Here is a 144179-nt window from a genome sequence, read left to right as displayed (position 1 = left end):
GCAGTAGTCAGAAAAAGTTCCATTGCTGATTCCGGTGGGCCTGGAACCTGTAGGAGGAGCAGCCTTAAAGAGGTCATTTGATAAAGGGCCTCAAATTCACGAAATTTGAGTTTGAAGTAGATAGGAGATTTTGCTTGTTAGCACCTGTGACCAGGACTTCTCAAAAATGTATTTATAGCATCAATTGGAGAAATCCTGGCTGGTTGCTGAATATGTTCTGGTCATTGATCTTAGGGAAGTCCATAAAGATGAGCAATATGATCTGGATGTATGTCTTCCAAAGTGTCTTGAGGACTGCCTAGAGAAATAGAGCTCTTTCATGCCTGAAACGGCGCAAATGAGGATGTGAACGTGATCTGTAAGGTGAATGTGAACATGTTTTTGGTGTTTTGGATCTCCTTGGCATAGCGTCAAGCATGACCTTAAAAGTGGAGACAATAAACGAATTCCAGCAGGAGGCATGCGAGACCAAATAGCTGAAGGTGGAGGTCTAAGAGGAGAGGACTCCAGGGTTGCAATAGGCTGAGGTGGAGGACAAAGGAAGTGCTAGAGGTGAAGAATCCAGTACTTTTAACAACTGAGTCTGGTTGAAGAGTAAGCACCTGAGTACTCTGAATCGGAGGTTGAGGGCAGCCTCCGCAACTTGAGCTTTTGTATCCATTTTGAAGATCTTTGAAGAGAGGCGTAGGTATCCTTGAACTTTGTTGACCAGGTTGTGCCTCTTTGAAAGTGACCGGATCTCGAATGGCGAACAAGTTGCGACAGCATCCTTCGTTGTCATGAACCACAACCTCGACCGGGAATAGCTCAGGTATATATATATATATATAAAATTGACATTTTCTGCACTAAATAAATTTAAAAGAAAAAGAAACTTTATTGGTCCGTGTCCGAGTGGTCCTTACCTTGGCTGGTTGCTACTCCAGAGCTAGGCGAGACGGCGGTGTGCACGATATATATATATATATATATATATATATTTCAAACAAAAACAGGAACCCCTTCGAATTGAAGCCACCCAGGAGATTATTTTGCTCACCAATCTTTATTCAGCACCCTGCCAGCAGGTACTTTCTCAAGGACAAAGGGCTTTCATAAGTTCGTTTCGCCATCGCCAGACGCGTTTCAGGATTAGAGATCCTTTCTTCAGTGGCGCAGGTAAGAGACTTGTAAAAGCGCTGTTCGTTGCACACTTATCAATTTCAAACACCTGCCCCAGTGGGCGCGGCCAACAGGTGGCCTTCTGGGAGTTGAAGTGCGCTCGCAGTATTTCCCTCGTGGGTGCGCTTAAGAAGTATCGCAATAAAGTTCAATAACAGATGCCAAGTCTTGATGGGGACTTGCCCCGCTTTGTGGGTGCAAAATAGGAGCAATATCATCTGGCACCACCCTGCTGTGGCGCCCGATTACCTCCGGTCCAGTTGCTGCAGCACCACCATGGTGCCGTCGCGGACCCGCCAGGATGGGGTGAGCTTCATTTTCACGACCGGGTTAAGGCCGTCTTAAATTTCAAACAAAAACAGGAACCCCTTCGAATTGAAGCCACCCAGGAGATTATTTTGCTCACCAATCTTTATTCAGCACCCTGCCAGCAGGTACTTTCTCAAGGACAAAGGGCTTTCATAAGTTTGTTTCGCCATCGCCAGACGCGTTTCAGGATTAGAGATCCTTTCTTCAGTGGCGCAGGTAAGAGACTTGTAAAAGCGCTGTTCGTTGCACACTTATCGACCACCTCGACCTCGTTGAGTACGGTCGCTCCCTCCTGCCCTCGCTGACTCCTGCCCTGAGCTGCCTGGTATCGTACACATCGCGCTGCTGAGCTTCCTAGACGCTGCTGTTAACTTTCTCTGTTACCTGCATAGCGCTGCTGCCCTCGTTTAGCGCTAGAACGTGCCTGCCTGCTTGTGATAAACTGTGCCTGCATTTACTGATTATTTTGAACTACCTTTGCTGAAACCTGCATTTGCTAACCATTTATCAGCGTTTTTAGCTCATACCTCTGCTCCTTCCTCAAACCGGGTCAAAAATCGCGTTATAGTCGCCATTTGCTTCTGTTGTTGTTGTTCTGCCCTGAGACCGCCCCCTCCACCACGCAACCGCCTCCCATCCGATCCTCCCTCGCCCCTCCCCCCTCCACAACCTCTTATGACAGTTGCTCCCGCGCGCAGCGTTCACGCGCAGCGATCGCGCCCCAGTTGCGCCGAAGGTGCGCCAAAGGTAAGCCCGTCTACGCCCGTCCGCGCCTGGACCGCGCCCAGCGCCAGAGCCCCTGGTCCTCGTAATGTCCACCCCTCCCGCATTACTTACGATGCCACCACCCTCCTAGCCCTTAACCCCAGCCGCACCCCCAATTGCGTCCAAGCCGCTCCTGGACACACCCATGGACCCTTCTCCTGCTACTCCTGCAAGTTCGACAGCACCAAGAACAACTCCTCAGCTACGAACACACAACAGACACCTGACCCCAACCACCTTAATTGCATCCTGCTCAACACCCGCTCGGTCCACAAGCACGCCATTGACCTCTGGAATCTACTAGACACCATCTCTCCGGACGTCGCCTTCCTAACAGAAACATGGATGAACGCCTCCTCAGCCCCAGACATCACCATTGCCATCCCGGAAGGCTACAAGATCATCCGCAAGGACCGCACCGATCACACAGGAGGAGGCATCGCTATCGCCCATAAGAAATCCATCCGCATCTCAACCAGTTCAGACACCAATCTCGCCAACACTGAACACCTTCACTTCCAGATCCACATCGACCCCAAGTCCACACTCAGAGGCACCCTCCTTTACAGGCCACCAGGACCCCATGCACAATTTAGTGAAGACATCACGGACTTCATCACCCCACACGCGCTCCCCTCCGAGGAATACATCCTTCTGGGAGACCTCAACTTTCACCTTGAAAAGAACAACGACCGCAACACCACCACCATCTTGGACAACCTCGCCAACCTCGGACTCAAACAACTTGTCACCACTCCCACCCACATCGCTGGTCACACACTCGACCCTATCTTCACCTTCAGCAATCATGTCTCCTTCAGCCACTCCACAGCTCTCCTCTGGACTGACCACAGCTGCGTTCACTTTACCTACAACAAGCCCACATCCAACAACCACCCCCAACCCACTCTGCAAAGAAACTGGAACAAAATCACCTTCGACCAGATCTCCTCATCGCTTCTTCTAAACCCCCCAGCCCACTCTTCAAACCCCGACCAAGCAGCCACCAACCTCACCCAATGGTTATCCAACAGCGCCGACATCCTAGCACCACTGAAAAAACGACAAATCAAACTAGGCAGCAAGAAGGCCTCCTGGTTCAACGATGATCTTAAGAAATCCAAGAAACTCTGTCGCTCCCTTGAGAAGGCCTGGAAAAAAGACCCAACCACCAACACCAAGGACGCCTTCAAAAACGCCACCCGCATACACCACCGACTGATCCGGAATGCCAAGAAAGCCGCCTTCAAGGACCGACTAGATAACAACGCCCACAACAGCAAGGAATTATTCAACATCGTCAAGGAATTCACCAACCCCTCAGCCAACTCCAACGACATCACCCCCTCTCAATCCCTCTGCGATTCCCTAGCCTCATTCTTCCACAACAAAATTGCTGACATCCACAACAGCTTCGACAACCGACCCAAAGACCAACCCACCCATCCCCCTGCAGAACCCCCTCCCCCCCTGAACATCCTCAATAACTGGAAGCCAATCTCCACTGAGGACACCATCCGTCTGATGAACTCCATCCACTCAGGATCCCCCACAGACCCATGCCCTCACCACATCTTTAACAAAGCAGACTCCATTATAGCACCGCACCTCCGAGATGTCATCAACTGCTCCCTCAACTCTGCAACCTTCCCGGAAAGCTGGAAACATGCCGAACTCAGCGCCCTCCTGAAGAAACCCACAGCTGACCCCACCAAACTCAAAAACTACCACCCTATCTCACTCCTTCCATTCCCGGCCAAAGTCATCGAGAAAGCGGTCAACAACCAGCTCGCTGCATTCCTCGAAACCAACAAATCCCTCGACCCCTCACAGTCCGGCTTCCGAGCCAAGCACAGCACTGAAACCGCCCTCATCGCAGCAACAGACGACATTCGAACTCTACTGGACAATGGAGACACAGTCGCCCTCATCCTCCTCGACCTCTCCGCAGCCTTCGACACGGTCTGCCATAGCACCCTTTTACAACGCCTCAGAAATATCGGAATCCAAGGAAAAGCACTGGAATGGATCACCTCGTTCCTCACCGGAAGAACCCAGAGAGTGCGCCTCCCACCATTCAAGTCAGAGGCCACTGAAGTCATCTGCGGTGTACCAAAAGGATCTTCACTCAGCCCCACCCTCTTCAACGTATACATGAGCCCCCTCGCGGCCATCGCACGCCAACATAACCTCAACATCATCTCCTACGCTGATGACACTCAACTAATCCTCTCACTCACCAAAGACCCTAACACCGCCAAAACCAACCTACATGAAGGAATGAAAGAAGTAGCCGAATGGATGAAGCATAGCCGTCTGAAACTGAACTCAGACAAAACAGAAGTCCTCATCCTAGGCACCTCCCCTTCCGCCTGGGATGACTCTTGGTGGCCAGAGGCCCTTGGAAAAGCACCCATCCCGACGGACCACGCACGGAACCTGGGCGTCATCCTGGATTCCTCACTCTCGATGAACAGACAAGTCAACGCCGTCTCTTCATCTTGCTTCAACATTCTTCGCATGCTCAAAAAAACATTTCGTTGGATCCCCACTGAAACGAGAAAAACAGTCACCCACGCTCTGGTCACGAGCCGTCTGGACTACGGAAACACCCTCTACGCCGGTACCACCGCAAAACTCCAGAAAAAACTCCAACGCATCCAGAATGCTTCAGCCAGGCTTATACTAGACATCCCGCGTAAAGATCACATCTCTGGACACCTGAAAAACCTCCACTGGCTCCCCGTCAATAAAAGGATTACTTTCCGGCTCCTAACCCACGCACACAAAGCGCTCTACGAAATCCGACCCGAATGCCTCAACACAAGACTGTCCTTCTACACCCCCTCCCGCCAGCTACGATCCGCCAACCAAGCCCTTGCCACTGTACCTCGCATCAACAAAACCACCATGGGAGGTAGATCCTTCTCCTATCTGGCAGCTAAGACCTGGAACTCACTTCCCACTCACCTTCGCCTTACTCAGAACCACCTAGCATTCAGAAAGCAACTTAAAACGTGGATATTTGACAAGTAACTCCCCACCCTTCTCCAAGCGCCTTGAGACCCTTTGGGTATGTAGCGCGCTATATAAATTTATTGACTTGACTTGACTTGACTTGACTTATCAATTTCAAACACCTGCCCCAGTGGGCGCGGCCAACAGGTGGCCTTCTGGGAGTTGAAGTGCGCTCGCAGTATTTCCCTCGTGGGTGCGCTTAAGAAGTCTCGCAATAAAGTTCAATAACAGATGCCTAGTCTTGATGGGGACCTGCCCCGCTTTGTGGGTGCAAAATAGGAGCAATATCATCTGGCACCACCCTGCTGTGGCGCCCGATTACCTCCGGTCCAGTTGCTGCAGCACCACCATGGTGCCGTCGCGGACCCGCCAGGATGCGGTGAGCTTCATTTTCACGACCGGGTTAAGGCCGTCTTAAATTTCAAACAAAAACAGGAACCCCTTCGAATTGAAGCCACCCAGGAGATTATTTTGCTCACCAATCTTTATTCAGCACCCTGCCAGCAGGTACTTTCTCAAGGACAAAGGGCTTTCATAAGTTCGTTTCGCCATCGCCAGACGCGTTTCAGGATTAGAGATCCTTTCTTCAGTGGCGCAGGTAAGAGACTTGTAAAAGCGCTGTTCGTTGCACACTTATCAATTTCAAACACCTGCCCCAGTGGGCGCGGCCAACAGGTGGCCTTCTGGGAGTTGAAGTGCGCGCAGTATTTCCCTCGTGGGTGCGCTTAAGAAGTCTCGCAATAACGTTCAATAACAGATGCCAAGTCTTGATGGGGACCTGCCCCGCTTTGTGGGTGCAAAATAGGAGCAATATCATCTGGCACCACCCTGCTGTGGCGCCCGATTACCTCCGGTCCAGTTGCTGCAGCAGGTGTTTGAAATTGATAAGTGTGCAACGAACAGCGCTTTTACAAGTCTCTTACCTGCGCCACTGAAGAAAGGATCTCTAATCCTGAAACGCGTCTGGCGATGGCGAAACGAACTTATGAAAGCCCTTTGTCCTTGAGAAAGTACCTGCTGGCAGGGTGCTGAATAAAGATTGGTGAGCAAAATAATCTCCTGGGTGGCTTCAATTCGAAGGGGTTCCTGTTTTTGTTTGAAATTTAAGACGGCCTTAACCCGGTCGTGAAAATGAAGCTCACCGCATCCTGGCGGGTCCGCGACGGCACCATGGTGGTGCTGCAGCAACTGGACCGGAGGTAATCGGGCGCCACAGCAGGGTGGTGCCAGATGATATTGCTCCTATTTTGCACCCACAAAGTGGGGCAGGTCCCCATCAAGACTTGGCATCTGTTATTGAACTTTATTGCGAGACTTCTTAAGCGCACCCACGAGGGAAATACTGCGAGCGCACTTCAACTCCCAGAAGGCCACCTGTTGGCCGCGCCCACTGGGGCAGGTGTTTGAAATTGATAAGTGTGCAACGAACAGCGCTTTTACAAGTCTCTTACCTGCGCCACTGAAGAAAGGATCTCTAATCCTGAAACGCGTCTGGCGATGGCGAAACGAACTTATGAAAGCCCTTTGTCCTTGAGAAAGTACCTGAGTACCTGAATAAAGATTGGTGAGCAAAATAATCTCCTGGGTGGCTTCAATTCGATGGGGTTCCTGTTTTTGTTTGAAATATATATATATATATATATATATATATATATATATATATATATATATCCAGAGGATCTGATTTTGTTTTTTTATCTTTCCAATAGGGCTTTTCCACAAAAAGAGATGGCAATTTTGAGAAGAAATGAAAATATGTTCTGCCTGAAAAAAACTAAATCCCAAGGGACGCAAAATAAAGGAGTTTTAAAGAAGATTTAGAAGATCAACAGGAAAAAAACCAAAGGCAATCTCTGTGCTTCAGGATCTTGTCAGAAAGTGCTGGGGGGAAAAACCCTGGAGCAACTTACACTGAGAGAGCATGCTAGGATAGCGAAGGACTGGGAGGCCTTGAAGCTGCAGTGTCAGTTTTTCAGCCTTACATAGCTACAGTCTATGTGGCAATAGTCCTATTTTTTCCTTTCATGGCCTTCAAAATGGATTGTGAAAGAAGTTTTTTCTTGTTACCTACTTCCTCTGGTGTTGGTTTATGTTATGTTAATGCTTTATAAAGCATCTGGTTACTCCAGACTGAGTGTCCCCGCGCTACATTCATCTTAGATTTAACCGCACACTGGCCATTAACATTCTCTGGTTGTAGATTGCTTGAAAAACCTTGTTTTTCAATCTTTATGAAACCGCATTTCAGATGGCTGCATCCTTAAGTCTAAGGGGAGAAGTTTCCACATTTTTGCTACCAGCATACAAAAAGATATGCCACCTAAGCGAGCCCTATAGACTTTAAAAACAATCACTTCAGCTGTGTCTGATGATTTAAGATTCCTTTTTTTTGGCTGGTGAGGTTTGATCATAGGGAATAGGAAGTGCAGGCCTTTGCCGTTAAGAATTATATGGCAGAAACATAATGCTTTAAAAGCCACTCTATCCTGCATGAGAAGCCAGCGTAGCTTGGCCAGGGCAGCGTTCAACGACGATCGCCTCAGAATGTTTTGTAGCACACGGGTAGTAGTATTCCGCACCCTCTGCAGCATGTTTAATCTGCCCTTGGAAACTCCAAGTTACAGCACATTGCAGTAATCCATGCGCTATACTATCAACGCCTGGAGAACTTTTTTCTCAGCAACCTCTGGCAGTAACTCTAGGATTTTCCGAAGCACCATCAAAATGCCAAAGCAGGTGGGGTACTTTGGGAAACCCAATTTTTAAGACTGAATGGCTCCAGTAGTGTTGGCATTTTAAAACTTAACAGGTTTACCGGAAAGAAGGTATATTTCGGGAGACTTAACTTTAAATTTCTGCTCGTTCCAGGAAAGGAGGCATAGATTGCATCAATCTTTCTGGAAAAATATTGGGCCACTAAATTACATTGGTCTGTAGAGGATGGTATGGAGAGAGAGTGAGTGAGTGAGTGAGTGAGTGAGTGAGTGAGTGAGTGAGTGTGTGTGTGTGTGTGTGTGTGTGTGTGTGTGTGTGTGTGTGTGTGTGTGTGTGTGTGTGTGTGTGTGTGTGTGTGTGTATGTGTGTCTCTGTGTGTGTGTCTCTGTGTGTGTGTCTCTGTGTGTGTCTCTGTGTGTGTCTCTGTGTGTGTCTCTGTGTGTGTCTCTGTGTGTGTCTCTGTGTGTGTCTCTGTGTGTGTCTCTGTGTGTGTCTCTGTGTGTGTCTCTGTGTGTGTCTCTGTGTGTGTCTCTGTGTGGCCTTTGAGGAAACAGTTAACCAGGGACTTAAAAAGAGAAGGCTGATCAGGAAGCCTTAGAAAGGCGAAGATGGAAGAAAGATAACCTTTAATAGTGCCCAGAGCAGAGCCCTGCCGGGCCAAAGACAGAAGAACATCAGAAAGAGGGGCAGAAAGGGGATACACAGTCTTTGCTGTACACCATGCCACAAATTTGTTCCATCGGCAGGCGTATACCGTTTTAGTGGAGGGACGCCTGGCTGCCAGAATGACAATACAGACTACGAGAGGAAGATCGAAAGCCGTCAACTGTCACCGCTCAATCTCCACGCATAGAGTTGGAGGACAGTCCCCTGCTGCTGCGACAGAAGATCCTCCTGAAGAGGCATACGGATCGGGGGAATCTATGCTCATACTGAGTACTCGGGAGCCCAGTCCGGGGTGGGTGATGACTGCCTGGGGCGAGCCCGCCTTCAGCAACCAGTCGTCGAGGTAGGGGAAGACTGACACCCCTAACCTGCGCAGGTGAGCTGCGACCACCGCCATCACTTTCGTGAACACCCGAGGGGCACTGGTAAGGCCGAAGGGGAGCAAGCTGAACTGAAAACGCTCCTGGCCTACCGTGAACCGCAGGTACACCGGTGGGCCGGCAGGACAGGGATGTGAAAATATGCGTCCTGCAAGTCCAACGCTACCATCCAGTCTCCAGGGTCGAGGGCAGCCAGGACCTGAGCCAGAGACAGCATTTTGAATTTCTCCTTCCAGAGGAAGCGATCGACGTTCCGGAGGTCCAAGATGGGGCGCAGGCCCCCCCTTGTTCTTGGGGACCAGAAAGTAGTGGGAATAATAACCACTCCCTACTTCCCACCCAGGAACGTACTCGATGGCCCCCTTGGCCAAGAGGGCCGTGACTTCCTGTTGGAGAAGTACCAAATGATCCCACGACATGCAGTGGCACCGAGGTGGCATTGCCTGGGGGGGGGGGGGGGGGGAGGACTGAAAGGGGAGGGAGTAGCCCCTGCGGATGATCTGCAGCACCCACTTGTCCGACATAATGTCGAGCGAGTGGGTGAGGTGGTGGCAGATCCTGCCACCCACCGGCGTGGGGTGCTCTGCAAAGCTCAGATTAGGAATGTTTGGAGGTAGAAGCAGCAGGGGTGGTGGTGGACTGACCCACACTCTGTTTCCTAGACCCGCTCCTGTGGAAGCCGCAACCACAGCCGCACTGAGGCTGGTTCTGCATAGGCTTGCTGAAGGAACGTACCTGAGGGCCTCTCCCCTGGCCATGAAACGAAAGAAAGCCAGGAGTGGCTGGGTTCTTTACAGAAAGACCCAAGGACTTGGCCGTGGCCCGCGAGTCCTTAAAGCTCTCCAGTGCACGGTCGGCCTTATCGCCAAACAGGCGGTTGCCATCAAAGAGCATGTCCATGAGCGAGCTCTGGACATCGGGCGAGAACCCAGTTGAACGCAACCAGGCGTGGCGTCGCAACGCCACAGTTGAAGAAATCACCCTGCCCAACGAGTCGGTGTTGTCTAATCCACACCTAATGATGAACTTAGCCGCATCCTTACCCTCAGTAATCGCCTGAGAAAGGACAGCCTGGACCTCCTCAGGACACTGAGGCAACACCCGAGCAACAGTATCCCATACTGAATGGGCGTAGCGGCCCAATAAGCAGGCGTTGTTCACCGACCACAGCTCCAAGCTGGCCGAAGAGAACCACTTACCAAACTGTTCAAGTTTCTTAGAGTCCTTATCCGGGGGGGCCGTGGGAAAGGCACTCTGCGACGTCGAAGTCTGGATGACCAAGCTCTCAGGCGTTGGATGAGTAGTCAGAAAAGCGGGGTCATCAGGCACCGGGCGGTGGCATCTGGCAACATTCTTATCCACAGGGGCTCCAGTGGTATGCTGCGACCAAGTGCCCAAAAGGACTTCAGTAAGGGTGTCATTGAAGGGAAGCAACGGCTCCAACGAAGTAGACGCCATCTGGAGCACCTCGGTGAGGAGGTTAGTTTTGAGGGTCACTGTGGGGAGGTTGGGGTTAAGGGCCTCTGCAGCCCAACGGAGCACCATCGTGTAGGAAGCCCTTCCTCCATCGTAGGCGGGGGTGGCAAATCCCGAGTCAGAAGAGACATCGAAGTCACTTGCATCCTCCAGGTCGTCCACCCAGTCCTGCTCGGAGTCACACTGCTGGGCAAGAGGGACCTCTCCCAGTCCTCCTCTGCCTCCGGTGCAGGAGGGGGCGGTTGCGGTGGCAGAACCGGAGCCGGAGAAGGGATAAACGGCATCGGAAACGGCGCAGAGAATGGCGCTGCAGCAGCGCCGCCTCCCAATTAGGAACAAAATGGTCCTGAAACTGGGGCAAGGGCGGAATAAACGGCACCCACTGGGGCGCCGAGGGTGGCGCTGGGGCCGGAGCCGGCAGCGCTGAACCTCGTGGCGCCGGGGCCAGAGCCAGCGGTGTAGGATCCTGTGGCGCCAAAGCTGGATCTGCCGGTGGCGCCGACGGGCCAACAGGATCTGGAAACGGGACCGCGGGGCCCAAAGGCGCGCCGGCGGGAGCCCGAGGCCTAAAAAGGTGGTCCAAGGCAGCAAGAAACTCTTGCACCTGTTTGGAAGTCGTAGACGGACCCGGGTAAGGCGGGTAGGCCGCAGGACTCCCCGGCTCAAGAGGAGCCGCGGGGGCAGAACCCCTGTCCCCCACGTCCGCATCCGAGGAGCGGCGGGGGGACGTCGGACAGCGAACACGTTTCTTCAACTTCTTTTTATGGCGTCGCTAACCGGAAACCGCGGGAGAAGACAGAAGAGCAACGACTTCGGTCCCGCGAGCGGTCCTGGGAACAGCCCGAGACCCGGGCGGCGGTGTGAAGTATGCTGGAGCTCCAGCAACTTCTGGCGCCGCTCCTTCAAGGCCTTCGGGGCCATGGCTTGACAGTCCTGGCAGGCCCGGTAGTCATGATCAGTCTCCAGGCAGTAGAGGCAAACATCGTGGGTGTCCGCCACCGACATATTACGGCGGCAGGCCCCGCAGGACTTAAATACAGGCATCCCTACCTGCCCCAGGAGAAACAAGGGGTGAGACAAAAGTCTCAAAAAAGCAGTCAAAAGTGACTGAGATACGTGCTCTATCCGTATCTCCGCTTGCTGGCGCGGAAAAAGAAAGAACTGACTACAGCACGCATGGGTGGCGCCTAAGTAGACTCCGTGACGTCATCTTGGCGCTTGCGATGGACGCGGAGCCACAGGACGCCACCGACTGATGCACAGGGGTACTGCTAAGCAAAACATTCCGGATCCAGCATGACGCCTGGGGATATTCCAAGGTAAGGAATCTATCACTAAAGTGTCTCTTTCAGATGCCTATTTTAATGAATTACTAATCCAAAAGCTTTCTGGGCCAAAAGCTATCTTCTTAGAAGGCTTAGGAGATATTCTAGAACCATGTATGAGGTATTCTAATTTTACTATTTTGACTGATTTTAACTTTGATTTAGAAAAAGATTCAGAGCAACTCATGGATATTTATAAGTGGTTTACGTCTCTCTCAGTGGGTGAATTTCACTACCCATGTAATAGGTCATACCCTGGCCGGCATCTTTTCTAACAACTCAGACCTAAAGGTATATGATATTCTACGTATCACATGGTCAGATCATCAAGCCATCAACTTTAGCCTATAATCTGTCCCACCCACCAAGGTTACTAAAAACTGTATGCAAAGTAAGAACGTTCAAGCCTGGAGTAAAATTTATAAAACAGACCTGACAGACGTTTTAGACAGACCTCACCCCTTATGTATGAAAGGCTCTAAACTGAACAGTAGAGACATATTCTGAGTGGCTAAGTCGCTGTTACCAAGTTCACCCATGTTCAAATTATTAAAAACCACAGAAGACTACCTTCTGCTCCCTGGTTCTCACCTCAGCTCAAAGAACTAAAACAAAAACGTAGAAGACAAGAGAAAGTGTGGGGTAAAAACTATCTTACTGAAGAAAAAAGGTCAGATACAATGAATATATTAAAGACTACAAAAATCTGATTGCGAAAACTAAATATTTCTCAGACAAAATTCATTTAGTAAAGACCAAAAAGAATACTTTTTTAAACCGTTTCGATCCTTTCCAGTTTATCATCGAATTGTGTTCCCTGTCAACTTTGGTGATCAACTAATGGAATGCTTTAAAAATAATGTGGAAGAAATCTGTGGTAAATTAAAACACTTATGGTAGGCCCTCAGCTTGGACTTCGGGTTTAATCACTACAGCTCTTGTTAAAAATACCTTCAGTAAGTTTCCCCCTCTTACGGAGGAAAGAGTAGCTGAACTCAAGGTCAAACAAAATCAGGGACTGGATCTGACCCATGCTCCCCAAATAATGTCCACAAGGTAGCAGGGGCAGTTACCCCTCCCTTTACTATGCTACTGTGAGAAAGTACCTTTTCTGACATGGTTAGCACCCGCTTTTTTCCTGGAAATATATGTGATTTCAATTGTAGTGCACAGGGTCCCTGGCTACCAGGTCCCCTGTGCCAAAGCTTCTTCGCTTAAACTATTCCTTAATTAGCCCTTCATGCCCCAGCAAGTACCTAGTAAATTGTACCTAGGGCAGTGGGACCGAAAAGGGTCCCCTAGGCCATATAGACTGCCACTGCAGAATGCATGGCCTAGTGCAGGCAACATGACGAAGTCAACATGGCATACTGTCTGTGTCCCATGCCAACTAGAACTGACTGGGTATAAATAAATCACTCCTCTAGCATGCCTCACAGCCCTAAGACAGTGTGGGCTATACTCCAGGTGTGGGCATAGTAAGAACAGATATGCCCCAACAATATTTAGGTCCATTCTTAGATATTTTAAGTGCAAGGGAAGCCATAGAGAGTACATGGGCTGGAAACTAGACAACTCTAGTTCCTCAGCACAATGGTGGCTTCTCTGAAAACAGGAGTGCTTGGTACCAACCTACTCTTTACAAACCCACACTGATTCCAGTGTAGGATTTATTGAACCATGTACCCAGAGGGTATCTCAGAGGTAGCCTTTGAAAACCTACCAACACTGGAGTAGTCACTGACTGGCAGTAGGCAGCCTGCCACCAACAGACATGTTTCTGGAACATTGGGCTCTCTGGGACCAGAAACCATGCATATCCTGGAAGGATGGGTCACACCGCCTCCCCCAGGAGGGGCACAGTGCTCATGAGGTAAGCTTTAAAGGCCTGCCGCCTTTGTAATGCGACCCCCAGCCTCTGCTGCTAGCAGCAGATGGCAGCGCCTGGTTTACACCCCCACTGTGGGCGGGAAAACATAGAAGAATAGGAGGTATGCCCACCTCTGCCAACTCCACCCCGAAGGTGTGGGAGGCGAGGAGAGGCTAAGCACATTCTTCAGTACCCACCATCTTGAAGATGGATAGACCCCCTCCAATCAGGGCTAAGGTCTATTCCCCCTCACACAGGAGGGTGGCATAATTGAGGGAGCAGTCAACCCAGGTAAGATGCCCATTGGTCCTACCTGCTACTCCAGATACACCCATAAATTTAGTATTTAGGTGGCCTCCCCCAGACCTGAAAACTAGTTCCTGCCGACCTAAGAAGTACGAAGAAGACGGCATGCAGCAAAGTCTGAAGAAGACTACTGATTCGGCCCCAGCCCTACGGGCCTGTCTCCAGCTTTAAAGAACATATGGAAAAGAAGACGCCTGGACTGCAGCCAGCGACTTCCAGAACCTGTGGCAGACTGCCTTCACTTTGACAAAGACCGGAACTCCTGTGGACAGTGGACCGGTCCTCAAGAAATCTCTACTCTGGTGCCCTCTGGAACCGCGAGTCCTCACCACTCTGCACTCAACACCTACGTGACAGGTTTCCTGGCGATCCTGACCTGCAGTCCAGCATTGGCTGACCTTTCTTGACCCTATGACGACGCCTGCAGCGTGACTCCAGAGGCTCCCCCCTATCACAACTGCCCCCAGTAAGGAAATCCCGACTTCTAAAGACACCCCTGCACCCAATGCTCCAAGGCCTTGGGAAGCTGAACCGACTGCCCATACGACCTCCTACATCCCACCTTACCTATGCTGTGGCTGGTTTCCTCCGAAGAGCCTCCGGTACGACGCCTGCAGTCCGTTTGTTGAAAGCAAAGTCTCCATTGAAAAGCGCTGGGTGCCTGACGCTGAAATTGCACCCTGCTGCCCCTGTGGCACTGGTCGTGTATGTTTGGTGTTGCTTTGTGCCTCCCCCATGCTTGCTCTAACCCCCAATGCTGGGCCTCTTCAGCCGATCTACTTACTAGCAAGCAGTGTGGTTTCAAGCACCCCCCGCCCCGTCTCCTTTGAAAGGCATTGAGCCGAACGCCGAATTTGACCTCTGCACCAGACCGCACCCATACCGCTGGTGGAGTATTTTGGTACTCACCTGACGCTTCCCCCTTGCTGATCTTTGATCCCGAAGGCTGGAACTGTAAGTCATGTACTTACCTATATAACCATATTATTGTTTTCCTCCATAGGATAACGTTGAACTCTTTCAAAATTGGACTGTGTCGACTTTTGAAAGTCTTCATTATTTTACTGCAAAACGTACTTCCCTTATTACAAAGATATTGGTTTTAAAAAAACGTGAAACTTTTTTTTAAATAAAATTGGTGTGGATCCTTTTTGAGTCGTGTGTCCCTTATTGGTCAATGTTGTGCAATAAATGTCTTACTTTCCTCAGTGTTAGGCCAAAGGCGGTTCGCCCACACTACCACTAATAGAGCACTTTGGGCTTACATTGAGCCCTGTACACTTCTAGGGGAATATTTGGACTCTGTGCAAGGTATAACCACTTAGTGGTATACCATATACAGAGCCAGATTCCTACAGCTACTGAACACCATCATTGACTTGAGACGTTTTTCTATGGAGTCGAAAAAGGGCTCCATTCTCCCCCTCTTGAAGAAACCTTCATTAGATCCAGAAGAGGGGAAGAACCATCGTCCCATATCTCAGCTAACTTTCTCAGCAAACATTCTTGAAAAACACATGAATATTGCCCTAACATTTTTTAGAGGAGAATGAAATCTTGGATTCAGCGCAATCTGGGTTCAGGCCAAATCACAGCACAGTCTGCTCTATTTGTAGGTACAGAGGAGCTGCGAAGTATCCCAGAGAACAGTGGGTAGGCGGCGATGATCCTGTTGGATCCATCAGCAGCCTTCAACACCGTTAACAATGCGGTCAAGCAGGAATGCTTAGTAGAATTTGGAATTGGAGTTTCAACTCTTGAGCTCTTTTCTCTCTGAGAGAGAACAGTCCGTTACCCTGGGGCACTTTGTAGCGAAGTCCTTTATACTGCCCTGTGCGGTCCCTCAGGGCTCATCGCGGAGTCCTACACTTTTTAATATTTGTGCAGCGCCCTTGACAAGATTGATCTGTTCATTTTGGTTTCACCCCAGTGGCGTAAGCAAATGACACTCAAACTTGTTGTGTCCATCTCGAATAATATTAATGAGCCTGCACACCGTTTTAATAGCTGCATGGAAGCCAAGAAGAATGGATGAGCAACAATAGTCTTATGCTGAACTCGGTCAAAACCATGGTCCACCTCTTGGGCAAGGACTCTGTTTTCTGGGATCAATCCTGGTTGCCTCAGATGCTTGGCTTGCTTCCCACTCCGGTACCTTCTGTTAAGAATCTGGGCATAATCTTTGACCACAGCTTGTCCTTCAACACACGGATTAACAAACTCACCCCCTGCTCCTTTTTCCTGCTGTGTATGATAAGGAAGATTCTCCCTTTCATTCCATACAAACTTCAAATATCAGTGGTTATTGCCTTAGTGCAGTCAAGGCTGGACTATTGCAATGCCTTATATCTAGGCATTCACAAGCACTCTGAAAAAACTCCAATGCCTCCAGAATGCAGCAGCTCAACCTCTAAAGAACATTTCCAAGTTCAAGCCAGTGTCTGAGGCATAAGGAGAGCTCCATTGGCTTTCTGCTAAGAAAAGAGTCAGGTTCAAGGCCTTATGTCTGGCACGGCACATAAGTCTCTGTAGGGGGATGGCCCAGTATAATTGAAAACAAATCTTGCTTGGTATAGCCAAGAAGAACTCTGTGCTCCACCAATTCCAGGACAGTTAATGTCTGGAAAATCAGCAGAAAGAAATGGGTAGGTAGGAGCTTTATCTACACCACAGTACAACTTTAACCTTAACATCTTAGAGGCCACGCTAACCTTTTCAGTTTCAGGAAACATCTTAAAACCTGGTTATTCTCCTACCCAATGTGAACAGATGTAAGCACTTTAATAAATAGACCTCCCACTCGTTGCGACTGGTTATAAGGTCTTCTTGGTAGTAATCCTTAGCTCCCGCTGCTCTCTATCTCAGTGTAGCAGATACCAGCGCCAAGATGTCCTCAGCATCAGCACGCTATACTAACACTTCCATATCAATGTAAAAAGATATGTGTTTTCTAATGGAAAGAGAAATATGTTGTCTTTGGAAAAGTGGTCCAGGATCCCACGTGTGGGCAAGGCTATTCAGTGCTTATAATTGTTAATGGAGAACCAGTGAAGAAGCTCGGTATTTTCTTGACTAGTCATTGGTAGATAACCTGATTCCACAACAAGTGCAAATCTTTATACCTAAACGTGTACAGTATGACAGTACAAAGTATTTTACCTTCTTTCAGAATGTTGATTCAATCTGGTTGCGTATTCAGATGTCTATATTGTAAGAATTCAGGAGCACACACAACATTGTAGGTTTGTTGCCATGGACGTTTTGACACCTGGACAAGTTGTTCTTTAATACAATCCTTCTTTTACAAACATCTCCGGACATCTGAGAGACCTTCACTGGCTCCCCGTCAACAAAAGAATCACCTTCCGCCTCCTCACCCACGCACACAAAGCCCTACACGACCAAGGCCCGAGCTACCTCAACAGCCGAGTCAACTTCTACGCTCCCAAACGCCACCTCCGATCAGCCAACCACGCCCTCGCCGCCGTCCCCCGCATCCGAAGAGCGACTACGGGAGGAAGGTCCTTCTCCTACCTGGCCGCCAAGACCTGGAACTCCCTCCCTCCCGACCTGCGCCTGACCCAAGACCACCTCTCCTTCAGGAAGAAGCTGAAGACCTGGCTGTTCGAGCAGTAGCGGCACCCCCCCCCCCCCACCCCCACCCCAAGCGCCTTGAGACCCTACGGGTATGTAGCGCGCTTTATAAGTGTCACTGATTGATTGATTGATTGATTGTTTGATACTTTCACCTAAACCAGTCAGTACTTTAACTTTTTGCAAATGTTCTACAGCTACAACAGAGGGAAGTCTCTAAAGATTTACATTTCCAAGAAGTAAATATTAGAGGTATAGAACCAACGGTTTCATGGGTTTTGGCTGAAGGGTCAAGAGAAGTCACTAAAAAGGTAAATTCCAGTTGGACTGCTCATTGAACCACTAGGACGTCGAGAGAAGGAACTTACGCTTAGCATCCTCAAACCTCACTCTACACATTACACTAGTAGAAATACGTTCACTATCAAAAAGGCCTCTCTTCACTGCTCACCAAATTATTAATAAGGACTGGGAAAACAAGACTGGTTCTGCCAAACTAGACCTGTAGAAATGCATATCCATTTCCAACTTTTTCTGAACTACATCAAGCTTTCTTAACTTATGATACTGCACAGACTGAAGTGCAGTAGCTCTGCCTAGGGACGACAAAGAGTTACAGTTACATTGTGAAGCCTTGCAAATCTATGAAGGAACAGGCAGTCCAATGTATGAAAGTGTCCCAAATGCTCATTGCAAGAACAGAAGGTCTCCTTTTCATTGTCATCTGACCAACTTGAAATTGGAATAAATGGTTTGGTAGCCTCAAAGTTAGTGGCTAATCCAGGGTCTATTAATTACTGTTAAAGATTTGTTGGTTATTGGGTTAGTCTTGTGCTCTCTTATGGAAACTAAAGAGTTTTGCCCTTTTTCAAGTGGTCATGTATAAAGTTAATAAAGACTTGGGTGTATTTATTAGAGTGAGTTAATGCAAGGGGAAAATAAGGGGTGAGGTAACAGTTGAGGAGGTTCGATATTCTGAGATAACCGAGAACAGAATGAGAAACTGATTAATGAGTGGGATGACTAGATAGGTTGGAAAGGTTTATGTATTGCAAATATGGATCCTCAGAAGCAGAGTTTATTATCTCCAAAGAAAGGTATGATTAGTTTACTGAGGTGTGGTTGACAGCTAGGTGGTAGGCATGTGCGAGGGTAGTATAAACGGAGAGGCACTTAGGCATGCAGAGTAAGTAGTATAAGCATTGTACCATTCAAAATGGAAGGCAGTAGAGAGAATAAACCCTAGCTATAAAGCAGGGTAGTTTCATGCAATTTTGTGGGAAGGTTGCGGTAGGATGTAATCTGAAATAGTATAAAGAATAGGGGAAAAAAGCTGTAAGTTGATTACGATATTTAGGTGATTTAATGTTTTGTCTCAGATTGTTCTACTAGCTATTAATGGTGTTGATACAGTCTGTTCTAGTAAAGGAGCCTGGAGAAGAGTCTTGTATGAAAAAAATTACTACCAGTGTCTTCAGCTTAGTATATTGTGAACAGCAAAAATTCATCACTACAGGTACCCAATGGTAAGTCTAGCCTCACCAGATCAGACGAAGTAAGGTCCGCTTTAAAATTCAGAATGCATTACCTCAACATTATACACAGTGTCACAAACCATAAGGAGTAAAGTAAATAATCATAAATAAATATTTGAGACATTTTATTTTCAAGTCTATGAATAGAATACATGTTGATTTAATAACTCGGGGATTCTTGTACACAAATGCATATACGGACAAGCCTGCATTGAAAGAATACAATTTCTTTGTATCCAGCAATGAAAGCACTTCTGAATTTCCGAGCCATTCGGTTAAAAACAAGCATTTCATAGCAGTCCAAATCCCAACACAAAAAACAAACATCTGCATAAGGCACCTAAAGGATTTGGTGCCATGCAGGTGAAATGAATTCTCACAACTAGCTTCATCTTGCTTGGATTTAAAAAGATTTATTTTTCTTGCCCAACATAGGTAACCAACATCTTCCACGTGCAACGGCTACCACAAACTTAGTAAAAGTGAAAAGTAATACTCGGAAATGCAGACGGAAAATGTACTGTCGTAAAAGCTCAAATAAAACATTTTGCATTTACCTGGCGCACCTTTTCAGGACTGAAGCGAGCTGGATAAAATATTTTCTGCATGTTTGTATACATGATCTTGTTACAAAAATCTACCCGCCGAAGCATGCTCAGTTTTTATACAACTAAGACAGGAGAAAAACGGAACTGATCTGTAAACGCTCCTAATAAAAGGCCATACCCCAAGGGCCAATACAGTGCTCACGAAATTTAGACCCAAAATGTGAGTCACCCAAAAGCAACAATGCAATAGACATTTCACTGCAATAATTAACACTAGATTTACAAATGTTCCCCACCGTAAGCACAATGACCTAATTCTTGTCTGATAATGAAGTACAGAGACTCATTTGTGCAAAGTCTCTTTTTAGGCTCAAATAGGAGTACTCGAGTCAGCAGCTACATAAGATTGTGTCAGCGAGAACTTTACTTTTTTGCAAGAGCATTCCTCGAGAGAGACCAGAGTTTATGGACTGTGTTTGCAGAGGCATCTTAAGCAGGAGGATGTTTAAATTATAAAACCCACTTTTCAATTATACAGCTCCCGAAATACCTTTTCGGGGAGCGATCCATTCATCTGTACAATTACCCATACATACATTACATAAATCTCAACTCACAAAGACTGCATACCCGCTCAGAACACACACCTACTTTTTCACTTTCACATCCTATCCTGAACCACACATGAAAACCCGAAGCAACCAATGCCGGGCACCAAAAGACTAGGACCGGTGATGTAAAATTTAAATGAACAATTCATGACATTAGTTTGGTTGTTCGCAAGTTTAGGTAGAGAGCTTCTTTTTCTCGTACTTTATGCGGCACTCTAAGCCCGAATATATATATATATATATATATATATATATATATATATATATATATATATATGAAACCTTTATATGAAAAAATTCAATTTTTCATGTTCCCTTTCACGGCATACAAAATTTCAGAATATCACGTGCAAGACAGGGCCTTTTTACCTTTCAAGATATAGTTTGCTTTACAAAGGGCACATCAGGAAAAGCGTTTCTCAAAGTAAAACAATTAAATAATGTCACTTACCTATAATTTTGGGTTTATGAGTTATGCTGCTTAGAAAGATCATCATAATCTGAAACTGTTAGAAGGGGGGCTGGGGGTGTCAAAATAATCCCAGAACGGAGTTGTACTATTACTTTATCCCCAATCCCATAGTTCCTAGAGGCCCATCTCTTGCCAAGTGATTAATACATTAGATCCGTGAAAGCGCGCCAGGCGATGAAGGATGAAGAAGTGAGTGTCGCTCTACCACGGAAGTGCTACTTACACAGAATTATTCTGTTATTGATTGTGCACAAGTGGAACTTCTGATGAAAGCAACAGACGCTGCTGTAAACCAAACTGAATGATCCTTTAAACGGCATAGCCAATTCCTTTCATGGAAAGATGCTTACTTAGGAAATTAACATTTGAAATTGCAGTCTGAATCAAATTCATGGTAAAAAGTCACAAAGTTGCTGTCACCTTCGTATGGAGTGAATCTTCCACAGGATGCAAACTATTACGAACATAAAATATACGCAGCATCAGCCTATAAATGAGGCCTTTGGAAAAATCCGAAGTCACAAATTGCCGGAAGTAGAAGTACGAGAAGCCTTTAGGCAAGAAATCAAGATAAATCCTATTCATTATTCCATAGACAGCAATCCGCGGAGAAAGCCTTGATGTCACATGCACTTCCTAACTCAAATAATTACAATGTGGTGTTAATATGGAAGAGCAGGCAGGACAAGAGACAGACTGGATACATCACGTATTATTTATCAGTTATTAAACTACATTTTTCATGTTAAAATTTCAGGTCAAATTCTTGATCCCCCAACGCTCCTTGCATCGGATACTGGAGACTGCAGAATGACGGGCAGTGAGCGTTCTCGTGAGTGGCAAACAGGTGCACCTGAGGAGTTCCCCATGTCCGAAAGACATGACAAACTACCTCTGGATGAAGCCTCCACTCGTGATCGGCTGAGAACTGCCGACTGAGACTGTCTGCACGAACGTTCAGTACTCCGGCCAGATGATTTGCCACTAGACAAATCCGATGTTCCTGAACCCAGGACTAGAGACGCAGAGCCTCTCTGCAGAGACACTATGACCCCACTCCTCCCTGTTTGTTGATATACCACATCGGGGTGGTGTTGTCCGTCAGGACTTGAACCGACCGACCGCGAAGGGAAGGGAGAAAGGCCTTGAGTGTCAGACGTATTGCCCGCAATTCCAAAAGGTTGATGTGAAGAAACCTTTCTTCTGGAGACCAAAGACCCTTGACCTCCAGACCCCCCAGATGAGCACCCCACCCTAGAGTGGATGCATCCATTATCACTGTTGCCACCGACGGAGGAGTTTGAAAAGGCTTTCCTTGAGAAAGATTGCCTTCCACTCCCCACCAAGACAGATCCGCCACAGCTTCTCTGGAGATCCTCACTGACTCCCCGAGATCCCCTTGGTGTTGATACCACTGCCTGCGGAGGCAACACTGGAGTGCCCTCATGTGCCAGCGTGCATGGTTGACCAACAGAATGCCAGAAGCCATCAGACCGAGCAGACTAAGGACCTTCAGGACTGGAACAACCGCTCCATTGTAAAATAAAGGAATCATTTCCTGTATGTCGTGAATCCTTTGAGGTGGAGGGAATGCACGACACACAGTTGTGTCCAGTACCGCACCTATGAACAGGTTGCGCTGGGAGGGCACCAGGTGAGATTTGGGTACCTTTATTGAAAAACCCAACCTGTGCAACAACTGAGTTGTCTCTTGCAGATGATGGAGCACTATATCTGGAGATTCTGCTTTGATCAGCCAATCGTCCAGATAAGGGAATACTGGAATCCCTGACCTTCCGAGATGTGCAGCCACCACCTTGGTGAAGACTCGAGGCGCAGTAGTAAGACCAAACGGGAGAACCGTAAACTGGTAGAGTTGCGATCCCACCTTGAAGCAGAGATACTTTCTGTGCAACTTCAGAATGGGTATATGGAAATAAGCATCCTGCAAGTCGATTGACACCATCCAGTCTTCTTCCATCAGCGCCTGAAGAACTTGCGCAAGCGTGAGCATCTTGAACTTCTCCTGCTTTAGGTAAAAGTTCAAGATCCTGAGATCCAGGATTGGACGAAGTCTGCCATCCTTCTTGGGAATCAGGAAATACCGGGAGTAGCATCCCTGACCCCTTTCCTGCTTCGGAACCACCTCTATCTCACCCTTTTTTAACAATGCTTGTACTTCTTCCTGTAGGAGCAACAGGTGGTCCTCCGAGCAAAAACCTTGGCAAGGAGGGTAATTTGGGGGAAATTCCCGAAAGGAAAGAGCATACCCATTCTCTACAAGATTGAGACCCCAAAGATCTGATGTAATCGATTCCCAATCCTGTAGAAAATAAGTAAGCCGACCCCCCCTACAGGACCCGCATGATCCGGAATGGTGGATCCAGCGCTGCTTTGCTGTTGTAGGCGGGGGGTGGGTAGAAGAGCAGGAAGTGGAGGAGGAGGAGGCTTGACGTCCACGAGAACGACCCCTTTGTCTGCCTCTGTAGGACCAGTACAAAGGATTTTGCTGCTGCTGCTGTTGCTGCTGGGTCTGCTTATAGTTTCGAAAAGTAGACCTTCCTTGTATCTTTTGGCAACAGAGCCTCTAGCTTGCAAACCCAAAGATCTTGCCGTAGCTCTGCTATCCTTAAACCTTTCCAAAGCAGCATCAGCTTTCTTTCTGAAAAAGGCCGGTGCCATCAAAAGGCAAATCCATCAGAGCAGCCTGAACATCTGCAGAAAACTCAGAAGTCTTTAGCCAAGCAGCTCTTCTGGTGGCGATCGAAGACCCCATGATCCTAGCCACTGAATCTGCTGTGTCCATACCACTTTGTATGACCTGCCGAGCTGCAGCCTGCGTGTCAGATATCACTTCATTAAAGTTCTTTCTATCCTCCTCAGGAAGCTTAGGAGATAGCTGTGTCACTGAATTAATCAAAGCATGGATATATCTGCCTAGCAAACAAGTAGCATTTGTTGATTTTAGGGCCATACTGCCTGACGAAAACACTTTTTTTGCTTCTTTATCTCCAGGAACCTGGGGAAAAGCACCTGCAGATCTTCGAGCAAGCAGCCTGAACCACCAAACTCTCTGGCAAAGGATGTGTGGCTAAGAATTCAGGATCTTAGGCGCCACTCTGTAGCGCCTTGCCACTGTCTTTAAAACTGCAGGAGCAGTAAGAGGTTTACTCCATACCTCCCATATGGGACGAGTAAGAGCCTCAGTAAATGGAAGAATTGGCTCAACCACAGAGGATTGAGAATGGAGCACTTCAGTAAGAATGTTCAACTTGTACTCCACAGATGGCAAAGTCAAATTTAAGAGTTATGCAGCCTTCTTAATTACCACATGGTAAGGCGCCACATCTTTAGAAGGAGCATCAGATACCGTGGGCATCCCAATTGTGGTAAAAATTCCAGACCACTTGCATCATGCAACTCTTCAAAATAATCCTCCTGATCCTGAAGCTCGCCTTCTTCAATCTCAGCTTCTCCATAATTTCTTTCCTCCAAAAGGCGCTGCGCTCTACGCCTCGACCACTCCATTCAAACCGACATCGTCGGATCCGGTAACGACTCCGAAGGAGTCGGAGCTGGCGTCGAATGAGGAGCTGGAGCCGGAGCCGCCTTCGAATGTGAAGCTGGTACCGGCGTCGAACTTCGAATTGGATCTCGAGGTCGCTCCGGAGCCGGTGAAGCCGTGCACGGAGTCGATGACCTCGGAGGCGCCGAGAGAAGCCATGGTGGAGTCGGCGTCGGCTTTAAACGGCAGGAAAGGAGCCGGAGCATAAGCCTGCAGCACACCCAGATTATGAGCCAATGGACCCACGGGACCAGCCAGCGCACCAGAGGGGCACATTGCTCTTGCATATACGCCATACATGGCGTTTAGAAAATGCGAAGGGTCCTGACCAGGACCAGGGAATTGAGGGTACGGACCCACCGGCTGCTCCTGAGGAGGCTGCACCGGATTAGACTCCTCCTGTACCTCTTGTTCCTCGGAATGATGTACCGGAGTCGTCGAGACTTGAGGAACTTCTCCTCCTTCATGCACCGAAGACTGATACGGATCCGGATTAGATTCCCGAGCCAGTGTAGGCTCCCGAGATTGTAAAGGCGTGGCCTCACCTTCAGGATTACGAGCTGGAGAGGGAGATTTCATGCCCTTACGATGTTTTCATGAAGATGACTTCTTTTTCGAGTCCGACTCCCTGCTGGAATGATGTCTCGAACTGTGCTTCTTTCTCCTATGCTTCTTTTTTGATGAACCAGAAGCATGACCCAAAGCCGACTTCGAAGCCGACCTCGACTTTGACCGTCTCGATCTTGACCTCGAAGCTCTCTCAGTATCCTTACCCTTCAATTTGGCAACAAGAAGTTTTGCCTCTCGTTCCCGAAGAGCCTTTGGGTTCATTGTAAAACAGGATCGACAACCCTTGACGTCGTGATCCAAACCCAGACACCATAGACAATCACCATGAGGATCGGTAATGGACACCATCCTCCCACATGAATCGCATGGTTTAAATCCGGTCTTCCTCGATGACATCTCGACAGAAGACAGCAACACCAAACAGATACAGAAACCAGAAATCCACAAAAGTAACAAAGTTACTATCCGTACAACAGAAGATCCCAAGAAACCGTTAGCGTCAACGACGCGGAAAAAAGGGAACTGATGTCATCACGCCGACAAAGGCCTAATAAGGAGTCAGTGACATGAGTCGCGCGCGATGCTGTGCTCCTGTGACGTCGTCCACGCCGGTGTGCTACAAAAGAATTTTCCAAACGTTGCTGACGCAGGGGGATATTCACAAGGTGAGGAATCCACTGGCAGATGTATCCATCAGAAACTACAGTTACAAGTAGTTTTTCTTTTCCAGCATGTTGGAACAAAATGTAAATCAGGGAATACCTCACGTGAAAATGGAATTGTGCATTCACCTGATCTGGTTTTTCTGGATACACTGACCACTCAAAGCATCAAATCTATGAACAGTTTCTAAACAGAGCCTGCATACAGTATGAAAAGGACATTTTAATAAGAGGGAGATAATCTCAAGAACCAACCTGTTCACAACTCCTTTTTAGGTTTCACCTGCACAGCGCTAGTAAAATCTCTTGTAATTGAAGAAAAAAGATCTCAAAAGGAGCTTACAGCCCACCCATTACTTACCATTCGTAGGCTTCTCAGTCACTCACATTTTCTGGGTTCTTATTGGTCAGCAGCATCAGTCAAGGTTAACTTCCTCTTTCTTTGGCTGTTCCTTGGAGCCTGGACAAAGTACAGTTCCTGGCTCGTGGCCAATGCCCTTCCACTGGCCGCATGCTTCAAAGGGTACTTTTTTAAAAAATTACTTTCTAACACTCCATAAGAGTGCCCGTGTTTTCGGATGGTCTCCCTTGCTCCTTCACATTCCTTCTACATAGTTACTTGTTTGAACTTGTGACCTGCATGTTACTATTGATGTCTGTACCATACGTTTAACTCATGGATCCGGCTTCTTTGTACTGGATAATTTAACTGAGAGGCAAACACACACATTTCACTCATAAATCTGTCGGTGTCCTTCGGGCTGCTGCAATGTGACACCTCTCACTTGTGTGCATACTTGCGAAGAAAGCGCTCACCACGCTTGCTACATACAGTGAAGTAAAGAGATTAATCTGACGATAAGAGGTAAACTGGGGCTTCTATCAGCCAGTGTTTTGGGAATGCTTTAAAAAAAAAAAAAAAAAAGTTTTCACCCCTCGCTAATGCACACAGGCCGACATATATTTGTATTAGTGTTTCTTATATTAGTTAAGTCAGCAAAGCAAATGGATGCCCTCTTGGTAACTGTAGGAGAGTAGGGTCTGCTTCCCATGGTCACCCCCAGTTTTTGCTGTGATTCTCTGGGTTTTCGACTTTAGTGTGGCTGTGGGCCTGCTAATCAGACCCACAGCCCAGCTGTTCTCTCTCTAAATTGATACCATGTACTTTAGGTACATACCAGATTGGGTATAGGGTCACCTTTGTGAGCCCCTGTATAGTGTACCATAGGTACCCAGGGCATAGGTGTATCCAATGCCTACCAGGGGCTGCAGCATGTATTATGCCACCCCTGGCTGGCCATCTAAACTGACATCACAGGCTGATCACTCAGCTTGGGTAAGGAGGTGTAATCACCCCTTACTTAGATAGAGTATATCTACCTTATCTAACCTATAAGTCACTCCTATGGCAGGCCTTAACACGCCTGGAGGAAGAGTGCTTGGTTTTATGTGAGAGGGTGCCCTAGCATGTGCGGAACCATCTCCTTATAGCTGTTCTATGTGGTGTAACCACCCCCTTCCCAGGTCCACCCATAGGAGGGACCTAGCAGGTAATCCAGCCCCTAAAATCAGTATAAAGATAGGAGCTGTGTCCCCAGGACTTTAGATTATCCTGGAATGAAACTGATACGAAACTCTTGGACCTTCGACGTTCTATTTCGGCTAGAAGACTGAAGACATCTCCCTTGTGTTCAAGGAGTGACCACCCTGTGCAAACAGGCACCACCAGTAACTTGCCGGTTTGCTTTGTCGACGCTCCTGCCGGATCCCGAAGACTCAGCGACACAGGAAGTAGACTTCCAGACTTCTCTGACTCCGAGCCAACTCCACAGCAAAGCTGAGACCCGTGGCAGACATGAGAGACGTGGGACCGGACTCCCTGGACTTCCTGCATTGTGCTAACTGCATCGACTCCTGAGGTAACTCGCAGTTGTGCTTTGGGTTACGAGAAGCCCCAGACCCTAGTGCCATTTGCACCAAAGCTCAGCCCTCCACGAGTGCCGCGTGGGGCCTGCTCCTGCATTTCAGCTCGACGCGTCTTCCCGGTTGCTAGCCCGCTGGCTAGTTAGCCCTCTGAAGACTTCTTTTTATATTTACACCGCTGGCCTGGTTGCTCCAGGCTTGCTCCAGCTTCCCTCCAAAGGAGAAGCTCCCCAGACCTTGCTGTTCTGACTCGAAGCCAATCTTCACTTCCTGCGTGGGTTGCGTTTGCCAAGGCTTGTTGGGTCCAATCCGGATACCGACGCCGCAGTCAACTAGATCCTTCGTGGGACAGCTCAAATCCAGCTCCTGGTCGTCGTCGACACCTCCTGGTCCTCGTGGCTGCAGAGACAAGCTTCACCTCTTCACCTAAGAATCAACTCGACATCGCCTGGTTCCTTCCTGGTCACTGGCTAGTGACGCAGACTCTGTCCCCTCTGCTTTCAGGTTCTTCAGTGCCTCGATCCACCCGGACACTTCATCTGGTCGCCTGCAGCACTTCTTTGCAGATCTCCATTGAAACGATCGACGAAACCCAACATCAAAAGGCACCTATGCACCCAGCTTCCCTGGGTGAGGTAACACGAGTACTACGGTGCTCCCGTGGGTCTTGACTCTCGAAGTGTCCTACTTTAAAGTGGTTTTGTTGTAGTCCATCCGGAAGTGCCCTAAATCTTTAACTTTGTAACTTTTACGTTCCCATTAAAAGTCAATGGTAACTCGGGACTGTGTTTAGATACTGCACGGGTTTCCCATGGGTCTCCTACTTCCTAACCTTTGGTCGCCAGCGATTATCTAGGCCCTTGGCCTATTCCTTATTTCTGAAGTGGTCCTTATACCACTTACTTAGTATATGGTTTGTGAGGCCCCTTGGGCATAACTGTATTTGTGCAACTTATAGTATGCTAACTGAGTAACTTGTGATGTACATCGATCTCTGACCTCATAAAGAGTGCAGAGGGGGTGTGTTAGAAATAAATACATATATATTTGATATATACCTTGTGTAGTGTCCTTTCATTTGGTATTCAAGGGATTATAATTGGTAAAACAAACAGCTTCACATGCTCTTTGGAGTTTAGCCTAAGACTGCTGGCCCATGCTACCACTAGGATAGCTTGTCTATAAGGTTGACTTTACAACCACCATCAATAAGGGTCGTTTAGACTGGTGCAAGGTGCCCACTAGAATAGTGGACATTATACGCCAAGCTAACTTCTCACATTGGTGTGCAGCGGATGGGATAAGAGCTTGTATTTGTTTTACCATATAATCTTGTAATATCATTTGAAAGATCACATTAAGGTACTAAGAGGTACATATAAATCAAGTCTTCTAATACTTTAAGTTTTACTGAACTTAGTTGTTGTAGAGCAAAGGGCTTAGCACACCCGGACTACAACTCTAGAGAGGTTCTAGTAGATACCATTTAGAGTAGGTAGGTAGGTGCACACACCTTACTAGAAAATGTCCTTGGATGTAGGGCCTAGTGGGCCTCTACCAGAAGTTGGCCGAGGGCACCTTCTAAATATGACACATTCAATTTTCATGAGTTGAGAAGTTTATGTTCAGCCAGAAGGCTGAGACAAGGACAAAGTCCCACTATTAAGCACCTGATAGATATACTAGTGGAATATGATGTAGATAAAGCATCCAACCCAGGTCCATCAGGTAGTGTAGAATAGGACCATCCCTAAACAGAGGATCCCACAGGTGAAAACCAAGGGGATGCTGATGCGGAAGTGGATGCTAGCCAGGTGGAAGTCAGAGAACTGAACCAGGTTAACCTAGGACTGCTTGGGACTGAGAATGGAAGAATCCAAGCCAGACCCAAAGGTAGGCCTAACAATGGGCACAGAAGATCACTTTCCAGTGATTCCAACCATTCTGCTGACTCAATAGGGTCCCATGCCTCAGCTCTAGGGAGAATGACTTCTCCTGAGAGAAGAGAGCATAAGGCTAGGATGAGGGAATCCAAGCTTAGAATCAAGAGGCAAGAAATTGCCCTTGCAAAAGAGGCCATGGCTTATTAAAAAGAGAGAAAATTGTGTGGACTAGAGTCCACTGGTGGCAGCATGATTCCTAAAGATAAGGAAGGTCTCATGACCATAGAAACCGGAGTAAAATTGTGCCCCCCCCCCCCTATCTGGTAGGGGATGACATCCACAAGTGGATTACTGCTTTGGAGAGTGCCTGCAAAGTACAGCAGGTACCCCAGAGTCAGTGGGCAGCAATTTTATGGCTCTCCTTTGCAGGCAAAGAGATAAGCTCCTAACAGTTAATGAAAAGGATGCTGACAACTACACTGTCCTGAAGAGTGCTCCGATAGATGGGTTTGGCTTAACCACTGAGCAGTACAGGTTGCTGTTCAGAGATACCCAGAAGACACAGATTCAGGACTGGACTGACTTTGTAGATTGTGCCACTAAGGCTCTGGAAGGCTGGTTACTGGGCAGTAAGGTCAAAGATTACACAGGATTCTATAATTTGATTATGAGAGAACAGATTCTTAATAATTGTCAGAACCAGTTATTGCATCAACACCTGATTGACTCTGATCCGACCTCCCCCTAAGAATTGGATAAGAAGGCAGACAAATGAGCCAGAACCAGGGTGAAGCATAAGGTACAGAACCAAGGTGGTGATCAGAAGAAGCAAGACCAAAAGGGTGGGGAGAAAGCAAAAGACCAGAAGTCTTCTTAAGGTCTCCAAAAAGCTTCTACTGGTGGGAGTCCCCAACAACCTAAAAAGAAAGAAGGTCCAAAGAAACCATGGTTCAACTTTTGTAAGAGTAACACTCATTGGACCAGTGAATGCACCAAAAAGGAGGCAGCTCCAACCACCATTGCCCCTAAGGCAACTGTTCCCCCTAGTCCAGCTAATAGTGGTGGTTCTCAACAGAAGGGTGTAGTAGGGTTAATCCTGGGAACTGAGGTGGATTCTGGCATAGTCAGAATACCAACTCAAGCTGTTCTTGTCTGTAATGTGGACATGGCTATGTCCTCTACTGTGAGCCCTAGTAACCTGGGCAAGTACAGACAGACTCCTTTAATGTATAACAAAGTGGCTCAGGCCTACAGGGACACATGTGCTAGTGTCACAATGGTGACACCCAGCTTTGTGAACCCTGGACAGATCATACTAGGTGCGAATTACCTAGTGACCAATGCAAGCAATGTCACTACCACCCATAGTATGGCAATGGTGAATTTCTCCTGGGGAGGGGTAACTGGTCTCAAAAGGGTTGTTAGTTCAGACCTCCCTGTAGAATGTTTGCTTGGCAATGACCTAGAAACTTCAGTCTGGTCTGAAGTGGAGTACAGGACTCATGCAGAGATGTTAGGTATATCAGCACATGTCCCTGCTGTGACCAGGTCACAGGTCAAAAATTGCAACACTGAACAGGCCCTGGATCCTGAAATTATGGACCAGTTGCCTACCAGGAGAAGCAGTAGGGTCAAGGCAGTGCCTCCCCCCCGCCTCAGAATGAGGATCAGCCTTCTGAGGAAGCTGGTTGTGAGACCCAAGAAGGAACTGTCCTAGAAGAGCTTGAGCCTGACCAGGTTGAGTTTCTTGGGACAGAGGGACCTTCAAGGGCAGACCTGAGGCAGGCGCAGTTGGTCTGCCCTTCTCTTGAACCCCTCAGACAGCAAGCTGCTGCTGAGGCTGCTGGGAATGCTACAGGTACCCATTTAGAGTGTATTGGGATGAAGGGCTCCTGTATTCAGAGGCTAGAGACCCAAAGCCTTGTGCTTCCAGGAGGTTGGTCATACCTTTGGCATTCAGGGGCTTCCTTCTCACCTTAGCCCATGATATTCCCTTAGCAGGACATCTTGGCCAGAACAAGACTTGGGACAGGCTTGTCCCTCACTTTCACTGGCCTCACATGTCAGAGGATACCAAGGAGTTTTGTCACTCCTGTGTCACCTGCCAAGCCAGTGGCAAATCAGGTGGCACCACAAAGGCCCCCTAATACCACTACCTGTGGTGGTGGTTCCCTTTGAAAGAGTTGGGATTGACATTGTTGGGCCAATGGATCCCCAAACAGCACCTGGGCACAGGTTTATTCTGATGGTAGTGGATCATGCCACCAGAGACCTAGAAGCCATTCCCCTAAGCACCACAACAGCCCCTGTTGTAGCAAGAGCCCTCATGGGAGTTCTCAAGAATAGGTTTTCCAAAGGAGGATGTGTCAGACAGACAGAGGTGCAAACTTTATGTCTGGATATTTGACTGCTATGTGAAAAGAGTGTGGAGTGAACTACAAGTTCACCACACCCTACCATCCACAGTGCAATGGTCTGGTTGAAAGATTTAACAAGACCTTAAAGGACATGATTAAGGGTTTACCTGAAAAGCTTAGGCGAAGATGGGACATCCTTCTGCCCTGCCTTTTGTTTGCTTACAGAGAGGTCCCACAGAAGTGGGTTGGCTACAGCCCTTTTGAACTTCTGTTTGGGCACCCTGTAATGGGACCCCTTTGTCTGGTGAAGGAGGGATGGGAGTTACCTCTCAAAGCTCCAAAACAAGCCATTGTGGATTAAGTACTTGGTCTCCGCTCCAGGATGGCTGAGTATATGAAAATGGCATCCAAAAACCTTGATGCCAGTCAGGAACTTCAAAAAGCCTGGCATGAACAAAAGGCTGTGCTGACTGTTTACCAGCCAGGGCAGAAAGTGTGAGTGTTGGAGCCAGTGGCCCCAGCAGCTCTCCAAGACAAATGATCTGGACCCCACACTATTGTTGAACAAAAGGGAGAGGTAACCTATTTGGTTGATCTTGGAACTCCTAGGAGCCCCCACAGGGTGCTTCATGTCAACAGATTGAAACCATTTGTTGACAGGGCAAACATGGGCATGCTCATGGCTACAGATGAGGGACAGGAGGAGAGTGACCTTCTCCCAGACCTGCTTTCTCAGAACCCCGATGATGGATCAGTTGATGGTGTAGCCTTGGCAGGCAGTCTCACTGATCAGCAACAGAGTGACTGCAGACAAGTTCTCCAGTCCTACAGACATGTTTTCACTGACTCCAAGTCAGACTAGCTGGTGCACCCATGAGGTGGACACTGACAGTCTGCCTGTGAAGAGTAAAATCTACAGGCAACCTGATCATGTCAGGGGCAGTATCAGGACAGAGGTCCAAAAGATGTTGGAGTTGGGAGTCATTGAGCCCTCAGAGATCCCTTGGGCCAGTCCTGTAGTCCTTGTGCCTAAACCTCACACCCAAGATGGTAAGAGAGAGATGAGGTTTTGTGTGGATTACAGGGGCCTCAATGCTGTCACTAGGACAGATGCCCACCCAATACCAAGAGCAGATGAGCTCATTGACAGATTGGCTTCTGCCAAGTTTTTGAGTACATTTGACTTGACAGCTGGCTACTGGCAGATAAGACTAGCTGATGATGCAAAAGCCAAAACAGCATTTTCAACCCCAGGAGGTCATTATCAATTTGTGGTAATGCCCTTTGGTCTGAAGAATGCACCTGCCACATTCCAAAGCCTGGTGAACCAAGTCCTCTCAGGTCTGGATGACTACTGTGCAGCTTATCTTGATGATATTGCTGTCTTTAGCTCCACTTGGAAGATCACCTGATCCACCTGAAGAATGTTTTGGAGGCCCTGCAAAAGGCAGGCATAACTATCAAGGCTACTAAGTGCCAGATAGGGCAGAGCAAGGTTGTATACCTGGGCCACCTGGTAGGTGGAGGTCAGGTTCAACCACATTGGAGAGCAAGATCCAGGCCATAAAGGACTGGACTCCTTCCACCACCCAGACACAGGTCAGAGCTTTCTTGGGCCTGTCTGGGTACTACAGGAAGTTTGTTAAGAACTATGGATCCATTGTGACTCCTCTTAATGACTTAACTTCCCAGAAAATCCCACAGAAAGTTCAGTGGACAGTAAGCTGTCAAAAGGCATTTGATGACCTGAAGGCCATGTGCACTGCACCTATTCTGCAAAGTCCAGACTACTCCAAGGAATTCATTGTTCAAACAGATGCTTCTGAGTTGGGTGTAGGAGCTGTTCTTTCACAACTGAATAAAGATGGTCAAGACCAGCCAATAGCGTTTATTAGCAGAAGGCTGACCCCTCGAGAGAAACGTTGGTCAGCTATTGAGAGGGAGGCCTTTGCTGTGGTTTGGGCCCTGAAGAAGCTGAGGGCATACTTGTTTGGCACTCCCTTCATGATTCAGACAGACCATAAGCCCCTCTTGCGGCTAAATCAGATGAAGGGTGAAAATCCCAAACTGCTTAGGTGGTCCATTTCCCTACCGGGTATGGACTTTACAGTGGAACATAGACCTAATGCCCATGCCAATGCACATGGACTCTCCAGATATTTCCACTTAGAACATGAAGACTACTGGCCAAGGTTAGTTTAATGTCCCTACGTTGGGGGGGGGGGGGGGGGTAGGGTCTGCATCCTATGGTCACCCCCACTTTTTGCTGTGATTCTCTGGTTGTTCGACTTTAGTGTGGCTGTGGGCCTGCTAATCAGACCCACAGCCCAGCTGTTCTCTCTCTAAATTGATACCATGTACTTTAGGTACATACCAGATTACGTATTGGGTCACCTTTGTGAGCCCCTGTATAGTGTACCATAGGTACCCAGGGCATAGGTGTATCCAAGGCCTACCAGGGGCTGCAGCATGTATTATGCCACCCCTGGCCATCTAAACTGACAACAGGCTGATCACTCAGCTTGGGTAAGGTGGTGTAATCACCCCTTACTTAGATATAGTATATCTATATCTACCTTATATATAGACACATAGTAACCTATAAGTCACTCCTAAGGCAAAATTCTCCCTTTTAACTTGAAAGCATACATTGCTTGCTTATTAGTTTCTGTGCATTGGTCTAGATTTTTCTATTCCTTTTTTGAGTTTTGATATGTAGCACCAGTTTGACCCAAAGTATTGGAGAGCTTGGAGTTTTTATTATATTTTTGTTTTAGGCAAGGGGGAAGATTAAGTGATTTGCCCAGAATCAAATGATGGTGAGCTGGTGCCAAGACTCCAACCTGGTTGCCCAGATCCAGAGTCGCCAGTGTTTGCCTTAAAGTCACATCCTCTCCCATTCGCTTGCAGTGTGCCTGGATAGCCGGCGGTGCAGCTCTGCTCTTAGTGTTTCCAGGTGGTTGGGTTGCAGTCCTTAGTTTGGCCATAGTTTTATCCACTGACTTCATCTGTGTCAGTTCAAGTGGACAATGCTTTTTACTATGTATATTCTGCTTGGCACAGAATGCATTTGTCTGTATATCATTCGTCACTCACATTTAAACATCCTGTAGCGATCATGAACAATGCACACTGAAGCTGCAATTCAGCGGCATTTAGGCGCTGTTGAAATACCCAAGCGGGTTTTGGTGTTATGACGGGAATTAGCATGTGTACTTCTAAACAGACAGGACTGGATGAATCTTGCCTAAATTACACAAACACTTGCTTGCCTCGCAATTGAGGAATGATTTACTAGCATACGCAGATTTCCTCACTACTTTCCGCAAGATGGTTTGCTCAGAACTTTATGAAGCCTGAGACAATTTCTAAGTGAAGTTATTTTAAGGATCGCCACTGAGTGGTATCAGCCTTTATTTATTTATTTACTATGGCAGGACCCAACCCAGACACAGTAACTCCAAAGGTGCAGCATTGATTTTGCATAGGCCTTGCTCCAACTCAGGAGCACATCCCATTTAAGCAAGGAATAAGACAACTGGTCACAGAAAAGCTTTGAGAAACAGCCCTGCAAAAGTGCAGTTAGCGCTTTTACTCATGTAGCAGAGGCAATCGGTGTACTAGAGAAAATAGTTGCTGGTCTCACAAGGATGTGGAGATACTGGTCTCAATATGACATCAGACCGGTCTACAATATCAGACCGGTCTACAACAGGTATCTGGTTTCTCTTACGTTGAGCTAAAATAGCCATGTTAACATGGATGGTATGCAAAATAACAAGGAGTATGATTACCCTGAATTGGATAATTTATAGTAAAATAACTTCCACTACAGTACACAGCATTTAGACGTTAAGAAATGCATTGTATGTAGAACAATTTCCCAATCAAGAGATAAATGTCCTGGTAGGGGAACCATAGCTTCCTCTATGAATTTATTTTGGTGGAAGATTAGGATTTGGACTCAAAGTCATTGAAAGCCAACCTGCTATACCTAGCCTACTTTATTTCGGTGGAAGATTATGATGTGTAGTCAAAGTCATCAAAAGCCTACCTGCCATTTTCAGTAGCACTGGTCTGTTAAGGATGAGCTTATCTAGAATAGCAAATTGGGTCCCTCTGTCAAATGGTGAAGGCAATAGGAGAGGGGTGAATCAGTTCTAAGTACCAAACCTGCGTTATCTAAAAGGATAGACAATCCTGTGGAGAGTCTGAACTTGTTGATCACCCCAAGTATTGCTCGGAAGAAGTAAAAGCAAAGGATTGATCTGCATCAGGTTATCAAATCTGCACTTCCAAAATATGATTCCTCCAGTGAAGTTCTGACGTGTGTTTTACCCATGTGAAAGTCAGTGCGAGGTATCTAGCAGAGCTATACACTTCTGCTTCCCGAACATGTCCAGTCTTTAATTAAGCTATTTGGATGCAGAGAAGAGAGTGACATGGTGGTGACAAAGGTTTCAAAGAAGAGGTCAGCTTTTAAAATCCTTTCAGGGTGACCCCGGTCAAAGATCTCACAGCTGAGATTGGACCAGGCTTAACTGACCTAATGAATAAACATTTACACCCGATGGTATCAAGCCCTCGGGCTGTGGGAGCAGGAGGACTAGGAGTTGTCCGGCAGGAAGGTTTTTCCATGAAAGACAGTTCAGTCGAAGGAAGAAATTGTGTTACCTACTTGGAAGCTTCTGTCCACCTCAATGCCCTCTCCAATCCCGCAGAAATTTGCCCTCCCTTCATTTTGGGATCATTTTAAAGAGGGCAAACTTGATATCAGGGGATAACAAAAGTGGAAAGAAGACAGATACAAATCTTATAAGGAACCATAAATACTCCAGTAGTTCAGGTGTATGAAACCTTAACAGTAAGACATTTTCTTCTCCGCATTTTTAAGTTTCACAACTTTAAGAATGGACTTTTGTACTTTAAATAGCATGTCATATCAAACGCCACTTCTGAAGTAAATGACAGATGCAATGATTTGTAAAGTGTGTATTCATCTTGTTCACCAGTAACCACCCTTTTCCAGGAAGAACCGTGGAAAAATAAATCTTAGAAGACGACAAAACAAGTGATTGACAATAAACAATTTAAAATGGGAAATTTAAAAAAAATTGCAGCACGTAAATAAAGCTCAACAACTTGCTCTGACATAAAATAATGACTGCCAATAAAACTAGATACATCAAAAACTCAAAGAAAATCGTTTTAAACCTCACAGTAAGTTAGCTGATATTATATGGTGCCAAAAAAACAAAACATGAAAAACCTTTCGATTGCAGGCACCTAAACAAAATGTTTAAAGCAAAGTAATGTGCTCTGCAATTGGCCTCCTATTTGCCCATGTATTTCACCTGGAAGTCAGGATCTCCACACCAAGGTTTTTTTTTTAGCAAGGCAGAAGCAAACGAAATAAGTATCAGTTTTTTTAATTTAAAGTGGAATGCTTTTCACGTCCACTTCATGAGCTAGTTAAGCTAGCTTGTTTAAGTTATACCAATAAGCGTGCACTTTAGAAGAACATAATGGCTTCACTTGGCTCTATTTTTTATTTATTAGTTGATGAAATCTTTGGTGTGAATTATCGAATGCGGACTAGTAGTACAACGAGCTAAGCTAAAAGTAAAGAAGGGCAGTAGAAAGGCTGGCAGGATACCACAAGGTTGAATTTCGATTTCAATGAAAAGAAATTATGTTTCGGTTTACTTTACTCATTCTAAACGATCTGATCAGTATATGAAAAACTGCGTTCTAAAATTAGATGCTACTGTGTGGGAGTAGTTACTTTTTGAATAGATTTATAAAAAGCTTCACTATATCAAAGGTGCTGTGGTGTCTACTTCACCAAAGACATTTTTATGTTTCGTTACAAGGTTGTAGCTATTTAATGCTTCCACCCACCTAGGGAAAAGAACACATTATACATTCGATGGAATGTTGGAGGTCTTAAAAAGATGAAATAAAGGGTAATAGTATTTAGTATTTAACAGACCTGCCTTCCTTTGGAGCTACACCTTCAGGACATAGCTATGTGCATAAATCAGACATAAAAATATAGATTAAAGGAATCTATGACACCATAGTCTCAATCTGCTCCCATTACTGAGTTGGGCAATGTTTCAGAATAATTTTTAAGATATGCAGTAAAATATTTTTTAATTCTAATTTTTATGTTTGTCTATAACTCTAGCTTTAAGGTTCATGCATATAGTCTTGGGAAGGGTGACCTTTGAAATCAACAAGCAGACCCAGCAGCACAGAAAAGAGCTTAAGGTGGGATGTGTCGTGAGTGAAGGGATACATTTTTCAATAACACACACTACTTATTTGCTGCAGAGATGCTGTTATGCTTCCAAGACTGTCTTGGATTACTGTATTTACGCTTCGTCCAACAGTTAAGAAAGTGGCTCAAATAAAATTTATTAAAAACAAGGACACTACAATTGACATTTTATCTCCGTATTTTTCTTCTCTCAATGTAGCCACATGCGAGTGCTTGGCAGTATTCATATCCTAGCAGTCTTCCATTATTACCACGCACACAGGTACTTGGTACACCAAAATAGTATGTGGTGCCATCTCCATGTTGGTCAACATTGGTGCCCGGGTGCAAATGATCAGCAAAGCAAATGTTTAACTCATGCTCACACGTTTTCCATTAAATACTGTATAACTCATTTTGCTTAAATTCAATGGCAGTTTGAATACTACACATCACAACACAAGACATTCCTCTGCCAATACCATATTATCTTCACCAATACTAAAAAGCAGTTGAGAAATGCACTGAAGATAACAATATGCAATAGTACTCTGTTCTTTTGGAACTTGGGGAGGCAGTGTTTGTAGTTGTTGGTGCTATTTTCTTTGCAACTTCCAGGTAAAATATACTTCCACAAATTATGGAAGGAAACTGGTGTGATTTCTTTAATGTAATTAACGAAGTGCAGTCTCTCTCGCTCTAATATACGATGGAATGCTACCAGTAGAGGTCCATTGAAACTTCAGAGGTTTGTAGTGAAATTCAAGTCACTTCATAGCAAAGCTCATCAAGAAGATAATATGTACTTTTTAATAATATTTGCTGATCCTCTGGTGTTTACTGCTGGCTGACCCCCATTCGTTGGTGGTCTGCTTCTGGTTCATCTTCTTCAACATCAGCATTATAGTCTTCGAGTGCATCATCGTCTACATCTGGAAGACCAAGTAACTGAAGGGGAGGGGGGAGAAAAAAATAAATTAGCAACAACTTAGAATTTCTTTCAATTATTTGACAAGTTAACCCCTTCAGCGCGGCGCGAATTTTCGCGCTGTGCTGAAGGTTCTATTGGGCCAACGGACTCATGACGGAACGGTTTCGTCATGAGCACAGGCCAACCGACGCTCATGACGGAACCGTTCAGTCATGAGCATCAAAGAGGTTAATTAGCTTTTTTGACTGCAGCCAAAATAACTTAGTTTAGTTTTGATTTATGCAGATTCATTTAGTTTAAGTACATATTGCATGCAACTTTGATTCTTTAATGTTTAATTTTTAAAGGAGACACTCAGAGTATACAAAGTTTCAGCCCAGTCATAATACGAAACAGGGGATTCAGATTTTATTATACTTTCTTATAATACATTCTGCTACAATTCAGTGTCTTGGCTTCATTATATTCAACTCTCCTGCTTGTTTGAGCTGATCTATAAGAACATAAAAATATCCCAACGCTTTCTTGATGACAAATGCAGGCATATATTCTCTGTTAAGCCTAAACAAAATACTAACAACTTATGTGTCATGGTATCCGCCCTGTAACAGTTATTTGTAAACGTGGTTCCAAAGATTGTCAAAGAAAGGTATTATTGTCCTTGAAAGAGGCATGTAGTTGGGTAGTTACATGTTTAACTCAAATTTTCCTGCTATTGCAGTAACAAACAAGTTACTTACCTTCGGTAATGCTTTTTCTGGTAGATACAGTATCTGCCTGTGGATTCCTCACCTTGTGAATATCCCCCTTGCGTCAGCAACGTTCGGAACATTCTTTGTAGCACGCCGGCGTGGACGACGTCATAGGAGCACGGCATCGCGCGCGACTCCGTCTGACGTCACCGACTCCATATTAGGCCTACGTCGGCGTGATGATGTCAGTTCCGCCCTTTTTTGCGTGCCTTCGAGGCACCCGGACGGACCAATGACAGTAGATATATACGAATACATTGTACACAGTACATACATTTCAAAATTACACACCCATAGTGTGCAGCCAAGGTAAGAAAACCTATTTTAAACATATACATAAATATACAAAAATGTATATAAACAGGTAAAGCAGAGTGGACAACGGTGAGGCGGGTGGGTCAGTGAGGAATCCACAGGCAGATACTGTATCTACCAGAAAAAGCGTTACCGAAGGTAAGTAACTTGTTCTTCTGATAGATACATCTGCCAGTGGATTCCTCACCTTGTGAATAGAGTCCCACAGCGTTCCCCACTCCAGGGTGTCCACTCTGCTATACCAGGAAATCTTGGAGGACAGAGCGCGCAAAGTGGCCGTCCCTCCTCACCTCGGTATCCAAGCAGTAATGCTTCGCGAAAGTGTGGAGGGAGGCCCAAGTCGCGGCTCTGCAAATGTCCTCAACAGGTACACCTCTAGACAATGCAGAAGTAGCAGACTTTGCCCTGGTAGAGTGAGCTCTTATACCCTCAGGAGGGTCCTTACCCGCCAGAGAGTAGCAGATCTTGATGCACAGAATTATCCACCTGGAAAGAGTGCGCTTGTGCACCGCTCTACCCTTCCGGCAGCCAGCAAAACCAACAAACAGTTGGTCATCCATTCGAAAGTCTCTTGTTCTATCAAGATAAAAGGACACCGCCCTCTGATGGGTCCAGACGGTGCAGTCTCTCCTCCTCCTTGGAAGGGTGAGGGGGGAGGATAAAAGGAAGGAAGGGTAATAGATTGACCTCGATGGAAGGGAGATACCACCTTAGGCAGAAAAGCAGCCCTGGTCCTAAGAACCATTCGATCAGCATGAATGGTCAGGAATGGGGGCTTGGAACTAAGAGCTTCAAGCTCACTTACCCTCCTTGCCGAGGTGATCGCAACTAGGAAGACCGTCTTAAAAGACAAAAGCCTCATGGGACACTTGTGTAAGGGTTCGAAGGGAGAACCCATCAAGAATGTTAAGACAATATTTAAGTCCCATTGAGGCACGATAAATGGAGAAGAAGGGAACTTATTAGTGAGGCCCCTCAGAAACCTCAAAACCAGTGGAGATTTAAAAAGAGACGGATGATCCGGCAAACAGAGAAATGCCGACAACGCCGAAAGGTAACCTTTGACTGTGGCAACAGCAAATCCTTGCTGCGCCAAAGAAAGAGCAAACTGTAAAATATCGGACAAGCGAGCCCTCAAAGGGTCAATAGATTTCTCCCCACACCAAACAAATTTAGACCTCCTATACGAATAGATGGACTTGGTGGAGTCACGCCTGGCCGAAAGAATGACATCCACCACATCGTGTGGGAGAGAAAAGGAATTCAGGTTGCCCCGTTCAATCTCAAGGCATGAAGGTGTAATGTCTGGAGGTGGGGGTGTAGAACCTGCCCCTCCATATGAGAGAGGAGATCTGCCCTGAAAGGGAGACGGAGCGGCGGGTGAGAGGAGAGGTGTACCACACCCTTCTTGGCCAATCCGGGGCGACCAATATGACTTGGGCCCGGTCCTGGCGAATCTCCCTCAGAACCCGAGGAATCAAGGGTATGGGAGGAAACGCGTAAAGGAGTTGACTTCCCCAACTCAACTGAAACGCGTCCCCCAAAGCTCCTTGCATCGGATACTGGAGGCTGCAGAATGATAGGCAGTGAGCATTCTCGCGAGTGGTGAACAGGTCCACCCGAGGAGTCCCCCACATCTGAAAGATGTCGTGAACAACCTCTGGATGGAGCCTCCACTCGTGGTCGGCTGAGAACTGCCGACTGAGGATGTCTGCACGTACGTTCAGAACTCCGCCAGATGATTTGCCATCAGACAAATGTGGTGGTCCTGAACCCAGGACCAGAGACGCAGAGCCTCTCTGCAGAGACACTGCGACCCTACTCCCTGCTTGTTGACATACCACATCGCGGTCGTGTTGTCAGTTAGGACTTGACCGACTGACCGCGAAGGGAAGGGAGGAAGGCCTTGAGCGCCAGACGTATCGCCCGCAACTCTAGAAGGTTGATGTGAAGCAACCTTTCCTCTGGAGACCAAAGACCTTTGACCTCCAGATCCCCCAGATGAGCACCCCACCCTAGAGTGGATGCATCCGTTATCACCGTGGCCAGCGATGGAGGTAGTTGAAAAGGCTTTCCTTGAGACAGACTGCCCTCCACTCTCCACCAAAGCAAATCCGCTGCAGTTTCTCTGGAGATCCTCACTGACTCCCTGAGATCTCCATTGTGCTGATACCAATGCCTGCGGAGGCACCACTGGAGTGCCCTCATTGGCCACCATGCATGGTTGACCAACAGAATGCAGGAAGCCATCAGACGAAGGACCCTCAGGACTGGAACAACCGCTCCATTGTAGAATAAAGGAATCAATTCCTGTATGTCGCGAATCCTTTGAGGAGGAGGGAATGCACGACACACAGTAGTGTCCAGTACCGCACCTATGAACAGGTTGCGGTGGGAGGACACCAGGTGAGACTTGGGTACATTTATCGAAAAACCCAACCTGCAGATGATGGAGCACCTTCTCCGGCGACTCCGCTTTGATCATCCGCCTGTTCCCCGAAGAGAGAGGACCCAGAGAAAGGAAGATTCAAGATGCGTTGTTGAGCATCAGGTTTCAGGCCTGTTAAGCGTAACCATGAAGACCTTCTGGCACATACACCATGGGAATAAGAGTGTGCCGCCAACACTGCACTGTCCGCCGCGGTGCTTATCATTTGATTAGCCAACAGACAGCCTTTCGTTAGTGTCTCTTCAAAGTCCTTTTGGTAGTCCTTCGGGAGCTTGGCTTTGAAGCGCTCAATAGAGTCCCATAAGGATCTGCCATATCTTCCCAGCAGCGCGGACGCACTGGATACCTTCAGGGCAGAAGAGGCAGCATTACAAACTTTGCGACCCCATGAGTCCTGTGTCTTACTGTCCTTATCTGGTGGGACAGAAGATGAAGGAGCGACTACATGGGTCTTTCGAGCTGCTGCCACAATCACCGAATCTGCCGGTGGATCAGATTTGACAAAGATTGGGTCTGAGTCAGACGGCCTGTATTTCTTTTGTATACGAGCCGGCACTGCTCTGATGGTCGCAGGGGTGAGGAAAACGTTCTTGACTGGTTCCATGAGCCCCGGGACTAAAGGAAGTAACGGACGGGAAGAAGATTTTTGGTGTAATATCTCAAAAATTACTGTGGTAGTCACTTGTGGGACAGCCATCGCAATATTTAATTTCTGAGCCCCTCTCTGCAGAACATCTAAATAAGTATTGATGTCGTCCACTGGAGAGCCTCTGGAGATAGGGCTATCTGTGAGAGTAGGAGAGTAATTCTTCTGGAAGATCGGGTGGAAGGAGTTGAAGGAGTTGAAGGAGTTGAAGGAGTTGAAGGAGTTGAAGGAGTTGAAGGAGTTGAAGGAGTTGAAGGAGTTGAAGGAGTTGAAGGAGTTGAAGGAGTTGAAGGAGTTGAAGGAGTTGAAGGAGTTGAAGGAGTTGAAGGAGTTGAAGGAGTTGAAGGAGTTGAAGGAGTTGAAGGAGTTGAAGGAGTTGAAGGAGTTGAAGGAGTTGAAGGAGTTGAAGGAGTTGAAGGAGTTGAAGGAGTTGAAGGAGTTGAAGGAGTTGAAGGAGTTGAAGGAGTTGAAGGAGTTGAAGGAGTTGAAGGAGTTGAAGGAGTTGAAGGAGTTGAAGGAGTTGAAGGAGTTGAAGGAGTTGAAGGAGTTGAAGGAGTTGAAGGAGTTCTTCTACTCCTGCGATGGGAACTGAGTTGCCTCTCGCGCGACCTTCTCGGACGTTCCTCTCTTCTTGGAGAACGAGATCTATCTGGTCTCCTTTCAGGTGAACGTGCTGCCTGTTGCCTGGGAGGACTGACTGTCTACCTCTGCAACCAGCCTTTGCAGCGGAGATCTATGTTCCGGGCTGACGTACTGCCGAAGGCATTCCGTAGCCCCTGATTCCTTCCAATTCTGCAGTGGTGCATACCATCTAGGGGACAGCCTCACCCCATGATCCGAAACCTCTGACCGACGTGGAGGAGATTTACGGACAGGACTTCTGGTGTTTGAAGATGATCTGGAGGAACCTGAAGACTGAGAAGATGAGGGTCGCGAAGCCGATTCTGTAACAAGAATCGCAGAGTGTCTCGACGTCGATCTCTCCCTCATCGTCGATGAGTGATGCGAAGAACGACAGTCTCTCGACTGTCAAACGGCACTGACTTGCCGACGACAGAGCTTTGTCTCTCGACGTCTAGCATCTACGTGACGACGGCGGAGGAACTCTGGACATCCTCGACACCGAACGTCGACGAGACCTCGACGGATATCGCCTCCTCGGCGCCGATCGACGCCTGGTTGTCGACGGCGGAGGGGTCTTGGTCCTCGACGCCGGACGTCGCCCTGACGTCGGCGGAGGAGTCACACTTCTCGACACCGATCGTCGCCGAGATGACAACGGTGGGGGCGTGCCGCCCCTCGACACCGATAGTCGCCGGGTTGACGACGGCAGAGGGGTCTTGATCCTCGACGCCGATCGTCGCCGAGTTGACGACGGCGGAGGGGTCTTGGTCCTCGACGCCGATCGTCGCCGAGTTGACGACGGCGGAGGGGTCTTGGTCCTCGACGCCGACCGCCGCCCGGTTGACAACGGCGGAGGAGTCACTGGCCTCGACGCCAATCGCCGCCCTGTTGACGACGGCGGAGGCGTGACCTCCCTCGATGCCGACCGTCACCTGGTTGACGACGGCGGAGGGGATTTCGTCGACGGAGCTGGCATTCTCGACGTCGGTGATGAACCTGATCATCTTTTCGACGGCGAGTCCTCCGTCGACGGTCGTTTTTCAGTTGGAAAACTTCCAGAGAGATGTTTCTTCAGCGCCGAGTCCGACGTTGAAGGGCGTGAAGACTTGCCTTTAGAAGGACTTCTGGCCCTCTTGGTGCCCTTCTTCACTGGAGATCTTCCTCTGGAGGACCTTTGGGCCAGTCCATAAATGCGGTTTCTTTCTCTGTCCTTGAGAGTTCTCTCAGACAGGCGTTTGCAATGTGGACAGTCCTTAGGATCATGATGATCAGGCAAGCAAAGTATACAGACATGAGTGTCTGATTTTGCCTTCTTGTTGCCACAAGGAGAGTTGTCAAAAAGAGAAGGCATTTTAAAATAAAAATGCCCCACAAAAAATGTCTAAAGAGACAGAAACCTTACTTGACAGGATGTTAAAAGTCAAAGTAAGTCCAAAAGTTAGAAAATAGAAGCAAATTTCTGTCAGAAAAGCCAGAAATGAGTGGAGCTGTGTTACCAGAGTCCTTCCTGAAGGAGCCGGAAAGAACAACTGACCCAACTGTCAGCCCTGAGGCATGATGAGATACTGGGGGTCAAGAGGGCCTTAAAGGCACGGTGTCAGTTTTTTGTTGCATGCAGCTACAGGTTAGCTTTTCAGTCTTTTTAGACTGTGTGTTTGCAATGCAGCCTGGGAGCTTTCTATGCTTTCAGTGAGTTATAAGAATTTCTACTGCTTTCTAAGCATTAAAACAGTTTCAAAACAATATTTGGTGTTGTTTCTCATGTTTCTAATGCAAATGTTCATACATGGTGGAAATTCTTTACAGCATAATTCAGCTCTACTGTTTATTTGGCTGCAATTGCTTATACGCACACACACACACACACACACACACACACACACACACACACACACACACACACGAGTATATATATGTGGGGCACATATAATATATTGTTTCCGGGGTCCCGCGCATGGGCGGGAATATTCTAATGCTTATGACTATTGATGAGGATCCCCTGGAAGAGAACCACAAGTATTGAGTAGTCCTGAAGAACAAGTTACTTACCTTCGGTAACGCTTTTTCTGGTAGATACTATATCTGCATGTGGATTCCTCACTTTGTGAATATCCCCCTTGCGTCAGCAACGTTCGGAAATTTTCTTCGTAGTACGCCGACGTGGGCGACGTCACAGGAGCTCGGCATCGCGCGCGACTCCGTCTGACGTCACCGACCCCCATATCAGGCCCACGCCGGCGTGATGACGTCAGTTCCGCCCTTTTTTCCGTGCCTTCGAGGCACACGGACGGACCAACGATAGCAAATATGCAAATATACAATGTACACAGTACATATAGAACAAAATCAATACAATAGTATAAACCATATATACAGAAAGACCAGGTATAGCAGAGTGGACAACGGGGAGGCGGGTGGGTCAGTGAGGAATCCACAGGCAGATATAGTATCTACCAGAAAAAGCGTTACCGAAGGTAAGTAACTTGTTCTTCTGATAGATACATCTGCCGTGTGGATTCCTCACCTTGTGAATAGATTCCCACAGCAGTCCCCACTCCCGGAGGAGGGTGTCCACTCTGCTACACCAGGAAATCTTGGAGGACAGAGCGCGCGAAGTGGCCATCCCTCCTCACTTCGGTATTCAAGCAGTAATGCTTCGCGAAAGTGTGGAGGGAGGCCCAAGTCGCGGCCTTGCAAATATCTTCAACAGGTACACCCCTAGACAAAGCAGATGTTGCAGACTTTGCTCTAGTTGAATGAGCTCTAATACCCTCAGGAGGGTCCTTACCCGCAAGTGAGTAGCAGATTTTGATGCACAGGATTATCCACCTGGAAAGAGTGCGCTTGTGCACCGCTCTACCCTTCTTGCAGCCAGCAAAGCCGACAAACAGCTGGTCGTCCATCCGGAAGTCCTTAGTCCTGTCCAGATAGAAAGACACCGCCCTCTTAGGGTCCAGGCGATGCAGTCTCTCTTCCTCCTTAGACGGGTGAGGGGGAGGATAGAAAGTAGGAAGGGTAATGGACTGCCCAAGATGGAAAGGAGTCAATACCTTAGGCAGAAAAGCAGCCCTGGTCCTAAGAACCATCCTTTCAGCATGAATAGTCAGGAAAGGGGGTTTGGAACTTAGAGCTTGAAGCTCACTTACCCTCCTTGCCGAGGTGATTACAACGAGGAAGATAGTTTTACAAGAGAGAAGCCTCAATGGACACTTGTGCAAGGGTTCGAAGGGAGAACCCATTAAGAAGGTCAGCACAAGATTCAAATCCCAATGAGGAACAACAAAAGGAGTAGGAGGGAACATATTTATGAGACCCCTCAAGAATCTCAAAACCACCGGAGATTTAAAGAGAGATGGCTGATCCGGCAAACATAGAAACGCCGATAAGGCTGAAAGATACCCCTTGACCGTGGCCACAGCCAAACCTTGCTGCGCCAGATAAAGGGCAAATTGTAAAATATTAGACAAATGAGCCTTCAAAGGGTCAATATCTCTCTCCCTGCACCAAGAAACAAATTTTGACCACCTGTAGGAGTAAATGGACTTAGTGGTGTCACGCCTGGCAGAGAGAATGACATCCACTACCTCGTGAGGGAGAGAAAAAGAACTCAAGTTGCCCCGTTCAATCTCCAGGCATGAAGGTGTAATGTCTGGAGGTGGGGGTGTAAAACCTGCCCCTCCATCTGAGAGAGGAGGTCTGCCCTGTGAGGGAGACGGAGCGGCGGGTGAGAGGAGAGGTGGAGTAGGTCCGAATACCACACCCTTCTTGGCCAATCCGGAGCGACCAATATGACTTGGGCCCGGTCTTGACGAATCTTCCTCAGAACCCGAGGAATCAAAGGTATGGGAGGAAACGCGTAAAGGAGTTGATCTCCCCAACTCAACTGAAACGCGTCCCCCAATGCTCCTTGCATCGGATACTGGAGACTGCAGAATGAAAGGCAGTGCGCATTCTGGCGAGTGGCGAATAGATCCACCCGAGGAGTCCCCCACATCTGAAAGATGTCGTGAACAACCTTCGGGTGAAGCCTCCACTCGTGGTCGGCAGAGAACTGCCGACTGAGACTGTCTGCACGAACGTTCAGAACTCCGGCCAGATGATTTGCCACCAGACAAATCTGATGGTCCTGAACCCAGGACCAGAGACGCAGAGCCTCTCTGCAGAGACACTGCGACCCTACTCCTCCCTGCTTGTTGATGTACCACATCACAGTCGTGTTGTCAGTCAGGACTTGAACCGAACGACCGCGAAGGGAAGGGAGGAAGGCCTTGAGCGCCAAACGTATCGCCCTCAATTCCAGAAGGTTGATGTGAAGCAACCTTTCTTCCGGAGACCAAAGACCTTTGACCTCCAGGTCTCCCAGATGAGCACCCCACCCGAGAGTGGATGCATCCGTTATCACTGTGGCCACTGATGGAGGCAGTTGAAAAGGCTTTCCTTGCGACAGATTGCCTTCCACGCCCCACCAAGACAGATCCGCTGCAGCTTCTCTGGAGATCTTCACTGACTCCCTGAGATCTCCGTTGTGCTGATACCACTGCCTGCGGAGGCACCACTGGAGTGCCCTCATGTGCCAGCGTGCATGACTGACCAACAGAATGCAAGAAGCCATCAGACCGAGCAGACGAAGGACCTTCAGGACCGGAACAACCGCTCCATTGTAGAATAAAGGAATCATCTCCTGAATGTCGTGAATCCTTTGAGGTGGAGGGAATGCACAACATACAGTAGTGTCCAGTACCGCACCTATGAACAGGTTGCGCTGGGAGGGCACCAGGTGAGATTTGGGTACGTTTATCGAAAAACCCAACCTGTGTAACAACTGAGTTGTCTCTTGCAGATGATGGAGCACCTTCTCCGGCGACTCTGCTTTGATCAGCCAGTCGTCTAGATAAGGGAATACAGGAATCCCTGACCTTCTGAGATGCGCAGCCACCACTGCCATCACCTTGGTGAAAACTCGAGGCGCAGTAGTAAGTCCAAAGGGAAGGACCGCAAACTGGTAGTGCTGCGATCCCACCGTAAAACGGAGATACTTCCTGTGCGACTTCAGGATTGGGATGTGAAAATACGCATCCTGCAAGTCGATCAACACCATCCAGTCTTCTTCCATCAGCGCCAGAAGAACCTGAGCAAGGGTGAGCATTTTGAACTTCTCCTGTTTGAGATAGAGGTTCAAAATCCTGAGATCCAGGATCGGCCGAAGCCTGCCATCCTTCTTGGGAATCAAGAAATACCGGGAGTAGCACCCTTGACCCCTCTCCTGCTCTGGAACCACCTCTATTGCACCCTTTCGAAATAGAGCCAGGACTTCCTCCTGCAGGAGAAGCAGGTGGTCCTCCGAACAATAACCTTGGCAAGGAGGGTAATTGGGAGGGAACTCCTGAAAAGGAAGTGCATACCCATTCTCTACGAGATTGAGAACCCAAAGATCTGATGTAACCGATTCCCAATCTCGTACAAAATGAGTAAGCCGACCCCCTACTGGCCCTACATGATCCAGAATGGTGGATCTAGGGCTGCTTTGCTGATGCGGGCGGGGGTTGGGCATTATTGGAGGAAGTGGAGGAAGAGGAGACTTGACGTCCACGTCCACGACCCTTCTGTCTACCTCTATAGGACTTATATAGAGGGTTCTGCTGCTGCTGCTGTTGCTGTTGGCCCTGCTTGAAGGGACGAAAAGAAGATCTACTGAATCCTCTGAATTTTCTAGTCGTAGACCCTCTCATCTGCAGACCCAAAGATCTTGCGGTGGCACGGCTGTCCTTAAACCTTTCCAAAGCTACATCAGCCTTCTTACCAAAAAGGCCAGTTCCTTCAAAAGGTAAGTCCAGCAATGTAGACTGCACATCCGCAGAGAAATCCGAGGACTTTAACCAAGCGGCTCTCCTGGTCGCAATAGATGAACCCATAATTCTAGCAACAGAATCCACAGTGTCCATGCCGCTCTGAATGACCATGCGGGCAGCAGCCTGAGTGTCAGAGATCACTTCATTAAAGTTCTTCCTATCCTCCTCAGGAAGTTTTGATGACAATTGCTTCACTGAGTCCATTAGTGCATGCACATACCTACCTAAAAGGCAAGTAGCATTTGATGACTTAAGAGCCATGCTCCCAGAAGGGAAAGTCTTCTTCGCAGACTGATCTAATTTCTTAGATTCTTTGTCAGCTGGCACTTGAGGGAAAGAGCCTGCAGCCCTATTAGAGCAAGCCGCCTGTACCACAAGACTTTCTGGAGATGGATGTGTAGAAAGAAATGCAGGGTCATCAGGAGCCACCCTATAGCGCCTCGCAATAACTCTTGAAACTGCAGGAGCAGATAATGGCCTCTTCCAAATCTCCTTTATTGGATCCGTCAAAGCATCAGTAAATGGCAGTGTAGCCTCAACAATTGAAGAGGGAGAGTGCAAGACTTCAGTGAGGATGTTGGGCTTGTATTCCACTGTGGGCAGCTTTAAGTTAAGAAGATCAGCAGCCTTCCTAATAACCACGTGATAGGGTGCCACATCCCTAGACGGAGCATCAGAAGTCAAAGGTAGACCCCACTCGGGAGAGAGTTCCAGACCACTAGCATCCCGAAGTTCATCGAAATCATCATCATCATGATCAGGAAGCTCGCCTTCTTCCACATCAGAACTTTCATCATCTCTTTGCTCGAGAAGACGCTGAGCTCTTCGCCTCGACCACTCCAATCGAATCGAAGTCGACGGATCCGGTAACGACTCCGACGGAGCCGGTTCCGACGTCGATCGAGGAGCCGGAGCAGTAGGACGAGAATCATGAACAGGTGTGGTACCTCGATCTCGACTACGAGGTCGATCCGGAGTCGGCGAAGCCGCATGCGGAGTCGAAGACCTCGGTGGAGCCGTACCGAGCCAAGGTGGAAGAGGCGCCGGCATGAAAGGCATAAATGGAGCTGGGGCGTACGACTGAGGAATACCCAGATTGTACGATAATGGACCCATGGGACCAACAGGTGCTCCAGCGGGGTACATTGCCCTAGAATATACTCCAAACATCGCATTGAGAAAATGCGAGGGATCCTGACCGGGACCAGGAAAGGGAGGGTACGGACCTACCGGATGTTCCAATGGAGGCCGTTCCGACACATTCTCACTCTGACCTTCTGGGTCCACAGGAGTCTCCATTGGAGCCGGATCTTGAGGAATCACCTCTTCTTCCTCTTCATGCTCCGAAGGATGCGAGGATACCGGATCCGGCTCCGGCGTCGGAGAACCTTCTTTTGACAAGGCAGGCGAAGGAGAGACAAAGTCTTTACGGTGTTTGTGAGACTTTTTCTTCGAGTCAGAGGATTCCTTCTCCGAATGATGCTTCGAACTGTGCTTCCTCCTCTTATGCTTTCTCCTTGAGGAGCTCGAAGCGTGACCTGAAGCCGACTTAGATCTAGACCTAGATCTTTCCCTGGATCTTGACTTCGCTTTAGATCTCGACTCCTCTCCAGATCTCGAACCCGCTCTGGATCTCGACGCCGATCCCGACTTCGATCGAGACCTTTGCTTCGACTTCGATCTTCGTGACGTCGATCTCGAATATCTTCCAGTATCCTGTTTTACTTTCGCCAAAAGTAATTTAGCTTCACGCTCCCGAAGCGCCTTTGGATTCATTTTAAAACAGGAATTGCAGTTTTTGACGTCGTGACCCGAACCAAGACACCACAAACAATCCTTATGTGGGTCAGTGATAGACATCATGCGGGCACAAGACCTACATTGCTTAAAGCCTGTTTTCCTCGACGACATCTTCGGTGAAGAATCAAGTCGCAAAAGAGAAACAGTGACAAATAATTAACAGCTGGATACTAAGTATCGCAGAAGATCCCGAAAACCGTTAGCGTCGAAGACGCGGAAAAAAGGGAACTGACGTCATCACGCCGGCGTGGGCCTGATATGGGGTCGGTGACGTCAGACGGAGTTGCGCGCGATGCCGTGCTCCTGTGACGTCGCCCACGTCGGCGTACTACGAAGAAAATTTCCGAACGTTGCTGACGCAAGGGGGATATTCACAAGGTGAGGAATCCACACGGCAGATGTATCTATCAGAAAAGGATAACTTCAAGCAAGCACCCGATTCTTCTAAAAGGAAATGGGATAATACACAAAACTAAAAAGAAAGAATAGATCACATTCTAGGGGTAGGTCTCCTCAACAGGAGCCCTCTGAAAGGAAGTATAATCTTAGAAATCGTGACAACATGGGCAATCACATTTGAGATCGATTCTATGATTAAGCTGCATGCTAGAATCATTGGGCTCTGGTTACGTGCCCTGGTGATACATTAACAGTTCATCTCTATTCTCCGCATATTATCTATCAGAAAGGCAGATGAGAATGGCACAAAGAGGTGCAAAATATACAATGCTGTACATTGAAAAATTAGGCAATCCGAGGAGAATGGATCACTTGTACCTGTATTACAACCAGCGTCTGGTATATTGGCCATCTTAAAAAACCCTCAATCAGATACAGGAGTGGTGGAGCGGTATATCTTGATTATCCGCTGTTTTGATCACGTGATAGCATCATCATTGGGTCTTTTTAGGTCTACCCTAGCGATGCAGCACCATGCGCTGCTCGTGTAAGCGAGACTTATTGTCGCTGGGTAGCTAGCGAAGTGGGACATGAGAGGTGCACGAGCTTGCGAAAGACATTGGAGACACGCGCTCCCCCACTTTCACGAGCGAGGGCGCCTGGACAGCCCATGTGCATGCTAAAGCCAAGAATGCCTCCAAGTGCTGTAACCGTCAGCCCCACACACCAGACTACTTGCTGCCTGCTCTCACTCACGTATGCTCCGCTGTCACGGCTGAGCCCTCGGCTTCAAGCCCGGCAGGCAGAGATGCGAGCAGATATCGGGAGGACGTGGGACAGCATCGCCCCTCCACCCTCTGGTTCCGCCGGCTCCCGCGCGCTCTGGTCCGTAAGTTTCACTTTAGAGAGCCTTTGCCGGGAAATGCACGGAGACCGTCACCCTCTGCGCTGCCCTATCCACTGCCTCCGTTCATAGAGCGGCTGCAAGCAAGTTGCTTCACATTTGGGAGGGAGCGGTCTCCCCCACCCATTCTCCTACGTCGGCTACGCAGAGCCAGCTTGTTGTCTACCGGGCATATGCAATTGCATCTTCCCTGCAAAGCTGAAAATCCCCACACTTTCTAGCAGTTGCTCCTAAGCGATACCTGCGTGCACCAAGAGCACTGAAGTCGCCTGTCAGGGCGCCTCCGAAATGAAAACGCATTTCCAGAGCTGCCATTGTTTCAAAATCACTCTTTTGGCGACTTATCAGCTTTTTTGCCTCACAGCGTCCAGCTGTGTTGAGCCGACAGCTTGAGCCAACACACGTACACGCAGGCGGCCCTCATCAGTGAGGTCAGCGCCCCCTCGGATGTGCCGTGGACCTCTCTCCTCCGGTCAAAATAGCCTAATTTCTCAGGACAAGGCCCAGTTCACTTCCAGAGGGAGCCAGTCCAGCACTTACAGTATACATGTCCATTTATACAACGTATGCTTGGCACACAGCGTCAAAGCGCGGGAACCAGACCAGTCATTTTCTGTTCCTCGCGCATGAATCACGTTATTCAGGAAAATGAACCACCAGGTGACGGGGTCTTGTATTAACTGTACCCTCTTCCGCAGCTTTATTAATTGCCTTTCAAACCATGTTCATGTCTGCTTATGAGACGGCAGGATAACTGTGTTTGACTGCTGCATTCCAGTCGAAGCCGTGAAATAGTCGAAACGGGACAAGCACTGATGCTATTGGAAACTAGCCATGTCGAAGACTGGACCGCCATTCAACTTGAGTTCAGTTTAGTTCAGCAGTCAGCACTACCCTGAACATTTTGGACTTTTTCCATAGTTTACGATGCTTTTAGTAGAGCAGCATGTGATTTGTGCATGGTTGTGGAGTATATTTGTGTTTTGTGACTGTGTGGAGTGGAGCGGTCTGTGTTTGTCCTTGCTTAGTACTTTTGGGTGCGTTATAAGTGGGGAAGATTAATCTCCATGTGCATGTCTTTGGTGGGCCCGGGTGAGTAAAAAAATGACTGTGGGCAGGGTGGGGCGTAAATGTGTTTGCTGTAGTCTGAAGGAATAGGCATAGTGTTATGTGTGTGTGTGTGTGGGGGGTGTGTGCGTGGGTGGAGGGGTAAATTTGTGTGTGCATTTGGGCAAGACAGTGAGGGTTGTTCATTGGGTCTAAGTGCATGCTGTGTAATGTTTTTGTGAGCGTACATGTTGGATGCAAAAGTGTTTTTGGAGTAGTCAGGAGCAGGTTGGGGTGTGCGTGTGTGTGTGGATGTGTGGATAGGTGTGTGCGTGCATCGCGTATCTGAGGCGGGTGTAAGTTTGCCTGTGTGTACTTTTTCTCATGTGTGTTTTTGCAATGTGGCCAGACCCGGACTCAAGTGGGTGTTTTGACAGTGAGACGATTGGTTAGCATGTATGCTTTTGTGTGTGTGTATATGTGGGAATGCGTTGTATTCCTTGCACTGGGAGGGCAGATGACGTCGCTGTGTGTGCGTGGGACTGTTTTCCCTGGCTGCGTTGTTCAGGCAGGGGCAGCGGCACAGTTTCTTTCATTCACGGGAAGCCGATGCTGCCGATGCTGGAATAATACAGATAATGGGTTAGCTCTTTCAACTCACAAAGTAGATGTGCGGGTCCCTGTGCCTGCTGCCGGGGGTGAAGTCTCTGCTTTGTCCTGCTGCTCACACACACTCTTGTCCCCGGCCTCGGGAGACAGCCCCTCTGACGGAGACTGTCGGCTCTTTCGGGGTGTGCAGCCGGAGAGTGCCACCCCCAACCAGCATTGTCGCACTCCACTGCTCGCGGGACCCACGCCTCGAGCATGGGTTAAAGGCACGGCGTCGCGTTTAACTTGCTGCTCTAAAGGTAAGATATTGGAGAGGAACAGCAGGAAACACTGGTTTTCAGGCTCAATGCACTGCTGTTCTGGCAGATAAGTGAAGCATTGCGCAAGGAGGGGATTTGCTGCCCAGGAGCGCACAATTTTCAGTCGAGGCTGCCGGGATTAGAAGACCGGTCTGCTTGTTCCTATGTGAGCAACGCGCAAACACACACAAAGCCACGCTCACGCATGCGCACATGCACAGCCACGCATACACAGGCACACACACACTGCATACACACACGCACCCCCCCTTAAACAGACACACGCGCACACAGACAGACACACACAGACACACGCGCGTACACCCCCCCGCCCCCCACCCCACCCCCTCCACTCACCGGTTCCTTTCCCCGTGTCCCTCGGCAGCCAGCATTCAGCGTGCAGGGTTCCACGACGTTCTCCCGGCAGTTCCTTCCTGTTTCTTTGCAGGCCCCGCCACGTCCCAACGAAGGCTGCCTGACTTCCGCTAGCACTCCGTGGCATCACGTTGAACTTGGCTTTCGGTCACGAAGCAAACAATGCCGGACACGAGTGAGTGACGACAATGGTTCCCTACAGAGGTGTTTGGGTGCTGCTTGTTCAATACCGGACTTGTTTTTTTTTGTTGCTGGCTTGTTCTCTCTGCTGTCAGTGGTTGGCTTCATGCAGGACTGGCGTTAGTGCTGGCGGCGCCTGGTGCAACAATCTTTTTAGGCGTTCCCCTACATTCTCCCCCTTCCTTTACATGAATTGCCTCACTACCACGCTCCAACACTGCCCATTATCTCTCCCCTGTCCATCTCTGTCATACAAACTCTCAGCACGGCCTCGATGATGCGAGGAGCTGGGGGGTATGTGAGCAGAGCAGACTCTAATCGACTCCATCCTCGAGACCTCGGGAGCCCTAAAAAAAACTCCATCAGTAACACGGGTGCCGAAAATCAGCGCTTTCTTAAGAGTGCTGAGGCGCTAGGGCCCAGTGTGTCATCACTAATCTCGTGGCATTTCTTTTATCGACCTCGGGAGGATGAATGGTTGAGGTGTACGGTCAGGATTCCAACACATGACATGCGATTTGTACACAAATGTATGCCGCAGAAACCAATGGGCCACGCTCAATCCACTCTCCTATCATGCTAATGAGCGGCCACTGTCCACTCAGCGTTATTTTTTTTGTAGTGAACAGACTAAGCAAAAGTGGAAACAAAAGCAGCCTAGCGGGTCATAATTCTAATCATGTTATGCAGAAAGAAAGAACAAATGCCAGGCACGACAGTTAAGTTCTGCTGTGGCATGAATGGTTTCAAAAATCTGATTATGAATACACTGCACAGGCTTTCATTTCCCACAAAGAGCCAACCATATCCCGATTTACAACCCAACAGCAGGCAGTACATGACAAACAACAAATCCAGGAGGAGGAGCCTAGCTCGCGGGCGTGATGGCCGCCTTTTAGCTCGGCTCCGTCGACCCTCCGGCTAACTTCGACTATCCTGTCATATATCCTGCACTGCGACGCTACTTCCATACAGAATTCGAACTTTGAACACCCACTCTTACTCACCGTCTGATCCGGAGGTCCCTGGGTGCTGTGGATCCGCTGCTGTGCTCTCGGTGCGTTTGGGGCCTCCGGGCGCTCGAGACCGGGACCTCGCCTGCGGGACCCGACCGGCGGAGGCGTGATTCCTGCGGGACCCGACCGGCGGAGGAAAGTTTGCTGGCCCCGGCCGCGACAGTGAGCCACTGGTGGGAACCGTTGTGCGTGTGCCCCGGAGACCCTGAGCCGGCCCGATGACTGGGCCGTGCGGCTGGAGGGGGTCGAGCTGTGTTGGGGGCTGACCGTGTGAAGGGGTCCCTTCGCCTTTGTCCTGTCCGGCGGTCCTGGACCCCGCGCCTGGCTCTCGCCTGTGGGGCCTGCCGCTGTTCGGAGAAGATCCCCCCCCCAATCGGCCGCTCTCCCATCCTGTGCCGGTGAGGCCGTTGTTGGGAGCCTCCGTGGGTCTGTAAAGTCCTACATTTGGGAACTGTTTGGGGGCCCACAGTGGAGTGTGGGGCGGCGAAACTCACAAGATGGCTGCCGACAACGTGGGGGACACTCCGCTCTGCACCGATGCTCCTTGCTGGCCGGATTGTGCAGAGGCCTGGGTGTGTACTCGAGCGCCCACGCCCGGAGATGTCCTGGACGCCTTGATGTCATTGTATGCTGTCCTGGCCCCCGGTGCCTCTGCTGACCCCGTGCGGCTCGCCGCCATTTTGGGCCGCCGCTCCTTCCTGCACCCCTATCGTCCTGATGCTGCCATTGCTTCGCCCCCTTCGGCTGCGCCAGGAGTTGCTGTTGTTGTTCTTCGGCCGCTGGATGGGCCGGTGACTTTTGACCCTCTGCTTCCTCATCGCCTGAGTTCCGAGGACTTCCACACGCCGCGGAGATCTGCTTCTTCTCGGGTGCCTGGGACTCATGGTGGGCCGCTGTTTGCTCCCGCTTTGTTGGCTTCGAATTTTTGTTCTGGAGGGATACCTTTGTACTGTCGAACTGCGCACTTGGACTCCGGCTTGCCTTTGCTTGCCTTGTCGTTATTGCTACAATTGATTTGCTTAATTGACTTTTTGTATTCCCTCCGTACGAAAACTCTATCTGATTTCTATCATTATCGTGACTCTGGACTACGTAATGATTATTTTTTGCTGGGTGGTCCGCTCCACATTATCCTTGATTGGGTTGGTTTCGTGATCAGGAAGGGGTGGGGGTGAGTTGTACGACATGATAGTTTGCTGGTCCACCGGCCCGTTGCTTTGATGTCCGTATTCCCGACGTGGGGAAACGTTACGATCTCTCCCTCCTCCCCCTCCCTGTGGTTCTTGCTGTACGTGAAGGTGTAGTACTGATTTGACATTTATTCATTTGTTGGCCGGGGAGGGTCGTGGCCGAATGTGTTTGTTCATATCCTCTGGCTCCTCCTTCATACTTTATTTTTTGTTTTGTATTTTATCCCCTTCTCTTTTTGTCTTTTTCCTTTACTTTTCTATCACTATATTTCGGGTTTCGGATTAGGGCGACAGGCACGCTGTTTGGAGGGTAGGCCGTAGCCTTCTGCAGGGGTGCGGGGTGGGACGGGTGGGTGGGGTCTTTCAGATGGGTTCTTTTGGTTCTATGGCCCTTTTCTATCCCTTTATAGTGGTGCCGCTTCTGTCCTCGCTTCTCAGGCTTGGGTGGGTTGGGTCTATTGCTTTGCCGCTTTTCGCTGTTTCGATGCTTCGTTGCGATTGCCACACCCTTCTTTTCGCCTGCTACCACTTTCTTCTGTATTATTAGCCACGGGTCGCTTGGCCCGGGGTGGCGCCCGTCTCGCGCGATTGTGTTTCACTTTTATTTTCTTTATTTTGTTCTTCTCCCTTCCTTACCTCCCCCTTTTCTGTCCCTTTGTTGGTTTCCTCCCCCTATTTTCCTTCCTATTTCCCCCCCCCTTCCCTTCTTTCCCCCTCCCCCCCCTTCCCCCTTTTTCCCAGGCTCGTATTGTGAGACGTGGGCTTGATTCGTACATTTTTCCGTTCCCCTTGCCTCCGTTAGCGTGTTATTGGGTGGGGGTCATTAGATCTTGGTAGCACTTGTAAGCTTCTCCACAACATTTTGCGTCTGTTTGTGCTATGGTCGTATCATGCCCTTACATCCTCCTCCCCCCCCCTTCTCCTCTCGTTCTGGCATGGGTCTAATCCTGCTTCGGGGTTTTACCGTATTTATAAGTCAGCCATGAGCCTTGTCCCCTCATTATAAAATTGACCTCATTGATCCGGATGTTGGGCCGTCATTGCTGCTTCTCCCATTTCGAGTATTGTTCGATTATGTTTGCTTGCCTGCCACCTGGCCTCGTGTTGTCTCTTTTGCTTCTTGCTTGTCTTTGATTTGTGGCCGGCCGGAATGGTTGTAGGCCCGTACATGTTTATCCTAATGATGCAAATAAAGGTCTTCCAAAAAAAAAAAAAAAAAAACAAATCCAGAGACGGAGGAGGGTGAGAACGGGCAAGACGGCCTGCAATAATGTAGGGTTTTAAACCATTCTTTAAACATTGAAGTCCTCAAATGCTGACACCACTGCATCTAATGAGGACAGGAGGTTCACTCCATCAGTAACACGGGTGCCGAAAATCAGCGCTTTCTTAAGAGTGCTGAGGCGCTAGGGCCCAGTGTGTCGTCACAAATCGCGTGTCATTTTTTTTATCGACCTCAGGAGGATGAATGGTTGAGGTGCACTGTCAGGATTCCAACACGTGACATGCGATTTGTTCACAAATGTATCATACAAACTCTCAGCACGGCCTCGATGATGCGAGGAGCAGGGGCGGTATGTATGTGAGCAGAGCAGACTCTAATCGACTCCATCCTCGGGACCTCGGCACCCCTAAAAACAAGCATTTACAATGCAACGGTTTCGCCTTTGGAGAAGTTAGAGCTATTGGCATTGTAAATGACAAAATTTGTATTTATGTGTTGGTTTTGAAAACAGATAAATAAATGGCATTGTCATTTACATTGCCAATAGCTTAATCTCTTGCAAATGTGAGAACTATTGTACCTTACGGACGAGCTCAGCAGACAGCAATTACTACCACCCACACACACACACCCAGAGCCACACAGCCACACACACCCAGAGCCAGCCACACACACCCAGAGCCAGCCACACACACCCAGAGCCAGCCACACACACACACACAGAGCCAGCCACACACACACACACAGAGCCAGCCACACACACACACAGAGCCAGCCACACACACACACAGAGCCAGCCACACACACACAGAGCCAGCCACACACACACAGAGCCAGCCAGAGCCAGCCACACACACACAGAGCCAGCCACACACACACAGAGCCAGCCACACACACACAGAGCCAGCCACACCCAGAGCCACACACACACACCCAGAGCAGTCACATACACACACCCACTGGAGCAGTCACATACACACACACACACACACACACACACTCTGGAGCAGTCACATACACACACACTCTGGAGCAGTCACAGTGGTATTTTTTGTGAGCTTTTCCACCAAAAATGTCCCTCATGGTAGGTATGTATTTATGTGGCCTTTGTAAAGCATGAACCTAGCTGACAGGCGGTGGAGCGGTGTAGGGCAAAGGTAGAGTCAAGGGGTGATTTCTGTGGTAGCTCGAGTCAGAGAGGGGAAGTGGATGTTAGTGCGTAGCAGTGGTATCCCGGACAGAAGATGTTCTCACTGAATGATGTGATTTTGCCTAATGTACTTGCAATAATAAACTGCGGCACAGTTCTGTAAAGCAGGGTCAGTTGAAGTTACGAGAACCCATAAATAAAAAAGTGTATTAACATAAGAGAAAATATGCTGAGAAAGTATGCAGCCAAACACAGACAGCGAGCAAGGGTTAACGGAAAGCATCTTTTAATGACGAACAGAGTCCTTCTCACTGAAATGCATATTCCAAGATACTAGCCAGATAATTTCTTGCAGCTAAATGGGTTATGCTATTCATAATATCCCTTGCAGAGTGAGCATGATCTTCACTGTGAATCTTCATCCTTTTGCTCCTTTGATCATGGAGAAGGCATTGTCTGCCAGAGAACGGATGAACGGACAGCGGGAGGCACACAGACAGCGGGAGGGGGGTGGGCAGGCACACGGACAGCGGGCGGGAACGGGGACACGAATGGAAGAACGGACAGTGGGAGGCACACGGACAGCAGGAGGGGGGCGGGTAGGCACACGGACAGCGGGAGGGGGGCGGGAATGGGGACACGAACAGCGGGAGGGGGGGCAGGAACGGGAAGACGGACAGCGTCCTCTTAGCTATTACAACACTGTGCACTGTCACAGCAGCACTGTCCTCTTAGCTATTACAACACTGTGCACTTAGTCATGACAGCACTGTCCTCGCAGCTATTACAACACTGTAGACACAGATAATTTCTTGCAGCTAAATGGGTTATGCTATTCATAATATCCCTTGCAGAGTGAGCATGATCTTCACTGTGAATGCCCCATCCTTTTGCTCCTTTGATCCTGGAGAAGGCATTGTCTGCCAGAGAATGGATGAACGGACAGCGGGAGGCACAGGGACAGCGGGAGGGGGGCAGGCAGGCACACGGACAGCGGGAGGGGGGCGGGAACGGGGACAATTTTTGTTTGCTGCAGGCACGTTGCCATGGAGACGAGAGTAGCGGTAATTGCCATTAAAGACTCGGCTATTCATGTTAATTTTGGTTATTAGGGCCCTGCCTTTTGCTGCAGGTCACCAGCGGCGCGCGCTCTCAAAGGAATGGCTCCACCCCCCGTGTCAAGGGAAAGCTGAGGGCAAAAGAGGGGAAATCTTAGCGAGGACTTGACGGCACTTTGCGGACTGATTCGTTTAATTTTCCAAGGAGTGGGGTTTATTTTCGACGTTTGTCGGGTTAATGGTGTGGGTTGAAGACAGCGTTGTCCTGAAATCCGTGAGAAGAAAAGGGGGAAAATTGAGCTGCAAGAGAGCGTGGCATAGTTGTCTTGACTACTGGCCAATCATTGAAACTTAATACCTTTAAAGAAGTTTTTAGCCTCGTTTTGGAAATATTTCCCCTCTCCAGAGAGACTGTGCCGACAGGTAAATCGGCGGGTGAAATGTTAAACATATGTGATTTGATTTACTTAAAGCCCCACAAAAGATGCATGAAGCAAATCACATTAAAGAGAAATAAAATAAAATATTCGAAAAAAGCTGGAAGGTTCTAGGTTTGCCGTCAGGTGAAGGTTCAGAAAAGGGGGTGGTGATGGACAGAGCATCTGAGTTAAACAGAACACTCATACCCAGTCAAAAGATCAGGGCTTGATCCATTACCGTTTTTTAGCTCACTGCACCATCCCAGCTCAGAACCTGGCTTTATGCAAATTAGTCTGACCCTGGCCCAGTGCATCATGGGAACAGGGCAGACCAAACTACCAAGCCAATTCTTTACTGGAAAGGAACTGTCCATCACCACCCCCTTTTATGAATCGTCAGGTGAAGGGGCACCATTTAGTTTAGCCGTTTGCTCGGGATCCTGTACCCCCTTTACTAGGGATACTCTAACAATCTTGACACCGAGGTTTTGGCGAACTACAGGCCCATCTCGCTTTTACCTGCACTGGCAAAGATCACGGAGAAACATGCCCACGGTGTCCTGTGGAGCTTTTTGGAAGCTAACAATCTGCTCCACTCTTCGCAGTCGGGTTTCCGTCCTAATTTCAGCACGGAAACAGCCCTCTTGGAGGTAACTGAGATTATTAGGGAGACCTTGGATGTCGGCGGTAGGGCCATGCTGATCATGTTGGATCTGTCGGCGGCTTTCGACACCGTCCCCCATAAGGCGCTTCTAGCGAGGCTTTATGACATCGGCCTCAGGGGGACGGTGCTCAGGTGGTTTACCTCCTTCCTCGAGGACCGCCGCCAGACGGTCTGGGCCTCTCAGAGCGCCGCCGAGATGCCGCCATTGGGAGTTGGGGTTCCACAGGGTTCTGTGTTGAGCCCCACGCTATTTAACATCTTTATGTCCCCTTTGGCGGACTTGGTGGAGGCGCATGGGGCCCAGATCATCTCCTATGCCGACGATACGCAACTCCTCTTCACCTGCCGAAAAGATCATGAGTTTGATGGAGAGAGAATCCGGGACTGCCTTGTGCTGGTCTTCGACTGGTTCCAACGGAACAGTCTGAGGGCCAACCCGGGCAAGTCTGAGATTTTATTTTTTGGTTGCGTCGTCGAGCCGGATTGGCAGCACTGGTGGCCGTCCGACATGAGTCCTCCCGCTCAGTCCTCCCAGGTTGCTAAAAATTTGGGCGTCAAGTTAGATAACCAGTTGGCATTGAGAACCCACATTATTGGCCTGGCCGGTACCTGTTACGGAATCCTGAAGATGCTCCGCAAATTTTTGCCTTTGTTATCGGAGGAGCACAGGAGGATTACCGTTCAGGCTCTTATCGGTTCGAGGCTGGATTATGTCAACGCTCTCTTTCTTGGCCTCCCCGATTACTTGATACAGCGCCTCCAGGTGGTGCAGAACTCTGCTGCCCGGGCAATCTTTGGTCTTGGTAGGCGAGCTCGTGCCTCGGGGTTGCTTCAGAAGCTCCACTGGCTCCCTATTAGGAAACGGATTCTGTTCAAGTCCCTGACCCTGATGCATAAAGCTCTGCATGGCTCAGGGGCGGGATATCTGCAGCGGAGGCTGAACTTTTATCTTCCAGCTCGTTCTCTCCGCTCGGAAACCCTTTTCAAAGCTGTGGTTCCACGGGTAAGGAAGGCTCGTGCTGGAGGGAGATCCTTTAGCTGTCGAGCTCCCCAGGTGTGGAATTCGCTTCTGCTTTCCTTGCGCAGTGTTTCCAATTTGTTTCAGTTCAGGAGGAGCCTGAAGACGTGGCTTTTTAATTCTTAGTCTGTTTTCCTTATTAAATGGTTTATTTTTTTATTTTTTTTATTTATTTATTTATTTATTTCTCTCTGTTTTTACTGTGTTATGTTACCTTTTATCAGCCGTTGGTGGAAAAAAAAAAGCGTCGGGACACTCCAGTTCGAGTAGCCGTACGCTATACAAAAACAACGTAACATAACATAACATAACATAACACATAACAATCCTGCCCGCCATACTTTGGGAACTCATCTGAGAAGTTAACCCGTTCGTTTATAAGAGCCATATGCACCGCCCTTGTGGCGTAGATGGGAAAGAGGACATGGAAGTGTGCAATCGACAGATCAATGGAGATTGTGTGCACTTGCAAAAGGCGTAGAAGATTACCACAAAATATCTTGTAATTTAATGACAGGGACAACTGTGCTTGTGCTTGGGAACGGTGACACGAATGGATGAACGGACAGCAGGAGGCACACGGACAGCGGGAGGGGGGCGGGCAGGCACACGGACAGCGGGAGGGGGGGGCAGGAACGGGAAGACGGACAGCGGGAGGGGGGTGCGGGAACACACGGAAAGCACTCACCTGGACTTCATCCGGCGGCGGTCGGCCACGGAATGGCCAAAACAAACATGGAGGACAACAAAAAAAATAAACCCCGCCCACGGCCGCATGACGTTGTCAGAAGGGGCAGGATGAGTAAAAATGGCCGGAACGCCCACGAATCTGCTCCGCAATTGACGGACAGATCTCTGTTCCAATGGCTAGCCTCCATTTATGGAGCTAGCCAATGGAACAGAGGGGCGGATTCCCAGCCACACTGTAAGACATAAGATTTCGCCTGCGCGAATCGCTGCTTGCGCAGCTTTTCGCCAGGTCGAAACCTAAAAACTCTAGCACTGCCACGCTCGCGAATGCCTTACAGTGCAACCACACACACAACCACACACACACACACACACCACACACACACAAACACAAACACCACACAAACACAACCACACACACAACCACACACACAACCACAACCACACCCACCCACAACCACATACAATCACACACACAACCACACATACAAACACACACACAACAAACACACACAACTACACTGAAAACCAAACGGTCAGTGCACACTTTCACCACGCACAGACACTATCACTCATCAGTACACGCTTTCACCACACACAAACACCACCAACCATCAGTGCACGCTTTCACCGGACACAGACACCACCAGCCATCAGTGCACGCTTTCACCAGGCATACACACACCACCAGCCGTCCGTGCGCAATTTCACCATTCACACACACACCACCAGACGTCAGTGCACGCTTCTAACTATCGCCCTCACTCTACCTATTGCCCTAACTCTATCTATCTATCGCCCTCCCTCTATCGATCTCCCTCCCTCTATCTATCTATCGTCCTCCCTCTATCTATCTATCGCCTTCACTCTATCGCTTCACCACAGCATCACTCAGGGGCACCACAGCATCACTCAGGGGCACCACAGCATCACTCAGGGGCACCACAGCATCACTATCCTCTACCACAGCATCACTGAACGCCACAGAATCACTCGTCGCCACCACAACATCACTCAGCACCACCACAGCATCAATCTGTACAACCATTCAACAAGAACTGGTTCAAATATGTTCTCTCAATGTTTTAAGCTTTATTACAAATGTCCCAAAAAGATGTTAATATTTCACTTCTGTTCTTGTATTTTCGTCACAATAAAATACACTGAACATAATCTTCACAAAAGTTATTTACAAAAGTTTAAACTATTGCCATTATAAATTACAATAACTTAAGTATTCATTATTTGAAAAAAATAAAAGCCATTGATATTTGTAATATAAATACATCTAAGTCACATTTGCGAAAAGTTAAAACTATTGGCATTGTTAATGACAAAGCTATTAATTTCGCTACTTTCAAAACCAACACATAAATAAAAAAAAATTCATTTACAATACCAATAGCTCAAACTTTCCTAATGCGAGACCTATTGCATTGCAAATGCTTGTTTTTATAGTCCCTCTCCCCTTGCTGCCTCCCTCACCTACTCTTAAAAAAGCTTTTGCACGTTATTTTATTTACCTATCCAACTTGGAGCGCTAAATAAGACATCATTTATAGGACCATGCGGGTGTGGTGCACATGCCTACAAAACGTTGCAGTTGCATCATAGGCTATTTTGTATTCCTTTTTTTTGCCATGCTGCACAGCACGGCCAAAACCATTGACAATCCAAGAATTCCCAGAGTCAAGATCTAGTGGCTTGGCCGCCAATGCTGGTTTCATCTCGTTATAGAGACATAGCCATTTCACTAGCGCGGTACATTTTATCTTCATAGACCTCCTTTTGAAGGTCAATTGCCATATTCTTTGTACTCTAAATTATATACTGTGTATTTTGGAAGGAATTAAAACTGATAAGCACTGTCTAATGAAGATATTTTACTTATAAAGCCACAAAACAGAAGGAAACAGCTTACAAATGAAAAATATTAAATTATACATTGTTAGACCCGTCAGCCATTTGGGTAGTCCCTCCTATTTTTCCTTCTTTTTCTCCTTTGTGCCTCCTAATTTTTCTTTTATTTTTGCGTCCACTACAATTTTTTTGGTGTTGTCCCTAGAGTTTTGAGTGCCTCCTTTCCTATAACCTTTTTGAGGCCTAGGTGCTCTCTTAACATGGTGAATACATAGACACACAAAATGGTGGCTTATAACTGCCACTTTTTTTTACCTCAGGGACCTGAGCCATAGGACCACACTGGGAAGGCTCTAGAACCTTCCAGCCGATTCCAGTAGCCAGGGCCCAGTCTATAAAAGGGCCAGAACCAGGGCAGCCATTTTAGAGTGACCAGAGAGCTGATGTAGAACCTGGTCTGGTGAGGAGTGAAGCGGTAACGTGGGGAGGAAGGCACTGAGAGAAGTTAGATTGACCTGTGGGCCGGCTGCTTTTCTTGAAGGATGTGACCCCCTACCTATCGACTAAGCCCTACCTTGGATATTTCTCCTACCTCCCTGCATCCCCTGAGCGCTACGGGAAATCTGCTCCTGAGCGAACTCTGAAGTGCTGTATGAGGCTGGCTTAGGAGAAACCAGAAGCGGGAGTGTCTGCATCCAAAAAGACACTGAGGAAATCAGTAATATTGGAGATCCCTCCAGCCCCGCCTGCGGAACTCGGACCAGCGGAGCTGTGACCCTACTACGCCAGCTTGAGGCCAAGATAAGGAAGGCCGCTGAGGAAGGAAGCGGAGAATCAGCCCTGTAAGTGGGAAACATCACTCACCGTGGGGGAGACCCCGGCGCGCTGAGCGAAAGACCCTTCTGTACCGGCGTGTGCCTGCTGTGAATTCCTTTTGCCGAGCTGGTGAGAGGGAGGCCAGCGAGTGCGACTGAGGAGCGGAGAGGAAGCTGTGGTACTCTGGCGGCAAGATCGTGGTGACGACGGAGGAGGAGCTGAAGGAGGCCGGCCGTGGGCAGAGTCCTTCGTGCGTGAGGAGAGCACTCCGGAAAAGCTGACTGACGACCCGACGCCCAGCGAAGTGGAAGCGGCAGCTGAACAGAAAGGCGAGTGAATACAGCGGGTAGCGGAGGCCTGCCCGGGTCCCCCAAATAGCAGAGCGGGTTCAAAATTGGAAGCGGATTGACAGAACTACCCCAATAAAGTAAGCAGGGAAATAGTTGGGCGGGTGGAGAAGCTCGCGCACAGACCTGATCACCTCAACGCTGATGAACTGCACTAGGGACAGTGCTCGCTGAATACCTGACTAACTCATTCCAACCACTACCATATTTGAGTAGACTGCCTTGCAGGGAAAGCCACTGATCGTAGAAAGGGAACCTTTTCAGGCAGTTCACTCAGGGCTCATAAGTGCTGCTGAATTATATCTTGCCAAGCAAATGTGGTCATAGAGTAAACGAGCTGTCTGGGAGGTATGACTAAGTATTCCGCTTGCTTTCATTTAGATAACCAGCTGATTGAAATCATTTGCAAGTATACCAGTGGGGGGGGGAGATTTGCTGAGCAACCGCATCCTCTAGTTAATGCTGGCACCGTGTCCCCACGGGTAAGGTACCTTTTGGTTACAACATCAGAGAGCCTTATTCTTGCTGGTTACCCTATTCTAACTGTGAAAATATTGGGGAAGAGACAAGGTGCAAATGTTATTGCTGAGATTCTTTCAACTTGGGAATACGATGTAATATTTAATGCATTGTAAAGTTGTGAATGCCAATAATCAAATGTGGAGTATTTAATGTACTGAACCTAAATTCCGCTAAGTAATTGTAATTGTAAAATCACTTATATAGCGCATGGCTACCCGTAGGCATCCCAGCGCTCTTGGCAACGGTAACCCTGGGCTAGTCCGATCAACATTCCTACTGCAGGCTAATTTCTGGGGAATAGGAAGGTTTTGAGTTTCTTCCTAAACTGAAGGTCTGTTCCTGCCTCAAGTTATATGGGAGGGCATTCCATTCTCTTGCTGCTTGCAGAGAAAAGAGCCGGCCGCCTGAGCGGGCTCGCTTTATTCTGGGAATGATTGCCAGGTTGTGGTCACTCGAGCGGAGATTGATTTGGGGCTTGTAAGGACTTATCATATTTTCCAAAATGGAAGGGCCTTCTCCATGCATGATCTTGTATGTGATGCATAGGGATTTAAATCGCACCCGTTCCTTCACAGGGAGCCAATGGAGTGATCTTAGAGCTGGCTTCGCCGACATATATCGACTAGTTCCAGTCAAAATCCTGGCGGCATAGTTCTAAGCCACTTGTAGGGTTTTAAAAGGGGATGCCGGTGCCCCAAGGTATAAAGCATTCCCGTAGTCAATTCGTGAGAAAACCAAGGATTGAACTACGGTCTTCTTTGCTTTTTCAGGGAGTTGGGGCAGGATTTTACGCAGGGATTTGAGTGTCCCATGACAAACTGCAGAGGTCTTTCTGGCTTGAGTTTCGAAGGACAAAGCATTGTGACAAAGATACTAAAAAGAGTTTTATAAAACAGACCGTATTTCTCTAAACTGGTGTAGAGTCATTTTTTTTGTGGATGGGCGCTGGGTCGCTGTACGTGAGTGATGTAAGTACAACACAATTGCCTTTGATATTACCTGTTCCTACTCTGTGCCAGGCTACCCTATGTGGACTGGTAACCCCAGGTCCAACATACATGCGGTCATTTTTTTTCCTTAGGAGATCAGGCAGTTGATTCTGTTAGCGCTTGATATCTTCATGTTATGTATTACGTTTCCATTATTTAAATATTTTTTTCTCCTTTTACATTTCATACAATGTTCTTAAAATTCAAGGTGATTTGAAGACCAATTACATTTTAAATCAAGCATTGGCAACGCCAATCGGCTGGCCCTAGAAACTGGTGTGATTTTTTAAAATCTTATTTTTATTGCAAGCATACATAACTTAAAAAGAACAACAAACAAGCATTTGCAATGCAATAGGTCTCGCATTTACGAAAGTTTAAGCAATTAGCATTGTAAATGACAATGCCTTCTATTGATTTTTTAAAAACGAAAACAAATGATAGGCATTGTTATTTGCAATGTCAATAGCTCAAACTTGCGTAAATGTGAGACCTATTGCATTGCAAATGCTTGTTTAAAATATGCTTTCCTCCACCCGGAGGTAGACCAACTGGTAATAACAGTAGTGACCAGTAATCAAGTGAATGTGAGTGAATTTAATTTAAAATTACCTACATCTCTGCAACAAGGAATTTGTTTTTATTTGACTGTAGATGGGGCAAGATTAAAATCATAGCGGTGCATAAATAGAAACGTTACTATTCTATAGCACCTATTAGTCCATGTGAGTGGTCGACATGTTTTAGCCCTTCTGTCACCCAACTGGGTCGGGGGCTCATCACTTCCTTAAGTTGTTCCAAGCGAAAACGCTACACCCTACTATCGAATACATACACCAGCGCCAAACCATGCACTCAATTAAAAGACCATAAGCAGTGCGTAGAAGTACACGCTACCACCCTTCTCTACCTCTTTTCAAATATTAGAAGGCCACTTTACAATAGGCACTCCCGTATTTATTTTTAGGGCCAAGCACATCAATGTGGCTTTTTAACACGTGCATTTATTCGCCTATTTTTCTGCCTGATTCGCCAATTTTTCAATCACCTCTCAACATCTTACTGAGCTCATGGCACTACATGATTTTGTGTTTTGCGTTTGTTTAGTTGTATGGGTTTGTGTTCCCCTTTACTTTGAATTGTAAACAATGAATCGCTCTTTGCATCCTCCTTACATATAGAAGATTAAGAGGGTCATAATTATGTACAAATATTATATCATGTGTTAGACCTGTCTGCTTCTGAGAGTCCCCTCACACTATGATTTATTTTGTTCCCCCGTGCCTCCTAAAATCTGTCGCTTTTTCTTTGTCTACCAGGACCTTTTTGTGTGTTGTCCCATGGGGCTAGATGCTCTTTGATGCCCAGTTGCTCACCAAGTTCCTGGCACCTATGTACAAGGCACCTGACGGAACCGGTGGCATAACCAACTGGGGTTGTCAACCCTAAAATGGTGGACACCATTGTCCCCTATGAGAGTGACTCCCATTGGAGCCCCTCTGACCTCTGATCCTTTGAAGGATTTGGCGCACTTTGTGTAACATGCAAACCTGACAGGAATCCCCTCAGGAGTTACAAAGTACACAAAATGGCTGCCTTAGGAAGCCCAGTACGGTGGCTCCTAATGACCAAAAAGATACCTTGAAAGGGCCATGTCATTGACATAGCCAGGGAAGGTTCTAGAACCTTCTGGCTCGTGCTGGCATCCTAGGGCACTGGCTATAAAAGGCCCAGTCCCTGGCGGCCATTTTGGGGAAGAATGATCAAAGAACACCAGAAGAAGAGGACTTGACCCCAGATTGACACCTGCCCTGTTAACCCCCTGAGGCAGCTGATAGCGCAGGCAGAAGAGCAGCAGAGGTTGCTGGCGTGGACCCTGACTGGCGTTCCAGTCAGAAGCGTGAGCAGTGACCTATAGCCTTCAGCGCCTGGTCAGCGAGTGCCCAATTGCCCCTCAGAGACTTTGGCCATAGTTAGAGCCTCCCCGCCCCCCAGTGGTGAGATCGCAACTGCAACTCTTAAAAGTGCCCCCTTCAACTTAAGTGCCTCCTGGCGGGCGTTCGGACTTCTCCGAACCCTCCGCCGTCGACCCGCTGTTTGTGGATAGAAGGTGAGGTGCTGCGCTGGGGCGGGGAAAGGCTGGCCTTCATTTGGGCGAGATTACTGTCTCTGCCCTGCCCGAGTGACTTGGGAGCTGGTGTGTGGGCGGGACCCCCCCCCGTGAGTGAGCTCGGAGGGAGGATCGCGGAGCCCCTGGAACCCCCCTTCGCCCTTGGGAGAAGTGCCATACTGACTGGAGCGTTTACCGGCGCCGCCGAAGTGAGGTGGGCCGTCTCTACCCCTGAAGTTGCCGCGTTGTTGTGGAACTGTGATGCGGTCTCATTTTGAACTGTGCGCGCAGGTGTTTTGGCCCCTCCGGCAGCCCGTTCGACGGTCCCAAGACTCGTGAACTGGAGCCGCCTTCGGAAACCCCGCCTGCGCTGACAGAAGCGCAGAGACTCCTCCGGCAGCAGTAGCATTGAACCGGCTGGCAGCAGAGTGTAATTGCCGTAGTCATTTTATGCCTTTATCTTCCAGATATACGCGCAATGAGTTGTGAGTGCAACTAAGGGATTATCACGCGTATCTTGTGCCCAGAGAGCCCGAACTCGTGAACACTTCAAAAACTGTAAGAGCACGCATTCCGCATTGAATGACAAACGTAATGTGTTTACCCTGAAAGTGATTAATTGGTGGCAGCGATACCAGAATGACCCTGTGATATTTATGTGAAACGATCAGTATCTAACCTGCTAGGAAACTGTCCAGTCATTGCTGATATTTATTCCAGTCATTGCTGATATTTATTCCAGTCATTGCTGATATTTATTCCAGTCATTGCTGATATTTATTCTAATGTATTGAATCCTGATATTTATCCAGTATATTTATTTATTAGAGTCCAACTATTTATTCCTGAGAAACCAGTACACAGCTAATCAAACCCATGTAAGAAATGTGAATGTGATTACCTAAGTGAACTTCCTTCAAACCCAGAGAACTTTTACATAAACGAAACGTATTTTTCTATAACAGTGGTGTGGTGTCCTTTTTGTGTGGTGTGCAGGGAGTTATTATTTGGTCATAGCCGGCTTAACACAACAGCCTTCTACCGCCTTGTCACTCAAGGCAAGCTACCCCCCTTTGTGCTGGGCTTGCCTATCGCAGGTCCAACATAAAATTGGTGCTCAGCGGTGGGATTGAGAGCTGTGCTTGTTTTGAACCCCATAATAATTCAGTGTGCACCACAGGTACACACCCGGAGTTTTCTCCTAGCGGCCCTCAAATTCAACGTTTTGCTTTTTCCAAATTCTTTCCTGGAGGTGGGTGGAAGTGACCCTCAAAGTTCTTATCCTGGTCACCTACTTCGGGGTGGTGGTCCACACTTTTCACTGACAAGATGGAATTCGAAATGTCAGAGCTGGAGACCTATACTGTGGCCCAGCTCAAGGATTTCTGTCAGGAGAGGGGAGTGTTTGTCAGGCGAGGGGCCAAAAGAGAGGAGCTCCGTACTAGTCTGCGAGCATGGGTGGAAGCACACACGGAGGGAACGGTGGAAGAGGAGGAATCGGACAGAGGTACTGTCATTGATAGGACTGTGGAATGTCCCCCGGGGGTGGGTGAGATGTCAATCAGCCCCAAGGCAACCTCAAGGGAGGGCAGCAGTGTGTCATCGAGAGGGTTGTCAGAAACCGAGTTAGCTGACAGGAGAGAGGAAAGACTGTTAAGGTGGGAAATAGCAAAAATGGAGTTGGAAGAAAGGAGGGAGGGGAGGAGGTTGGAACATGAGTCCAAGCTGGAGATGGAAAGGAAAAGGATGGAACACGAGTTCAAGCTACGAGAACTCGAGTTCCAGGCCTCTAACATCACTCCGAAGGGTGTCGAGTCAAAGGAATTTGCCAGGGAGCCCAGGCCCCATTTACCCAAGGACGTAGTCGCCAGTTATACCGCTGGAGACGACATAGCCAAGTGGCTGGCAGCCTATGAGGTCTCCTTAAGAGCCCATGGGATCCATGAGAAGCATTGGGGTGGTGGATTATACCGGTACATGCCTCCGACAGGTAGGGATGCCCTATTGGCCCTAGACCGGGAGGAACAGGTTAATTACCCCGCCATGAAGGTGGCGCTCATCAGGAAGTTTGGGTTGACCCCCGAGAAATACCGGCAAAGGTTTAGGGGCAGCCACAAGCTGAGCTCACAAAATTGGGTTGACTTCCTGGATTTTGCCAAGAAAGCCCTGGAAGGGTGGGTCCAAGGTAGTGAGGTGGAGGACTATCAAGGGTTGTATGACTTAATCCTCAAGGAGCATCTACTCGAGAAATGTCTTCCCGAGCTGAGGCAACACCTGGTAGACCGCAAACTTACTTGCCCCCGTAAGCTTGCTGAGGAGGCGGACATTTGGGCGAGTACCCGAGTGTCCACGAAGGGGACTGGAGGAGATTCTCAGAAGTCCGGACAGGGCGCTCCCCAGAGGAAAGAGGGGGGAGATAATAAGAAAGAGTTCTCCAAAGGTCCCCAAAATAACTTTAAGGGGAAATACACCTTTTCCAACTCCAAGGCTAACCCGCAGAAGAACCCTAACCCTGGCCAGAGTCAGCAGCCAAGGGTTGTCCATTGCTTTGAGTGCGGTGGTATTGGACATTACAAAGGAGACCCGAAATGCCCAAAGAGACCACCCCCTCCCACTGGAGGAAAGGCCCCGGGAGTCGCTAGTGTAGCGCTCGGGGAGGAGATGTCCTTAAGTAAGGGAAGGGAGTGGGCGGGAGTCACCTTAGTGTCCCTGGGTGATCGGGAGATGGTTCCAAAGATCCAGGTGCCCGCGAATACTACCAAGTATGGGCAGTGGATCGCCATCAATGGCCATAGAGGGGAAGCTCTGAGAGATACAGGAGCCAGTATGACTATGGTAAGGAGTCATCTGGTGTCCTCGGAGCAGGTGATGCCAGGCGTACTTCATCCAGCCGCAATGGCTGACGGCAGAATGGGTCACTATCCTGTGGCCGAGGTTCCCTTTGAGTGGGGAGGGGTTGCAGGTCCACTTCGAGTTGCCGTAAGCCCCGCCGTGCCAGTCGATTGTTTGCTGGGCAATGATATGGAGCACAATGCTTGGAAGGAGGTGGAATACCGGACTCATTCTGAGATGCTGGGTACACCCGATTGGGCCTGTGTGAGTACCAGGTCGGCGACTGCTCGAGAGGAGAAGTCGCAGGGGTCGGAGTCTGGAACAATGGCCCGCCCCGTAGCTGCTGATGAGGGAGCATGTCGAGGACAGGAGAAGCCTGCCTCGACGTCCGTGCCCCGTGAGGCGGATAGGCCACCTGCGGAGGTGGACCCGGAGTCCACGGAGGAGGACATGGTTCCGTTGGAGAACTTACCTATCCCCGCTGATTGGCGAGTGGAGGGAGGTCCGTCCAGGGAGGAACTGAGCAAGGGACAAAGGGAATGTCCCTCCCTCGAGGGTCTGAGGCAACAGGCTGAAGCCCAAGCAGCGGGTAACGAGTCTGGGAACTATCATGTTTACTGGGAGGATGGCCTTCTCTACAGTGAACCCAGGGCGCCAGTGCACGGATTGTCACGGGCCCTGGTAGTCCCACAGTGTTACCGAGCCTTCCTGTTAGAGTTGGCTCATGAGATTCCCTTGGCAGGACACTTGGGTCAGGACAAGACCTTTGCCAGGCTTGTCCCCCACTTTTACTGGCCTCGAATGAGGGTGGCGTCCGACGCATACGGTCGGTCGTGTGTGTCATGCAAAGCCAGTGGGAAAACAGGGATGAAGCTGAAAGCTCCCCTGGAACCACTTCCCGTCGTTGGCACCCCCTTTGAAAGGGTGGGCATCGACATTGCTGGGCCCCTAGATCCACCGACAACCTCCGGTCACAGGTTTATCCTGGTACTGGTGGATCATGCCACAAGGTATCCAGAGGCAATTCCTCTGAGAACCATCACTGCACCGGTGGTGGCAAAGGCCCTGATGGGGATCTTTACCTGAGTGGGTTTCCCAAAGGAAGTTGTGTCTGATAGGGGGACCAACTTCATGTCAGCATACATACGGGCAATGTGGAAGGAGTGTGGAGTGACCTACCGGTTCACCACTCCTCATCACCCACAGGCCAATGGCCTTGTGGAAAGATTCAACAAGACGTTGAAGGGTATGATCAGAAGTCTACCCGAAAGCCTGCGGAGGAAATGGGACGTCCTCCTACCCGGTTTACTTTTTTCTTACAGGGAAGTGCCGCAGAAGGGAGTGGGCTTCAGCCCCTTCGAGCTTTTGTACGGGCACCCTGTACGTGGACCTCTCAGCCTGGTGAGGGACTCCTGGGAAAAGTCTCCCCGGAAAGTTCCCCAGGATGTGGTGAGCTACATGCTGGCCTTCCGGAGCCAAATGGCTAAGTTGTGGAAGCAAGCTTCTGACAACTTGGAAGCCAGCCAGGCAGTGATGAAAGCGTGGTACGACCACAACGCTCACCCAGTGGAGCTGGAGCCTGGACAGAAGGTGTGGGTGATGGAGCCGGGAGAGCTGAGCGCTCTTCAGGACTGTTGGACAGGCACCTATGAGGTATTGGAAAAGATGGGCAAGTCTACCTACCTGGTGGACGTCAAGACCCCACGGCATCCCCATAGGGTGCTGCATGCCAATCGCCTCAAGCCCCACTATGAGAGGCCCGAAGTCATGTTAATCATGGTGACTGATGGATCGGAGGAAGAGGACACTGAGCCTCTCCCCGACCTGTTTGCATCTCAAGAGAAGGATGGGTCAGTGGGGGGAGTGAAACTCTCACCATCCCTAACTCTGGAGCAGCAGGAGGAATGTCGTCAGGTCTTGGGGTCATTCTCTCCTCTGTTCTCCCTTGTCCCGGGTAAGACCCATCTGTGTGTTCATGACGTGGACACCGGTTGACAGCCCACCTGTGAAGTCTAGGTCTTACCGGCTGTTGGACAAGGTGAAGGCCAGCATCCGAAGCGAAGTAGCTAAGATGCTGGAGCTCGGAGTCATTGAACCTTCGAATAGCCCTTGGTCTAGCCCGGTGGTTTTAGTTCCCAAAGCTGCACCACCTGGCACCACGCCAGAATTGCGATTCTGCGTGGACTATCGAGGACTCAATTCGGTCACGAAGACTGATGCTCATCCGATCCCTCGGGCGGATGAACTAATTGACCGGTTGGGAGCTGCCCAATATCTGAGTACCATTGACCTCACAGCAGGGTACTGGCAGATTCCCATGACTGATGGAGCAAAGGAAAGGTCAGCCTTCTCCACACCTGATGGACACTACCAGTTCTGTGTGATGCCCTTTGGGCTCAAGAACGCTCCTGCAACATTCCAGCGACTGGTGAACACGATCCTCACTGGGAAGGAATCCTTCTCTGCTGCTTACCTGGACGACATTGCCGTCTTCAGTAGCAGGTGGGAGGATCACTTGCAGCACCTGCAAGACGTTCTCCAGGCCCTGGAACAAGCTGGTCTGACGATCAAGGCCAGCAAGTGTCAGATTGGGCAGGGGTCGGTGGTGTACTTAGGTCACTTGGTGGGCCGGGGAACGGTGCAACCCCTTCAGGCAAAGATTGAGGCAATCGTGGCCTGGGAACCCCCCAAGACCCAGACTGAGGTCCGAGCCTTCCTGGGCCTCACAGGTTACTACAGACGGTTCGTGAAGGAGTATGGCACTATCGTGGCTCCCCTTACTGAACTCACGGCCAAGAAGCAACCCAGGAGAGTCATCTGGACCGAGGCTTGCCAACGAGCCTTCGACACCCTGAAACAAGCATTGTGCAACGCTCCAATTTTGAAGGCTCCAGATTTCTCAAAGGAATTCATTGTCCAGACAGACGCATCCGACATTGGCATTGGGGCGGTGCTATCGCAACTCAATGAAGAGGGTCTGGATCAACCTGTGGTCTTCCTGTCACGGAGACTACTTCCCCGGGAACAGAGATGGAGTACCATTGAGCGGGAAGCCTTTGCGGTGGTCTGGGCACTGAAGAAGCTGCGACCATACCTGTTTGGCTCGCACTTCCTGGTTCAGACAGACCACCGACCCCTTCGTTGGCTCATGCAGATGAAGGGGGAAAACCCAAAACTGTTGAGGTGGTCTATCTCCCTACAGGGAATGGACTTTCGGGTGGAACATCGGCCCGGAGCTGACCACGCCAATGCAGACGATCTCTCCAGGTATTTCCGCCTTAGTGTTGAGAACTCCCAAGGGGTTGGGTAGCTCTCCCCACTTTCAGCTAGGGGGGACGCGTGTTAGACCTGTCTGCTTCTGAGAGTCCCCTCACACTATGATTTATTTTGTTCCCCCGTGCCTCCTAAAATTTGTCGCTTTTTCTTTGTCTACCAGGACCTTTTTGTGTGTTGTCCCATGGGGCTAGATGCTCTTTGATGCCCAGTTGCTCACCAAGTTCCTGGCACCTATGTACAAGGCGCCTGACGGAACCGGTGGCATAACCAACTGGGGTTGTCAACCCTAAAATGGTGGACACCATTGTCCCCTATGAGAGTGACTCCCATTGGAGCCCCTCTGACCTCTGAAGGTTTTGGCGCACTTTGTGTAACATGCAAACCTGACAGGAATCCCCTCAGGAGTTACAAGTACACAAAATGGCTGCCTTAGGAAGCCCAGTACGGTGGCTCCTAATGACCAAAAAGATACCTTGAAAGGGCCATGTCATTGACATAGCCAGGGAAGGTTCTAGAACCTTCTGGCTCGTGCTGGCATCCTAGGTCACTGGCTAAAAAAGGCCCAGTCCCTGGCGGACATTTTGGGGAAGAATGATCAAAGAACACCAGAAGAAGAGGACTTGACCCCAGATTGACACCTGCCCTGTTAACCCCCTGAGGCAGCTGATAGCGCAGGCAGAAGAGCAGCAGAGGTTGCTGGCGTGGACCCTGACTGGCGTTCCAGTCAGAAGCGTGAGCAGTGACCTCTAGCCTTCAGCGCCTGGTCAGCGAGTGCCCAATTGCCCCTCAGAGACTTTGGCCATAGTTAGAGCCTCCCCGCCCCCCAGTGGTGAGATCGCAACTGCAACTCTTAAAAGTGCCCCCTTCAACTTAAGTGCCTCCTGGCGGGCATTCGGACGTCTCCGAACCCACCGCCGTCGACGCGGTGTTTGTGGATAGAAGGTGAGGTGCTGCGCTGGGGCGGGGAAAGGCTGGCCTTCATTTGGGCGAGATTACTGTCTCTGCCCTGCCCGAGTGACTTGGGAGCTGGTGTGTGGGCGGGAACCCCCCCCCCCCCGTGAGTGAGCTCGGAGGGAGGATCGCGGAGCCCCTGGAACCCCCCTTCGCCCTTGGGAGAAGTGCCATACTGACTGGAGCGCTTACCGGCGCCGCCGAAGTGAGGTGGGCCGTCTCTACCCCTGAAGTTGCCGCGTTGTTGTGGAACTGTGATGCAGTCTCATTTTGAACTGTGCGCGCAGGTGTTTTGGCCCCTCCGGCAGCCCGTTCGACGGTCCCAAGACTTGTGAACTGGAGCCGCCTTCGGAAACCCCGCCTGCGCTGACAGAAGCGCACAGACTCTCCGGCAGCAGTAGCATTGAACCGGCTGGCCGCGGAGTGTAATTGCCGTAGTCATTTTATGCATTTATCTTCCAGATATACGCGCAATGAGTTGTGAGTGCAACTAAGGGATTATCACGCGTATCTTGTGCCCAGAGAGCCCGAACTCGTGAACACTTCAAAAACTGTAAGAGCATGCATTCCGCATTGAATGACAAACGTAATGTGTTTACCCTGAAAGTGATTAATTGGTGGCAGCGATACCAGAATGACCCTGTGATATTTATGTGAAACGATCAGTATCTAACCTGCTAGGAAATTGTCCAGTCATTGCTGATATTTATTCCAGTCATTGCTGATATTTATTCCAGTCATTGCTGATATTTATTCCAGTCATTGCTGATATTTATTCCAGTCATTGCTGATATTTATTCCAGTCATTGCTGATATTTATTCTAATGTATTGAATCCTGATATTTATCCAGTATATTTATTTATTAGAGTCCAACTATTTATTCCTGAGAAACCAGTACACAGCTAATCAAACCCATGTAAGAAATGTGAATGTGATTACCTAAGTGAACTTCCTTCAAACCCAGAGAACTTTTACATAAACGAAACGTATTTTTCTATAACAGTGGTGTGGTGTCCTTCTTTTTGTGTGGTGTGCAGGGAGTTATTATTTGGTCATAGCCGGCTTAACACAACAGCCTTCTACCGCCTTGTCACTCAAGCCAAGCTACCCCCCTTTGTGCTGGGCTTGCCTATCGCAGGTCCAACATCATGTTACCACAATCTTTTTCTTTCCGGTAACGGGTACAACAATTGAGAAGAAGGGTAAGTCATTTATCTGCCCTTACGCGTTGCTTAACAAGCAACCAACTAGTTTTACACTGGTCCTGAAGAAAGCCCCCCGACCCAGTTGGGCGACAGAAGGGCTGGAACATGTCGACCACTCACATGGACTAATAGGTGCTATAGTATAGTAATTTTTATGCACTGCTACGATTTTAATCTTGCCCAATCTCCAACCGAAAACAAATGTTTCCTTGTTGCAGAGATGTAGGTAATTTTAAATTTACTTCACTCACATTCACTTGATTACTGGTCACTACTGTTATCACCAGTTGTAGTAGCTCCGGGGTGAAGGAAAGCAGATTTAAAAAAAAAAAAAGACCCAATGATGATGCTATCACATGATCAAAACAGAGGATAATCAAGATATACCGCTCCACCACTCCTGTACGTGATTGAGGGTTTTTAAGACGGCCAATATACCAGACCCTGGTTGTAATACAGGTACAAGTGATCCATTCTCCTCTGATTGCCTATCCTTGCCTGGAAGCTGAATGGATCTCAGCTTCTCTCTCCCTCCATTGTCCTTTGATTAAATAACATTGAAAAATGAGACCAATTACCTTTCACAGTGGCAAAGTTACCGTCCACAGAATGGGTAATTCATGGCCATATAGCATTGCCAGTAATTTTCCAATTTCAATATTGCCTAGAACACCACCAGGTAGGCAGGTATGTAGTGATGGGAAAGGACTTCATCCATGAATCTTGAGAATTACTGTATAGTTTCCATGCAGGAATGGGGACACTGAAGTGTTTTTCAGCGGTACAAACTACGAGACTTCATTAAGTGGGTCTCTAATTTCCCAGGATATTATGCTTCACGGGGCCTGGAATGGTTCAGTTGCAAACGTATCCTGTCATGTAAAGGGATCCCCAGCTGCCATGGTTAATCCAGCGTTCAGGCTGCTCTTGAATGGGAGTTACTTAATGCTGAATGATCAAGGTTGTTGTGGGATGCTTCCAGGCATCGTACATCTAATAACAGTAAGTTTCAGGGTTACTTGTTATATGCATGTATTGTTTCCACCGACCCGTGGTCAGGGAGGCGCTGTTATGGCCTTAGTTGAATGTTTCCTTTATACGGTTTGATTCTCTGAGCTTTCTGAAAGCCATGCTTTTACAGAAGGATGTGCCCTTAACCTCAGCCCTAGAAACTTTTGATCTTCAGGTTGCAAGGTCCTCAGCTGAGATACAAGCACTAGTACAAACTGCCCTTTCCATTTTGGAGAAATGGTACAGCTTATCTTTAACAAGTCTGATACAAAGGGTATTGTACACCTATTTAAGACCATAGGTTCTGGACTGTTCAGCATCTTTCAGGGGTGCTTAACAGTCCAGAATCAGTCTTCTGAGTGATTCCAGCTTTTATACACTCCGTAGTGGAAAGCGTTTTTGGAGGGCTTCCGCTAATCCTGCTACTGGTAGTGTGTATCCGGATTTAAAATTTTCTACTTCCCAATGGACGTCCCAATCACCAAAGCGATGGAAAAAATGCACTTGCAGCGACGTTGCCGTGACCGCATGGTACTCCATCTGGGCACACCTCGACTTCGGGAGCTAAGCGAGTCTTGATTACTATCATTCTGACCAGTCTGGATTGACTGGGCTCTACCTGTTCTCCGTTGCTTATTCTGCAATCAAGAAAGCGTATTGGACCTCTGTCTAACACTCCCATTGGTTGCGCCTCCAGACGTGGATGTATTGCTGGACCCGTTAAAGACCCACATAGTGCACTGTCCTCAGCGTATTCCCATGCTGATGTCGGCATTCTTAGACCGCCCACGGGATGCTTCAGCTCCTGTTGGATTGGACACCGGCTCTACTACAGGCACACAGGCTTTGGATGTTTCAAATGCTTCCTCAGCATCGGCTGTGGGAACTGAAGCTCACCTTTGCTCGACTGAACTTATCTGTGAGGTGTTACAGGGACCGTCGCCGGCGAAGGCAAGCAGCAATGATGTTGCATCTCCCACACAAGACACAAACATCTGGCTCTCTGTGTGCTAAGAATAATTTAGCCTTTTTCCAAAACAACCAAAATCTGAGAAAAACATTTTTTTTCTTACTTTTACTGAGTACCATGGCTTTCAGACGTAACCAGTTGCTCAAACTTATTTTAAAGGACTTATATAGCTTTTAAACATATATAAAGGATTTATAGAGTCAAGTATTTTTTATAACTTTTTAGAACAGTTTATTAACATTGTTTTTGATTCGCAATGTACCCCAATATAGGCCTAGGTAGTCTCGTAACCTTTCACCTACATTTACCCTGCCATTGTACTACATAATGGTACTGGTGCTGACCTCTGACCTAGTTAGGTGCTGCATAAATGTCGTGTGGTTTTCTCCGAAAACTAGCCTAATTTATTATGCATGAGGATTCTCAGAATCACAACTGGATTACCATCATCTGCATAATAACTGTGTAAAAGGTTCATCCCTATTGTCATCCTCGGCCGACTTGGCCCACAAATGCAGAACCCCTGAGGTTACCTTTTGGGTATATAAACACCATATCTTTGCTGGGGCGGAGAGAGGAGAAAAGACTTCCATGCTGACACAACAAGAAGCTGAGGTCCCTGCACGCAGATACTCCAGCACGCAGTGGTCCGACATTCCTCGTGGGGTGTCCATCTCCAGACCAAGACGGGGTCCTTCGTTCTCTCACATCAGATAATGGGGTTGGCTCTATCCTAGGGGGATTCTTGGCTATACACCTACATACATGCTAGGTACATTTAGGTACATCTAGATAGGGATAGCATTGTAGGAGTATGCATTATTACTGTCATGTATTTATATGCCTGCATACATCTATTGCTTTAGCACTATGGTAGAATTCTACCATCTATTTACTCTGTTGGTACTTATAACTGTATACATCTGATTCAGTCTTATAGTTGTCGCAGCATACGTATTTTACACTAGAATGACGCGGTTTCAATAAATACTTATGAAAATTTACACATCGTTTATTCTGTGTATCTCTCTGAGACAAAGTGAGCACGAGTGACTGTTTCCATGATCCCTGAGGGGTCAAGGTTGCCATGCTCGATCGTTGCTATAAACTCTTGCTCCCTGGTAAGAGAGGCACCTGGTGGCGCTTTGAGCTAGCTAGTATACAGGCGAAGATATCTGGTGGGGCCATCTTGAATCAGTCTGGACACCAGTCCCACAGTTTATGTTGTGTAAACATGCATACCCTATATAGATTTATAGGAACTACACAACACTTTCACATTTTAAATTAATACATGTGAATGAACCTGGATTCAGCAAGAAGCCTCACATAGAGGGTCTTTTTTATTTCAGTCCAACTGACTGGAACAAAGGGTGTAGGAGAGTAGGGTCTGCAATCCTATGGTCACCCCAGATTTTGCTTCACTGGTTTACGACTTTCCCTGGCTGTGGGCCTGCTAATCAGACCCACAGCCTAGCTGTTCTCTCTCTAAATTGACAACCATGTACTTTAGGTGCATTTACCAATTGGTATTGGGACACCTTATCAGCCCCTGTACAGAGTACCTTAGGTACCCAGGGCATAGGTGAACCCAAGGCCTACCAGGGGCTGAAGCATGTATTATGCCACCCCTGGCTGGCCATCTAAACAGACACAACTGGCTGGTAAGACAGCTGGGGCAAGGTGGTGTAATCACCCTTTGCTGTAGATATAGTATACCTATATCTAACCCCAAAATGAACACATATACTCCTATCAGTCACTCCTATGGCAGGCCTTATCGATCCTGAAGGCAGAGTGCTTGGAATTATGTGAGATGGTGCTCTGGCATGAGCTGAGCCTGTCTGCAGCTTGCGGAACCAAGTCCTAATAGCTGTTCCATGATAACGCTATACCATATACTCTTAAGTGCATTATAATCCTCGCGGTTATTGCTAACTTTGGTATAGCATTATCAAAACATGTCGAGTAAGGTGTCATACGAATTGGAATACTACCCCCTCGCCAGTTCTGGCGACGGGGGTAGCATTCCACCCTTTTAGAGGGACACGACATGTATGTAACTGTGAACCCCGGTTAAAGTTAACTCGAGCCTTAGCAACACAAAATGGATGCTGCCATGGATGCTGCCACCACAGACACAAGTCTGACCTCCTGCTGCTGGGAGTCCTTCCAGCGAGGGAGGCCTGGACAAAGGGTTTCCTGCCTTGGGAGGTGCTAGCACCACTCCAGACAGGATTTTGTGTATTAGGTAGGACAGGCCTGAAAGGAATGAGACATGCCTGGGGCACACAAGGTGCCCTGTGCATACACCGGTTCAAACCAGTTGCTGGGGCACTCCAACCCCCAGCTCTGGCGCGAAACCGGACAAAGGATAGGGGATAGTAAATCAGCCACAGAGAATTCCGTTTAAAAATTCTCAAATTGCAGTTGTGTGGCCTCTTTGGCCTTTATGTACTTGTCGTCACCGTGTAGTTATGCGGTAACGGAGGCTCAGCGGGTGGCAATGATGAGGAGAGTGACACTGGCTGTAGCGCCAGGACAGGGGGTCGCAGATAACATGTGAAACACGTGAACGCTATTACAGCGCTTTCTGAGCGTTCAATTCTGCGCCGCAAAGAGAACTACAGTGCACTTAGAGTGAATCTCTGCACGCAAGGATGTGAGTGGCAAGGGAACAGAAACAGATCACTGAGTAAGATGAGGAATAAAAAACAACGTGGCTGGCCCACCATCGAGGCGCTGGAAGAAGGGGGCTGTCCGGAGCTAACCAATAACTCTAAAGGACTGACCCAAAGCCGCTCTGTATGCGTTTGTTTGGGTTGTTCACATGTTATCAGGTAAACCGGTCTGTATCCAGGCCGAAAAATGGGTTTAGGGAGACGGCTGAAGAAAGAGCTGGGGTAGTCAAAAATAAATAAAGAAGGAAAGAGAGCTGGGTGAAAAGTGGACGGGTCAGAAACGCCATAATGATGCATAGTGGCAGGGGAGGGGAAGGGGGGATCATACTAGCAATAATGACGAAGAGAGGTTAACTGTTACATAAATGAGAATGATAGTGACAATAACTCCTAGGCAATCAAGATAAAACAAGCAATGTACATAATACATGTGACATAGGAAGAAACAAAGGAAAACTAGGGAAATGTGTTCAAAGTTCTATTTTGATAATTCCTTATCTTATAACAAAATTAATTACATCACATAATAGATCACATTTAATTAATATAAAAAAAGGGTTTAAAAAGTGGCAATATCTTCATTAAATTAGATTTAATAAAGATATTGCCACTTTTTAACCCCTTTTTAGGGCTCGCCTGCTGTGCGCATGCGCATAGCTGGCGAAGCTCTATAGGGGCTTAAACAGCGTTTACCCAAGCACGATTCCACTGGCGATTTCTTGAAGTGCATGTGCTTTTTAGGTCATTGCGCAAGCGCAAGCCCTAAAAAGCGCGTGCACAATGCCACCAGCCGCCTGCCTGCCTCGCATTACCACATCAAAGGCAGCTTCTCAGCGTGCGCTCATCCCCTAATTATTCACGGCCGGCCGTACTTTCAGTTTCACGGCCGCCGGCCGTGTCTCCTTTTATGCTAACTCCCTCTGTACCTCTCCTTGCATCCTCCTCTTTACTTCGATTCCTGCCGTTTTCTCTCTTCTCCGGCTGTTTGCTTTGCTTCCTTGTTAGGACTTGTGCCCCCCTCACCCTCACCCCCTCACCCTCACACCTCACCCTCACCCTCACCCTCACCCTCACACTCCCTCACCCTCACCCTCAACCCCTCACCCTCAACCCCTCACCCTCAACCCCTCACCCTCAACCCCTCACCCTCAACCCCTCACCCTCAACCCCTCACCCCCTCAACCCCGCACTCTCAACCTCTCACCCTCAACCCCTCACCCCCTCAACCCCTCACCCTCAACCCCGCACTCTCAACCCCTCACCCCCTCACCCTCAACCCCTCGCACCCTCAACCCCTCACCCCCTCACCCTCAACCCCGCACCCTCAACCCCTCACCCTCAACCCCTCACCCTCAACCCCTCACCCTCACCCTCACTCACCCTCACTCACCCTCAACCCCTCACTCACCCTCACCCTCACTCACCCCTCACTCACCCCTCACCCTCACTCACCCTCACTCACCCCTCACCCTCACTCACCCCTCACCCTCACCCCCTCACCCTCAACCCCTCACCCCCAACCCCTCAACCCCTCACCCCCCGGTCACCCCTCAACCCCTCACCCCTCCCCCTCAACCCCTCACCCTCAACCCCTCACCCTCAACCCCTCACCCTCAACCCCTCACCTAACCCCTTCAACCCCTCACCCTCAACCCCTCACCCCTCACCCTCAACCCTTCACTCACCCTCAACCCTTCACTCACCCTCACCCCCTCACCCTCAACCCCTCACTCACCCTCAACCCCTCACTCACCCTCAACCCCTCACCATCAACCCCTCACCCCCTCACTCACCTCACCCTCACCCCCTCACCCTCAACCCCTCACCCTCACCCTCAACCCCTCACCCCTCACCCTCAACCCCTCACCCTCAACCCCTCAACCTCAACCCCTCACCCTCACACTCACTCACCCTCACCCTCACCCCCTCCCCCTCCCCCTCTCACCCTCAACCCCTCACCCTCACACTCACTCACCCTCAACCCCTCACCCCCTCACCCTCACCCTCACTCACCCTCAACCCCTCACCCCCTCACCCTCAACCCCTCACTCACCCTCACCCCCTCACTCACCCTCAACCCCTCACCCTCAACCCCTCACCCTCAACCCCTCACCCTCACCCCCTCACCCTCACCCTCACCCTCACCCTAACCCCTCACCCTCAACCCCTCACCCTCAACCCCTCACCCTCACCCTCTCACCCTCAACCCCTCACCCTCAACCCCTCACTCACCCTCACCCTCACCCCCTCCCCCTCCCCCTCTCACCCTCAACCCCTCACCCTCACACTCACTCACCCTCAACCCCTCACCCCCTCACCCTCACTCACCCTCAACCCCTCACCCCCTCACCCTCAACCCCTCACTCACCCTCACCCCCTCACTCACCCTCATCCCCTCACCCTCAACCCCTCACCCCCTCAACCCCTCACCCTCAACCCCTCACCCTCAACCCCTCACCCCCTCAACCCCTCACCCTCAACCCCTCACCCTCAACCCCTCACTCACCCTCACCCCCTCACCCTCACTCCCTCACCCTCACCCCCTCACTCACCCTCAACCCCTCACCCTCACCCTCACCCTCAACCCCTCACCCACCCTCAACCCCTCACCCTCACTCACCCTCACCCACCCTCAACCCCTCACCCTCACCCCCTCACCCTCACTCACCCTCAACCCCTCACACTCACACTCAACCCCTCACCCTCACCCCCACACTCACTCACCCTCAACCCCTCACCCTCAACCCCTCACCCTCACACCCTCAACCTCACACCCTCAACCTCACACCCTCACACCCTCAACCCCTCACCCTCAACCCCTCACCCCCTCACTCACCCTCACCCCCTCACCCTCAACCCCTCACCCTCAACCCCTCACTCACCCTCACCCTCAAACCCTCACCCCTCACACTCACTCACCCTCAACCCCTCACACTCACACTCACCCTCAACCCCTCACCCTCTCACCCTCAACCCCTCACCCTCACTCACCCTCAACCCCTCTCACCCTCAACCCCTCACTCACCCTCACTCACCCTCAACCCCTCACCCTCACTCACCCTCAACCCCTCTCACCCTCAACCCCTCTCACCCTCACCCTCACTCACCCTCAACCCCTCACTCACCCTCAACCCCTCACTCACCCTCACCCCCAACCCCTCACCCCCAACCCTCAACCCCTCACCCTCAACCCCTCAGCCTCAACCCCTCAGCCTCAACCCCTCAGCCTCAACCCCTCAGCCTCAACCCCTCAGCGTCAACCCCTCAGCCTCAACCCCTCACCCTCACCCTCAACCCCTCTCCCTCAACCCCTCACCCTCAACCCCTCACTCACCCTCACCCCCTCACCCTCAAACCCTCACACTTACATTCACCCTCAACCCCTCACCCTCAACCCCTCAACCCCTCACCCTCACCCCCTCACCCTCACTCACCCTCAACCCCTCACACTCACACTCAACCCCTCACCCTCACCCCTCACCCTCACACTCACTCACCCTCAACCCCTCACCCTCAACCCCTCACCCTCACACCCTCAACCTCACACCCTCAACCCCTCACCCTCAACCCCTCACCCTCAACCCCTCACCCCCTCACTCACCCTCACCCCCTCACCCTCAACCCCTCACCCTCACCCTCAACCCCTCACTCACCCTCACCCTCAAACCCTCACCCTCACCCCCTCACCCTCACTCACCCTCAACCCCTCACACTCACCCTCAACCCCTCACCCTCTCACCCTCAACCCCTCACCCTCAACCCCTCAACCCCTCACCCTCAACCCCTCACCCTCTCACCCCCTCACCCCCTCACCCTCTCACCCCCTCACCCTCAACCCCTCACCCTCACCCTCAACCCCGCACCCTCAACCCCGCACCCTCAACCCCTCACCCTCACTCACCCTCAACCCCTCACCCTCAACCCCTCACCCTCAACCCCTCACTCACCCTCACCCCCTCACCCTCACCCCCTCACTCACCCTCAACCCCTCACCCTCAACCCCTCACCCTCAACCCCTCACCCTCACTCACCCTCAACCCCTCACCCTCAACCCCTCACCCTCAACCCCTAACCCCTCACCCTCAACCCCTCACCCTCAACCCCTCACCCTCACCCCCTCCCTCACCCTCACCCCCTCACCCTCATACTCACTCACCCTCAACCCCTCACCCTCTCACCCTCAACCCCTCACCCTCACCCACCCTCAACCCCTCACCCCCACTCACCCACCCTCAACCCCTCACCCTCACTCACCCTCAACCCCTCACCCTCACCCACCCTCACCCTCAACCCCTCACTCACCCTCAACCCCTCACTCACCCTCAACCCCTCACTCACCCTCAACCCCTCACCCTCAACCCCTCACTCACCCTCACCCCCAACCCCTCACCCCCAACCCCTCACCCTCAACCCTCAACCCCTCACCCTCACTCACCCTCAACCCCTCACCCTCACACCCTCAACCCCTCACCCTCACTCACCCTCAACCCCTCACCCTCACACCCTCAACCCCTCACTCACCCTCAACCCCTCCCCCTCACCCCCAACCCCTCACCCCCAACCCCTCACCCCCAACCCCTCACCCCCAACCCCTCACCCTCAACCCCTCACCCTCAACCCCACCCCTCAACCCCTCACTCACCCTCACCCTCAACCCCTCACCCTCACCCTCACTCACCCTCAACCCCTCACCCTCTCACCCTCTCACCCTCACCCTCACCCTCTCACCCTCACCCCCTCACCCTCAACCCCTCACCCCCTCACCCCCTCACCCTCAACCCCGCACCCTCAACCCCTCACCCTCACCCTCAACCCCTCACCCTCACCCTCTCACCCCCTCACTCCCTCACTCACCCTCACTCACCCTCAACCCCTCACTCACCCTCAACCCCTCACTCACCCTCAACCCCTCACCCTCACTCAACCACTCACCCTCAACCCCTCACCCTCAACCCCTCACCCTCACTCACCCTCAACCCCTCACCCTCAACCCCTCACCCTCAACCCCTCTCACCCTCAACCCCTCACTCACCCTCACCCCCTCACCCCTCACTCACCCTCAACCCCTCACCCCCTCACCCTCAACCCCTCACACTCAACCCCTCACCCTCACTCACCCTCAACCCCTCACCCTCACTCACCCTCAACTCCTCACCCTCACCCACCCTCAACCCCTCACCCTCACCCACCCTCAACCCCTCACCCACCCTCAACCCCTCACCCTCAACCCCTCACCCCCGCACCCTCAACCCCTCACCCACCCTCAACCCCTCACCCTCACCCACCCTCAACCCCTCACCCACCCTCAACCCCTCACCCACCCTCAACCGCTCACCCTCAACCGCTCACCCTCAACCCCTCACCCTCAACCCCTCACCCTCAACCCCTCACCCTCAACCCCTCACTCACCCTCACCCCCTCACCCTTTCACCCCCTCACCCTCAACCCCTCACCCTCAACCCCGCACCCTCAACCCCGCACCCTCAACCCCTCACCCTCAACCCCTCACCCTCAACCCCTCACCCTCAACCCCTCACCCTCACCCTCACTCACCCTCAACCCCTCACTCACCCTCACCGCCTCACCCTCACACCCTCACCCTCGCCCCCTCACCCTCAACCCCTCTCACCCTCAACCCCTCACTCACCCTTACCCCCTCACCCTCACCCCTCACTCACCCTCAACCCCTCACCCTCACTCACCCTCAACCCCTCACCCTCACTCACCCTCAACCCCTCACCCTCACTCACCCTCAACCCCTCACACTCAACCCCTCACCCTCACTCACCCTCACTCACCCTCACTCACCCTCACTCACCCTCAACCCCTCACCCTCACTCACCCTCACTCACCCTCACCCACCCTCAACCCCTCACCCACCCTCAACCCCTCACCCTCACCCACCCTCAACCCCTCACCCACCCTCAACCCCTCACCCTCACCCACCCTCAACCCCTCAACCACTCACCCACCCTCAACCCCTCACCCTCACACTCACCCTCAACCCCTCACCCTCACTCACCCTCACCCACCCTCAACCCCTCACCCTCACTCACCCTCAACCCCTCACCCTCAACCCCTCACCCACCCTCACCCACCCTCACTCACCCTCAACCCCTCACTCACCCTCACTCACCCTCACCCTCACTCACCCTCACTCACCCTCACCCTCACTCACCCTCAACCCCTCACCCTCACTCACCCTCACTCACCCACCCTCACCCACCCTCACTCACCCTCAACCCCTCACTCACCCTCACTCACCCTCACCCTCACTCACCCTCACTCACCCTCACCCTCACTCACCCTCAACCCCTCACCCTCACTCACTCACCCTCACCCTCACTCACCCTCACCCACCCTCACCCTCACTCACCCTCAACCCCTCACTCACACTCAACCCCTCACCCTCACTCACCCTCAACCCCTCACTCACCCTCAATCCCTCACCCTCAACCCCTCACCCTCAACCCCTCACCCTCACTCACCCTCAACCCCTCACCCTCACTCAACCACTCACCCTCACTCACCCTCAACCCCTCACCCTCAACCCCTCACCCTCAACCCCTCACCCTCAACCCCTCACAACACATATTGTGTTACAATAGGTGTCACATTTGCGAAAGATAAAACTATTGGCATTGTAAATAACAAAGCTATTAATTTAGCTATTTTCAAAACAAGCACATAAATAAAAAATGTGTCCTTTACAATACCAATAGCTCAAACTTTCCTAATGCGAGACCTATTGCATTGCTGTGCTTCTCTCCCCTGCTGCACTCTCCTGCTCTCTAGAGATGTGGCCTAACGACCAGAGCTGCCATCTAAGTCACGTAAATACAAAACATGTTGCATTCCAAATGCTATAGGTGTCACATTCGCGAAAGTTATAACTATTGGCATTGTAAATGACAAAGCCATCAATTTAGCAATTTTAAAAACCAACAAATAAATAAAATATGTCATTTACAAGACCAATAACTCCAACTTTTCTAATGCGAGACCTATTGCATTTCCAATGCTTGTTTATATAATAATTAAATGTGATACGTTATGTGATGTAATTGAAGGTACCTTGTCTATGAAATTATTTTTTTTTATTATAAAATAAGATAAGGAATTATTAAAATAGTAACAACTTTGAACACATTTTCCTAGTTTTCCTTTGTTTCTTCCTATGTCACATGTATTATGTACATTGCTTGTTTTATCTTGAATGCTCTGCCGATGGCCCTGCGGAAAGAATCCAATTTAGTGCGTTTCCGCAAGGCATTGAAAACTTATCTCTTCCCCCTTTAGGCTTTCGCTTCTGTTGTATTTGGGTGGTGGTCCTGTGTTTGGTTTCAGCGCTGGGACGCTCAAGGGCAGCCATGCGCTTTATAAATTTCTTTTCATTTCATTTCATTTCATTTCATTTCATCTTGATTGCCTAGGAGCTATTGTCACTACTATTTGTTCCCTGTCCTAGGAATTGCACTATTTACTGTTCAGGGGGTCCTTGTTTTTCATCAAACATAAATGAGCATGTCCAGTTTTTATGTAGAGCTTAATGTTGGAGAATATCCTTCTCTGGCTGCTAATTAAAAAAAAACACAGCAGCTCAAGACAAATGGTGGGGGCGGGCACAGGAATGTAGAAGCCTCCCTGCACGCTGCTGCTCGCTCCAGAGTCCTCTAGGCCATGAGAGCGAACGTTTACAGAAAAGGCGGGACATGCGCCAGTCTTTGGCCATTTGCGTGCTTTCATTATTTAAAGCCACAAGTAAAGGCCAATGAAATGTGTGGGAGGCCGACCCACACAGAGAAGTCTTTTGGAACTCTGGAGTGATTCCAAGAAGCCCTCTCCCTAGAGCAGCGCATGCGCTGTGCTAGGCTCAACCTAAAAAGGCACAGGATAAGCACTTGTCAAGATGACGGACCATGTCCCAAGTGCAGTGCATCAACGCTACTTAATCCTGGAAGGGGCACTGAAGCAACGAGTGCACACGTCTTGGGCTGTATATACTGGCTTGTAATCAAGCAATGAGAAGCACATTATGTCACTGACCAAAAACACAAACGTGAGCGGCCATGTGATTGATGTTAGCTCTGGATCTGCAGTCTGAGCCCATGCTGCAATCAGCCAATCATAACCAGCGGTGCTGAGCGAACTTTAGGGTCGGGGGTTATTCCATCAGTGTTACATCACTGAAGTCACAGGAATTATAAAAAAAATTTAAATCCAAGAATCACACAAAACACAACTAGAGCAAATCAGCCACAGCAACGTAGCAGGAGAGTGGCAAGAGTTTAGCATGTACCAGGTGCTGAAGTTTGGACCACACTGTTACAATCTTATTACTAAAGCATTGGAACTGCCACAAATTTCACAATGAGATGCAGTTTTACTGATAACTATATTGCTTACAACCAATAATCTGTGGAACTATGGTGTCAGCAAATATTTATAATTTGCATATCACCAAGTAAAGTGTTCTGATTTGTTTTGATCCAATTAAACTCCATTTCCATTACACTTGAAAACAAAATGTGTGCTTTGACTGCTGATGCATTATGAAATATTTATACAGTTCACTTACAAGGTATTTGTTGTGTTAGAAGAAAACTCACAACCACCAGTCTTTGCTCACAGACTCCCTGTACCCAGCACAATTGTCAGACAGTTCACTTTAATGTAAACAATTTCCATGGCACAATAAGCAGCAATTTGTAAGAAGACATAACCTGACATTTGATATAACCATCAATGGAGTGGACAACGATGCTAGTTCAAGTATTATTTAATGGAGTAGGGAGTTTTCATTTTTGCCTGTGAGCTGAAGAAACACCAGAGTTCTTACTTAGTTATTGTGAGACCTGTGATCATGGACTTTGGTCTCTTGAAGGCCTCCATTCAGATTTTTTTAATACCTTCTTAGGAGTCACCTTGGCCGATGTTGTTTCAGACCTAAGGTTCGATGAATGGCATTGTGAACCACTCTTTTATGAGCATTTTAGCCATTTATGAGGTAGCTTCACACTAACTCACTGAGGCTAGGGACTTCTAGGCCTTTATCTTTTGAAGCCAGATAAGGATCTACCCTTTATTTCCATCTGCCTTTGCGGAAAAGATTTGGCAGATCTCACAGTGTTTTGCTTCACGAGAGGGGCCTAAGCAGTAAACCTATTCCTTGTGGATATCTTCAGAATGCAGCCCCAGCTTCCCAAAAGCAACTCAATGTCTGAAGAGACCCGTTTTTGATGTAGCCGACATCATCAAGAGTTCAGGACAAATTAAGGCATAGTATGTTCGAAAGTAGTCCATGCCGGTGAGACAATAAAGAGTTGAAGATATCCAGGTTTTCCTGATGTGGACTTCGCAGAGCCCAGTGGGACTCCCTTCACATGACTTGCACTGAAAATCTTAAGTATGGTATCTTCAGTGGGGAATGGTAATCAGGGTGCTGAAACCTGATCGAGTGAGGTTTGGTTCTTTTCAAAAGGTTTGAATAGGATAACAAAGAACGTTATTTCCATCTATGCAGGCTAAGTTTGGTATAATACTGCTGAACAAGTTACTTACCTTCGGTAACGATATATCTGTAAGAAACAGTAGTTAGTATTAGATTCCTTACCTTAGAATATCCCCAGGCGTCAGTCTGGATCCGGAAACTTTTGCGTAGCAGTACCCCTGCGTGTCGGTAGGCGTCGTCTGCAGGCGTCCCCTGCGGCTCCTCGTCCGTCGTTGGCGTCGTGATGACGTCGCTGGAGTATATAGACGCCGCCTCCGCACGCTGACGTCAGTTCTTTGCACACAGCTTTTCCGCGCCAGAACACGCAGAGCCATTTAAGAACCAACACTGGTGCCATGCGAAACTAGGGCCCTGAAGGGGATGACCTTAACCCTATGTATCAGTTCGCAGAACGGGGAGGATGGGTGGGGCGGTAAGGAATCTAATACTAACTACTGTTTCTTACAGATATATCGTTACCGAAGGTAAGTAACTTGTTCATCTGAAAGAAACAGGTTAGTATTAGATTCCTTACCTTAGAATAGATACCCCAGCAATACCAACCCCGGTGGTGGGTCTGCGAACCAATACAGCTTACACCAGAAAGTCCTGAAGGACAGAACGGCCAAAAAAGCCATCCCTCCGGACTTGACTGTCCAGGCAGTAGTGCCTTGCAAACGTGTGCAGCGAGGCCCACGTAGCCGCCTGACAAATGTCCTGCAAGGGGACTCCCCGGCCCAGGGCAGTAGTAGCCGCCGTGGCCCGAGTCGAATAGGCCCTCAGCCCAACAGGAGGCTCCTTCCGAGCCAAAGAGTAGCACGCTTTGATGCACAGGACGACCCTCCCCCTGCGAGAGATGGTCCGTTTATGCACCGCCCTTCCCTTCTTCGCACCCACGTAGCCAACAAACAGTTGGTCGTCCACCCGGAACTGGCGAGTGCGATCCATATAAAATGAAAGCGCACGTTTTGGGTCCAGACGATGGAGCCGCTCTTCATCCTTTGAAGGATGCGGAGGCGGGAAGAAGGAGGGTAAGGTGATGTACTGCCCGATGTGAAAAGCAGAGACTACTTTGGGCAGGAAAGAAGGTCTAGTTCTCAGAACCACCTTGTCTGGATGAATGGACATGAAAGGAGGTTTGACAGAAAGAGCCTGGAGCTCACTCACTCTCCTGGCAGAGGTGATGGCAACCAGGAAGGCCGTCTTTAAAGTCAGGAGACGGAGAGGACAGGAATGAAGTGGCTCAAAGGGAGCGCACATCAAGAAGGTCAGAACCAGGTTCAAGTCCCACTGAGGCATCACGAACGGAACAGGTGGATACATGTCCGTGATGCCCTTCAAGAATCTCGTTACAATAGGGGACTTGAACAAAGAAGGTTGATCAGGCAGCCTTAGAAAGGCCGAAAGGGCAGAAAGGTAGCCCTTGACAGTGCCCAGAGCAGAGCCCTGCTGGGCAAGAGAGAGAAGAAAGAGGAGAACCTCGGAGAGAGGGGCAGAAAGAGGGCCCACAGCCTTTGCTGTGCACCATGCCACAAATCTGTTCCACCGGCAGGCGTATACCGACTTTGTGGAGGGACGCCTGGCTGCCAGAATCACATCACAAACTTCAGGAGGCAAGTCAAATGGCCTCAACTGTCGCCGCTCAATCTCCACGCATGGAGGTGGAGACTGGACAGGTTCGGGTGGAGGACCGTCCCCTGCTGCTGCGACAGAAGGTCCTCCCGAAGGGGCAGGCGGATCGAGGGACCGACTGACATGCTGAGTAGCTCGGGATACCAGTACCTTCGAGCCCAGTCCGGAGCCACAAGGATAACTTGGGCCCGGTCGCGCCTGATCTTCTTCAGCACTCTGGGCAGAAGTGGTATAGGCGGAAAGGCGTACAACAGACCGCAACTCCACTCGCGCCGAAAGGCGTCGCCGTGCGAGTGCCGTCTTGGAAACTCCAACGCGCAGAACTGATGACATTGCGCGTTCTCTTCTGTGGCGAATAGATCTAACCAAGGCTCTCCCCATTGCAGAAAGAGGCCTTTCGCCACGTCCGAGTTCAGACGCCATTCGTGATCCACCGAGCACCGACGGCTGAGTTCGTCCGCCCTGGCGTTCAGAGAACCTGCCAGGTGTTGAACCGTCAGAGTCACGCTCTGACGTTCCAGCCATTGCCAGAGACGCAGAGCCTCCTGGCAAAGGGTCCACGACCCCACTCCGCCCTGCTTGTTGCAGTACCACATGGCGGTGGTGTTGTCCGTGAACACCTGCACTACACTCCCGTTGACAAAGGGGAGGAATGCCTTCAGTGCTAGACGGATCGCCCACAGCTACAACAGGTTTATATGGAGCCGGGACTCCGCCGGAGACCAGATGCCTCTGATCTCCGCCTCTCCCAAGTGGCCTCCCCAGCCCTGGAGGGACGCGTCCGTCACAACCACGTGCTCCGGTTGGGGAAGGGAGAGGGATCTGCCTCTGACCCAATCGCGGTCCGTAAGCCACCACTGCAGTTGTCTCGCAGTGCCCTCCGAGATCAAGACATGGTCGGACAAGTTGCCCTGATGCTGGGCCCACTGAAACTTCAGGTCCCACTGCAGAGCCCGCATCCGCCACCGGGCGTGATGCACCAGAAGGATGCAGGAAGCCATCAGCCCCAGCAGCCGCAGCGTCAACCTGACCGAAACCCGGGATAACGGCTGAAAGATGGGAATCAAGGCCTGCATATCCCGGACTCGCCGTTCCGGAGGATAAACCCGAAACTGCGCCGAGTCGAGAACCGCTCCGATGAAAAGGAGCTTTTGAGAGGGACACAGGTGTGATTTCGGCACATTGATGGAAAACCCCAGCTCGTGCAGGAGGTCTGCAGTCATCTGAAGGTGGTGGACGACTGTCTGGGGCGAGCCCGCCTTCAACAACCAGTCGTCCAGGTAGGGGAAGACAAACCCCCACCGGCGCAGATGGGCTGCGACCACCGCCATCACCTTTGTGAACACCCGTGGGGCGCTGGTAAGGCCGAATGGGAGCACGATAAACTGAAAGTGCTCGTGGCCTACCGTGAACCGCAGGTAACGCCGGTGGGCCGGCAGGACGGGGATGTGAAAATACGCATCCTGCAAGTCCAACGCTACCATCCAGTCTTGCGGGTCTAGAGCAGCCAAGACCTGAGCCAAAGTCAACATCTTGAACTTCTCCTTCCGGAGGAAGCCGTTGACGTTCCGTAGATCCAAGATAGGACGTAGGCCCCCTTTGTCCTTCTTGGGTACCAGAAAGTAGTGGGAATAGCAACACACCCTACTTCTAGCCCAGGAACGCGCTCGACGGCTCCCTTGGCCAAGAGGGCCGTAACTTCCTCCTGCAGAAGTGTCAAGTGGTCCCCCGACACGCGGTGGTTCTGCGGTGGCATGGCTGGAGGAGTGGTCTCGAAGGGGAGGGAGTAGCCCCTTCGGACGAGCTGCAGCACCCACCTGTCCGATGTGATAGTGCGCCAGCGGGAGTGGTGATGGCGAACCCTGCCACCCACTGGTGTCACATGGGCCTGAAAGCACGGACTAGGAGGATTTGGAGGCCGATGCTGCGGGGGGAGGTGAGGTCTGACCTCGCCGTTGTCCCCGACCGCCTCCACGGCGGACTCCACGGCCGCCACCGCGTTGAGAAATGTGTTGCGGCGCGTGGCTGGCAGCACGTGTGGGACCGCCCCTTCCTTGGCCACGAAAGGAGCGAAACGAACCTGTTTGCTGGCGCTGGGTCGAGAGACCCAAGGACTTGGCCGTGACCCTGGAGTCCTTGAAGCGCTCCAGCGCGTGGTCCGCTTTGTCGCCAAACAGGCGACTGCCATCGAACGGCATGTCCATCAAGGCATTCTGGACATCTGCCGAAAAGTTGGCGGACCTCAGCCAGGCGTGGCGACGAATCGCCACCGTCGTGGACATCGCTCTGCCCAGCGAGTCGGTCGTATCATGACCACACCTGATGGAGTATTTTGCTGCGTCTCGGCCTTCAATCATAGCCTTGCCGAGCTTTGCCCGTACCTCCTGCGGGCATTCTGGCAGCAGGTCCGCAACCGTATCCCACAGAGAGTGAGTGTAGCGGCCCAAGAGGCATGCGGTGTTGCAAGACCGCAGTCCCAAACTCAGGGACGAGAAGACCTTTTTTCCATACTGGTCGTACCTCTTGGATTCCCGGTCGGGCGGGGCCGACGGGAATGCGGTCTGGGAAGTCGAGGCCTGGATCACCAGACTCTCAGGGGTGGGATGGGTGGACAGGAACTTGGGGTCATCCGGACACGGACGGTGGCGTCTGGCCACGTTCCTATCAACAGGCGAACCTGAAGCGGGCCTGGACCACGTGCCCAAAAGAACGTCAGACAAGGCTTCGTTGAACGGCAGCAGTGGCTCCTGTGGGCATGACTGCGGTTTGAAGACCTCAGTGAGGATGTTAGGCCTCACGGCCGCGACGGGGAGCTCAAGGTGTAAGGCCTTGGCAGCCCTCATCAACACCCCTGAATAAGCAGCCCCCTCCTCCGAAGCCACGGTAGGAGGCGAGACAAAACCAGGGTTAGGAGAGTCGTCCAGACCACTGGCGTCACCCAAATCACCTGTCCAGTCCACATTGTACTGACACTCGCGTGACAGAGGGTCCTCAGACCCCTCCCAACCCTCTCCGTAATCTACATCTTCACCATATTCGGAATCAACAATGTAGACCGGCTCCCCGGGGTCCACAGGCCCCGTCGGACTCGGCGTCGGGCGACGCCGGTCCGACTCCGCGTCGGAGATGGTATGGGGCGGCGCCGCGCAGGGGCGGCATCGGGGGCAACCCCGATGGAATCGGCGCCGGAGAGGCCGGTAGACCAGCCGGCGTCGACCCTGAGGGTCCCTGCGGCACCGGGGTCGGAGCCGTCGGCGGCGCCGGAGCACCCGACGGCGTCGAGGCAGGAGCACCCGAACCGCTAGGGCCCCCGGACGGGAGCACAGGGCCCGAAGGCGCCGTAGGCCCCGTCGGAGGAGACAGTGCCCTCATGGCCATGAGGAACTCCTCTATCTCCCCGGGCGTCGCGCCTTGCCCAGGGACCGTAGGGTATGGAGCAGGACGCGCCGGCGACTCACGCGGAGCCGCGGGGCCACCCGAACCCCCGGCCGCATCTCGCGAGCGTCGGGGGGGGGGGGGGGATTCGGGGGTACGATGACGACACCCCGACTTCTTGTGTTTCCTACCTGAGGAACCAGAGGAATGGTGACGACTTCCGGAGCACTCGTGGCGGCTCCGCGACCACTCCCTCGACCGCTCCCTCGACCTCCGGCCGGACCGGGACCGCTCTCGACGCGGGGCCGACACCCGCAGCGCGAGTAGCTTGCGGGACCGCTCCCGCCTAGCTTTACTCGTCAGGGCCCGGCAGTCGACACAGTCGTCCACGGCGTGGTCGGGGCCCAGGCACCGGAGGCAGAGTCGGTGATGATCCGTGACCGACATCGTGCGGTTACAGCCGTCACAGTTCTTAAAACCGGGCATCCTACCGGCACCGTAAGAAGAATCAAGGATTCACAAAACTTTGGTCAAAAGACCGGAGTACTGCACTTCTCGGATCTGCGCTAACTGGCGCGGAAAAAAGAAGAACGGACGTCAGCGCGCGGAGGCGGCGTCTATATACTCCAGCGACGTCATCACGGCGCACGACGCCAACGACGGATGCGGAGCCGCAGGGGACGCCTGCAGACGACGCCTACCGACGCGCAGGGGTACTGCTACGCAAAAGTTTCCGGATCCAGACTGACGCCTGGGGATATTCTATGGTAAGGAATCTAATACTAACCTGTTTCTTTCAGATTTCTGGATTTACAGTGAGCCTTTCAGCTCAACGACAAGGAATGATTCAAGTACGTGAATTCTTGAAAGATCCAATACTGGTAAATGTAAACATTATTCACAGACATAGATTGGTAGTTTGAAAAGAACTTCTTGCATCCCATACACATATTTTGAGAACATCATAAGTAAGGGCAATTTAATTCAAAGCTTAATATGGAAAACAACCCTTGCGTCTAAATATAAAGTGTCTCTTTAAAGGTGACACTAAGGGACAAAGAATACTTCCCTCAAAGGACCATGCCAGTCAGTCAGGAAGGGGGACTACCTTAAATTCCGTACAACACAATCCTTTTGCAGTCAAGACTTCAGTGATAGACCATGCTTCATGGGAGAGACGTTAACTCTGTTGACTACTGAGCCAAAGAGGTCCTACTTTCCAGTGGTCATGGCCACTGAATGGCCATGTTCAGCCAGATATAAAGGGTGGGAGAGGGAGTTTCATCATGGCCCAGCAAAGCATGCAGGCATGTGTGGGGAATGGTTTGTTGTTACTATGGAAATGTACCTTAAGGCATTTTCGTTCTGTGGTGATTATGCAAAGTCTGCTTTTTTATACATATCTCCAGGTATTGCCAGTGTTCTACCTGTAAGATTAGTACGTCAGAACAAAACAGGGCTATCCTATTAGGGTAATGTAAATCAAAGGAGGACAACAATCTTGGGGAAAGAACATCTTCTGGCTGACTATTAATAATGAGTACTAGGAGTTCAACCAACCATCCAGAATAAGCATATGCTGCTTCTTTTACATGAGAAAAGGGGGCTGCTCGTTATAACCACCCACATGCTATTGGGCAATAATAGCTGTAACTTAGTTTTAGGTCAAGCCTAGAGTCAGTCTTCATGTACTGCTCTGCGAGACTTGTAGTAGAGTACGGAATAAACGCCCCGCCCGCTCTCCTCCCATATTTGTCATTGGCTTGTGTCATTGTCCTTCGTAAATGCTGGCTTCTGATTCGGAAATAGGCTGGTTAGTCCCTCCTTAGTACCGGCCTTGTCTTTATTTGTAACTTCCCATGGCGACTGGCCCTTTTACTTTGGTCGTTACATGGTATGTGTTATTTAGTCTTGTAAGCACACATTTTTTGCTTTGCTTCTGCTCGTGTACCAACACAGCGGCTGCTTCATGGACGCCGCACTGCACGTTTTGGATTTTTATAGCTCGATCAAATGCAGCATGTCTGATGCCATTTTATGTATTTACTAAACTGCGCTGATTTGACTTTAAGTGCAGGCCTTTATTTATTTATAAACGGTGCTGATTTAGATTTAAGAAGCTGAGGTGACCGCCATGTTTCAACATGCGCTTTTGTTTCTGTACGGAGCCGGCCAGAGAGTTTGGATTTACAGGCCAGCCCCTCCCCCGTCTCGCTCTCCTACCAAGGAGAAGGGTGCAACAAAAACAAAAAACAAGCATTTGCCGTGCAATAGGTCTCACATTTACGAGAGTTTAACCCCTTCCATGTGGCCGCGATTCCCCTGCTGTGCTGTACACAAACGAACAGGGCGGGGCCGTGACGAACCCCAGCCGTCATCAGCACACGAGCACCGTAGTGCATGACGGCTGAGGTTCGTCATCAGCATGGAAGGGGTTAAGCTATTGTCATTGTAAATGACAGTGCATTTCATTTAGGTTTTAAAAACCAAAACATAAATAAAAGGCATGGTCATTTACAATGCCAATAGCTCAAACGCGCTTAAATGCAATACCTATTGCATTGCAAATGATTGTTTCCCTGGAGCCCTGGCTCTTAGATGATGAGGCATCACTGTGGTGCATGAATTAAGAAGTGATAGCACAGAGACAAAAGAAACGCAATTACCAAATTGAACCATCAACTCCACAGTGAAGCACAGAGGACACAAAGTGTGCTTACCGGTCTGAATGACTTGAAGACCTTTTCCAGTATTTCATGTAGTGTCTTTTTGCCACAGGAAGAGATGTAGTCTTGCGCAAGCTGCAGAAATGGCAAACAGTCCTCACTTTCACTCCACACGTGCTAGAATGTAAATAGCCAGACAATGCCATGTGGGTTAATCGCTATATGATGTAGCAGAGTACACTCTTGATACAGGAAGATATTTCTATTAAAATTACCACAATTTATTACAAACTGGAAACACACAAACTAAAAAAATTAATACTGGGCAGCAATACATCTTGTTAAGAAAGAAAATCTATGAAAATATTAAATATTTTCAGCTATTAGTGCCACAAAGTACAAAGGTACTACAGAACACTTATACTATTTGGGTTCTTACTTAAAAGGTCAAAAAGTACTCTGCAAACTACCTTACATAACTTGTTTCATACAACCTATGTGACCCACTGCATTTCAGTATTTAATTTCAGCTACAGACAATGTAGATGTACTAGAGAGAAAGAGTGCTATGTAATGTATGACAACAGCAAACAACCTGCAGGGACTAAAATAAATAAATATATCCATCTATCCATCTACTCTCTTAGGAGTAGCTATGCGCAATAGAACTGCCTGCCTGTCTATCTGCCTATGCTACTGAAATAGCTGAAACTATCCTACGACACAAAATCGACACCTGCTTTTTAACAGAACCTGGCTGAATGACCACTCATCCCCTTATAGCGACCTTCTCGCCCCATCGGGCATCTCAATCATTTGGTGTGATCACAAGGACCACACTGGTGGGGGGGCTAGCGATCATCCATAAAAATAGTCTTTGCCTAATCCCCTCAACACAACAAAATACCCCACTTACGAATATTTAGTAGTTCAACTTTCCTCCGAAGGCCCTAATCCCATCAAATTTCATGTTATCTACCATCTGCCAGGTGGAAAATCTCAATACTTTGAAGACCTAATTATGAAAAACCCCCTCAAGGGCAGAGTAGATATCATACTAGGAGACCTAAACCTGCACCTAAACAATGCCGAAGATCCAACAGTACAAGCCTTAGCCTCCCTCCCGGAAGCGAATGATCTCACCCAAAACTGCAACAAGCAACCCAACAATAAAAGGTCTACCCTCGCCGCAATCATTTCGAAGCATGACAGCATATCCCTCCACACAATTCTTCCTTCAGGCTGGACTGACCACCACATAATTATTTTTAACCTCAATATTACCCAACTTAAGTTCCACTCCCAAACCATTCTACCTAAGCACTGGGCGAGGAACACACGCCGAATACCCCAGTCAGTTGCCTCATTTCTTCTCCACTCGACCTGAACTCATCTGATAATTTCACCTACCACCACAACACAAAAATGGCAGAACTTCTGGACACGATCGCTACATGGAAACTCAAGTAGTACCCCCTCCAGTTTCTGGTTTAACAAAGACCGTAACAAGGAGAGGCGTCAACTTAGATTGGCTGAAAGAACCTAGACACTGCAACCCTTGCTAACCCACCTCTTTCTCCTCCAAGCTGAACGCCTAAAATACAAAAAACATATCTTCAGAGAAAAATCCAAATTTTTCCGAGCCCGGCTTGACCAATCTAGGAGCAGACCTAAAGACCTCTTCAATATCATTAAACACTAAACCTCCTCCCCACCACCTCACTCATCCTGACTTTATTAAGCTCTGTGAAGAGTTCGCCACATTCTTCTCTGAAAAAAAAGCAAACATCTAACTCTCACTGGACCTCGCCCCCTTACCCCACCCTATATCAAAGACACCCTCTCTAAAAATGAGGACCTATACAATGCCCCACTGACAACTGATGATGCCCCCCCAACCTCCGTCCCTCAGCAATACAGAACACCAACCTCATTGGATTGCAACAGAAAACGAGGCACAGTGGATGGAATTTGACCCAATCCCTGAAGAAGAAGTCCTCAGAATACTTGCCTGCCTAAAGCCAACTTCTGACCCCCTTCCTTCCACGCTTGTAAAAAAATTATAAACAAAATACTCCCTCCTAAATTGACTAAAACCATTAACTCCTCATTAACTACCAGCTCCATGCTGGCCTCCCTTAAAATCAGCCAATTCACCCCCCTCATCAAGAAGCCGGAAGCCGACCAGAATGACCTGAATATTTACAGACCTATAACCGTTCTTCACCTCCGTGCCAAAACCACTGAAAAAAGTGTGCCTGCACAACTCAACAATCACACTGAAAAATACAACCAGCACGTATGATACCTTCCAATCTGGGTTCAGGAAAGGCTGCAACACAGAGACTGTAATACTGAACATCACAGACTTCCTGCACAGGTCTCTGGATGATGGCCAAGCTTGCCTACTAGTCCTCCTAGACCTCTTGCAGCCTTTGATACTATCAACCATGACATTCTCCTAATCACCCTTTCACAGATGGCAGGCATCAATGGTACAGTCCTTCAGTGGTTTGCTTCCTTCCTAGTCCAGCGCTCTCAACTAATTAAACAAAAAAACTACACCTCAACAGCAAAGCCAGTCGCACAAGGTGTTCTTAAGGATCAATTATATCTCCTACCCTATTTAAAGGCTATTTGGAACCCCATACAATATTCCTGAAACAAGATGGAACTGCCTACCATCTTTATGCAGATGACATCAAACTCTACATAAAAATTTCGCCAGCTAATGGCGTACAACACTTAAATAGTATTCTTTCCGCAGTTCAATCCTGGCTGACCAGCAACTGCCTTAAGCTCAACCCCAACAAAACCGAACTCCTCTTCATCCAAACAAAAGAGAAGTCCTATCCTATTCACATCTGGCATGACAACCTCACTGTATTAAACTGTAAACTATCCATCTCTAGCTCTGTTAAATCTCTAGGGATTACGCTGGACAGTGACCTGAACATGAAAAATCATATTAACTTACATAATAACATTAAGTGCCTTCTACATGCTGAAGCACCTTAAAAAAGTCAACCCTTTCATTCCCCTCGAATACCTAAAGACCGTGATGCAATCCCTAGTCCTCTCCAAGTTGGACTACAGCAACGCAACAATAACGGACACACGAGATGTGGGTCCTAACAGATATGGCATGATGACAGAAGCCACACGGTTCAAAACCTGTTTTCTTTGAAGACATCATCGTGACACACCAGGAGGAAAATTCCTCAAAAAATTCCTTTGACAAAACGTCGACAGACGGGTAGTTCTTTCTCTGGATCAGCGCTAAGTGGCGCGAAAAGAACGGACGTCAGCGCGCAGAGGTGGCACCTATACAGGTGACGCTGACGTTACTTCAGGCGCGGGCGGAAGCATGCAGAGATAATCGCCAACACCTACCGGTGTGAAAGAGTACCGCTCGCGCAAACATTTACCGGAGCAGTCTGACACCTGGAGAATTAAAAAGGAAGGAATCTGCGGCTAGATGTCTCCATCAGATATTTGTATTTACACATTACATTTTAATAACATTAAATTGTGACCTCAAAGTGCGCTTTTGGTACTGAAGCATGCAGAAAGACAACGGCTGAACTTAAACAATTCCAGCCACAGATATTTTAGGTCGAGCCTAAGAGCAGCACCCATGCAATGTTCGCTCTGCGAAGCATGCTGTATTGGGAGTATGCGGTTGAAGGCCCGCCCACTCTCCGCCCATATTGGTCATTGGCTTAGGTCATTGCCCTTCGTAAATGCTGGCTTCTGATTCATACATAGGCCGGTTTGTCCCTCTTTAGTACCGACTTGTCTTCACTTGAATCCTCCCACAATAACTGGCCCTTTTACTTCGGTTGTTACACGGTCCGCTGTATAAGTTGCTGAGCACTATTTTCTGTAATGCTCTACCCATATTCCACCCGCAGCATCGGAGCACCCGCCCGCTTTGTTTTAAATGGTGATATATATATATTTTTTTAATTACAGCGCAGTAAGCTTTAAAGCGGCTGCGCTTATTTAAATACTTAATATACGGCGTGGTCCGCATTCACTTTAGCGGCTGCGCCTATATAATTTTTACCAGCGTTGGCTGCTTTCACTTTAGCGGCCACCCTACAGAGTTTTTTTTATTACTTTTTGTTTTACTTTGGGTGAAAGCACCATAAGCGCTTTCACTATAATGGTGGGCCCGCCCCTTTATTTAGACACTGCTCATGTTAACCTGAATATGCAAGCAGTGTTTATAAAAAAGGGGTTTGGCCACCATTATAGTGGTCTCGCATTTGCGAGAGTTTGAGCTCTTCGCATTAAAAACACCAATGCCTTTTATATGTGTGTTCCTTTTAAAAAAACATAAATAAAAGACATTGTGCCAATAGCTTAAACGCTCGCAAATGAGCTACCGATTGCATTGAAAATGCTTGTTTTAATGGGATTAGAGTAGGGCACCAAGTCCAAGCACCAGTTGATATCCCTCCAGTGGGAAGCTGACCATGACTCGTTCCAAAGGCGAGAACAATGAAGGAATCGTTTTAAAGGCTGGTAAACGGACAATCAAAAGTATAACAACAAACCAGACATCAAAGAATGTATTAAATAACTAAATTATAAAACCAATACATTACTTATCCTAATTTTAATAATAAAACATACTGGCTGAATATAAATCAAACACCAAAAAGTATTGTATCAATAATATAATCAAAGAGCCCTGGAAAACGCCAGGTTTTAGAAGGCCATATTGTAGCTTCTAAAACTCACATGCTGATCATTTTAGGATTAAAAATAACACGTCAGTGGTGACTAAACATGGAACGGTTTTCCTTCTCATGACTCACGTTACAGTGGCTCATTGTGCTTATTGACTTACGTCAAAGAATAAAGTTGCACTATGAATATCACGGCTGTGTAAAAGTAACAAATATAGCAATGGTGTAGCATCAACAAATAGGTCGCCCATGGAAGCGAAATGTTAGCGTGTCTTGGGACAAAATGTACAATTTATTGGTGCAGAACAGGAGAATGCTTCCAATTAAGTTCAACCACAGAACCTTTGAATAATGTTTTGTACAAGTATCAAATGTCAGCAAAGGCATACAAATACGATATGCACCGTTTATAGCTCACTTCACAAATACCTATAGAAAAACAACGAAAATAGAAGAGCTACAAGTTGAACAAGCATTGCCAAAGCCAACAGATCTGATGTTGATAAGCTGGTGAGATGATTACATCTGCTTTTAATATTGAAAGCATATGCCACAAAAAAGCAGATACATAAACGTGGTTGCTATATTCCTGCAATAAGATTTTAAAATTAAAAACCATTCACCAAACCGACCGTTTCACTAGTCATAATATTTTTTTTACATAACAAGCCTTCCAGTTGCGCCATGCATTTTATTATTATTTGTAAATGAGACAAGAGTAACTTATCACTAGTTGAAGCTCGCCCATCACAAGCAGCTACAATGTTACAATGTCAATAAAACTCTGTATAACAGCAACTTTAACAAGTATTGGCAAAGACAATAGGTCTCGCCAATCTGACGTATCCGCTTTGCCAATGGTGTTTAGCCACAATTCATAACATCAACTGAATCAATGGGATGGCTGGGCCAAAGCAGCACAGAGGAGCACAGAAGCAACACATGGGTGAGGCTAGTGTGGTAGTTTGGGCACGGACGGACATGAAAGCAACGAGGGGAGGGCGAGAGAGACAAGTAAGTTGCCCGGTGGGAAGCACCATAGGGAAGGGAGGGATACGGCAGCGGTTAGGGGGAGCTACTGGGGAGAAGCACAAGGGCAAGCGCTACAGGGAGAGGTGCATGCGACAGATGTACGTCAGGCAGACAGCTCAAAAACAAACACTCGGAGTGCTGTGGAAGCAAAATCATGCCCATAACTTTCGACACCAAGAATTTACCTCAATCCGTTCTCCCACAGTTTACTGGACTGGAGACTGTGTTAAGCCTAAATTTCACTAGGCAATGTGCACCCACGTTCAGGCACCTCCCCAAGCATAAGTAGCAGAGTAAAAACAGCTCATTAACTAATTGATCGACTCAATAATTTAGTTCTAGGTCAATGAAAAGTTAAAAGGTTTTATTACAAAAAGTTCAAAATAATCAGTACATGGTCAATGCTATGAAGGCTCAATGATGCAAAGTTACAAAAAGTATATAAAAATAAGAATACATTTTAAGTCTCAGTGGGCAGCAAAATCATAAGAAAATAGTACAGTAACCCTAGTAGCATAGTAAAACTCAGTAAAATCTCTGGCTCACCCACAAAATCAAGTGGTTGTTATACACAATTCTTGCATAGTAAATCAGGAAAGCTTCAGAATAATAGTGATGTGAGCAAAAAGTATCATCTCTTTAGCTAACCAGACCACAAAAATACTACAGGTCATTACTTTAACACATAGGCACATCAGATTTCAAAAAAACATATTCAGCAACCTCTATGCTAATGCCATCTGGAGATGTTCAACCAAATATGGAACATTTAAACAGCAAGACTTTCTCCCAGTGAATGTACCCTCTGAAGAAACCAAATTGTTTAGATACTGGTTGCAATCTTACATCCGCACCTCAACATGATCAACACGAGCAAGACAACTACTTCAGTGGAACTAAGCCATTATGTCAACAGTTTACAGCTTACTTTTACTTCCAAAGATAGCACCATCTTGTTCAAAATGGAGTTTATGTAAATATGAGGTCTCACTAAAAATCATTAAACGCTTCCGTGTGTCGGATGGCCCCCGGCCGTCTGACGTCACGTGGGTGGGTGCAGAGTACAGCCGTGGGCCGTCCGAACCACGCATGCGTCAAATTTTTCATCACCACGGGGGAATTCCGGCTCCAGCGAAGCGGTTAATAACTTCAAGTCTATACATCATATGATTATGGAATGGGGCATGGCCACCATTTTGGAATCAGGCCTGTGGGGCCTATGTTGACTGGCTGGAAAATCAAAGGAGGCAGCTACTTTTCAGGACTCAGGCTGGACTCATGCGCATAGAGTTGGCGGTGGAACGTTGGAAGGCGATTAACTCACTATTGTCGGGGGCAATTGGCGGTTGGCTATGTCTGGCCATGCTTCTTGATGGGGGGGATGAGGGGGTGCGAGGTTGGGGGAGGGCCAGGTGCGGAAAATGGACTTTTCAGCTTAATCCCTGTGAAATACTCACGGAGCAGCTTCTGCTTGGACTCCCTTTGCTGAGGAGTGGCTGCTTGTGCTTTGCGGGCCCCTGGTGGTGGGCACACTGTACTTGTGAGCGTCTCACCGGGGGTTCGCCAATACCGGTGGGTGCCCTGCTCCCTGTACGAGAGGAGAACCAACCTGTGGCACTCTGAACTGCGATTATATGTACCCGCAGAGGGACTGGACCTACCTCCACCATGGACCAACGTGCCACCATGTGTAAATCAGGGGCAAAGACCGCCGGGTCGGCCAAGGAGGAGAGTACTGCTGAGCAATCGCAGCCGGGACCAGAAGATCCCGTCCAACAGCAGCTGAAGCAAATCCTTGATGCCATCGCTGACACTAAAGCCACCCTCCACCAGGACATCATCACTGTGGGACTATTACGCGATGAACATAAGAAACTATCTGACAGGGTTAAGGATACGGAGATCAGTCTAGCAGCCGTGATGCCGGCCCAAAAAGCGACGAATCAACAGTTAAGTGCCCTCACGGACAGAGTGAGTGTTTTGGAATGTAGGGCAGAAGATGCAGAAGGACGCAATTGGAGGAAGAAATTAGAGTGGTTGTGCGCGACATGGTGTCCGATCTCGAAAATTGGTTCAAATCGGTCGTTGCCCCGGAGGGTTTATCAACCTTCTATGCGTTGGAACGGGCCTACAGAGTGGCTGTTAAGCAGCTGGCTCCGGGCCGACCTCCGAGACCAGCCGTGGCCCGCCTGCTCCACTTCCGGGACAGGGACTTACTGCTGCAGAGAGCAAGAACGGAGGGGCCCTTCATTGTGGATAATGGCAGAGTTACCCTATTCCCTGACTATACCCTGGAGGTTCAACGGAGGCGAGCCTCATACCTGGAGCTCAATAAGGCTCTGAGCGATGAGGATCTACAATATTCCCGGATGTTCCCGGCCCGCCTGCGCATCAACCTTGAGGACACTACTCACTATTTTTACTCCCCTGCGGAGGGGCATGGGACTGGCTGGAAGGCTACAAGGGCGGACTGACCAGCGATATGAACCGCAAGGGGCAGAGGCCGAGGGTCAAGACCTCTGCATAGCAAATCTTGGAGGAGGGTCCAGAGGAAGCCTTCCTCGACACAGGCTGTGAAGGAACGAGCTGCAGCATTACAGGCACTGGCATCACTGTCGCAGAACCTGAGCCCACCTCCAACACACGATGAAGCTGGGTCTTCTAAGGAGTCGGCAGTCAATGACTCGGACACATCACATAGTAGCAGTGTGAAGCTGCCTGTGGTAACGCCTCAAAGTGTGGATGACAGTGTGTGATAGTATTGATAGATCATAGCGGCTATGTAGTCCTGAGAATATTGAGGCTCTTACTGGTTATGGGGTCCTGAAGCTAGCTTTGGTTGAACACATCTGGTGCACTGCAAGCTAGGCATACGTCCCTAGTCAGCTGCGCTCACTTTTACCTCTGAACTAGTCTGAGGTTTCTTTGTAATTTAACATAGTTTGGATGTGAGCTTGTTCGATAGTAATTGCCTTGGGGGGTGGGGGGGGGGCAGTGTAGAAGTTCACCTGGGTACTGGGCACGGGTGCCGTAATGGGATCGTTGATGGAATTGAAATGCATCTCTCGGAATGTCAGGGGCATGCATACCATGGAGCGCCGCCATAAGGTACACAATTATTTAGTGCGCAGGGGGATCCAAATTGCCAGGTCTACCACACAGCTTATTCTGCCTTTGCGCGGGGGGTATTGGTGAGGATTTGGGCAGGGTCCCTTTCCAACTGGTACGCCAACTCACAGATCCGGAGGGAAGGCATGTGATGGTGTAGGGCAGGCTCAATGCCCTATCTGACTGGCACTGTAATGATGGGAGGGGACTTTAATTCTATCACTGATGTTCTTTTGGATAGATCACACCCGCCTCTCCCTACTGCCCCTATCCATAAGATCTCCAAAGCCATGAGGGATTGGCAGACTCGCTGGGGGCTGGTGGATACATGGTGGGCGTATCACCCTGCTGACCGCAACTATTCCTTCTCTTCATCGCTGCATGAACTACGTTAGACTGAATGCTATACTATGTTCCCCAGACTTGCACGCTGCAGTCAAACACAGCAAGTACCTCACCAGGACATTATCAGATCATAACCCACTGCTGCCACGGGTGCAATGGTCCCAGGCGTGCCCTGCAATCCCCAGTTAGCGCCTAAACCCAGAGCTCTTAGAGGATCCAGTCTTTTTAGAAGCGGTGGGGACGGGGATCACCCAGTATTTCATTGACCACACGGAACGGCGTCTTCGACCGCTGTGGAATGGGATGCTTTTAAAGTAGTGGTGAGGGGTCTCTGCATTGCCAATGTGGTGTGGGTACGAAAGACACTACTACAAGACAGAGACAGTGGACCAATGCTTACGAGGACAAGAACGTGACAGACCTGAGCAGCCTCATAGACAGAGGGAATTGCTAGCAGCAAGGGAGTAAGTAGCGGTAGGGGTCGAGAGACTACGCTGTTTTGACTATAAAAAATATATAGTGCCTGCTTATGCAGAGCATGACATATCTGGTATGCTGCTGGTTTGGTTGGACAACCTAGCAAGACAAGGAGACGGTTATCTTGGAACTTACTAGCCCGATGGGGGAACTATGTCATACGCAACAGGGAATTAATGCACAATTCCTCAACTACTACACCAAGCTCTATCAGAGCAAAGTGACTTTGAATGAGGAAGTTCTAGGGGAGTTCCTAGCTGCAGCTGACCTGCCAGGGCTTGATGAGGCTGAGGCTGACTTATTAAGCTAGGGAAGTGAGAGGAGCGATTACACAAATGGAGCGGAAAAACATTCCCGGGGCAGACGGGCTGCCGATTGAGTTTTATTCGACTTATGTCGATCTTCTGGCGCCAAAATTAGAGACTCTCTACAATGAGGCAAGGAGGGCGGAGCAGCTCCTAGGCACTACTCGTGAAGCGATAATTATTCCGTTACTGAAACCCGGGATGTCGCCCTCTGATAGGACTGCTTACCGCGCGCTATCCATGGTCACTGCTGACTATAAGATCCCGAGTCGGATCCTGGCAACCCGCCTGCTCCCTCATGTGACCCACTTAGTGCATGAAGACCAGGCGGGATTCATTCCGACGCGGAACACCGATGGTAATGTGAGACGGCTACTCCCCGATACGTTTTCAAAGACATCAGCGGACATTTTTTCGGTTGATATCGAAAAAGCGTTCAACAGCTTTGAATGGCCTTACTTGTTTAAGGTTATGCACACTTTTGGGTTGGGTGATGAGTTTGTGACCTGGACAGCATTGTTATACAGGTGCTCTACGGCGCGAGTTAAAATGGGTAGTTTGATTTTAAATGCGTGCGCTGTGAGACGAGGGACACGTCAGGGATGCCCACAATCCCCTCTGTTTGCACTGGCCATTGAGCCTCTAGCGGCCCAAGCTCGGATGGGGCAGCGATATTCCGGTCTCTATGTACATGGCCTTACTCACTACATCGCGCTCTACGCCGATCACCTTCTTATGTTTTTAGCAGACACGGAGGCTGCCCTCCTCGGACTGAAGAGCTTACTCCACGATCTCGAAAAGGCGGCAGGCCTTAGGGTGAATTGAGCGAAGTCATGCCTGTTTCCCACTGCCCCAATAAGTGAGGGCCCCTTACTTACTGATGGTGTGCACTGGGAATGTAATTGTTTGACGTACTTGGGGACCCGTATTTATCATAAGCAGACAGATTTGCTAGAGGCCAATGTGGGTAGAGCCATCCGGGGCCTTCAGGGAAACATGGAGTTTTGGGGGACCCTGCGGCTTTCAGTAGCGGGCCGGGTGGCCCTTCTTAAGATGGTGGTACTTCCTAGGCTCCTGTATTATTTCAGGACCCTCCCCATTTGGATTCCTGCGTCGATCTTTAGGCGGCTTCAGAAAATGGTCACAGGTTTCCTCTGGTGTGCTGGCAGACGACAAGTGGCCCTGAAGACCCTTATGCGGCCAAGAGGAGACGGAGGGCTGGCGGTCCCAGATTTTGAGATATATTATTTGGCGGCCCAACTGCTATGGCTTACTCGGGAAGTGGTGCTGGTATTTCGGGGAGTGGGCGGGGCGAGGATGGCCGGGTAGCTGAGCAGATTCTATACCGCATCATTTTACAGCAACCCTTGCGACTCAAAACACTTCCTACTGAACTCAGAGCGTTTAGGCTCTGCTGGGGCAGGAGCCAGCGGAGAGAGCAGATTGTGTGCCCCTGAGATCCCGCTGGCAATGTGCATGGCCCTACCACACAGGGGCAACTGGGCGGCGCTAAATACTTGGGCGGAGCTTGGTCTGACTGCAATTGGAGACCCTTACGAGGATTCTGTTTTTAAGCCATTTGACACTCTGTAGGATCGGCACGACCTGGCTCAGGGGGCTGGGGGGGAAGAAGAGGGGGGGGGAGGAGTTTATCTGCTGCATTCAGCACTCGTGTCGGCCATCCTAAAGCACTGGGGAGGATGGCTTTCTGAACCGCAGACCTCCATGGCTTGTCAGTATGTAGTATTAGCGGCAGGAACCATTAAGGCAGTAACTTGACTATACCGACAAATGACACATGAGATGCTGGCTCCGCTGCCTGAGCTGAAACAGAAATGGGAGGTGGACATAAGCGGCGAAATCCCTGATAAGGCCTGGGCTGAGTTGGCCATGGAAAAGCACTAGAAATGCTTGTTTCCAGCTGGTTCAATTTTGTATTTTACATAGGGTGTATCTTACTCCAGAGAAGATTAATAGGTATTTTAACACGACTTCAGCCCTCTGCCCTCGATGCAGCTCCGAGGGGGTGGATTTCCGCCATATGATGTGGGACTGCCTCAAATTTGAGAATTTATTGGGAAGAGGTTACGGCGCTGCTATGCGATGTTAAGGAGAGAGATATTGAACTTGCTATAGGCAGTTGCTTACTTACCCCCATACCTCCAGGACCAAGATCACTAGCAAGTTTATAGATCTGGGTCTTCTGTTGGCCAAAAGGGATGTTACAGCACACTGGAAATCTAAGAGGGGACCGGGTTTTTGGAGGTGGAGGGCTGTTTTCCTTAGATGGGCGGAAGGCGAGGGCACGATTAGGCTATAGATAGCTAACCGCACACAGCATTGAAGGCTGCAAGGGTTTGGGAAATGTTAACGATACTGTTGAAAGCCTCGGAGGTAGACACAGAATCTTTGTCTAGTGAACCTCATGGTTTGCCCTGTTGGTCACATGATCAGCGTATGTATAATTGAGCCTGGTCTCCCCGTCTGCACTCTGTTTTATTGTGGTAGAACTATCCCTTAAGTATTGTAATGGTTGGTATTGGTATAGCTGACCGATGCACCGTGCCATACTGTTATATTGTTCACATGTTATCCTGCTCTGTGTGCAACGCGGCGGGAGGGGGGCCTAGGAGACGGGGGGAGGTATTTCTGGTCGGTTGTTTAAACCTCAAATTCAGATGTCCTTATTAAGGTCCTCCTTGCTTTTGCTTGTTATTATTGGGAATGAGAGGCACCACCCCGGGGAGGTCAGCTTGGCGCCTTGATTACGTGGATTGGAATACATAAATATAGAATAGACCCATTTCCTGCCCATCTTTTCAATTGGCTCCAGTTACTGTCCTTTCGAAATAGTTGCTTTTGATTGACAAATAGGCTTAGTAGTCCCTCCTTGGGACTGCCTTGTCTGCATTTGTAACCTCCCATAAGGACTGGACATTTTACTTGTGTTGTCACATGGTCTGATTTACCTACTCTGTGAGCTCTATTTTCTTTAATGATCTTACACTACTCCAGCCACAACATGCTTTCGTACAAGGCAGCACGCCGCCCGCTTTTATATTTTTAATAGTAATGGCTGCAGGTTCGGTTTAACCCCTTGGGCGCTCATGAGGAGCTCAGCTCGTCATGAGGCACAGTGGCACTGTGCTCACTGCCGCGGAACGCCCATGCGGGGATAATTCCCCTGCTGTGCTGGGCATTCCATTAAATGGGTGTAGTCATGACGAGCTCAGATCGTCATGAGCACAGCGCCACCTTGCTGCATGACAAGCCGAGCTAGTCACAGGCGCCGCGCACGCCCCCCCTACTCCCGCGTCGCGGGGGAATTAGCTCCGCGGCGAAGGGGTTAACTATAGCGGCAGTGCTAATTTATTTAATTTGCTGCGCTGTCCGCTTAAACTATAGCAGATGGGCTTTTGATGTAATTTTCCAGTGTGGTCCACTAACTTTTAGCAGCCGCACTACAGAACCTTTATTTATTTATTTTTGGTTGAAAGCGCCCCATACCGTGCTTTCACTTTAATGTTGGCCACGCCCCTTTCTTTAGACGCTGCTCACTGTAACCTGAATACGGCGAGCAGTGTCTAAAGAAAGGGCACGGCCACCATTAAAGTGGTCTCGTCTTTGCAAGAGTTTGAGCTATTAGCATTAGAAATAACAATGCCTTTTATATGTGTTTGTTTTAAAAACACAAATAAAAGGCATTGTCATTTACAGTGCCAATAGTTTAAACTCACAAATGCGAGACCTATTGCATTGAAAATGCTTGTTTACTTCGGAACAGAGCGTGCTCTTTAAGGTTCACCTTATCCAGTGAAACTACCAAAAGGAAAATTTCCTCCTGAATAGTTAATCAGTACGCCCCTATTCCCAGAAAGGAACATAGGGAGAAAGTGCCACGGGTGCAGCAAGGAATGCAACACAGCTCCAGTGAAAACACACACTTGCACGTTACTTTTCGAACAAGCTCGGCACAAAGTGGGTGCTTAAGCATCATAAAACGGATGAAGGGAAGAACTGTCTGCCCAGAAATAGAACATTTACAGTCCAGAGAATGACAGAATCCACACTGTCATTATCCAACAAGCTGTCCGCAAAGTCTAACACCAACCGACATGGAAGACTTCAGTATTAAAAATAAAATTATTGGGTGGAATGCTTTGGAAAAGAGAGTACCCTCACCCCAGCAAGATTCTCAATTTTACACTCAGCAGTGAGACAACACAAGTGGGTTTGCGACACTCTACTGCGCTTATCTAACCGGTACCAATACTTCCTACTAGTTGGATGTCTAAATAAAATGACATCTCCTGGACAAGGGCCGCACTAAATATCCTGGTATGGGGGGCTGAGGTCTGGAGATCACACCTCTTACAGATTACAACTCTATAATGGAGTGAGAGTCCATAAAACGGATATACATAAGTCACCTCACATCTGAAGAGAGATCTTTGTGGAAAAATGCAGCACCTATAGAAATAGAAACACATATTTTACAGCAGAATGTAAAACAAAGATATTCTAGCAGCAGAAGCGCAATCGGGAGCTGTGCAGTAAAAGAAGAATTCAACACTTCTATGAAAACCTGTATCCAATTTCATACCATCCTAACAAAGATTGTCCGGTCTTTGCTACATACATTTTCCCAACAGTATGACAGCCTACAAGTTCCAGAGTAGCCCAAAAATATCTAACTAGGTCAATTTTGTGACCAGTGTAGCCTCCAGGAGAAATATCGGGGTCACACAAGGACTTATGTGGCCAGTGCTTCTTGACCATGTCTACAGATATGATGGTGTACCAAGCACAAGAATCTACAAGCACATATGTTAATATCACACGAAGGGAACTTTGCCACTCTACCATTTTTTCAAATATTCAGTACTGTGTTAACATTCTTGCCCAAAATCGTTTGGATCCTCATTGCCATCATACTCATGAACATAGTTTACTCTTTTGGGAGCTGACCTACAAACTCTATTGAAATGACATTTCTCGCCACATTTTTAAAAACAAATTATCATTTGCTGGACAGTTTTTTGCATTACCCAAATGACCGCTACTGCCACATTTGTAACATATAGACTTTCTGCCATCTTGCCTTATTCCTTTGACCTTTCTTGAACATTGCCCAAAAACGCTCCAATCCAACTTGGAAACAGTAACCGGAGTAACCAATCTGGTCCACTCACAGTCAAGAGACGCTCTAATCGAAGCGCAGAACAAATGCAGGCAATCCAGTGCAACAGAAAGCGGAAATGGAAAAGAGAGAAAATTCTCCACCCGCGTGGCTTTGCCCGCTCGTCGCCAGTGTAGGAAATCCAGGAACAATGAAATAAAGACTTCAGGTAACACTGGAAAGCTTGAAATGTGAACTTTATTCCAGGCTGCAGCAATGTGACCTTGAGTGGTAGCAGTTCCCAGCAAACGAATGCCGCAACCGCCAGTCACACAGTATATATACATACAACCCATTCAAATCCCACAAGATACCCCGGCTTCTCCCCGAGCCAGCCGTTCCCACAGTGCCACATACACAACCTCCCCATCCCATCCCCTGGCAACGTCGCTGACACGAGCGGTGGAAGATTCCGCTCGTGTCACACTCCGAGCGAGAGCAACAGCAAGGAGAAACAGCGCCATTCAAAAAGCACACTTACATAAAATGCACAGAAGCGCAGGTAACAGGATGGCAGGGCAGGTTCAGGCCACAACCCAAGCAGTTCCCCCGAAAAGGCAATAGACCTTTGGGCTAAGGCAGCCACATTTCAGATTTCACAATATAAAGCTGAAAAGTAGTGTTGTGGAAAGGATATGCTAGGACAGTGACTGTGAAAGACCTGGGGATATGGGGTATAGTCGGTCACATTATGATGACCTCGGAAAGAATGGTGGGAGAGAAGATTGCTTCCCCAGGTAGGTTTTCAAACAATCAGTCACATATCAGGCAAGTGACCCTGATAGGCAGGTAAGGCTGGTCCACAGTCAGTAAGTATATCACTGTGCATTTTCGGGTTCGGCATAAACGCATGGAAGGATTGATATAGTCACAGTCTTTCTTTGCAGTGTTGTTTATTCTATAAACGATCCCTTCTATGTCTTCACTATTGTGCCTTCAGTCATTCCCTCGTTCTCCACCCTTCCTCCCTGAACCTGCTCTGCTTTTTCAGTTTAAACAGCAATGTAGTTAAAAGAAAGCAAATCAATGCAGCTATACATACGCTTCTTGGGTCTTTCACAGGAACAACAGGCTGCAGCTAGTCAATAAATAATTCAAGGTCCTGGAAAGCACTTTGTGGAGTGTGACTAAGCAATTTGGTCTCATGACTGGCTAGGCAGAGCGAGTAATGCTTTTTGTAGTGTCAGTCAGTCAGTCAAGTCAGTCACTTTTATTCGATTAATAAAAATAAAAAAAAGACACAAAATACAGATAATCACAGCAAATACGATGCAACAGTACATCCAATTACAAAAGTAAGGAATAAATATAGATAGAACATATCTCATGAGTTCAGTAAAACATTTCAAAAACTTCCGTTTGGCAGTTAGCTCCAAGATTAAGAAGGCACCAACGCCGCTGACATGATTAAATCGTAATAGGGCTGTGCCGTAAATTAAAACGCTTCTTATTAATACGAACACCCGCAACTAGGAAACTTGCTACATGAAATGTTACACGTGCACTAGATAAAAGTTGCAAGAACAGGAGCGCTGGCCTAACCTGTAAGAAGCCCGCCTCCCTCAGAATAGGTAACAAATATTTTTTCCTGATCTGTGCATATTGTTCACAAAACATGGTAAAATGTAATGTATCCTGTGTGGAAAAATGATCACAATCACATGGATTTGCATTTTCTGGAGTGTCCCAAGTAGAATAGGAGCCAAACATGAAATGTATCAGATTAAAACGGAACCTGGTTAAAAGAAACCGATGAAACGGTCTAGTCACTAAAACAAGATAGGGTTCAAGACCCGGAACAGTTATAAGTGCATAGTTCCTTCTAACAAACGTTTTTTTCATCTCGGTCTCCTCCCGCTCTGCCGTGAACAGGTTTACCAATGTAGATTTAATCTCCATGACATCCTCTTTTTTTAATACGTTCTGGAAAAAAAAAAAAAAGCTCAGGTCGCCCCACATTTGTGAGCATCAATTTAACATAAACCAGCCATGTAAAGAGGAGGGGGGCAAGGATACACCCTTGCCGCATCCCCCTCTCCGACTTAAAATAACTGGTGCACCTCCCCTCCCGAGTGACTAACTGAGGCCAGTAAGCCACGATGAAGGTCAGCTGAAAAACTAACCAGCGGGGGGTCAATACCCATGTCCAAAAGGACCCTCCACAGCCTCGACCTATTCACAAGGTCGAATGCTGAGGATAGGTCCATAAAGGCCATATACAGAGACCTCCCTCGCAGTAGTATATTTGCTGATAAGCAGTTGGAGGTTTAAGCATTGATCCAGTGTGCTCCTTTTCGCCCTGAAGTCATACTGGGCATTAGACAGGATTCCTCTACCTTCTAGCCATGTTGTCAATCTACCTAGAATGACTCTGCCCAAGATTTTAACGGCAGAGTCTATTAGGGAAATAGGCCTATAACAGGCAGGATCACCCCTTTGACCTTTTTTAAAAATTGGAATAATGAAGGACTTTGCCCAAGACTCAGGAAAGTTGTTATCTTTTGAGGCATTAAAAACATTAGTCAAAATCCTGGCCCAAAATTTCGGGGCGCACATATATAGGTCCACAGGAACCCCGTCCGGGCCCGGAGCCTTATTTTTAAGTGTCTCATTTATTGCTTTTTCTACGTCTTCCTCCCCGAAGGCCAAGACTAGCCCAACATGGTGGAAAGATAAAATCTCTTGTGTAGGCCCATGAGTTGACTGGCTATAAATGCTTCCGAAGTGGGCAAGCCACTGCTCATCTGGAATAGTACATTCCGCACCCTGGTTCTCCACCCCAGAAAAATAGGGCTGATTAATAACCGCCCAAAATTTGAAACTGTCCCGCAAGACGACTTCTGATTGCAGGTCGGTCCAGGCCTCTTCCTTAATCTGAGTTTTACGACCCTGAATGGCCTGTTTGTATTGTTTCCTGAGGGTTACTATATGTGCTCTATTTCTGGGCGTTTCCTTCAATGCTTTTAAAAGAGCAGAATGTGCCTTGGAGCAGTTTGAATCGAACCATCTTTTTCCTGTTTGCCCACCTGGTTTGGTTTTAACCATTAAATCAGTATTCACTTGTTGGCATATAGTATTAAATGCCTCAACTATCCTAGTATTAGGGCCAACATGGTCTAGGCAAATGCCCACCTCCGCTTCAACCTTGGCCAAGACATCTTGTAAAAAAGTGACCGGGGTCACTTTGGCCCATTTCAATCTCCTGCCCTGATCTTTTGGTAACAGGTCCGTTGCACATGAAACCTGTGTGTCTTTAAAGTCCAATAATCCCCCTGTTGCAACCTCTAATATCACGGGGTTATGGTCACTAAAGGCAGAGTCTTCTACCCTATAATCTAAAACCATAGACAAAACAAAAGAAGATAAACAAATATAATCAATGACTGTTCCTGTATCTTTTCCTTTAAATGTAAAAGGCCTGGGCCCATCTACACAGCAGCCTGATTCGTAGAGGTTCAAGGAGGCCAGAAGGGTCTCCAAAACCTCGCCTTGTTTCGTGTGTTCGAAGTGCGTGGGCAGCGAATGAGAAGGCCCCCAGTTATCTTCCAAGATGCACTCCAAGCTGCATGGATGGATATTGAAATCACCCATAAGGATGACCTCAAAACTGTTATGTGACACTCTGTACTTGTCTAAAAACTCCCCAAGGGATTCTAGATGCTGATTTAGACTGACACTGTCTGGTGAATTATAAAAGTTAATAAATAACACAGTGGGGGAATTCGCAACCGACATTTCTACTACTAAACAGTTTTGAGAACCTGACTAACTGTTTTACGGATCCTTTCATATTCAATGAGACTAAGAGGGCTAAGCCTCCCTTCGCTCTGCCCGCCAGACTTGGTTTAGCGGGAATGCTGAAGTGGACGTATCCGTCCCAGGTTTCTTGTAGTGCTAGAATATCATAGCATGTAACAAAACCCACCCAGTTCTCAGCCTGACTTTTCGAATATTCCAGCTAAGGATTCTACAAATATTCTTGTGACATAAGTTAGGAGCAATCATGTCTTTTATGCTACGTGGGTTGTATAGTCAATCAGAGCCCTCTAGCTGAAGCAGGGGAGAAAAACGGTTTGACAAAGCTAAGCCCCCACTCTGTGTGCCCTCAAGAACCTGAAAAACAGTGGGAGGATAAGGAGGATGCTGAGGTGGGATGGCAGAGACACCACTCAGGGGATACCTGGCAATATCACACGGTCCTAGGGTGGGAGTATCTATTTTTGCTGTTGTTCTTAGGGCTGGGAGGCATGTTTTCTGACTACCCTGTGAAGGATAAAAGTATCCAAGGGGTAATGGTCTAATACCGGTGTTTGTAAGATCAGACCCATCCCAAAACAATCTTTCAGCAACATTTCTCCCAAAAAAATTTACAATAATACAGTCCACAGTGATAGTCTTAGGTCCTTGTCCTACCCACCCCACCCTTCTGGCCATAATGATAGAAGGGGATATGTCACACTCCCCACTTGAGTAGTGTCTGCACCATTCCCTAGATTTACCTAAGAGATCCTCAGTAGACTCCCTCCCGTTTTGTTCTAGAGGCGGGACCCCCGTTAGCACTGCCACAAAAGGGGCAGCGTCTGGCGGAAGGTGCAACCTAAAGCTACTGGGCTCAGATACAATATTGGTGGTGTTAGACTGCAGTACTTGGTTCTTGTGGGTATTCATTTTAGTGGGTGTTACTCTTGGGTGTGTCAAAGGGTTCCCCGTGCCATTCCTTATGTTACCCAAAATATTTAACAGGTGACGGTTGTTTGTGGGACACTTGAGGTCGTGGGCTACCTGAATGCACATTAAACCCTGACCATTCCATAGTCTCTAGACCTTGATTCTCAACAATCTAATGGGCAATCGCCGATTGGCGCTCTTGGCGTTCTTGGCTACGATATTCTTTTATAAAAGAGTTGATTTTTCACACCTTTTAAGTAAACCAGCTACACATGTGTTCAGAGAATCAACAATATCTTTGGCAATGCCCACCAGCAGAGGTTCTATACGTGACTTGAACAATTGCTCCATCTTGTCCCTCAAGTTTGTAAGAATGACATGGTTGTGTTCATTTTGCAAATGGTTAACTTTGCGAACACATTTCTTAGCCTTTGGTCTGTCCGGGGTTAGTAGTTCACCAGGGCTAGGCCCCTCTACAGACGATAACAGGGACATGTGAGGCGCAGTGTCCAAAGTTTTTTTCACCTCAACGTTTATGCGCTCGCACAGGACCTCTGTGGGTACAGAAAGAGGATCTGGGGTGATTGTTTTATTCGGGCTTTCAGTCGCCCTTTCCAGTTCAAGCTCTTTTTCAGCATTTTCAATTTTCTGGTTAATGGCCCCCACTGCTGACGTTAGGGAGGAAATGATAGTGTCAGCTTTGGTGGCACTTTAGCGTCTTTGACCCCATGTCCCTCATTTCCCAACTATTTATGCTTACCCATAGCTGCAGTTTAGAGGGGTGGCCCAGCCTGGCCTCCTCTGGCCCCTGATGGCACGCCCTCTGCCCGGGCTCAGCCCGGCAGCGCCCGCGCGCGTCCGGGACGCGGAGGAAGCCTCCTGTGTTTAAGCGCCTCCGGGCGCGAAACTACCCGGAAGTGGGCGGGGACACCGCCGAGCATCCTGGGGGCTGTGGTTCTCCTGGTGCCACGGCCGCGAGCTGGAAGCGGCTGTGTGGCGGTATGTGGTCCCGCTGCCTGCAGCAACAATCAGGTAAGGCCTGATGCAGTCCAAAGTTGGTGTGAATAAATAGGATGTATTCCTCACTGGTGATACGATCCTTGGCCATCATTCACTGCACCCTCAGACTGAAGGCAGAAGCATCTGTCACATCAATGAGAACGTTCGGGGTACTCTCATAACTGCAGTGTCCAAAACAAAAATGCCTCCCGACCATAGAAACAACACAAGCATTTGCAATGGTGAACAACCTTTACAACGAAACTTTTACAACGCACTACCATTACAACGCGGTCATTACAACGCAAACCATTACAACGCATTGCGCTGGGGGCGCTTTAGGATAGGGAATAAGTTTAATTTTCTATCCAACACCTTCCCTAGTGTCCACGGGGACTGGAGTTGGAATAGAAAATTAAACTTACCACTATCCAGCACCTCTAAGCGCTATGCGTTGTAAAGGTTTGCGATGTAAAAACCGCGTTGTAAAGGCAGGCGTTGTAATAGCCTGCGTTGTAACGTCATACATCCATTTGCAATGCAATAGGTCTCGCATTCGCGAGAGTTTAAGCTATTGGCATTGTAAATGACAATGACTTTTTTTTATCGGTTTTCATAATTAACACATAAATAAAAGGCATTGGCAACAGCTCTAACTCTTGTAAATGTGAGAACTATTTCAGCTCAAAGAAACGGCCGCCATTGTCCCGGAATGCTTGGAAAGTAAAGTCGCGCATGGCATACTGAATGTTGCAGGAAAGCATGTTGTGCCTGCAGTAGTAGAAACTGATTAAAGAAAATAGTGCTAATAGACTAAAGAAGACATACCGTGTAACAACCGAAGTAAAAGGGCCAGTCCTCATGGGATGTTACAAATGAAGAGAAGGCAGTACAAAGGAGGGACTAACAAGCCTATTACCAAATCATAAGCCAGCATTTACAAAGGACAATGACACAAGTCAATGAAAAATATGGGCGGAGCTTTAAGTCCATGCTCAAATACAGCATGCCTCGAACAGCAGCGCATGCGTTGCCCAGACTCGACCTAATAAAACCCCTAAAGACGGCAGGCCCTATATTACCCTCTCAGGAGGTCAGTAAAGACAGACAAACTCCTTATCTGATGGCAGTGAGAGTGTGAAGCTCTTGCTCACAAACTGCATCGATGTATCAAACTCCCTCTTAAGGCCAGCAATTGTATGAAGTCACCCCCAAAAGATCAGTGGAAATGCAGGAGACTCCACGACTACAGGGGTGACAAAGAATACACCTGTGCCTAAAGAACCTTTCTAGAACTGGACTAATGAAGTAAGAGACACAGCCAAGTGGCTTAGCGAAGGCCCGGGACTGGGTGGGGGTAGAGGTTATTTTATTGTTAGGTAGTGGTAAAGGTAATTTTAGGGGTGGGTAGTGGGAAAGGGCAGTTCGGAGTAAATTTAAAAATTAAAAAAAAAAATTAAAAAGAGAAGGGGCTTTGTGCCCCTGCCAACTGAAGAAGCCCAGAACGGTAACCCCACCTGACGACCGAGAGACAAGAATGGGTAGAATGGCACCGGAATCCCAACAGGGGTCCGGTGGGCAGGAAATGAGTGCAAAATCCAGGTATCACTATTCGAGCTCTGGCAGAGAACAGCTGAGCATCATTTGTATGAACAGATGAATCAGCCCTAGCCCACGGACGCATACTCGGCAGCAACGAACGCACAGGCCAACCCAACGGCACCTAATTCAGGTATAAGGGCATGTGAAGGCAGGGTGCAGTATCACTCGCCTTGTGGAGTAGGAGTAAACTGAACAGCAGGAGCAAGGCACCCAGAGAAGGGTAAAAGAGTTGCCTGCTAGCCTTGGAATACCAAACGGCATGGTCCATTGGGAGAAAACAGCGACAAGGCGGATGAAGAACCTGTTGCCCAGCCGCGTCTTCCTGGCCAGGAACAGACAATTGTGACAGGATTAAGTCTTTCACTTTTTTGGGGTCTCCCCCCGGACAGGTGCTAAACTGTCTAAATACATAATTTGTTCAGTCAAACAATATGCAAAGCTGTGACTGATTGCCTATGGGTGGAAGAATCAAGGAATAGGTTTTATATAATAAAGGACTGCAGCCTTTTTTAGGTCTCGGCTAGAAACGCGCTGAAAGCGCGTTCTCGCCAGAGAACTATAGTCGGCGTCTCAGCAGTCTCAGAACGACGAAGGGAGGCAAGGCCTGGCCGCGCTCAGCGTTTCCCCATAGGATAACGTTGTGCGCGCGGCCAGGTCGTGTCTCCACAGCATGGCATGGCATACCGGATCGCGTTGCGCGCCTCTCTGGAATGCAGGAGGAGTCTGCAGAGAGGCACGCGGCGCTGATAAACAGCCATGCTTTTTAGGTCTCGCTCTATAGCGGCGTCGGATTCCGACACGCGCCTTCGGATTGTGTCGCGCGCGTGAGCTTCTACAGTAGAGAGCTCAAGTGACGTCGCGCGACCCAATCCGCCGCCGCCATAGAGAATGCTGGGTGCACGTCCAGCTCTTGCTCCCGAGCAGTCATCCGTTCCCTGGCATGTGGCAATGTGTTGTGTTTTAAAGCTGTACACCGACTCCCCCATTAATATTTCCACTACGATAGACCCTTCCGAAGCTCGCACCAAAGAGTTTGTGTATCTGAACCAGCCACCGTATCTACAGGAGCAACACAGCACCACAGTGACAAGAACACCTCTTAAAGCTGCCAGTTTGCCAAGGAGTAACAGAGGTTCAATGAAATAGAGCCATGTGCTGAAAATAACACAGCCTGTCAGAGGCGGCAACGCCTAAAGGGAAAGCGCACGAAATTCACATCGCAGACATGAATGATATCGAGAGTTTAAACTGTGCCCCAGGGCCGGGGCTTTTCATATCTGGCAAGCTCACTTTTCAGCGCCTCGCATGGCTAGAATTTGTACTGCACTGCATGGGCAGGGGTACCCGCTCTTCAGCTGCTTCTGTAGAAAGTAATTGAGGGAGCACGACTGGTGCAGCTGACTATACAAACAGCTCCCGGTTTCCATAGGTTACAAATCCAGCAGTGAAATGGTTAACTGGATTCAGAGAACCTATATTCCAGGGACAGCGCAATGGTTGCACTCATTAAAGTATGCAATAAATCTTACATTTTATTTCCCTGGTCACAGACTGCAGCCAATATAACTACCTCGCTGGCCTCTTGCAGCCTGAACTGCAAACAGTTCACGGCTAAACAACGCGTACTTCCCCTTTGTATAATAAAAAAAAACAGTAAAACGAAAAACCGGCAGGGGAAAAAACCAAAAGACTATACCCTTTCACTCAAAGTAGTCTGCTGCAAAGGTCAAATGCGCCTCCGCGTCAGCTATCACTTGCGCTTCTCATTGCCAAGTCAGGTCACGTGATCAGTATCTATCAAACGGAATTCTGAAATGTGGCGTTAATTACTTCGAATTGAGGACATTTTATGAGACTGTGACTGAACGAAATCCGATTGTGTTGAAATAAAATGAATTCGCATGGCAACAAGAAAGTTACAAAGGGGCGTGGCCAATGTAATTAAGCGCGTGGCTTAAAACACATAAGCTAAAAATATGGTGTTTAGCATAGTGTGCCGCCTGACTTGTGTTTTGTTGTTTCTGTCACTGCATCCAGAAGTTAGATACAACCAGTAATATCATACCTACAGCAAGTCAGGACTTTTGGCTTTGTCAAAGGTTGTAGTTGCATAAGATAGATAGGCAGGAACTATGGCTTGTATATAATATTGAAAAAGCTTCCACTTAAAGCCCTGGTGACACCACGACAATGGGTATCAAATTCTGAGGAATAAAATAGGCCAATAAGGTGTAGGCAATATCAATCCACAATAAAAATTAACCCACGACATTGAAAGCCCTGATCTTATGAAGAAGCACAAACACATACACTGTACCATCACAGTAACGCCTCACCCGAGGCTCTCTCTTCCCTGTCCTCCATGCTGACCCATAGAACACCAGCCTTCCGCCACCCCCACTGCCCTCAACCCTAGATCACCTGTTCACCTGTTCCTCAGACAGACTCGGACAAGTATTGGCAAAGAAAACAGGTCTAGTTGTGATGTGCCAAAGCATGTGAACACAAGCATTCAAAAATAGGTTAGTGGGATGTGGTGTATGCACACCTGCTGCTTAATACGTGAGGGCTGACCGTATTGGCATTGCCAATACTGGTTTATTTATTTATTAGTTATCACTTTTATATAGCGCAAACTTAACCCGCAGGTATCAGAGCGCTTTAATGTAATGTAATGTAAAAATTATTTATAGAGCGCTCGGACACCACTGGTTTCATGGCGCTATAGAACGGATAAGCACAGGTGAAGAGCAGGGTGCAGGTGTTCAGTCATCGTACGCTTGCCGGAACAGGTGAGTTTTTAATAGTTTCCTGAAGGATGTATAACAGGAGGTGGACCGGAGTGCATAAGGAAGAGAGTTCCAAAGCTTGGGTGCCAAAAAAGAGAACCCAAGGCCGCCGTGTTTCTTCCGCTTGAAAGAGGGAACAGAAAGAAGATTGTGGTGCAAAGAGCGGAGCTTACGAGAAGGGACATAACGGTGAATCCTAGATGTTACGAAGGCAGGGCCATGGCCGGTCAATGATTTAAAGACAGTACAGCCAAGTTTAAAGATACCACGTTTCGCCACTGGCAGCCAAGGAAGCTTTTTCATCAAGGGGGAGACGTGTTGATATTTAGGTTGACGGAAAACAAGTCTCGCCGCTTGATTCTGCACCAGTTGTAATTGGCGAAGCTGGTAGGCTGGGATGCCAACGTAAAGAACGTTGGCATAGTCAAGGCGGGAGGTGACCAATGCCATAATGACTAATACAAGGGCCTCAGTGGTCAAGAACCTGGAAATTTTTCGAATTCTCCGTAAATGGAAAAAACATGACGAGGTAACTGCCTTGATCTGCCTTTGCTGATGATAACCCCTAAGCTCTTTACGGAGTAGGCAGGGGAGGGGGCGGAGCCCCAAGAAGGTGGCCAAAAGTTGGGGTTCCAGGGATTGAGAGAGCCTCCTGTTAAGACCAGCTCTGTTTTGTTGGGGTTCAGTTTCAATTGGCTTCGGCACATCCATTCGCCAATAAAAGTCATGGTAGACAAAGTCGGCAATGGATGTGGATGAGGAATTAAGATTAAAGACCATTCGAATGTCATCAGCGTAATTGAGGATGGTGGCCGCGTCATTATGTAGGGATCGAATCAGGGGTTGCATATACAGATTAAATAGAAGTGGTGATAAAGCAGACCCTTGGGGGACCCCACAGGTTAAATTCTCGGGGGTGGCTGAAAAGGTGGATAGGTGAACAGCCTGGGAGCGATGGAATAAAAAGGATCTGATCCACTCCAGGGCCATGCCCTGCATGCCGGCGCTGCCGACACGGTCGATCAAAAGAGCGTGATCGACCGTGTCGAAAGCAGCCGACAGATCCAGAAGCACAAGGGCCTGGGGGATGTTGTTATCAGCTCCCCTCCTGAGCTCGTCCATCACAGCCACAATAGCAGCCTCAGTAGAGTGTCCCGGCTGAAAACCCGCCTGCTTTAAATCAGCATGCTTATAACAAGCAAGACTAGCACTCTATATTACTGCCAACTTAGCTTAGCATAGGCAACAGCTAACCACTCACAAACAATGTTTATATACCAATTGTAAATTAAAAAAAAAATAATGCAAAGCATTGTCATTTACAATGCCAGTAACTCAAACTTTAATGTTGCAAGACCTATTGCATTGCAAATGCTGGTCTTGAAAAGTGACTGTTTTGTTAACAAAAAGGTAGAGGTGGTCTTTGTGGCAGGGCAAGAGAGGAGGCCGAGTGGCAAGAATGGCCCAGTTATGACAGGGCTCGAAAAATCGTTTTTTTTAAATATATTTTAATTAAAATTTTTCAAGTTTCAACCGTACACAAATTCATATATGCCATGGGGTATACAGGCAAAGTGCACTCCGGTTTTATATTTCTTTTCTTACTAGGAAGTGATCTCGGCAAAGCAACATCACAGTGCAATGCTACGGTTAAATAGGCTCTCTCATCCAGAATCAATACTCAAAATTCACTTGCATCACTGCAACTTGGTTTACTAACTTCCTGACTAATCTACAAGAATTGCTACTAAGTAATCCTGAAAAATTCTCCAATACGACAGGGAATATGTGAGCACAATTATTTCACATAAATCACTGGCACTTGCGTTGCAAGCTCATCTATTCCATTACACCCAAAACCTTGGAGCAAACAATCTTTAAATGGACCTGAAAGAACTTATTTATATAAACTATCACAACACTCTCCCAACAAACTAATCTCATTCAATGAGAATTTACAATTACAGATGGATTTCAATGCATAGAAGATTAATGAAATGCAGAAGATGCCATGACAACAAGTCTCACGTAGATGCTGATGGATACTTTCCTGTAAGAGTCAAGCGTCTAATGAACTGGTGCTCGCTTGCCACAACCATTCCCTATTCTGTTTCATGCTACTGGCCCACTTGCATCTTCACAAGTTTATGACCATGGATTAACTTCAATCAATATCCGTCCTTCACTCTCAAATGAACAAGTCATAAAGTCTACAATAAACTCAAACCACTTTAAAAAAATCCCAAGGCTCCTTAAGTATTTACCTCAAAGGTTCTGGGCTAACGCCTATCCGCCATAGACTACTGCATCTTCATAACCACAAGTTCCAACAGGAAAAAGGCTCAACATAAAATTGTTTTAAACACTGCAGCAACAATTCTCAGTTGATCTGGAAGCAACAATCACATCACCCCACCTCCAGTGGCATTTTCTGCTTACCTTTCCACATAATATCCAACTGAAAACCACATCTCTTACAAATACAGCTTTTTACAAAAGCAGCCCAACACAGATCTGGAAACTCTTCACCAAATAGGTCAAATTGGAAAATCCAACGAACCCAGGAATCAATCAGTATCCGGCCTCCTTTTGCCTAAATGCACCTCAGCCTCACCCCCACAAAGCAGCATTCAGTATGATGAACTGGTCAAAAGGTGACAAAAGTCCAGAGAGATCAGGGATTTGTGTGAAAAAATAACAAGTGGCTAAACGTGAAGCCTCCTTTAAGAAAGGGGCAGAATCAAAGGGACCTAAGACCAACATGAGAGGGCCCAGACTGCAGATATATGGCAGATCCGATAAACCGTGTTTGAACAGGTTTATTTCAACCTGACAAAGTACTAGGTCTGAAGATCTGGGAAAAGGTACTTAATCTGAAAAGTCAACAGATTTGTTTCAGGTCATGCAAGGGCGTGTACCACTTCTATTGTATTTTAATAATCATTTTGCAAAGATGAATATGTATCCTAATGCTGGGGAAAAAAAGTTTGCTTATGGAAATCAAAATAAAGCCTCATTAACCACTTCTGATAAATTCTAATTTGGTATGAACTAACAAGTGCTACCTCAATGGTGCAAGAGTAGACATCCTCTAATACCCTCAGTTGCATAAAACTCAGTCACATTCATGAGGCCACCTTCGGTGAAAATTACCCAAACAGCAGGTTAGAAATGATAGAAAATGTTGTTTTTTCCATGATTAAGTCTCATTGAGGCTTGATTAAAGGACTACTGGTATTTGGCATATCACACAAAAATACAGTACAAACAGCAAGTTCATAATCAAATAGGATTATGGGTTGCGGCAATAGGATGGCTTTTAAATAGCTCTGAAAGATCTCCCATATGTGAGAGATGACTGTTTCCACTGCACAAAGGTAAATGGATACAGTACTCATGCACCACATTAAGCCCATTAACCAGCCCCCTACAGTCTTTATGTTGAATTATTGAGGGTTAAAGCAAGAACAATCTAGGTGGAGGCTCAATGAAAAGTCTAACAATGAAAAATCATGGTTGCCTTCAGGACAGCCACCTCAGTTTGAAAATGAATTCAAAGTTATGTTCCCCATCATAAGTACCTGACCTGCTTCCCAGATTGTTTCACCTTACTGGTACCAGCAAGTCCAGTGGTGCTCTGAAGCATCACAAGGTGCAATTAGAACTTCGCTCTTAGCATAACAATCAGGACCTTTACAAGTGGCATGCAAAACTGTCCTGGTGGCAATTTTATCACAACAGGCGTGCCAAATAATAGCGATAAACAGTAAACTCCAATAATGACAGTGATGACACAAGGCTCTCCAATGATAGAATACGAGATCCTACCAGCTAGCAGTAAAGGACCAGATAATTTTCGTGATGACATCACTGATACAAGAACTTCCTTGATTTTAATGTTATGTAAAATCGCCCTTGGTCTGGTATAGGGATGTCAGGGCAGCACTGTTAGCAAAAATGGCATAACCTGTGGCAAAACTAGCATGCAAAAAAAACCATTTCCTCCCAGGTAGCAGAAATTACACGAGTTTCTCGCTGAGGACAGTAGAGCTAATGGGCCTTCCCTGACAACAATGAACAAAGGAGCCATGACCCCATCCCTTACAACCCACCATGGCTTATAACACCCATCCGGACGTCACAAGACCATAAATGAGCACCTATGGGGCGATCCAAGAATGCATAAGACTAACCACAATAAAATGCACCCTGCAAAGACGGAGTATTACGCCACAGTATATGGCAAAAGACCATCCTGCATTAACATCTTACCCTCTAGGTGGCAATGATGCCATACAAATGACAACTCAACATGGATGGGCATACAGAATGTGTCATGGCCGCCCTTACTCAAAAACAACAATTTAAGACGCATCCCCTTGACCATTAGGATATTAATTATATAAAAACTTGCCCACCTCCCCAAGACTATTAGATGCCCTATGCTCTCTCTTCCCCGATGGGTGGTTCCCTATTGGTGTCCGGAGAGTGGGGGGGCTGGGGTTAATTAAGAGCTGGCGTTTGTCGGATATCGTGCGCCCTGGTTAAAACTACATTTGCCGCCCCTCCCACTTATCTTTATTCAGTGTGTTGAGAAAATGAATGAGATGGGGGAAGGTGAGGGACCAAAAGAAAAATAGGAAAAACAAGACTTCAAAACAATGTTTACTACACTTGTCGCTAGAGACAGGTTGGTGGGAGACTGCTGCAGGCTACTTTTACATCCCTCCAAAAGTCGGAGCTTGCCCATGCTAAAGGTTGGCCGTGGGCCTGAGAAGGCCCTCTCCTTATAGGGACAGTGCTTCAGCCCTATTTGTCCTGGTTCCACTTGTGCCCCAAAGTGGTACAAAAGGGGGTGGTGATGGACGGAGCATCTGAAACAATCAAACACTCACACCCAGTCAACAGATCTGGGTTTAATCCATCACCGTTCTTTAGCCCACTCTGCCACCCCAGTTCAGACATGGCCATATGCAAATCAGTCTGACCCTGTGCCTCATGGGAACAGTCCAGCCCGAACTGCCAAGCCATGTCTTCCCTGCTTCGAGGACCGGTTTCTGGCATTTCGGCCGTCTTCAGCCCGGCTTGCTTGAATCCAGTGGCAATGTGAGCAAGGGACTCACGCCTGAGCATACCCTGCCAACTTATGGCGAACAAAGTGGTGGTCCAGGGAAGGCTTGGCAGTTCGGGCTGGACTGTTCCCATGAGGCACAGGGCCAGACTGATTTGCATATGGCCATTTCTGAACTGGGGTGGCAGAGTGGGCTAAAGAACGGTGATGGATTAAACCCAGATCTTTTGACTGGGTGTGAGTGTTTGATCAGTTCAGATGCTTCGTCCATCACCACCCCCCTTTGTACCGCTCCACTTGTGCCCCATCACAGCGTCTGGGTGTGCAAGAGGTGACGGATAAAAACCAATACATTGCCTCTAGCCAAGCACATTGATTTGTCCAACTGCCTTTCATAACAAAGCAGTGTCGTTAGCTGAAAATGTGTTGAAGCCTTAATTAAATAAACATATATATATATATACATATATACATACATACACACACAGGATTCAAACATTATAACATACATATATATATACACACATCCGAATGTGTCCCACCAGTTTAATCTGTGGACCAATATATCCCCCTACAAATGTACTACTAAAGACGGCACTGTGCCTTATGACTCCCCCCCCCCCCCTTGCGTGTCAGCGATGCGGCCACTTACGAAGGTCTCCCCGCCGCCGGTGTCCGGACACAACACGTAGAAGGAGACCCCTGGGTCGGCGTAGAAGTCCATGCGCCGCTCCGTCTCTTCGGCGGCGATAAGCTGGAAGGGGGTGTCGGAGCACCAGGCGTCCGCCGCGTCGGCCAGCTGCTGGAAGTCCATGGTCGGGCGGGGGGTGAGGGGCCGTCAGCAGCCGCAAACCATCGCTAACCGTTACTCGCAGGCGCTTGTTTACATTCCAAGGCCGGGGAGGGCGCGGGAGGGGCTCTGTGCGCGCGCACCACCTGCGCTCCCTGACGGTGGCTCTCGCGCGGACTGCGGAGCGGGCTGCCGACACAGAAGACGGGCGACCGCCAACATTGAAAGAAGATAAAAGGGAAACTCCCATGGGTAAAACAAGAGGACGCTGAACATGGACATAAAAGAAATACACGTATTCTGGAAGAAGAAAGATTATGGTGCGCAGCACACAAATGGCCCATGAAACAGTGAGGTCATAGCTACTGTATCCTAGCCCTCAGGAAGCCTGCAGTGTTAATGCGGATATCAGCTAGCACTTTACCTAAAAAATATTTTAGGATTGTTTTATTATAGTGATTAATGAAGTGAACTCGCTTATATAGATGCAGGGGACGTGCAGAGTACAATGGTGAATATGTTAATTATTCATTTATTTATTTATTTGGTTATTTATTCATTTAGTTATTTATGCATTTTTATATAGCGCGAACTTTACCCAGAGGTGACAGAGCGCTTTACATAATAGCGAAGTAAATGGCAATAAGTAATAAGAGTAGTAGTATGGAAGTAGATAAAACTGCTTACAGGTAATTGTGGTGAGAGTTACAGAATAGCAAATTACAGATACAATGTAGATTAAACAGTACGAAAAGGTGGAGTGATTTAGGGTTATACAAGTACAGAATATATATATATTCACAAAATTGAGCTCTCCTGAGTGTCGTGGCAATCAGGGTCATGACCTGGGGGATGAGGCGAACTATTCATAGAAGTGTACATGAAAGAGAATAGTTATAACATCTCTTTTGAAATTCCGTAAAGAGGTGGTGATCTGCAGGTTTGGAAGTAGCGGGTTCCAAATTTCAAAGGAGAGAATTACAGTGGTCCAGTTTGGAGAGTACAAAGAAGTGCCTGCAATAGCAATTGAAAGCATCCCCTGGCGCTCCACTCTAAAATAATAATTTCGCACTTTTTCAAAAAAAGTTCATGCAATGTTTTGTTCGAATAAAGTCTTATTGTATTTTCATAAGTTTAGTTTTCAAAACATTTCTTGTTCAGTGATAAGTTCATTGATTGATATCAAAATAGAAATAACACAATTGATGTCCAATGCATTTCGGGCTGTCCGCCCTTCATCCGGGACAATAGCTAGAAGCAAGACCAAAAAAAATCATTCAAATCATTGTAACTTAAGTATGCAAGAAAACATAACTAAACATGTAAAAACACATAATTATCCCACAGTTCTTAAATGATTTAGCAAAATGTAAATGCATACATGAACTAAAGTGCAAAAGTAAATGAAAATTTTCTCACGTGTTAATTCATGTGTCGGCAGTTTTGTCTCGGAACTGTAAATAAAAATGGACGTGCAAATGAATTGGTATGTCCTATCAAACGGTTTTAAGTGTGCTGGTGATCCAGCGGGCTATAGAAAATATATCATAAACTATGCTACCCAACTTCATAACCTATAAACAAAATTCTATACTATACATGGACCCATTTATGAACCTGATATATTTTGGGCCTACTGAATCAGGTGGTCAGAATAAATCTATATACACATTATTTACAAACTATAAACATTTTATACATTCGCAGAAAGAATATTGTCATTAGAATAAAACCCAACCATTTAAACGACCACCATAGGCGACGTGATCTAGCTAAAGGTAACCTATACTTCTAAATAACCAAGACCAGCTTGTTTGTCAAAAGTAAGATTTTATTTTCTAAATTATGATATATATGTTGAAAGTTTTATAAATGAAATTTATTAGCAATAAAGCAAGCATGATAGTGAGAATTATAGAAAACACAATTTAAGCAATTGAATAAATTTTAAAGAAATTATATAAAGTTTAGCATTTCTAAAACCTATTTCCCTAACTGAGCTAAATAGACAGAAATTAAAGTAAAGATCTTTGAGGATTCTTACGTGCTCCACGCAAAGTCCAGCAGCACATCACCCTCATCGGAAAGTCAGAAAGCAGCAGCCAGCCCAACCCTAAGGGCATGACTTTTTATACCTTTCTACGCTAACTAAACTAGCAAAGGAAAGTTTTCAGAATTACTCGACGTCCCATTGGTTGAGAGTGACAAGTGACATGTCACCCGATTCTTAAAAAGTTCCACAAATTCATGTCTTACAAAGACCATTGTCTCTTCCACGTGAAGCCAGAGGCTTCCTGCGATTGCAACTTTGTTTTAAGTCATCCTCGCAGCTTCCATAGTTTTACAGCACGACTTCCGCGGATGCCAAGTTAAGGACTGACAAAAAGTTCACTTTCGACCTTGGCCATGTCCGACAGAATGATGTCAGCTCATCAGTTTTTGCTTTGTGAATGCAGCTTCAATAAACGTTTTAATTCAGAATGGGCGTCTCGTGACTTTCTGCAGAATTACAGATCAGCTTTTATTTTGCGGCTCAAATAGCTAGGCCTCAAAGCAGGCAACTTATGATTTCTAGTATAAAACAAACACAAGAAAAGTATTAATGTAAGAAATAAAGTATTTTCTGTATCCACCCCATGGTTTACTAAATAATTAACCCACCCGATTAATCAAAATGTTACCTAGCCATTGCAAACAAATAAAGCAGCGTTTATATTTACCAGTCTCCGTTTTTCAATGAGACCCATATGCACCTAAAATAGTAGAAATGACATCACACAGACAAGGAAAAGCAAAACAAGCACATGCTTATTTAAGTTTGCAGCAGTTAGTAATGACAAAAACGAAAACAATAAATTATTTTATTATTTTGCACGAACAAAAAGATGCAACAAATATGCACGTTTATGAGCACACATGTTAGTCCCCCCACGTGTAAAGTTTAATCTAGGTTGTATTAGCACGACATATCACAAATCATTAATAATTTTATTCATGTTATGGAAATGTGACTGCGAGTTTAAACAAAATTTTGTTTTCTATCTCGCTCCATCAACTCCCTCATCTGGTGATTAACAAATCACCACACCAGCACTCAAAATTTTGGTAAATTAAATTTTAAAGAAATCGATTCAAATTCATTTGTATTAGTAAACCTAAAAGTCTGTTTCAGCATAATCTTTGCAATTAACATGACGCTCTCTATGTAACTCCTGCAACTCGATCTCCCTTTCCTCTTCTTTTCTGAGTTTATAGATTCTTTTCTTTTCTCTCAAATGCTTCTTTCTCTTATGCAACAAACAACCTACTTTAGTCAAAATAAAAATGAATATAATTATAATCAAAGGTGCCAGAATCTTGCCAAGAATTGAACTTCCAATATTATGAAACCAGTTTTTAATTGCTTGAAACCTTTTTGAAAGTTTCTCTGTAAAATCTTCTTCTTCTAAAGGAATTATTTCTGAATGCATTTGTGTAATATTCTTAATATACATTTCAATATTCTTACTTTCATCTGGTATATATGTACAGCAATGTTGGACATGTAAAATGCCACAGACTCCTCCCTCTTTTGCTAGGAGTATGTCTAAAGCAAGACGATCTTGAATTACCATGGATCTAATTGCAATAACTTCAACATTTACTAATTGAAATCCATCAGCAGTGTCAGTTGATAATCTATCAACTATAGTAGACAATTTTCTGATTCTCCCTGCATTTAAGGTTATACCAACAAAAGGTATTACAGCTTGAAAAATATCTCCCAGAACTTCAGTAAAAGTTTCTCTTTTAGCTCTATTTACATAATTATGGATTTTAAATAATCCTTCTGAATCTCTATCGACATGAAACACTTTAGGAAAAACAATTCCCACATAACAAGTTCCATACCAATGGTCTGGAAGGTTGTAGTAGGCTTTATCACCACAAACAAAATAAATTCCAGGAAAGATAGGATCTTTTCCACCTTTAAATCCCCAACCTCCCATTATCAGATAAGTATCTTCACAGTTGCTTGCACCTACAAAATAATTATCAAAAAGTGTGTTATCTCTTCTAATGCAAAGCTTTCCACTAACAGGTTTGTCTATGTGAATTGCAATATTTTCAAGCATTTTGCCATTTAGTTTCTCATCCTCTTTTTGCCAGAAGGATGACTTAGTCTGTTTGACTAATTCATTTCTCTTATAAATTGCTCTTCTCTCCTCAACCATATTCAGAAATTTCTTTCCTTCAGCACTTAATTTACATGTTAGATTATTCTTATAAGCATACTCATAAGTGAGTTCGTTAGTAACAAGGAAATATTCTCTTAATTGTTTAGCTTTCTTATGCTTATTTAAAGCATTATCAATCTTGACATTAGCAAAAATCTCATCATAATTTGAATAGTAATATTCTAAACGACCAGTTTGATAAAATAAACTAGTTAATACACTACATGTAACAGCATAAGTGAGAGGAAGCATATTATATGTTACTCCCTCAGAAACAGAAGCGGGTAACTTAACGCATACATAACAATCCTTTGCATCCATTACCTTTACATATTCACTCAAAAGCTTTGTGAATGTATTGCTTGAAAAATCACCTATTGATTTATCTTGATGAATGTTAGGCTGATGCTCAATTACTTTTGCAGATGCACTATGTTTAGTTTGGCTAACCAGAGCTTTGCTTGTTATGTTAACTTTGTGTAATTCTCTATTCATTTCTAAAGGTATAATCACTGCTAGTACCAACCAGAGCAGAACTAAAATGAGCAGACACACCAGAGTCATCTTACAGCATCTTTTAAAAACAGAACATTTTGAAGTGCTCTCCTTAACGTAAGGCATTTTTAGGTTAGTTTTAGCCTCAAAAATAAAATAAAAATAAATTTTAAAATTTATATACACCCCCCTTTTTAAAATATATTTTTCTTTTATAACCCTAAACAAGATTTCTTCGACCTTATGTCATGCATAAGTTTTCTTCTACTAAACAGTTTTTCTTCGACCTTGTGTCAACTAACAGGATTTCTTCAGCCTTTTGCCAATTTAATAATTTTGTACTTCAATCATTGTCACTAATTTCTTGGATTTCGTTTTCTTCTTCACTACTTTCATATATGTCAATAACAGGTGGAATTACTAAGTAAGTCCACTCAGGAGACTTGTATTTCTGGTTTGGTCTAATTATTCTCTTCCCTTTTCTCGATATCACCTCTATTTTTCTTCCAACTCCAATTTCTTTTCCTGGACTCTTTTGACTACTGATTTCTTCAACTTGTTCTATTGGCTTTTTAATCAATCTGACTCTCAATCTTCCACCAGGCCAGTAGTCTGCTTTTCTCACGTACTTTTTCTTTGGTTCAGAATTATTTGATTCTGACTTCCAAGTCCTTTTCTTTCCGTTTTCACTTCCACCTTCCACGTCACTTTCTTCAGTTTCGTAGTCTGAAATTTCAATTGACTCAGGAACTTCTCTATTCGGCAATTTCACTCCTTCAGGAACTTCACTTTGTCTTCCATCACTGGTACTCGGTAATTCGTTCTCCTCTTCTTCCTCAATTACCTCTAGCTTCCCAGATTTCGGATTTTTGTTCCTTACTTCAGAGCTTGTTCTCTGCCTTTCGATACTCTCCTGGTCTGAAACTTCTTTTGGTTCAGCTTCTCTGTCTTCAATATAGACAACCGAATCCTCAGTTATCTTTCCTTTTAGCAGATTCTCTTCACCTTCAGAATCTATTTCGATTATTTCTAAGTCTTTTCTTGTCAGATTTCCATTCACTGGCACAGTTTCCAGATGTCGACTTTCTTGTCGATCTTCAGAATCTGGAATTACTTCACCTTCTGTTCTGTCTTCTGCTTCAGAATCAGAGTCATCTGTGGTATCACTTTCAACATCAGAACTCTCAGGAGTTGGTATTGGAATAGTATGACTTGGATGAATCCAGCGCTTCAATCCTCTGCACTTTACAGCATTAGTAGTGATCAAGATTACCTGCCTAGGTTTCTGCCATCTAGGAGATAGACAATTCCTCCTCCGATGTACTTTCGTTCTGACCCAGTCTCCAGGTCTCAGATCATGTGTCAAAACTTTGTCATTTGATTGAGCTTCAGTTCCCACCTGATTAGACACAGAAGTTACCATATCAGATAACCTTTTACAGTAATCCAAAATCGCACTGTCATTTATGCTCAACAGTTTACCTACAGGTACAAAAGCTTGCCTCATAACTCTTCCCATTAAAATTTCATGAGGACTCAAACCTGTCTTTTTATCTGGTGTACTTCTTAATGACATCAAAACAAGTGGAAGAGCATCAGTCCACTTAACACCTGTCTCAAGACACAATTTTCCGATTCTGTTTTTGATAGTTCCATTAATTTGTTCAACTACACCTGATGCCTCTGGTCTGTATGCACAGTGTATTTTCTGCTCAATGCTCATAGCTTCACAAATTAACTTCAACAGTTTGTTATCAAAATGGCTTCCTCCATCACTCTCAATAGTGACTGGAAAACCGTACCTTGGGATGATTTCTCTGAGCATTAGTTTTGCCACTGTAATTGAATCACAATGTCGTGTAGGGAAAGCCTCCACCCACCTTGAGAATAAGCATACAATTACAAGTACATATTTCAAACAGTTGTGTAAGGGCATTTCAATGAAATCTATTTGTAATCTGGTAAAGGGACCACCCTCTCGACCAATTATTCCTGTCCCCACCACTGATTTTCTGTTTGGATTCATTTGTTGGCATGACAAACACCTTTGACAAAATGATTCTGCAATTGTTCTGAATTTGGTATTGAACCATGTTTCTCTAAAAAGTCTGACCATAGAATCTCTTCCTAAATGTGCAGGACCATGATATAATCTGGCCATGTCAGAAATCAAACAATTTGGTAAAACTACTCTGCCATCTTTGTAAACCCACACTCCATCTTCATCACGTGGTCTACAATCTGATTTTAACCACAGGTCTTTTTCTTCATCATCTGCTTCGTTTTGTAATTCTCTAATCTCATTCCATGTTTCTACAACAGTTGTTAGCATTAATGAATTTGAATCAGTTTCTGTACTTCTATTCCGATTGTAAGAATAATTTTTCCTTGCGCAGTACTTTGCTGTCTCGTCTGCGAAGGCATTTCCCTTGGAAATATAATCAGTTCCTCTAGTGTGTGCTGCACACTTGACTATGGCAATTTCTTTTGGCAATTGTATTGCTTCAATTAATCTTCTAATGAAAACTGCATTTTTAATTGGTGATCCTGTTGATGTCATGTATCCTCTCTGTGACCAGAGTTGTCCATAATCATGCACAACTCCGTACCCATACTGGCTATCAGTAATGATGGTAACTCTTATATCTTTCGATATTTCACATGCACGAATTAAAGCAATCAATTCAGCCACTTGTGCTGAACGAACTCCTTCAAGACATGATGCTTCTTTAATATCTTCAACTGTACAAACTGAGTATGAAGCTTTCAAGACACCACCTTCGGATCTTAAGCATGAGCCATCTACAAAGTAGACAAAATCCGATTCAGGCAAAGGTCTGTCTTTGATGTCTTTTCTGGGTTTAGTGCAGAATTCCATGACATCTAAACATTCATGTTCTGTCTCAATGTCATCAACGATTTCTGAATCAGGCAGTAATGTAGAAGGATTCAGATTCAAACATCTTGAAATCGAAACATTATCTGCTCCCAGTATGATTTTCTCATACTTTGTCAATCTGCTACTTGTTAAATGTTGAGTCTTACCTCTTGTCAGTAATATTTCAACTGAATGAGGCACAAAAACTTTCACAGGAAATCCCATAATGATTCCTTCACTTTGTTCAAGGCTGATACTTGTAGCTGCAACTGCTTTTAAACAACCTGGTAATGCTTTTGCAATTGGATCAAGAACTGCGGAGAAGTATGCAATAGGTTTCTTTAGATTTCCATGTCTCTGAATTAACACAGATAATGCACATCCTTCTCTCTCACTGCAATACAGTTCAAAATCTTTCTCATAATTTGGCATACCCAAAGCAGGAGCTTGGCATAAACTCTTTTTCAGGTTCTCAAAAGATTCCATCTCAACATCATTGAGAATAATTGGATCCTTTACATCTGATTTGGTCAGTCTTTGTAGTGGTTTCGCAATTACTGAAAATCCACTTATCCATTGTCGACAGTAACCTACCATTCCTAAGAACATTCTGACCTGTCTTTGTGTTCTTGGCGGTAACATTGCTTGAATCATTTTTATTCTCTCTATTGTAACTTGTCTTTTTCCTTTTGCAATTCTGTGACCAAGATATTTCACTTCTTGTTTGCAAAACTGTAGTTTTGCTGGGGACACTTTATGTCCTTCTTCTGCAAGGCGATTTAACAGAATTATTGTGTCTGTTACACAATTTTCTCTTGTCTTTGCAGCTATTAACAAATCATCAATATACTGCACCATCGTAGACCTACCTGGTAAGTCTAAATCTTCTAGTGATCTTTTTAACAGTTCGTTAAAGATTGAAGGACTTTCTGTATAGCCCTGAGGGATTCTTGTCCATCCAAGGGTCTTACCTTGGAATCTGAAAGCAAAGATTTCATAACTGTCTGGGTGTAGAGGAACAGTAAAGAATGCATTGCAAAGGTCAATGACTGTGTACCATTCAGCATCATGTGGAATCTGAAATAGAATTACTGCTGGATTTGGAACCACAGGACAACATGGAATGACAATTTGATTAACCTTTCTCAAATCTTGTACGATCCTAAATGTTCCGTTAGCCTTTTTAACTCCCATAATTGGTGAATTACAAGAGCTACTCTTCATTTCTTTTAATACACCTTGCTTGATTAACTTTTCAATTACAGGTGTAACACCTTCAATTGTCTCTGTTTTCATTTTATACTGTGGAGTGTTTGGAAATTCTATTCCCTGTTTCAATGCAATTTTAACAGGATCTACGTTTTTCATCAGACCCATCTCATTCCCAGTAAAATCCCATATTTCAGATTTCACTGTTTCCTTTAGCTCTTCAGGTAAATCTTTTTCTTCAAATGCAGGAAACAATTTTGTTTCCTCTGCTTCCATCATCATCATTGTCATTCTGTACAAACCATCTTCCTCCATTGTTTGTAATTCAACTCCTTCAGGAGAACAATATATTCTGCAATTCATTTTACATAGGATGTCTCTGCCTAATAGATTTACTGGACTACTATTACAAACCACAAATCTGTGTTTGTCTCTGTAATTTCCAATTTCAACTGGTACTGGATCAGTTAAGTCTGTTTTAATTTGCTGATTACTTACTCCGACAACTTGGATGGTATCCCCAGAGAGAGGTAGGTTTTCAATTTCTACTGATCTAACAGTAGAACGGGTAGCACCAGTGTCCACTAGAAAAGTGATGTCTACATCATTAACTTTCCCGTTTACATAAGGACCAGACTGGTCAACCTCAAGAGTGGCTCCAACAACACACTCTTCCTCCTCTCTCGGGCACCGTCAGCAATAATCATCAGAATCACTGTCTTGGCTTTCTGTTAATAAAAACTGTTGTGAAGCATTTTGCATTTGAACCTTTTGCTGCTTTTGCTGTTTTTGTGGTTTTATTACCTGTTCACATCCCTGAAATCCCACGTTTGGATTATATTTTTGAACTCCCCCACAATTCGGAAAAGGTGGTTGTGGCAATTGGTCTTGACGATTATTCACCTGTTGTTGTTGCTGTTGTTGTAACTGTCGCTGAATATTAAATTCATTTAACCCCTGTTGCATCTGTAGCTGTTGCTGTACGTTAACACCATTCTGCATCTGTGGATTCAATAAGGGATTCTTTAAGTTTCTAGGAGGATGAGGACACTCGTCCCTCCAATGTCCAATTTCGCCACAATTAAAACAAGGTAATCTTTGTTTCAGTTCTTCTATCTTTGGGCTAAATTTCTTTTGGAAATTATTACCTTTAAACTTTCCTTGTATCTGGTTCGTATTTCCAGTTTGAACAAAATTAGTGTTCTTATTTCCCATGCTGGCAATCTGTTGCTCAGCCACCTTTACCTGTGCCCACATGGCTTTCTCCTTCAGCTTCTTCTGTTTTACTTCTAATTCATCGCTACAATATTTTGCTTTTCTCAGAATATCATCTATAGATAGTGCTTGCCATCCGACAATACTAGTTCTGATCATTTCTCCAATTTCGGGTTTTAATCCATAAACAAATCTATAGATAAAATGACTCATGTCTTTCTCATCTAATTTTTCATAACCACTGTATTGTTTAAAGATTAACAGTAGTCTTTCATAAAAAGAATGAACTGATTCTTTTGTTTCCTGCTCTGTTCTTTCTATTTTAACCCAATCAACTTCTTTGGGTGGAATTTTGTTTTTCATCCAAACAATTACTTTCTCATAAAAATCCATTACAAGTGGATTCGGGGCACCTGTTTCTTTAATTCGCTCAGGTTCTGCTTTTGGCCAACTAATAGATATTTTGCATTCTGTCCAAAGATCAGATGGAACAACAATGTCAAAAAATCCATCTAAATCAATCCACAGAACTTTTGACACTTTGATAAATCTATCAACTTGCCTGTACCACTCAACAGGTTTCTCTCTTAATTTTGGAAAGTCATTTGTGAATAACAGAATGTCCTGTCTTGACCATGGGACATGAACATATCCTCCACCTGCAACTTCTCTCATTGGAAATTGTTTTGACAATTTTTCCAATCTTTCATCTTCCTTCCTTTTGGTCCATTTCACTCTCCATTTGTTCAGTTCTCCTAGCTTTTTGATATAGACAATCAAATCTTTAATGTGAACTATTCTTCCCATTGAGTTCAAACTCTCAATGTCACTTTCTGAGAAATCTAATCTGTAATGTTTTGCAAAATTCTTTTGTTTACTTACATCGATTTCAAGTTCTGCAGCTAGATCCTCTAGTTGATCATATTTATTTTTCGTTTTCCACTGAATACTTTTGCAAATGAATAGTAGTTCATCATCCCGATAGTAATTTAAACTATCTGGGCCAATTGTTCCAATTATTAATTCTTCTATATTCGCTTTTAATTTGGCCACATCAAGTTTTGGTGTGGTTACCCTGACTTCAGGACTCCCTACATCTGACATAGCACCCATTGGTGTTTTTGGAGATAAATCCTCATTAAAGGTTAAATCAGGCATTCTCGATCTAGAAGTGTTTAATTCAGTCAAGTCTGAATAAAATTTTTCAGCAGGCTTTTGAATTTCTGTATTTAAAGGAATAGTTAATCCAGTTTTGTTTGTATCTCTTTGATCAAATACAGGCTGAACAGGACCTATTGTTACTGGAACCGTGACAGCTTCCATGCTTTTTGTCATTCTTTTGATTAATTCTTCTTTAGACCTTAAATATTCATTATAATCATCATCCTCAACATTTCTTGTCTCTCTTGCAAAATCTTTTGGAGGTTCCCTTGCTCTTGGTGTCATTGAAAAATGTCTACCCTCATTTCGAGCATTCTCGAATTCTGGTCTTCTAGGAGTTTCAGTGATTTCACAATTATTTGGATAAAGTTTAGGAGCTTCGCTAATTGGAGGTGCACTCGGTGAAGTTTCAGTGGAAACCACCGGAGTAGACCATGATCTAGGAGGTCTCAAAGGCTGATTAGGCTGTTTATTTCTAGCAGTTGTATATATTTCTTCCATAATTGCATCCTCAGATTCACTTTCCATAGATTTTCCTGTAGGAGAACCCATTACCATTTCATGAATTAAATACAATCCTTCACTCATGTTTCCCTGTCTCCACATTCGCAATCTATCTTCATGAGTTTCTCTTTTCCATGATGGATTTTTAGAAGGTCTTTTAATTCCACTAGCTTCTCTCTGTAACTGATACATCTCATCTTCCCACTCAACTAAAGCTTCAAATTGAGTTGGTCTCGGTTTTGGAACAAGAGCATTCATTTTCTCTCGTAAGTTTCTTAAAACTCTTACATTAAATGAACCATCGTCAGGCCAAGCCAAAACACCATCGTTTTTAGTATAACGTTTCCAACTGTCGAACCATAAGACAGTATGATATCCGTATTCACCTTCCATGTACGCTGCAGGTGTTTTATACTTATGAAGTAGTTTACCACCTCGCGTTTCGATTTTCTTGTCAGGTGAAAATAAATTCTTAAATTTCTGAAATAATGTTGTCTTTTTCTCAGCATATTTAAAATGATAACTCATTTTTAAAAGTTAAATTTAATTCACAAAATCGTTCGTAAAATATTTCCGGGATGTTCCGCAAAACAACCAATCCGTGCGCGAAACACACCAACAAGCCAATGGCAGTTGAGCTACGTCAGTTTCCTGCTCAACCAATAAATTTGGAGAATTTCCGAAGGACCAATCAGCTCACAGGCCGTCAGAGACTCAGGAGCCAATCAGAATACAGCTTGTGACGTAGGTCACCCAATCCCAGCGCGGCTCTGTGACGTACACAGCAGCTGCGGTTTCTTGCTTCTCACTCTTGGCGCTTACCCCTCCTTCACAAAATCTTTTCACAGCGCCATTTTAAGAACACTTTTCAGTGTAAATTAATTCTTAACAATGACTTATAAAGACAACATCTGTTCGTTTCACTAATTAGGATAGTTTACATACATTCAAGTATCCACACTTCGGAATAGACGGCGCTATTCACACTAAGGATAATATTCAATTGTCAGTAGAGTAACCTTACCCCACCCTTCTAACACGTATATTATGAACTCGCTTTGCTCTGAACCCACCGCGAAGTGAAAGTTCTAAGAGTTCCACTTGAACATAAAATACAATTCA

General features: G+C 47.6%; 1 protein-coding gene across 1 annotated transcript; it reads right to left on the bottom strand.

The window, feature by feature from the left end:
• Positions 1–36688: 36688 nt before the first annotated feature.
• Positions 36689–131608, bottom strand: LOC144784834 (maturin). The gene is made up of 3 exons (XM_078663896.1): positions 131241–131608; positions 100371–100493; positions 36689–38921 (listed from the first exon to the last, which is right to left on the bottom strand). The coding sequence occupies exons 1-3, from the start codon at positions 131400–131402 to the stop codon at positions 38811–38813; spliced, it is 396 nt and encodes a 131-aa protein (XP_078520022.1). The 5' UTR covers positions 131403–131608; the 3' UTR covers positions 36689–38810.
• Between the last annotated feature and the right edge of the window lie 12571 nt (positions 131609–144179).

This window comes from Lissotriton helveticus, chromosome 10, assembly GCF_964261635.1.
Source record: "Lissotriton helveticus chromosome 10, aLisHel1.1, whole genome shotgun sequence".
NCBI lineage: Eukaryota > Metazoa > Chordata > Amphibia > Caudata > Salamandridae > Lissotriton > Lissotriton helveticus.
Note: the sequence above shows the minus strand (reverse complement) of the source record. Positions and strands in the feature narration are given on the sequence as shown.

Excerpts from the sequence above, each read along its gene's own strand:
- LOC144784834 (XM_078663896.1), bottom strand. The coding sequence starts at position 131,402 with ATGGACTTCCAGCAGCTGGCCGACGCGGCGGACGCCTGGTGCTCCGAC. Across the intron at positions 100,494-131,240 it reads CCGGCGGCGGGGAGACCTTC|CACGTGTGGAGTGAAAGTGA; the intron begins GTAAGTGGCCGC and ends TTTACATTCTAG. Across the intron at positions 38,922-100,370 it reads TCTTCAAGTCATTCAGACCG|TTACTTGGTCTTCCAGATGT; the intron begins GTAAGCACACTT and ends CCTCCCCTTCAG.